Here is a 105,220-nt window from a genome sequence, read left to right as displayed (position 1 = left end):
TCGAGGAACTGTTGGTGTATGCAAAAAAATACATATCTGATGCAGACCTGAAAACTGTACGGCAAAAGATACAAAATCTCAGGACAGTATACATCAAAGAAAAAAAGAAGGTGCATGACTCCAAAAAATCAGGAGCGGCTACAGATGAAATATATACTCCTGCGCTGTGGTACTACCAAATGATGTCATTCATCATTGAACAAGAGCCTCAAAGGGAATCAATCACCTTGATGTCTGAGCGTGAGGGAGATGAGGAGGTTGCAGAAGTCTTGGTAAGTAGTGACACAGTTTAAACCAAAATCCTTAATGTTTTTGTTGTTAAATCCCAAATGTCCAATTTAGTCAGTAGTTCACAGATAGTCCTCCTGCCATGGTACAGCACCTGGTCCATTGAAATAGGTCATGTACTCCTCCCTCACTTCTTTGGCACTTGCGGTGGATGTTGTTGTAGTTGTTGGTGCAGACACAGATGTCAAATGTTCAATGTCCTCCAGGGGTCCTACATCTTCTGGTCTAGCTGGGACTGGTCCTCGTTGAGTACATTTTCTTCGCAGAAAGTTGTGCAGCACACAGCACGCCATCACGACCCAGTCTATCTTCTCCACATGTAGATTGATAGTGGTGTGGAAAATGCAGAAGCGGTTGCTCATTATTCCAAACGCATTTTCCACAATGCGCCGTGCCCGGGATAGACGGTAGTTGTATATCCTTTTCTCTCTGGTCAGGCCCCTGTGTGCAAATGGCTTCATCACATGTTCATGTAATGCAAAAGCCACGTCTGCAACGAAAACGTAATTTAGGCCGTGCTTTGTCTGGTCCAGTGAGGGCAGGTTGAGGGTTTTGTTGGCGAGTCTCTGGTAGAAAGCCGTCTTTTTGAAGGATCCACCATCTGAAGCACGCCCATTCTTGCCGACATCCACAAACAGAAATTCGTAGTTGGCATTCACCACTGCCATGAGAACGATGCTGAAGAATCCTTTGTAGTTGTAGTAATATGATCTGGTGTTGGCAGGTGGGTTGATGCGGATGTGTTTCCCATCGATGGCTCCTCCGCAGTTAGGGAAATTCCAACGTTGTTCAAAATCTTCCGCGATGCTGGTCCACTCCTCCACGGTGTTAGGAAACTGTAAAAATAGGAAAAAATATGTTAAAACATGACTATAATATTTTTTATATCTTTTTTCCCTATATAGACTCCCACCCAAGACCCTGATTTAATATCAACACCGGACCTCAGTCTGCTCGGTGGCGACAGTGATCCGGAGAATAGCACACAAGTGGAAAGTCAAGTTCCACCTGGACCCTCATCTTCGCAACAACCCCAAAAAAAGAAAAAAAAAGGCAGAAAGGAGAGGACCATTTTTTACAAAACGTAGAACGGCTGCTGCAGAAACCCCCAGATGCAATTGATGATTTCACAGCTCATGTGAACAGCACATTGAGAAATCTGGATGCAGATATCCCAAAAAAATTTTTACGGTTAAACTACGACCTATTGAGTCGCTGTATGAGCAAAAATATCTCAAATTCGACATACATTGCAGATCCAATGCTATTTTCCCCTGCCCCAAATAGGTATGTCCGCCCCCCCCCTGCCAAGTTAGATATTACTCCCCCACCAAGCACCCCAAGCACCAGCACCACCTTGTATAATGCTCTGCTGGATGCAGCAGATGAGTCGCCCCAATATACACAGATGTAAATTTTTTCTAGATTGTAATATCACCAAATTTTATGAATTCCAATCGGTGCTTGCTGCATGGGATAGGGTGGTGATGACGCCATTTGAACAAGGTCACTACGCACATGGCACAAGTACACATAGCTGGAAGCCGGGGCCACAATGTGTACTTGTGCCATGTGTGTATTGGCCTGTTCAAACTGGCGTCTGACCCACCCTATCACATACAGCCGGCTACCTATTGGGATTCATTAAATTTGGTGATATTTAATTTGGTTGTTTTTTTGTCTTGATTTTAATGTCACCAAATTTTATGAATTCCAATCGGTGCTTGCTGCATGGGATAGGGTGGTGATGACGCCATTTGAACAAGGTCACTACGCACATGGCACAAGTACACATAGCTGGAAGCCGGGGCCACAAGGTGTACTTGTGCCATGTGTGTATTGGCCTGTTCAAACTGGCGTCTGACCCACCCTATCACATACAGCCAGCTACCTATTGAGATTCATAAAATTTGGTGATAAAGTTCTTTTGTAAAGTTGTAATAAAAAAGTATTTTGCACACAGTTTAGTGCACACTTTCAGTTGCCTGCAGGTCAGTGCACATAGTACTAAAAGAAGGCAATTTCTTGCTTTATATGTTGAGTAAAAAATAAATATAAAATTTTTTCTTTGCACAAGAAACCAATGTGTGGTGTTTTTTTTTAACTTACCTTGCAATACTGGTACTGTAGCAATTTTACGATGGCTTTGCAGGTCTCCGGAATGATGACGCCCAAGGACTGAGGTGAGATGAGTGTCCCAAACTTTAGGTCTTCCAGTGACCTTCCTGTAGCCAGGTATCTCAGGGTAGCCACCAGTCTGTCTTCAGCAGGGATTGCCCTCCGCCACCTTGTGTCCTGTCTCTTGATGTGGGGGGTCACCAGATGCAGCAATTCTTGGAAGCTGGCGTCATCCATGCGCAGGTAGTTCCGATAGTCCTCCGGGTTGTTCTCCTTCTATCAGCAGGGACATGTGAGAGTGGGTATCCCTTTGTAGCAGCCACTCCTTGGTCCAGCATGCCCTCGTCCTTCTTCGCTGGGCCCTCTTCCTAATCTCCCGGACCCCGGCTTCAGCGACCAACACTTTATACTAGGGGTGTGCACCGGCCACTTTTCGTGTTTTGTGTTTTGGTTTTGGATCTGGATCTTTCTTCGTGTTTTGGATCTGGATTGGTTTTGCCAAAACCACCCTTCCGTGTTTTGGGTTCTGGGTTTTGTGTTTTGGATCTGTATTTTTTTTTAAAAAGCATAAAAACAGCTAAAATCACAGAATTTGTGGGTTTTTCTGCTCCTATGCTATTATTAACCTCAATAACCTTAATTTCCACTCATTTTAAGTCTATTCTGAACACCTCACACCTCACAATAGTGTTTTTATATCCAAAAGGTTGCACCGAGGTAGCTGGATGACTATGCTAAGAGATACCAGTGGGCGGCACAAACACGTGGTCCATCTAGGAGTGACACTGCAGTGGCAGACAGGATGGCAGTTTGAAAAACTAGGCCCCAAACAGTACATAATTCAAAGAAAAAAAAGAGGTGCAAGATGGAATTGTCCTTGGGCCCTCCTACCCACCCTTATGTTGTATAAACAGGACATGCACACTTTAACAAACCAAACATTTCAGCGCCAGGGTCTGCCACACGACTGTGGCTGAAATGATTGGTTCGTTTGGGCCCCCACAAAACAAGCTGGCAATTAATCTGTCCCTGCACAAACTGGCTCTACGGAGGCAAGATGTCGTCCTCATCCTCCTCATCCACCGATTCCTCACCCTCTTCAGTGTTGTGTACATCCTCATCCTCACAGAGTATTAATTCGTCCCCGCTGGAATCCACAACCACAGGTCCCTCTGTACGTTCTGGAGGCTGGTCTCCCTGGAAGAGTTGATAATTAATTTTATGAACATCATCTTCTCCACATTTTGTGGAAGCAACCTCCTACGCCTTTCGCTGACAAGGTTCCCGGCTGCACTAAACACTCTTTCGGAGTACACACTGGAGGGGGGGCAACTCAGGTAAAATAGAGCCAGTTTGTACAGGGACCTCCAAATTGCTTATTTTTCCTGCCAGTACAGGTACGGACTGTCTGACATGCCTACTTGGATGCTGTCGTCGATGTAATCCTTTAACAGACAGACGCACGCTTGTCGCTGCTGCTTTAAGGATGCAGGTGCGGCTACAGCCCACACATTTCACAAAGACAGAAAAAAAAAGAATTTTTTTATTGTTTGTGGAGCGCACTTTGAGGGTTACACCACCCTTTAATAGACAGATGCACGCTTGTCGCTGCTGCTTTGAGGATGCAAGTGCGGCTACAGCCCACACAATTCACAAAGACAGAAAAAAAAAGAATTTTTTTATTGTTTGTGGAGCGCACTTTGAGGGTGTCACCACCTTTTAACAGACAGACGCACGCTTGTCGCTGCTGCTTTAAGGATGCAGGTGCGGCTACAGCCCACACATTTCACAAAGACAGAAAAAAAAGAAGAAGATTTTTATTGTTTGTGGAGCGCACTTTGAGGGTTACACCAGCCTTTAACAGACAGACGCACGCTTGTCGCTGCTGCTTTGAGGATGCAAGTGCGGCTACAGCCCACACAATTCACAAAGACAGAAAAAAAATGAATTTTTTTATTGTTTGTGGAGCGCACTTTGCGGGATACACCACCCTTTAACAGACAGACGCACGCTTGTCGCTGCTGCTTTAAGGATGCAGGTGCGGCTACAGCCCACACATTTCACAAAGACAGAAAAAAAAAGAAGAATATTTTTATTGTTTGTGGAGCACACTTTGAGGGTGTCACCACCCTTTAACAGACAGACGCACGCTTGTCGCTGCTGCTTTAAGGATGCAGGTGCGGCTACAGCCCACACATTTCACAAAGACAGAAAAAAAAGAAGAATATTTTTATTGTTTGTGGAGCGCACTTTGAAGGTTACACCACCCTTTAACAGACAGACGCACGCTTGTCGCTGCTGCTTTGAGGACAGTATCATATGCAGTGACAGTAGACTTGTCAGAAATTGTTGGCACATCCTTCAGTCCGGACCAGATGTCCAAACCGGCCCTTGACTTATGACACAGGCGCACGCTTGGCACTGCTACTGTGTTGATGCACGTGCGGCTACATCGCACACAAGTCACAAACACATAAAAAAATAGTTTTTTATTTTTTGGAGCACTTTGAGGGTTACACCACCCTTTAACAGACAGACGCATGCTTGTCGCTGCTGCTTTGAGGATGCAAGTGCGGCTACAGCCCACACAATTCACAAAGACAGAAAAAAAAAGAAGAATATTTTTATTGTTTGTGGAGCGCACTTTGAGGGTTACACCACCCTTTAAGAGACAGACGCATGCTTGTCGCTGCTGCTTTGAGGATGCAGGTGGAATCTAGACGGGATTTGGAACCGGGGACACACTACCTCCATCAATTGTCTAAATCCCACTGCACTAATGGCGGATACCGGACGCACGTCTAACACCAACATAGCAGTCAAGGCCTCAGTTATATGTTTTGCTTCAGGATGACTGCTGTCGTACTTCATCCTCATCGCTAGGGACTGTTGTGGAGCACACTTTGAGGGTGTCACCATCCTTTAACAGACAGACGCACGCTTGTCGCTGCTGCTTTAAGGATGCAGGTGCGGCTACAGCCCACACATTTCACAAAGACAGAAAAAAAAGAAGAATATTTTTATTGTTTGTGGAGCGCACTTTGAGGGTTACACCACCCTTTAACAGACAGACGCACGCTTGTCGCTGCTGCTTTGAGGACAGTATCATATGCAGTGACAGTAGACTTGTCAGAAATTGTTGGCACGTCCTGCAGTCCGGACCAGATGTCCAAACCAGCCCTTGACTTATGACACAGGCGCACGCTTGGCGCTGCTACTGTGTTGATGCACGTGCGGCTACATCGCACACAAGTCACAAACACATAAAAAAATAGTTTTTTATTTTTTGGAGCACTTTGAGGGTTACACCACCCTTTAACAGACAGACGCAAGCTTGTCGCTGCTGCTTTGAGGATGCAAGTGCGGCTACAGCCCACACAATTCACAAAGACAGAAAAAAAAAGAAGAAGATTTTTATTGTTTGTGGAGCGCACTTTGAGGGTTACACCACCCTTTAACAGACAGACGCACGCTTATCGCTGCTGCTTTGAGGATGCAGGTGGAATCTAGACAGGATTTGGAACCGGGGACACACTACCTCCATCAATTGTCTAAATCCCACTGCACTAATGGCGGATACCGGACGCACGTCTAACACCAACATAGCAGTCAAGGCCTCAGTTATACGTTTTGCTTCAGGATGACTGCTGTCGTACTTCATCCTCATCGCTAGGGACTGTTGGAGGGTCAATTGTTTAGTAAAAGTAGTGGTGTTCCTACTTCCTCTCTGGGATGATGAACAACTCCCAGCAGCAGCAACAGCACTAGGAGGAAGTGGTTCTTGATCTTTCCCTATTTTATTTTTATCGGAGAAAGTTTGGTCCTCCATTTATGTTATATTGATATATACGTGTGGCTAAGGCGCACACAAACACAGAAAATATTTTTTTATTTTTGCTGGAGAGTAGTGCACTTTGTGGGTTACACCACCCTTTAAGAAATGAGCCAGCCGGCTCTTTACTTATGGGACACAGGCGCACGCTTGGCGCTGCTCCTTTATTGATGCACGTGCAGCCACAGTGCACACAATTCACAAACACAGAAAATATTTTTTTATTTGGTTTGGAGTGTACTTTGGGGGTTACAGCACCCTTTAACGGTCAAGCCAGCCGGCCCTTTACTTATGACACAGGCGCACGCTTGGCACTACTTTGTTGATGCACGTGCGGCTACTGCGCACACAATTCACAAACACAGAAAATATTTTTTTATTTGGTTTGGACTGGAGTGTACTTTGGGGGTTACAGCACCCTTTAATGGTCAAGCCAGCCGGCCCTTTACTTATGACACAGGTGCAGGCTTGGCACTACTTTGTTGATGCACGTGCGGCTACTGCGCACACAATTCACAAACACAGAAAATATATTTTTTTTTGGTTTGGACTGGAGTGTACTTTGGGGGTTACAGCACCCTTTAATGGTCAAGCCAGCCGGCCCTTTACTTATGACACAGGCGCACGCTTGGCACTACTTTGTTGATGCACATGCGGCTACTGCGCACACAATTCACAAACACAGAAAATATATATTTTTTTGGTTTGGAGTGTACTTTGGGGGTTACAGCACCCTTTAACGGTCAAGCCAGCCGGCCCTTTACTTATGACACAGACGCACGCTTGGCACTACTTTGTTGATGCACGTGCGGCTACTGCGCACACAATTCACAAACACAGAAAAAATATTTTATTTGGTTTGGAGTGTACTTTGGGGGTTACAGCACCCTTTAACGGTCAAGCCAGCCGGCCCTTTACTTATGACACAGGCGCACGCTTGGCACTACTTTGTTTATGCACGTGCGGCTACTGCGCACACAATTCACAAACACAGAAAATATTTTTTTTTTTGGTTTGGAGTGTACTTTGGGGGTTACAGCACCCTTTAACGGTCAAGCCAGCCGGCCCTTTACTTATGACACAGGCGCACGCTTGGCACTACTTTGTTGATGCACGTGCGGCTACTGCGCACACAATTCACAAACACAGAAATAATATTTTGTTATTTGGTTTGGAGTGTACTTTGGGGGTTACAGCACCCTTTAACGGTCAAGCCAGCCGGCCCTTTACTTATGACACAGGCGCACGCTTGGCACTACTTTGTTGATGCACGTGCGGCTACTGCGCACACAATTCACAAACACAGAAAAAAATTTTTTTTTTGGTTTGGACTGGAGTGTACTTTGGGGGTTACAGCACCCTTTAACGGTCAAGCCAGCCGGCCCTTTACTTATGACACTGGCGCACGCTTGGCACTACTTTGTTGATGCACGTGCGGCTACTGCGCACACAATTCACAAACACAGAAAATATATTTTTTTATTTGGTTTGGACTGGAGTGTACTTTGGGGTTTACAGCACCCTTTAACGGTCAAGCCAGCCGGCCCTTTACTTATGACACAGGCGCACGCTTGGCACTACTTTGTTGATGCACGTGCGGCTACTGCGCACACAATTCACAAACACAGAAAAAAAATTTTTTTTTGGTTTGGACTGGAGTGTACTTTGGGGGTTACAGCACCCTTTAACGGTCAAGCCAGCCGGCCCTTTACTTATGACACAGGCGCACGCTTGGCACTACTTTGTTGATGCACGTGCGGCTACTGCGCACACAATTCACAAACACAGAAAAAATATTATTTTTTTAGCACTTGGGGGGAGCACCCCTGATGGACAGAGCACCCCCTGGACAACACTACAGCACCCCTTTAGGTGCTGCACAGAACTTTGGACTGCACAGGACTTTGCACAGGACTTTGGAGTGGACACAGCCCCTATGGAGAACTGACTGCACAACACAGTCCAGCCAGCCCCTATGGACTTTGAAGTAGTGGACACAGCCCCTATGGACAACAGCAGCACAGCGCAGCACAGCACAGCACAGCACAGCACAACACTACTCTGCACTACACTACACTACACAGCCCAGCCAGCCCTAACTCCCACCCTCCCTCTTCACTGTCCACAGCCGAGTGAGAAAATGGCGCCGACGCGGGTACCTTATATATGATCCAAAACCCGCGAGACCCGGAAGGCGGGATGATGACGTTTTGCCTCGATTTCAGATCCGAGTCAGGCGGGAAAAGTCGAGCCTGACTCGGATCTGCCTCGGATCGGGGGGGCTCGGGGGGGGGTTCGGATTTCAGAAATCCAAACCCGCTCACCCCTACTTTATACTGATAGGGACGCATCAGTACAGAATTCAGGAACAGGATAGAATGCAGGTAGGTAGCACACACTTGCAGGTAGAATAAACTTTGTATAAGGCAAGCCAAATACAAAGAGCACAGTAGCAATGTACAGGATTCAGCAGGAATACACCTAGCCTCATCTAGTAGCAGAGCAGAATGTACACAGAGTTTAGGGTGCCTGTTTTTTTTATACTCCCAAGCTAGCCCCTCCCATTGTTATGACTATTTAAATTTCCCTCCAATAGTCAAGAGCCTGTTTTATTTTTTTTTTCAACTCACGATTTGTTATGTCCAATCTCACGATGCGTACGATCCGATAGATCGTGAGATCGTAAGACAGATTGGGTGTCATTTTTCCCAAATCGTGATCACGACGGCAAGGGAGCTCCCGTGAAAGTTCATGAGGAAATTGGCCATAAAATCGTATCGTGAGCACATCGGTATATGTGTGGGCACCTTAAGATTCGGATGGGTTGTGATGATATCACCCAATTTCGCATTGCGATATTTAAATCCATCACAAAGATGTATCAAATATAGCATGCAGGGGCAGAGCTTGCGAGAAAGCTCTGTCCCTGCAAATTCTCTCTGCACACTTTTCAGGGTATTTTTCGCAAAAAGTAACCTGACAGTGTGACCGTGCATTCACCGCTAACTACCCCCCATAACACAACCTCCGGCATTCTCTGCGATCCCCCGCAATCCTCCCCGCTCAGCTTACATTTACCTGCCCGATGATTGGTGCTTCGGTGGATCCAGCTGGTCTCCGGGCTCCTGCACTGTGACCCCAGTCAGCTGCTCTATGCTGTAAACTGAGATGCCGACATAAAGCAGCTGACCAGGATCACAGTGCAGGAGCCCAGAGACTAGCTGAGCGGAGTCCAAGAGGACCTCACTGGAGCACCGATCACTGGATGCAGGTAAGTGTTGTTGGTTTTTTTTACTATTTTTTTTAAAAAGTGATCAGTTTGTTGTCAATTTAAACTCACAAAGCTGATCACAGAGGCCATCTCCTGGCTCTGTTCTGCCTGCTAGAGCACAGCAGGAGTCAGGGAAATGGGGGAAAGCCTGCATAAGGCCAACTGTAGATAGCGTTATTATCACAGGGCTTCCCCTGGTATTTTTTTACAATTAATTTTTAGTACATCTGAGCAGATTACATTTCCCATTACAAGTATGGGAAATGCAATTTGCTTACTAAAAATAAGCAAATTAAAGGGCTTGGAGTACTTTTTTATGAAAACCGCTCCAAAAGCCATTTAATATATTTAAGTTAAAATAAAATAATGTGAAAAGGCTCTTGGTATTGTTGAGGTAGACGAAGGGGTAAATTCTGACATTGTTCCAGAGATGGAACCAACAGGAATGGGTAAGTGAGAGAGTGTAATCAATGTTGATGAGCTGAAGAGATTATTGTGTTATCAATGGTAAGCTAGAGATGTGCAGAGGTGGAGACACAAAAAAAATAAGCTAATTTTGCCTATATTAAGCTTGAGAAAGCATTGAGACATCCAAGAGGAGTTTTTGAAAAACAGTTTGAAATGTGAGAGAGAAGATAAAGGGCGAAGTCAAGAGAGAACAGGTAACTTTGGGCATCATCAGCATGTTTACCAAGTGAAGAAATGTAGAATGAGATCAGTAGGGTGCATAGGACTGAGCCTTAAGTGACCCCTATAGGGAGCGGTAGAGGTGGTATGAGGAGGTGGATGTTAGGATGGAGAAGGAATGTTTAGAGAGGACGGAGAAAAACCAGGAGAAAAAATTAGATGGTGGACTGTTGGGAAGTTTGCTGAGATGCCAATATGGACGAAGACCTTTGTCACTTAGGAGATCATTGATAAATAGGGTCAGGACAAATTCAGTAGATTGGAGAGGAAGAAAGCCCCATTAGAGGGGTCAAGGAGTGATCATTAGCTTAGAGAAATGGGGAGAGGTGGGTTCAGATAAGCTTCTCAATGGTTTTAGAGATGACCGGAAAGAGAGAGATAGGACTGTAATTTGACAGAGATGTAGGTTCAAGAGAGGGTTTTTTTAGAATGGGGGACACAAGGGCATATTTCACGAAGGAGGGGAAAATGCTAGAGTAGAGCGAAAGCTTGACAAGGTGAGAGATCTGTAAGCAAATGTTGGAGGCAGACATTGGAGTGTAGCCAGGGCCTGGTTAAGGGTACTGGATGCCCTAGGCTAATATGCATGTAGCACCCCCATGTTGTGCTGCTAAACATGGAGCACAATGTGTATACATGCTCAGGAAAATCTCAGGTCATACTGCACATGTGCAGAAAACTGATGTTTTCTAACTAAGATGTTTGATCTTAGTATCTAATGATCTAATTATGTTTTGGAGTGTAAAGTAGACTTTGGCTATTGGGAAATGTGAAGAAGACTCTAAAGATTATCATATGCATTTCTTCAGACTACTAAGATTGTGCTGTAGCACAATGTACATTTAGTAAAGATTTAAGTAGTAATTTACATGATCACATAGGTACAGCCATGGGATGTAGTCAGGAAGCCGCAGGTCTAAATGCCGACCGCCGGATTCCCAACTCTCTAATCCTGGCAAGGTACTAATGACAGGCGTCGATAACTCAACGCCTGTCATTAGACTTACGCCGGGAGCCCGATGCCCGGCATACCGAACGAAGGTAAGCCAGGCACCGGGCGCAGACAGCCACGGGGGGAGAGGGTTAGGTTTTAGGGCTCCTGGGAGGACTTAGGGTTAGGCACCCCCCCCCGGAGGGTTAGGATTAGGCTAGGGGAAGTGGGGGTTACGGTTAGGCACCGATCGGGATCTTCACCCCTGCCGGGCTGCCGCTGTCGGGAATTCAACCGTCGGCCATGTGGCCGGTGGTAATACCTACTACACCCACAGTCATGTAGTAGTCACGTTCTCTTCAACATCATCTTGGGATGGCTGCATGACTAACAAGCTTCTTTAATTAAGCTGCGTGGTCACCGTGGAATGAAATAAGGCCCTCATTCAGAGCCGCTCGTTAGCGGCAGTACGCTCGTTCCGAGCGATGTTTGCACATCTGCGCATGCGTACGGTTTTTAGTACGCATGCGCGAACCAGTCAGTGCGGGCGAAAATCGTTTGTACGCTATATAGCGAGTGCCTGCTATTTTGAGTGACAGAATGAGGCGTATGTGGGTGGTAACAGGGGAAGGTGCTTGAAAATGGGGAGTGGAGATCCGAACGCAGGTGTGCTTAAAGGTCAAAACGGGCGTTTTATGGGTGTGTATATTTAAAACAGCAGCGTCATTGACCACGTCACTGGGTTATTTTAGAGCCAGAACTGCTCGCAAATTTGTGGTAGCAAACACCAACCACAAGAATAGCGAGCAGTTCATACGCTGGTCGATGTACTCGATTAATCTAATAAATAGCGGACATGACGTATGGTGCGTGCGGCCAGGGGGCGTTTTTAACAAATAAACGAGCGTATGTTTTGCTCGTTCGTTCAGACTTAGAGGTGTGAACAGACTGCAATGTGCGTACGGATCATTTGAATAGCCACCCCTTGTTTTTAAACGAACGACCGCAAATAGCGAACGGCTCTGAATGAGGGCCTAAGTCTTTTTATTCCCCGGCTACCATCTGTTTTGTGCCCTCCCAAGTCCTGGACCCCTAAGCTGCAGCCTAATCAGCCTACAGGTTGATCATGCACTGAGACTAGCTGAGGAGTTATGCATCGTTCAGCTACCCAAGTTACATTTTGTTTCGTAAAAGAATTTCTATCACTGCCATGAGCAGCAGTAGAAAATCTGGGCCTGATTCAGACCCGGACGCTATTTGCGGACGGTCGTTCCAAAAAAGGGGCCGGCTATTTAAATTGAGCGCTCGCTCTTTGCAGTTTGTTGACGCCTCTATGTCTGAGCGAGTGAGCGAAAAATGCGCTCATTATTTTGTAAAGACGCCCCTTTGCCGTTCGCAACACACGTCATCTCCGGTATTTATTACATTAGATTTGCAAGCGCACGATTTCCGACCGCAATGACTGGTTTGCACATGCGCATTACGACCCATTACAAGCGGCTCTGAATCAGGCCCTCTGTCTTTTTGGGCCTCAAATTGATTAATGATATAGCTAAAATGTAGACACATAGGGCCTGATTCAGAGACGCTCGTAAGCGGCCACTCGTTCGCTCTGAGCGATGTTTGCACAACTGTGCATGCGTATGGGTCGTAATGCGCATGCGCAAACCAGTCATTGCGGTCGGAAATCGTGCGCTCGCAAAACAGCGAGGGGCTGCTAATGTGATTGACAGAATGTACCGTTTGTGGGTGGTAACAGGGGAAGGTGCTTGAAAACGGGGGAGTGGAGATCCGAACGCAGGCGTGCCAAATGGTCAAAAGGGCGTTTAATGGGAGTGCATAATTAGTAAAGGAGCGTCATCGACCACGTCACTTGGTTGTCTTTTAGCCTGAACTGCTCGCAGTGATAGCGGTAAGAAAAACCTACCACAAGCACTGCGAGCAGTTCAGATGCCTTTCGATGTACCCGAATAATCTAATAAATACCGCAGATGACGTGTGTTGCGAACGGCAAAGGGGCGTCTTTACAAAATAGGGAGCGCATTTTTCGTTCGCTCGCTCAGACATAAAGACGTCAACAAACCGCAAAGAGCGAGCGCTCAATTTAAATAGCTGGCCCCTTTTTTGGAACGACCATCTGCAAATAGCGTCTGGCTCTGAATCAGGCCCATACTTCTCTGCTTATATGCATAGAGCTACTGTGCAAACTCTCAAGTCACAAGTTGGGTGTAATTGATCCTGCATGGTGTACACTGAACTAAATGATGGGCGATTTATTTGATGGTAAGGTCTATTTAATTTAATAGTGAAATCATAGTAGTACCTATTAATTGCAAGTGGTGTTATTGAACTATTTATTTAATAATGCTTGCTTGAAAGCTATTGACTAAATGTGAGGCTTAGTTTGGGAAGGAGGGCTTTATTTTAAATTTGAATGCTAGAGCAGTGTTTCCCAAACTGTGTGCCGCTGCACCCTGGGGTGCCAAAGCACACTCACAGATGTGCCGCGCAGGGCCAGATTATCCATAAAACCGTGGGCGTCTAAATACCGTGGGCATTTTTTTTAAAGAATTTTTTTTAAATCAGGCTGTAGGGACAACAACCAGTCTCTGGGGCAATGCAATTCTCCCGACTTTGGGAGAACTGCATTCGGGAAGGGCCGGGTGGGAGTGAAGATAAAGAGCAGCAGCTCCAGATCTTCCTTCCTGCTGCTCTGCCCTATACTGGTTATACTCCAGGGTCAGAGGAGCATTTGCTGAGCTCAGCACATGCTCCTCTGACCCCAGCAGAGGGAGAGTCTACAACAGAATGGAGGAAGGAGCTGCTGTCTTCAAATCAAAGTGAGAGAGGTACCTCAGTCTGTTTGTCTCATTGTGTCTATGTGTGACCCTGTCTGTATGTGCGACCCTGCCTGTATGTGTGTACATATGTGTGACCCTGCCTGTTTGTATGTATGTGTGTTTATGTCTGTGTGACCCTGCCTGTATATGTTATGTATGTATGTGTGTGTGTGACCCTGCCTGTATGTGTGTATGTATGTGTGACCCTGCCTGTTTGTATGTATGTGTTTATATCTATGTGTGACCCTGCCTGTAAATGTTATGTAAGTATGTATGTGCGACCATGTCTGCATGTGTCTATGTGTGACCCTCCCTGCCTGTATGTCTATGTGTGACCCTGCCTCTATGTGTGTATGTATGTATATGTCTATGTGTGACCCTGCCTGAATGTATGTATTTATGTGTCTATGTGAGACTTTGCCTGCATGTATGTGTCTATGTGTGACCCTCCCTGCCTGTATGTATGTGTCTATGTAAGACCCTATCTGTATGTGTGTGTATTGTGACAAGAATCACATAGACCGGGTAAAATCCATCAGTACCTTTTATTGCTCACCACAGGCAGGTACACAGGATATGGCAGTTTCACAGGCAAGATGTCATACAAAGTCTTCCAATACAGCAAATTTTCTTCAGTGGACTCGCAGGTCCAGGAACCCTAACACTAGTCACCCCCGGGCCTATAAGCTGGGCGACTATTTCATTTTCAGGCTCAGTTTCCCTAGTGTCTCTGCAGTTCTTAAACCAGCTTCTTACAGGTGTCTGTAATCAGCTGCCTTTCCAGGCACAGATTGAGGCAACACCTGAACTGGACATTTACACAATCCTAATGCCTTTCCTCTGCCAAACCTGGGAGATCTGGATATTCCACATTTACTTCATGTGGAATTATGCTAACCCTGTCACACTCCTCCCCCCTTAGCTTCAACCACCCTGGTGTAGCTAAAACATTTTCAGGCGAGCTATCTGCCTTGCCCACATCTATTTGTACCATCCGTCCGGGTACACAGCTCTGCCATTTTTCACAGTTCGCCACTCCTCACCCACTTCCTCCTCCTCCTCCTCCTCCTCCTCCTCCTCTAGCTTCACCATAGGGTTGCTTGGAGGATCGGGCCCAACAAACTTCCTGGAAAGGGCATCAGCATTGAGGTGCTGTTTCCCCGGACGATGCTGCACCTCAAACTTAAATGGCTGCACAGACAAAAACCAGTGGGTTACATGAGCATTCACTTCTTTGTTCGTGTGCATCCATTGTAAAGGGGTATGATCGGTAACCAACACAAACTCCCGTCCCAACAAATAATATTTTAACCAGTCTACTGCCCACTTGATTGCCAAGCTCTCTTGCTCCACAGTGGAGTATTTGCGCTCCCTGGGCAGCAATTTCCGGCTGACGTAGAGGATGGTTTTCTCTTCCCTTTCTACTACTTGGGAAAGGACTGCTCCCAATCCTGTACCTGAGGCATCTGTCTGCAATATAAATGGCTTTTTAAAGTTAGGAGCCTGCAAAACAGGTTCTGCACACAAGGCGCGCCTTAAATCCTGCCATGCAGCTTCTGCTGCTCTAGACCACAGTACCTTGTCTGGGGACCATTTTTTAAGACACTCAGTTAATGGTGTTGCCCTAGTGGCGAAATCATGAATGAATCTGCGGTAGTAACCCACTAGGCCAAGGAATGTTCTGAGCTGAGATTTACATTTGGGTTTAGGCCATGTGAGGACCGCCTCCACCTTACTGGGCTAAGGTTTTACCTGTCCTCTGTCTACAATATATCCCAAATATTTTGCCTCCACCATTCCAATGGCACACTTCTCAGGATTAGCAGTAAACCTATGTGCCCGTAAAGATTTCAACACTGCTTCTACTCTTGGTAGGTGTGACTCCCTGTCGGGGCTAAAGTTGACTATGTCATCTAGATATGCAGCTGCATATTCATTGTGAGGTCACAGCAACCTGTTCATAGCCCACTGGAAGGTTTCCTCCGCCCCATGCAGACCAAAGGGACCCATAGGAAGTTCAAAACATGTGACCCAGACAGAATCAGGTTTGGAAGAGTAAGCAATCAAAGAGTCCAGCAACCTGACGACGCCCCTGAAACAGAAGATCACTTTAACTCTCTGTATACTGCATGTGATGAACGCCAGCAGCCAGGAAAGATCCTCCAACGACCGCAGTGAAACTTTGGCAATTGTAGTTTATCTTTATGTACAGAAATAGTCAGAGTCCTGACAAGGAGTAACTATATCATGCTGGATAATTTGGGTTTTTCCCGGAATGGCAGAGAACACATCTGGCGGGGATTAAGGGTAACTTCAAGGGGTACCTGACATTCTGGGGTTTTCTTGGCAACCAAAGAGGGCTGACCAGCACTCTCTTTCCAGGGTTTTAGCACGTTTGCATTCTAGATTTTCACTGCTTTTCTTCTACTCTCCTTTCGAACCTTGTTATAATTAACAGGTCCCTGTCACGGTCTGTGCAGTTCCTCTTAGTTGCCTCTGGTGAAAAGCTGGCCACACACTAGACCAACTTTCATCCAACCATACAACTTGTTGATTGGTTGGAATGAAAATCTGGTAAGGTATGAAAGCAAATGACAATCAGCAATTTGCTCCCAAATACCGGAAAATGGACAAAAACTGTTGTTTGAACAAATTGTTTAGATCAAACATTTAACAAACTTGTCTGAATTACCATTTTCATCTGTTTTCTGGCATTTAGGAGCAAATTGCTGATCATCATTTACTCTCATACGTTACCAGATTTTCATCAACAAGTTGGATGGTTGGATGCAAGTTGGTCTAGTGCAGTGTTGGCTAACCTTGACACTCCAGCTGTTGTGGAACTATATATCCCAGCATGCCCTGCCACAGTTTTAGCATGCCCTAATAGCAAAACTGTAGCAGTGCATGCTGGGTTATGTAGTTCCATAACAGCTGGAGTGTCAAGGTTAGCCAACACTGGTCTAGTGTGTGGCCAGCTTTACTCTTTACCTGAGGCCTGTCTAGCCTATTCCATCCTGGCTAGACTTTGATTACAGACCTGATTGCCTTAATCAAGCAGCTGTGGGTGCACCTGGGTACTAGCTTTATATTTCCTTAGAACTGAGCAATCAGTGCCAGGTCATCTAGTCTACCTCTGTGACTGTGCTCCAGGTTTACCATTTCCATATTATCTCTGCCTGTTATCACTTTGGATCCTGGCTTATTGCAACCAAGGTTTTCCTCCTGCTCCCTGTGGGAGTAATCAAGGACATTATTATTTCTTACCTTGTACCAACTGACCAGGACTTTGTTTATTTGTATTCCAATTCCTCTGGACTTGTTATCAGTAAATACTAAGTCTACCTCACTCCATCTGTACCTGTTTTGCACTGCATTTGCTACCTTGGACTTTAGTGTGTGTATCCAGTCCGGGTCCAGCTAGTATACCTGTTTTCTCATTGCCCATTAAAATTCCCATTCTGAACTCAGTGATTGCTCATCTACATCAACAAACAGAACTTTGTCTATGTTCAGTGATCATCCATCTGCATTACTCCTGTACTGTTCTGTTTAAATCTGACAATTCCTGCATTCATGAGTAACCCTTGTTTGCTAATAAATCATTATTTAATTTCACCTGACAAAAGTAATTTTAACCTTATTCTAGTATTTTGAGTACTTCATGCACACGCACACACAAACCTTGGGAATCGTGACAGTATGTTCTGGCCTAAAAAACGTGTGCTGAAGTTTTGAGGTTAATTACAACGTGTCATAAAATGTCTTCATTTGCCTGTGGTTCTTCAAGTCATAGAACAATTTGGAATTTTTTCTGGTCTTAAGATAAACTGGGACAAATCATCTATCCTTCCTCTTAGGGGTTGTATCCGACTGTTCCCATTATCACTCTCCCTCTCTGTTGGGTAAATAAATTTAAATATTTAGGTATCTGGATAACTAATTCTCCAAAGGACTATATAGTATTGAATGTTGAGCCCCTGTTTGCCTACTTAAAGGGCAAACTTCAGTCCTGGCGCCGGCTCCCTCTTACCGTTACTGGTAGAATTAACTTAATCAAGATGGTGGTGCAGCCAAAATTTGTGTACGTTTTGCAGCATTCTCCTGTTTTTATTACAGATACATTGTTTAGGCGTTTGAATAGTCTTCTTTCTTCATTGGGCTGGGTGAATCGTCGACCACGTATTCAATTGGCAGCTCTGACCCGATTTAGGTCTGGGGGAGGTTTGACTCTTCCAAATTTCAAATTTTATTATTATGCGGCGCAGATGGCACATATACGGTTATGGCTTCAAGATGACTCCCCTAATGCCCTGCATGTTTTGTTGGTTTCTCAGATTTTCCCTAACTTTACACCATTACAGGCCTTGCTTGCGGGTAGAATTATACAGAAAGGCCCTCCCCTGTTGATGCAAGCTATTAAGATATGGAAATTGGTATCTAGTATTCTACAGTTTACGGGATTAGATCCAGACACTTCTCTATGTAGTTATCGTATATTACCTGAACTGGCCTCTTTACAGCTTGAGGTGACATGGGGTTCTAACGGTGTAACTACATTGGGTCATTTATATGACACTTCAATTCTTAAATCTTTTGCGAAACTCCAAGAAGCTCATCATCTCCCTCAATCATATTTCTATAGATATTTATAATTACGGCATGCTCTCTTGGCTTAATTTTCAGATGGCCCTCCTCTAATTCAAATATCCCCATTGAAGTCATTCCTTTTATCTTTAGGTCCCTGGAAGACGCTTTCTTACTTATACTCCTATATATTGTCTTCTTATCATAAGGATAGTTTACCACATCTTAGATCAAAGTGGGAGAGAGATATTGGCCTTATAAGTGATATGGAATGGGATAATGCTCTAGAAGCTCCTTGTATTTCCACAACTTCTATAAGATTTCAACAGATTCAACTGTTTATTCTACACCGTACCTATTTAACTCCTGTTCGTTTGCTAAAATTTGGGGGGAGAGTATCTGACATATGCCCTAAGTGTAAAATTAGTAGCGGTACTTTCTGGCACCTTGGGATTGTCCGGTGGTTAGCATTTTTTGGAATAAGGTTCTGAGAGTTTTGTCCAATACAGGTATTGCTCCCACTTTAGCTACGCCATTGATGTGCTGTTTAGGCTCTATTGGGAATGAGGTAGTGGACAGATATCTTAAGCAATACATTGTCAATATGTGTACACTAGCTAAGGTATGTGTGGCTCGGTCGTGGATGGCTCCTACAGGACCAGATTATAATGCTTGGCTGTCATTGGTCCGTACCACTGTTGAACATGAAAAACATGTCTTTATTTGTCGCAAAGCTGAGAAGAAGTATGAACGTATCTGGAGCAGTTGGCTTAAGTCCTGTTATGCCCGTGCACTGCCTAATGATTGACCAGTATATTATTGTTAGGATAATGAGGTAGATTATTACTTTGTTGGAGGTAATGTGCTGTGTGATAAGTTGAGAGCAGAATTTATTGGGATCTAGTTGATTTTGCCAATTTTTCAGGTGTTATTTTTGACAATATTCCAATATTTGTATAGTGTGGTAATTTTTTTATTTATTTATTTATTTATAATGTATTTTATGTGTATATATATATGTATATTTTTTTTCTCTATGTTTATTGTTTTGGTATACAGATTAATATTATATTTTTTATAAGCAGTGGATCTGGGATGCAGTTTGTAGATCTAGGTTTTATATTCCAGATACTGTTATTTGATTATGCATTTATGTGTATATGTATGTATGTATATATATATATATATATATATATATATAGATATAGATATATATGTGTGTGTGTGTGTATGTATGTGTGTGTATATATATATATATATATATGTATATATTATTATTATTATTATTTTTTTTATATTTTTTTATTATTTATTTTGTTTGGTTATTTGTTAATGTATATCTATAAACCAATAAAAATTTACTCAATTTAAAAATAAATAAATAAATAAAATGTTTTCATTACACGTTAACCCTCTGTCACCTGAACTGATGCACTTCATGGACTCAACACTGCTGGCTGATCTCAGAGGAAAACTGATTCAGTTGCAAACCTTGCCAACCGAGATACTTTTTGTACTATCTGATTTTTTGGGGAGACTACCAGATCACCATCAAAATGTTGTTAGGAGAAAAATTCTTTGAATTTGAAACCATGAACACTGGACAGTCTTCCTCTGTTCAGAACAACGGCAAATTTTGGAGTTTCCCACGACCCAGTGTCTCTGAAGCAGAATGAAATTATTGAAGGCATAACAGACTTTGGGCCTGATTCTGACCAACTCGTGAGCGCTGAGTGCTCGTAAGCGGGTTGATGGTGCCCAAGTGCGCATGCTGTCGTTAAGGGTCTCGCACCAAAGGGGGTGTGCTGTCGATGGTGATTGACAGCATGCCCCCTTTGGTGGGCGTGCTGGGGGCGTGGCTGCCCAGACTGGGTCTGGCCCCACTGACATCACTAGTGATGTCAGTGGGAGTGCTTTTGGCTCTGATAGAGCCAAAAGCACTCCTGGGCTTGCGGCAGCGAGACCCTACCGCAGGGTCTCGTCGCAAGCCCAATGGTCTTGACCATCGCGACCATCATTTTGGCCGCTCGCTATAGCTGTGGGTGGTCACCCACAGCTATGCGAGCGGCCAGGAGGCCGCTCCAAAAAGGAGCAGGGACGGCCCTGATTCAGAGCGAGCGGTCTGTCAGGGCGTCCGGCTCTGAATCAGGGCCTCTGTTTCTATTGCGGTGGACATTCTGGGCCTGATTCAGAGCCACTCGTGCTGTGCGTTCGCAAGTGGCCCGATGTTCTGTGCTTGCGCACGCTTCTTTCTGTGCGTGCGCGAACTACACACTGCCATCACAACCCTCTCACTCGCCCAGCAAAGGCAGCCCAGGGTAATAAGTGACAGGAGAGGCCGTTTGTGGGTGGTAACAGGGGCAGGACACTAATAACGGGGGGTTGGAGATGCGAACGCAGGCGTGCCTGAGTGTTTCAATTCCGTTTTAGAGGCGTGCATAATTAACAGGCAGCATCATAGTACACGTCACTTGCCTTTTTTTACACTGATTTTCTCGCAATGCTTGCGGTAGGGTACAGCAACCGCAAGTTGCATCCGATGATGCTCGATGTACCAATGTTTAGATACACTTCCTGGAGATGACATGTGCTGGTGGGCGGCTCGGCCTGTGCGATTGGGCGTATGCTCAGACAAAGTGGTCGCTCGCTAAGACATGGTGGGTGTGCTTATGCCTTGGCGAGCGTTCGCTTCCCGTGGCATCACTTTCACAAATTTGCATAAGCATCCAGCGAGTGTATGCAGATAGTGAGCGGGTCTGAATCAGGCCCTCTATTCACTGGTATCCCACTCGCAAGTCTAGGAATGGTTTTCAAAACTCTGCTGTTGGTCCTGCTTCTGTTCAGTCTGGCCTCCGTGTTGCCAAAGTTACCAGTGTTAGTGTGCCAACCCGAGTTTCCTGTGTTGGGGTACAATCCCCAGTCCCATGTGTCCTCAATACTGTGGTTCCAGTCTCTATTCCAACTGGGAATTCCAAATCTGCTGGTCTCAAGGAGGGACTTTTGTGTGCTTCCCCTGAAAGGAGGTCTGAGCCTGATATGCCTCACACGAATGGCATAACCCCAGGAGGGGTCATCTGTGCCAATGTTCCAGAAGGGAGTACTAAAGTCAAAGCCCAGGAAGGGTTGTTGATGCCAAAACTTCAAGAGAGGTCTCCAGTGTCAAAATCCTAGGAGAGGATTCGGAATGTCCAGCCCCAAGTGGGGGTTCCGAGTCTCCAGCCCTAAGTGGGGGTCCGAAGCTTGTCTATTCCAAGAAGGGACTTCTGCCTGCCACTTCTATAAGGAATTTGAAGCCTGATTTACCTTACAAGAGTGCTAAAACTCCAGAAGGGATCTCAAAAGAAAAAGTCCAAAGAGGGGTCTCTAGTGCCTCAGCCCTAGAAGAGGTTTACAGTACTTCAGGCCTGGAGGGGTCTCCCGGGTGCCGTGACCCAGGAGGGGTCTCCGGGTGCCGTGCACCAGGAGGGGTCTCCAGGGGCCATGCCCCAGGAGGGGTCTCCAAGTGCCATGCCCCAGGAAGGACTTCCCAGTGCTATGCCCCAGGAGCGGCTTACCAGTGCCTTGCCCCAGGTGCACCAGAACCTGTCGGGGACTCTCAGCTGCCCGTATATTTGGAAGAGCCATCTTATCAGCAGGCTGCCAATCTCAACAGTATTGCCCTTGCTTTCGGGCATGAGGACCCACCTGCCCTTGCCTTCAGGCATGAGGACCTGAATTCTGCTCTTGCCTTTGGGCATGAGGGTTTATCCACTGTTTTGGTTGCCGCCTCATCGGCCACTTGTCAAAGTACTATAACTGTTCTTGTGTCTTCTTGCAGTTGTAATTCTCCATTGTTTAAGAATCATGGTGCTCCAGAACTCTGTGCCGAGGTTCCTGCCCAGCCGGGGCCATCCGAGGTTCCTGCCCAGTCGGGGCCATCCGAGGTTTCTGCCCAGCCAGAGACATACAAGGTTTCTGCTCAGCTATCTGAGATTACAGACCAACCAATGTCACCTGCCCAATCAACGTCATCTGTCTGCTACCCTTCCAGAGTTGTTTGAGGTTCAGTTTCGAGCCCCTGAGTGTCCAGCTAATACCCAGCCATCTATTTGCTTCGATGGGGATATTGACCTGTTTAGCACTTTAGTGCACCAATGCATCAGGTACTTTCAAGAACCAACCTCAGGCTCTCTCACTCCAGCTTGGATAGTGGGCTATCTTCTTCTAGCCTTCAGAGGGGAAGCCTTGGAGTGGGCCAATCCATTAATGGAATCAAAAGATCCAATGCTTCAAGATCCCCTGGCCTTCTGGGATGCGGTATTTCAGAAGTTTGGTTTACCTGCTGCTCAGTCCTCTGTGTGTTCTTTGGCAGTCCAATCTTTCAAGTGTCCATCTGCTTTTACAACATCTCCCAAATGCTACAGTTCTAAACCTGCAGAGCCTGTACAACAGTCACAAATTTCTATGAGAATCGGCTATACTTCACTCGATTTTTCTTCTGACGGTTTGGTGGGTTCAGATTCTGTAAATACGCTACCTGGTCCTGATGTTACCCGAGGAAGTAAGTGGTTGTTGCAAACTATGGATTTGTGGAGGATTCTGGTCTTGTACTTGGGGGTCCTGTTTTACCAAGTCACGTCTTGTCCTCTAAAAAAAATCTCGACGTCCCTAAAAGGATCTAAAGGTTCTCGGAAGAGGAGAAAGAAATAACTTGCAGAACATCTGGAATCCGCTCCTTAGGGAGGTGGCCACCGGGGATCCGACGCAGAGGCTATAGAAGCCTATGGGTTTCTACCGCATAGCGCTGGTATTAGGGATCCGATCGGATCCCTCCCAACATACCCCGTGGCTGCCGCGTCACTCTGCACATGCACAGATGGCTACAAACCATCTTTTACAAGCGTTACTAAGCACGTGGCTCATGACGTTTTGGACTGGTAACCTGCCTTTTAATATCTATGGTCGCTCCAATTGGAAGTGGGTGTATGCATTGGACATAGATCATGGACAATATGTATGTGTGAGAGTATAAACTTGCTCACTGGATACATTTCATATCTATAAATACTTTCCTCACCTTATTGGAATATAAGACCTCAGAATTTCATTATACACTTCTCCTGTGTTCATATGCATTTCTTCAGGATTGCCTTAGCCACTCTCTTTGCTATAATAATCATTCATACTGCAGTTGTACGCTGGTTTAGTTGAATCACTATCTGCAAGGAAGGATCTTATGTTCAGAACCCGGATGCTTCTTATTGCAACATTATTTTTAATGTTTTATAAATTGTTCTTTTTACTGTTTTCTCTTTTGATCATCTAACACCAGTGTATTGATCTATACTATTGATTATATTTTATTAAATAACTATTCTGCAAGTTTAAATTACCTGTTCTTCAATCATCATTCCTATCTAATACCTGTGAGTGCATAGTTTTAGAGTGCAGAGGTATTCTTTTATCTTTTAGTGGTGCATTGCAAATTGCAAGAATGTAGCCAGTAATAAATAGCCGCTGTGATAGGAACAATCAAAATTCACTACTTAATAGGACAACTTAATGCGCTCATACAGGGATTAAGAGAGTAGAGGGCCCTTGTGGAGACTACATCTGGGCCCCCTCCTCTCTGGCAATGCAGTAGACACTGGTTTGTGCCAGTCTATTACTAATTTGTAGGTCTCCAGGAACATGGCGCCTGCCCCATGTTTGTGTTGACTTCTCTAGTGCGTATGCCCAAATCTCCAGTAAATGGGCTGCTGTGCCATTTTCCCGGTGATTTCTGCTAATATGTAGCACCATCCAACATGGGACTCTGGAGAGGTAGGTATATTTATATGGGTGCACCCATTATATATATGCCAGTGGGCTCACAGTTATGTTAAATGTTTGAATGTATTGAGCAAAAGGGGAAATCTCACCCACCAAATCATTGAAGATATTCAGAAAAGTCATGTGTGCAGTTTATACGTGGCTTCACAGCAAAGTGTAAAAAGCTATTTACTATAAGTGGAAAAAAGTATTATTCTTTGCAGTACCAAAATGAACAACAAACACTATCCTCTTTCCTAAATAAAATGTGTTGCTGGGCACAATGCCAAGGGGCAGTAAGTTCACTACCCCAAAGGCACTCTTTTACACCTATCATCGGAATACTCTGTTGCTGGACAATCACTGCCCTATAACATGCATGTATTTGTAATCCAGAATTGGTAATAGCAATAAGCTTAGAATCTAACACTTTTCTTTCCTCATTCAAGAGAGCAATAGCTTTGGTTTTTCAATGGCAAAGCACAAAAAACACAGTTCCACTTGCAATAAATTTCAATTGTCTTCAGCACTGCACAGTAAGTAGCAAAAACTCAGGAGCTCATTCAGACCCACTCGCTAGATGCGTTTGCTCGCACCCAGAGTATGCAAATCTGGTACACACCCAGCAAGGCAGGCGATCGCACGGCAAGGCATAAGCACATCCACTATGTCTTGGCATGCGATCACTGTATGTATGGAGAAGCCCACCAGCCTGTCTTAAGACGCCCACTTGTGCACGTCATCTCCAGGAAGTATATGTAACCATTGGTACATCGAGGACCATCGGATGCCATCGCAATGCTTGAGGTTGACTATACCCTGTCTCAAGCACTGTGATCATTTCAGTGTGAAATACAACCAGGTGACGTGTAAAATGACGCTGCCTGTTAATTATGCACACCTCTAAAACGGCGTTGGGAAGCTCAGACACGCCTGCGTTCGCACCTCCACTCCCCCGTTTGTAGGACCCTGCCCCTGTCACCACCCACAAACAGCTTCTACGGTCACTCACTCTGCTGGGCTGTCTATGCTGGCCAAGCAAACGCTTCCCGATCTTTCGCAGTGGTTTGTGCACTGCGATGCATGCGCACAATGCAAACCATCGGCAGCTACGAGCGAACGCTTCTTAGCGTCTGGGTCTGAATCAACTCCTCACTTCCAAAATGCTCTTTAAATCAGCTCAGTATTCACACAAAATGGCTGCCACTCTGTGGACCTGATTCAGATCTGGGAATAGAATAAGAAAGAGCAAGTAATTGTGCTTCTTGGTAAAACCATGTTGCATTGCAGGTGGGGAAGCTTTAAAATGTACAGAGAGATTTAGATTGGGGAGGGGTGTGTTCAAATTGAAATCTAAATTGCAGTGTAAAAATAAAGTTGTCCAGCATTTGTGGGCTACATGCAAAAGCAGCCAGTATTTTCCCTGCATGTAAAAAAAATGTATGTACAATATTTGCACCAAAAATGCCTATACTCCCGGAAGTCGCGGGATGCTCCCGATTTTTTGGGTAGCCTCCCGAATCCCGTCCGCTTCCTTCCATCATTAGGGGCGGGGCTTAATTACGCGATTCTATGATAATAACACAAATTGTCCGTCCCGGCCCCCATCATTGCCCGATTGCTGCCTCAGATTAAAAGTCGGCAAGTATGATTTGCACCCTTTGCATTGCAAAATGGTTTGTCCGGGTACAGGGTAACTTGCTCTGTCTTACTCTATTTCCAAATCTGAATCAGGCACTTTACACATTGTTTACTCAAACTGAGGGCCCCATTTAACAATGAACCTTAATACCAGCAGCATACTGTATTTAGTTTAGTATCGCAGTGATACTATTAAATATGCTGCTGGTACTTAACATTATTTACCTCCCCGGCAATGTCCAGTGATGTTCCCCCTGCCAACGGCATCCTCCGTTCTGTTGCTGGCAGCCTATCACTACCAGCAACGGGCTGTTATTTCATGAGCATGTGCAGCAGCCAGTCTGCACATGTGCCTGACACTTTCACCCTGTGGGGACTCAGCAACGCCAGGAAGGCTTTGCTGAAGCCAGAAAGACTGTTGCTGGGTCCCCATTGCCAGCAAAGGGGAACATATCTCTCTCTGTAGGTGGTGTAATCGATACAGTGACAAACAGCAGTAATCTTAGTTCTACACTGTTTATTAAATTCTGAAAGGACATAACCCCTTTAATGCATAGGCAAATGCAGGGTGGGGGGTACGGTTGCCTGGAAACCCCCCTCCCTAGCCCACATCATGATGACCACAATAGAAATAGCGTATAATACTAAAGTTGCATGTTTTTTTAAGATCCCCTCAAAATGTGTCAGCCAGTAATGAATACACTTGTGCACCAACTAGGAGATCTGGAAACAATGCACTGTTAGGGGTGCACTGATATAGACCATCTATAGGGTAAATTATTAATACTGTACAATAATACACTGTCCAATACATAAGGAGACCAATCTGTACATATATGTCCAGGGCAGTGCTAGGTTCAATTTCTGCCCCCCCTCCCCCCCAGATTCTCGAACTTGCCCAAATGATCTGGAATGGAGCCCACATCTGAAATAAAAATATTCAGCTCAGACAGGATGGCCCTACTTCCACACATAATGGCTTACTGTGATTGCTGGTCCTGTATATGTCATTATTATTTCATACCTTCGTTTGATGTATATTATAGCTGGTTAAGTGCTCATTATACCCTTTTCATGGACTGGCCACTCGCTGAATCGCATCATCATGGCCCCGCCCCCTGTGGGTCACTACAGCCCGCAGGGGGGAACGGATGAGGTGACGCAATAGTGCCGAAAGCAGCATTGTCCTGCCAAAACCAGGATGGCTGGGAGGTCAGCGTATTTCTGCTCCAGTTCTTCCCAGAGCTTATTCTGTGACATCATAATGTGATTTGCACTAGGGGTGGGGTGTGCTAGCCCAGTGCGCCTCTGCACCCTGCTACCACATTGGTGAATTGTGTCAGGACACTTACTTACATGTCTGGGTTCCTGTGTTGAAAAAAAAGAGAGGAAAAAAAAAAGTTGTTTTTTATAAATACAAATATGCACAACATTTTAATTTACCAGTGTTCATATTTATGTAGAAACATGTAGGTACATTAGTATGTGTATATATATTTGTATAGCTTTTCATTTACAATTTGGCATATTAATGGAGAAATGCATTTCAGATGTGCAATTTTGCATACAGTAACCAATAAAAATATCTATTAATAATGTGCATTAGGAAGCACAACATAGTGCTTGTACTATAAACATATATATTTTATTTACACACTCATTCTTCTCTTCATACAGCCTCACTAAAGCACAGGCAGCTGTCTCTTTAAATCCAGCATGACTGCAGCCAATGGTTTTATAGAGAAGTGACATCACCCCCCAGCAGTGACGCAGACCCTATTATTAAAAGGCCAATAGACCTGTTCATTCATGGTCACATGACATTTGGGAGAAGTGCAGGGGGAGGAATAGGTTTGGGTTTTGTCATTGTACTGATCCTGCAGCTATAGATAAACCCGGGCTCCTGTTACTGAGGGGAAAAACAGAGAAATCCTACTAATCCCATAGAAGCATTGCATCTGCCTGTTTACCGGAGACAGAGAAACTGCAGATCTTTTAAATCAGAGGAAGACGGTTTCCATAGATCAAGGGCAGGATGACAAAAAGGAGGGTCATGGGGGCCTGATCAAATCCTATAAAGAAGGAAATCCTAAAACTAGGATACCATTCTCCGCAGACGTTCCCAGCTGTGCCGGCTTCTTGTTTAATTGCCATCCTGCAGAATTTTTCATCATTGCAGGTCCCACGAGTGGATCTGTAGCTCATTTTAATGCAATGCTAGAATTATTCCATGCTCTTCCACCTGATCCCATGGGGAAACTAGAAGAGGATAGGTGATTTTTATCAATTAAGGAACAGAGTCCGTGTGAACAAATTCCACATTGCAATAGGACTTTCATACCATTGCTTCAGGTTGGCAGAAGGCGTAAAGGGTTAATGCAGAGTCTACCAGGCCTCACATCCTAATAAAAATTAGGAATGCACTGGTCCAGCACACCACACCGCCTGCCAATTTCAATTTCCTGAATATATTATTCTGCTGGATCCGACAATGCCCATACGTTCCTCCCACTGCAAGCGCATGTACTAGAGAGAATTTCAGCTTCTGGGAATACTGGATGCTGCATAGAGCCTGTGGATGTATTATTAACTCTATAGACCAGAGGGGAGATTTTTGAAACACGCAAATCTTCATTCCATAACCAATTTATTCATAACAGGAGAAACCTTATACTAAGTGCATGTTGGTGCTTGTTGCAGAAATTCAACTGTTTGTGTCATTCTAAAATCTTTTCAGACTTCTAGCAATCCTGCTGAGAGGTGCAGTTCCCCAGTGTCTGTTAGTGCACAGCTCCCTGGATATCTGTGTGACAGTGTAACATTTGAATTTGTCGCTGCATGATTTGGAAGGATTGTGGCCTAAATTTGCATCCATTATTAAATATAAAGATTGAATAGATTGCATACAAAGAGCAACATTAGAGGAAGAGCCAAAAGGTAAAGCTGGACCTGTAAGTTCTATCTGTGATTTTAGGAGTAAACCATACTACAGTATATTTATGTTGATTTTTGGTAGGGCTTAACATTACGGAAAGCCCTTATATCATCTTGCAATGTCACTGTCCTGTAATCCCTGTAATTGCAAAAACCATTCTAGAGACAATCGGATATGATACATGGGTGTACTATGTACAGTATGCCTGATTCTGGCCTGTTAAATATTTCCAGGTATTTTAGCATTTTTGAAGACGTACTCTGTGCATATAATTTACAATCATATTAAATTGGAATAATCAGACATATTTGGGCTATTTACCATGTACAAAATTACTTCGGTTACACGGGCCTGATAATGACATTGTGCAGTGGATATATATATATATATATATATATATATATATATAAAACCCCACAATGTAAATTATAGGGATATCACCATGGAATTTTGTAACCGTACAAGCACAAGACCATAGGCTAAGTGCTTCTATACAGGTCACAGAAATCCAAAGCATCCTCTCATAGCCATAATAATTTACAGTAGGAGTTACACTATACCTTATTATACACGTGTTTTGAACTGAAGTCATGACATCAGAGCCCATCAATGACATCAGAGCCAACTGTGTATACAGCTATTATTTACAGGAGTTTATAGGCATGTTAACATAATTTGTGTATTAGACAGTGGTACACGTTGAAGGAACATGATGACCAAACTGTGTAGACATGCAACATCCAGAACTAGTTTAAAAGTATGTCAGCATTAGCAGCTAGGCGTTTATTGGCTTTGCAGCTTTCAGTGTAGCAGGCAGTCTCACAGTCCATGCTCTTACAGTATAGTGATGTGACTGTAATTTGTGGTAACAAGAATGATACAATTTTCATCATTGAACCCTGTATGTCTGACCAGATTGCACACCTTAAGGCCATACATTACCTTCCCCAGTACATTTATTAAAAAAAGTCGTTTTATTGCTCATTCGTTGTTGAAACAAAGATGAATGACTGCAAATATATCTTGTTATTTCAGGCTCTCCATCTGCTGCTCATGGCTGATCCCGCTTCCACTAGGACCCACCTGGGCCTAGATTACTAATAATTCCCCAAAGTGTGTCCATAATTTATTGTAGCACTAACAACCACAGAGAACTTACTGCTGCTGCATTCTGCACACTAATGGAGACCAAACTTCCCGTCACCCCCACCAGTCCGTCCTCCCCGGGCCTCTCCCCTGTCTTGGCTGCCGATAAAGTGGATGGATTTTCTCGACGTTCTCTCCGCCGCTCCCGTCAGCGCAGATCACACAGCTCTTCTCAGTTCCGCTACCAGAGCAAGCAGCAGGAGCTGACACCGTTACCCCCTCTCAAAGGTTAGCATGGAACTGTGTCTCCCCAGAGTATCTTGGCTTTTCCTTTTACTGCACAAAAGAAGTGCAGAGGATATGACTGCTGCAGGTCCATGAAGTGTATAGGCCCAGCGCAACTCATGTTCTAATTGTTACATTTGTATTGCTTAAATACCTTGCAACTATACTGAGCTTTGATACTGTATGCTCTCCTATGGTGATCTATACAGGTTTGCAAAACTATGGGCCTGATTCAGAGAGGTGGCTGCGATTTATTACAGATTCACAGTAGCGGAAATATGCCCTGTGCAAATACGCTGTTGTGGCCAGAGATGGACGGACAGAAGCGGCTGTGCAATACCGTCCAACAAAATGTAACTGCAGCACGAAGTGTCAGTATGAAATAGACCCCTCCTTGCTGCATTTGTGATCCGAGTGCAGAGTACGTAGACGCTGCCCCGGATCACCATCGCAACTCTCGTGACCGATGGTCACGATGGTTGCGTCATTGGCCGAGGCTGCGTAAGCTGAAGCTTACCTCAGCCTGGCCAGTGCCAGGTCACTTGTGAGGCCAGCATATCTGCGTCCACTGACGTAGACCCCGGCCTCGTCCCTCCTGGAAAACAGTGACCAACTATGCCCCCCAAACGCTGCAGCATGTCAATCATGCTGCGGCTAGAGGGGACTGTGAGTGAGATCGCAGGACCTGTTCTGCACATGTGCCTGCGCAGACCCCTAAACATTGGAGATGTACGCTAACCATCAGGTGAGTGTACATCTCAGAATCAAATCAGATCCTTGATTAAGATCACACCATCATCGTCGCATCATCATCGTCGCAGCATTGAAGCCTTGCACAGCCTATGGGTCATGCAGTGTATTCATTTAAAATATATCCCCATAAATGTCCTCGTTGCTGAGGTGCTGCCAAAGGGAACACAGTCACATGCATTTATTTTACACACCCATGACACCCCCGTAACACGCCCCTAACTGGCCTCTTTTTTGCGATCAAGTTAGGTCACCTCCCAAAAATGTTCATGATTCTCGGTGGCCTTTTCCAATAATACACAACCGCGACCGCTATCGCTCAGTTACATTCGCACATGTGCATTATGGGTTTTTCACGCTTTTTGCAAATGCTCAGTAGCAAAACATCACTCAAATAAGCAAATATCGGCACCGCTTCTGCCTCTGAATCAGGCCCTGTATAGGAGTTGAGAGGGGCCCCACTGCAAATAGTTATGTCACTGCCTCATTTATCAACACCTTCATGTATTTGTCTGTATAGGCTGCACCCTGCTCCTCTTCACCATTTTATATTGCTTCCCTCCATATCTATTTCACTTTGGTTTCCCTTTCCAGCTTTTCCATCATCTCTGCCCCTCCTATCTCTCTCTCTCACTGATGCTGGTCCTCAGATCAATAGCTCTAACTGTTCAGAGAACAGTATCATCTTTTATCATGTCATTCTGCAGGCTTGACCCATTTTACCTCCTGCATCTGTCTGTAATGTTCTCACACTATTACCTTCTGCTGTCCATGTCTATCACCCAGCTTTATAGTACATAGTCATACAGCGCAACGTATCCATTATGAAGCAGACCACGGTGCAGCCTCTGGGCTCTCTAGGAGGACATTAATATTATGCAATGCAGATAATTCATTGTCATGCCAGAGATATTGTATACACCACCCTACACTGAGCAGCATATTAAATATTAATGTACTGTATGGCTGCTCAGTAGTGTATATTATATAGCTCACTGTTTAGGTTTGTATAGCACAGCATGTTTAGCTCAATATGCAGCATAGATGTAGCATGTCATTATTACTAGTGTATAGTCTGCACCATTAGAGATCTTAGCATGTTATTGGTACTTATGTACCATAGTGATTATTCAGCGTATTATGCTATTTTCTAACATGTTCTTGGCACCATGAAACAGATTAGTTTTGTGAGAGAGGCATATGGTGACAGAGGCACACTGTGGGTGTCCTTGGTTACTGTCTCTGAAGGCATTCTCCCATGAGTATCTGTCTCTGCCGTATGTCTCCAATTCTGTTTTATATATCTCAATCTCTCTCTCCAGTCCTTCTTGTAACATGTGCTGTCTCTCATTTCCTTCTCTGGGCCTCATTTACTAAGCACAAAATGGATGAGGCAGACAGTAAGGTCCTCATTGGGGGTGTTACGTACCTCGATATGCGAGGGTCCGGCTACATTTCTGCCAATGTGCATCGATTTGCGGAGCAAGGTTGCAGCATTTGCAGAACAGCATAAACCTGTTCTGCTGATCGGGGCCGGATTAAGGGCCACATGGGCCTGGGACTGAAAATGGTCAAGGGCCTATACTGAGAAGGGGAGGAGCTGTAACCAGTACTGTGTTTGACCATAGCTAAGTGTGTGTGTACATCCCATTCACTATCAGCTACACTGTCTCCCTAAATACATAAAAATAGAAAAAATATATAATTTTGTCAGAATACTACAAAAACTATTTCAATACTTAGAATTTATGCCTGACTGTGTGACCAGCTAGGCAGTTGGTCATCATCATGCTGATGATGGGCCTATTTTTATGTGGAGGCATGGAGCTCAAGATCCATCGGCCCATTGTTAATCTGGCCCTGCTGCTGACAGGAGGAGTTCCTTACTAAAGAGGAATGAAGAGCAGTTCAGCAAAGCAATTTCATTTAGCATAGCAAGATTCATAGGAGTTTTAAGGGAGATGGGGGCCTGTGTGAAACAGTTTTTGTGTATGTGCCATCAGGGGCGAAACTAGGATTTTTGTCACCCGGGAAAAGGCCATAATTTGGCGCCCTCCCAAAAAAAAATACAACATAGAGGACGAAAAGGGTGTGTGGTTTTGTGACACAGTAATGCCCCCTTATAACACATTATGTCACACATTAATGACCCTTATAACACATTATGCCACAGTAATGCCCCTTACAACACATTATGCAACACAGCAATGCCCCTTACAACACATTATGCCACAGTAATGCCCCTTATACATTAGGCCACAGTAATGTCCCTTATTCATTAAGCCACAGTAATGCCCCTTATACATTATGCCACAGTAATGCCCCATATACATTATGCCACAGTAATGCCCACACATTATGCCACAGTAAGGCCCCTTTTATATTATGCCACAATAATGCCCCATATACATTATGCCACAATAATGCCCCTTTTACATTATGCCACAGTAAGGCCCCTTACACATTATGCCACAGTAAGGCCCCTTTTACATTATGCCACAGTAAGACCCCTTACACATTATGCCACAGTAAGGCCCCCTTTAGATTATGCCACAGTAAGGCTTCCATTTTCCTTCTCTTATCTGCCAGGCCCGAGCGGTGGGTGAGCTTGGGGTGGATGCTACATGCTGGGGAACTGTCAGTACTGCCATCATTGTAATGTGGTGCTGCTTGTGAACTAATTGGAGCTCACGGACCAGCAGCCTCTGCTGAGTGGCTGCCGGTCCGCTTGCACTGATTGGCTTGCAACCAGCACCACATTAGACTGATGGTGTCTCTGTGCCTCTCAAGACTGAGATGTGGCTCCAAACCCACAAAAGCAGCAACCTAGCCTCTCGGCAGCCTCTTCCCGGCATCCCTTCAAGTCCGGCACCCGGGTCACGTGCCCCCTTAGCCCCCCTAGTTGCGGCCCTGGTGCCATCTTTCTGAAAATATCACCAGAAAGATGGCACTACCGGAGACGATTATAGAGGTGCAGTAGTTTATCAGACCTGGGTGCAGGGTGTGCAGCACAGGGCTCCCCTTGGCCTATGGGTCCATGTGTACCCTGCACCCATTATACGCCACTAGATATGCCACTGGTAAGAGTATTAGGGCTCTATTCATCATCACTTAATTTCCAATTAGGTTTTTGGGCCAATCGTCAAAAGGGTAAAAGCAGAAGATATCACAGATAACTCCTACTTACCGGAATGGCCCACTGTCGCCAATCTCCAAAAATATAATATCTTCAGAGCTTCATTGTGGGAGCATTCGCCATCTTCAGATACTGCATGCATACCCCTGTTTTCTGAGTTTTGGCCGCATTTCCATATGTACCAAGCTCCAGAATGCGATACATTCCGGTGCTTGGATAAGAAGCCTATGGGCTTCTTTCTACAATTCCCCCTGACAGGGATCCCTCCCAGCACCCACTGCAGGGCGCGTGTGTCCTTCTGTGTATGCGTAGAAGAACGCCAGAGAGACTTCTAGGTCATAAACCCAGAAGTCCCTCTAACGCAAAGGACAGCTCTTATCGGGAGAGCTGTCCTTTGTGATTTTCTATGTGCATACCAGCAATATTATCGCCAGTACCTAGGTACCCAATAAGTGGCAGAATGTACAGTATCGCCACTGAGTGATATTGTGGCATTGTGAGGCTGCATTTCTAACAGTGTTTCTTACTTCACAGAAGGTCACTGAGACATTGTTTGCACCAGGTCTGAGCTGGCAGAGATCAGGTCTTCCAGTAGCAATTCAGCGCAGAAACACATTTCTAAGTACACTTCAAGCAACGCAATAAACCGATTTAAAAGACAAAAAAAGTGCCGGATGTAATAAAATGTCCCAATGTCTCGTCGCTATCTTTAATAATTAAAGCCATACAGTAGTCTAAACAAAACAGTATTTTAGGAGAAAGATAAAAAGTTTAATTTAAAGAAAACATTGGTTCTAAAGTGGTAGGAGAAAGACTTTGATGTGCAGGTTACACTTAGGACACTGTGCCCCTTCACATTTTGTACTGCCTGCCATCTTCTGCACATTTGAAGCTTCCCAAGGTGTCTCCAAAGACTGGAGAGCAGGTGTACACATGGCAATAACTAGAATTATTTCTGCACAACAAAGTGATGTGTTGTGTGCATCTAAATAAAGCCCTCAGTCACTGATAAATCTGTCTAGGCTGTATTACCTCTCCTGTCATATCTGCCCCTCCTCTGTGCTCTTTCTCTGACTCTAAATTTCCTTATCCCCTTCTCTTGTTTCCATTCATCTTTTCCCCCGAGTATTATTCTAGGATCGTCTCTCATTTCTTTCTGCTGTCAGCAAATCATTATCCAGCCACTCAGGAAATGAAATAAAACACAAACCGCGTCATACAGTCTACACTATATTAGATTTTCTTCAAATAGATGATTTGGTTCATCCGTAGAATGATGGAGAGACTGGAGAGCCTGTATATATTTATGTATAATATATTATAATGGCCCCAAGATATAATATAGATAGAAAGAGTAATAGATTAAAGACAGGTACATGGATTTAAGATAGATGTAAGCCAGGGGGTCGTGAGATATATAGGGGCTGATTTACAGTGAAAAGCAGAACAGAAAATAGGAACAACTTTGCCCTTTGGCAAAACCATGCTGCCCTGCAGGTGGGGCTGATCTAAAATGTGCAGATGAGAGATTTAGATTTGGGAGGGTGTGTCTGAGCTCAAGTCTAATGCTGGGCATACACTATACAATTATCTGTCCAATCTGCCTGGTTGGAATGAAAACCTGGTAATGTATGGGAGCAAATAACAATTGACCATTTGCTCACAAACACTGGAAAACAGACATAAATTGTCGTTCAGACTTAAAACACATGAATTTAACCAATTTGAATGGAATCGGTATGAAATACCGCCGGTATTCCCAGCAGCGCCGGGCCGACAGATGAGCAGAGCCCGGCAGGGTAAGCCCGACAGCGCTGGAAAACCCGGTCGTCCTAAGGTAAGTATAAACTAACCTAACCTAACCCTAACCCTCCTTAGGGGTGCCTAACCCTAACCTCCCCCCCAAGTGCCTAACCCTAATCCCCCCTCTAAGTGCCTAACCCTAACCCCCCCCCTTCCCCGCTGTCTAAATCTAAGTCCCCCCCGGGGGTGCCTAACCCTAACCCTCCCTCCCCCTAGCCTAACCCTCCCGGGGGGTGCCTAACCCTAAGTCCCCCCCCGGGTGCCCTAAACCCATACTTACCTACCTTTATAAATCTCTTCCCGGGAGAAGCCCGGGTAAGAGAAGCAGCAGGGGGCCGTTGGGGGCGGGGCCTAACAATTCGCGTCATTAAGCCCCGCCCCCTCACGGCAAAACTGCCGCGATTGGGTCAAATTTACATAGGGGGCGGGGCCAAATGCTGGATTCATGCAGAATCACATCTTAAGCCCCGCCCTCTTCACGGAGACCCGCGATCGCCGCGGGTATTCTCCTCATTCTGCCCACTTCACTAGGAAGTGGGCAGAATGCGGGAGAAATGCCTACCCTTCCGGGGCTGCGGGGGGTTACCCGAAAAATCGTGAGCCTCCCGCGAAAACCGGGAGGGTAGGCATGTATGCCTAAACCTAACCCTTGCCCGCACGGCTGTCCCTTCAATCGGGATGCCGGGCGCCAGTCTCCCGGCGTCGGGGAAATGTCAGGCGTCTACATCTAGACGCCCGGCATTTCACCCTTGCCAGGATACGACAGTCGGGAAGCCGGCTGTCGGTATTAAGGCGGCCGGTTTCCCGATTGTATACCATTTGAACAATTGTTTTTTGTCTGTTTTCCAGTGTTTAAGACCATATGATCGACTGTCATTTGCTCCCATACATTATCAGGTTTTCATCCCAACCAGCCAGATATCTGACAGATAATTGTATAGTGTATGCCCAGCATAATTGGGGCCATACATCTTTGCAGATGATTGTGTGAAAAAAATGGGGTTCACCAATTGCTGATTCTGGGGGTGATTCAGTAGTGGACGGAATTGCAAAGCTTGACGTGAGCAGTTTTGCAATTCAGTCCTTGCAATTATGTTAATGCAGCAAAAGGCGTCATGCTTCCTGCATGCAGTAATGCTACGACCTGCGTCCATGGACTGCCTGATCCTTGGCCGGGTGAGTAACCATGGGGTCACGCAGAGCAGCCATCGCAGATGAGGGAAGGAAGCCAAGAAATCTCCATCAGCCATCGGAGATCCTGGCCTCTTCCCTCCCCACACAACAGCAGTGACACGTTCCGTTTTGTGAAACAGAGACTATCTCTGTCCCCCCCGCACCCAAACGGCAGCAGTCTGTAAATCACTGACGGCCTGCTGCCGCTCTGCGTGTGAACACGCAGGACCCGTACTGCACATACACAGTACGGGTTAGGCGCCTGTGCAGATTGCCGACCATCGGGAATCTGCATTCAGCAGTGTACTAGCGTGTACAGCTGAATAAGGCCCTCTGACCAAAAGGTGATTGGAATCTGTGAAAAATGTTGTTCAATATGTTGGATTCCACCAACCAATCAGGGCTGTAGATTGTTAGTGTATGGTACCGATCAGCCGTTTTGCAGACCGTTACCAATAAAATAATGAGCCTTTCGCGATTCAAAAACCCGTTCTTTGGTGAATATGATTTGCAAATCGCTGGTACATATCGGCAATGTATGGGCGGATAATGGTGGATTGGAGAATTGTTAAATCGGGGGGAAAAAAGTAGAATCTGTGAATCTTTTTTGTGATTGCTGATGTATAGTCCTCATAACTTGTAATCTATTTGTGGGCTTCATGCAGACATAATTTAACCTGCATGCAAAAAAGAAATGTATTTGCACTTATTGCATTGCAATATGATTTGCCCAGGTGCTAAATTACTCCATATTTTTTTTTTGCTTTGCTACCAACTGAGAATCGGGGCTTTATTCAGAGGCAGCCGTACGGTCTACGACCGCACGGCCGCCTCGATGTTTGTCTAGTGCGCATGCGCACGAGGGAGCCGGCTCCTTCGTGCGCATGCGTGAGACCCGCTACGACCGACAGCGCCGGTCGTAGCGAGTCTCTTTCCAAAGGGGGCGAGCTGTCGATGTTGATTGACAGCTCGCCCCGTTTGGAAGGCGGGCCGGGGGGGTGGCAGCCCAAACGGAGGCGTTCCCATGGGAACGCCTGCCATTTGGGGGAGGCCCCACTGACATCACTAGTGATGTCAGTGGAGAGCTTCCGGCTCTGACAGAGCCAGAAGCTCTCTGGGGCTTACGACAAATGAGACCCTACCCTAGGGTCTCATCGTAAGCCCCGATGGTCGCGATGGTCAATGACCATCGTGATAATCACCCTAGCGGTCGTTAGAGCTGTGGGTGTTAACCCACAGCCTAACGACCGAAACAGAGGCGGCCGGTCAGGATGCAAGCTGCCGCCCAGTTTCTGAGCGACCGCTTGCATCCTCCGACCGCCTCTGAATGAGGGCCTCAGGCCTTCATTCAGAGGCGGCCGTACGGTCTACGTTCGGCCCTCAGTCCCTTAGACAGTCAGACAATCTGGGTATTCAATATATAGGATAATGTTAGCTCTTACAGCTTCCTATTTGTCTGCAAGGTCACATGTTGTCTCCACCACTTGCTTTAGACCAAGGGCCTGATTCAGAGCCGCTCGCTCACGCTGTGCATTCACAAGCGGCCCGATGTTCTGCGTACGCGCATGCGCATGCTTCGTTCTGTGTGTGTGCGAACTACACACTGCGATCGCAACCCTCTCGCTCACCCAGCAAAGGCAGCCTAGGGTAATGAGTGACAGGAGAGGCCGTTTGTGGTTGGTTAGCAGGGGCAGGACACTAATAACAGGGAGTTGGAGATGCGAATAAAGGCGTGCCTGGGTGTTTCAACGCCGTTTTAGAGACGTGCATAATTAACAGGCAGCGTCATAGTACACGTCACCTGGCATTTTTTCACACTGATTTTTTTACACAGGGTGGCCCAGTCATTTTTTAGTTATGGGGGCTTCTGTTGTGTGAAAGGGGAAGCAGTCGGGAAGTCGGCGGACGTAATGCTGACCGCCGGCTTCCCGACTGCTTAATCCCGGCAAGGGTTAAATGACAGGCGTCGAAATCCCGACGCCTCTCATTTTACCTACGCCGGGAGACCGGCGCCCGTTATCCTGATCGAAGGGATGCCGGGCGCCGCCGCGGACAGCCACGAGGGGTGAGGGTTAGGTTTAGGGTTCCCGGGTGGGGACATTGTTAGGCACCCCCCGGGAGGTTAGGGTTAGGCTAGGGGAAGGGGGGGTTAGGGTTAGACACCCCCGGGGGGAGGTTAGGGTTAGGCACCCCCCCAAGGGACTTAGGTTTAGGCGGCGGGGAAGGGGGGGTTAGGTTTAGGCACTTAGAGGGGGGATTAGGGTTAGGCACTGGGGGGGAGGTTAGGGTTAGGCACCCTAAAGGAGGTTAGGGTTGGGGGGGGAATTAGATTAGCTATACTTACCTCTCTAGATGACCAGGATTTCCTCCTGTGTCAGGCAGACGCTGTCGGTATTTGAACCGCCGGCCATGCGCTGTTTTTGGGGGCGGAGCCACGCAATCGCGTCATCGTGGCTCCACCCCCTCTTCACAATGCTGAAAATATTGGGATTGTGAAGCAGGGGGTGGAGCCACGGTGACGCGATTCAGCACAAATCGCGTCATCGGGGGTTTCTTGTAGTAGTCGGGGGGGGGGGTCAGCCGGCAGCCGGGAGACTTGCCTGCCTTTCCGGGGGCTCGGGAGCGGCACCCGATATTCGGGAGGGTCCCGACCAAATCGGGAGGGTAGACAAGCCTGCTTTGATGACAAATAATGATTTGTGTATATATTTCCATATTCTCTTCACCAAGCTGAGGAACAACAGAGGGGTGAGGTATGTGAAGGCAGTGAGAAAATAGGTGAACAGCGAGATGAGGAAATAGATGGCAATTTCTGGTGGTGAGTGGGTCGATGGCACTAGGTTTGGCAACTGTATCAGTGCTGCTGACTAAAAGCAAAATTTGCTATTAAAGAACCAGGGCGGGATGCATCAATGCATCATTTGCGGTCAAACCTCCGAAAATGACGTAATTGGAGGTTTGGTCGCTTACCGCAAATGCATCAAGCTCAGGAATGTGATACATTCTGGGGCTTGGAGGCAGTGGGCAATGAAATCTCTAGATGACGTTACCCAATAGAAGCCTGTTGGCTACTGTTCGCACTTCCTGCTGAGAGGAATCCAATCAGATCTCTCCCAGCACGCCCACGCCGCATGAGTCATTTAACGCATGCGCAGAAAGACTCCTGGGTCCTATACCCGGAAGTCCTTCTATCACAAAGGATAGCTCTTTTTCAAGCATAAGGCATTAGTAAATATCATTATCCTTGCAATGAGTGGCGGGATCAAAATGCGATGCATCATTCATCCTGCCCTCAATCTGGCTGACTAAATAATCATTTACAATTATATATGTACAGTAAGTAAATAATGAAAGCAACTTAAAAACATATTATTTCGCACCCAGCATTATATTATCTATGTAAACGGCTATAAACTCCGCAATTTAGAAGTACAGTTCGAGCGTTCAACAAAAAAACTCTATTTTCCATCATAATAGTCCAAATATCCATACTAAACCCAGTTTCGAATTAGTCTTATCTCCAGCATAATGCCCATGCCCGTCAGACAGCACACAAATCTAAATGCAGTTCGGCAGTAATATCTACTGTAACATAACATGTGCAGTGCATTGCCCAATGCTAGCAACCAATCACAATTATTATTGCAGCCGATACAATCTTATCCTTGGGACTTGAATATTACTCTCACCTAAGTAGTCATTGAACTTGGCCCACCCACTGCACTGACCTCTAAACCTTTCATTGCTCCCTTCGATGTGCTTAATGAAGTTCATGTGGAAATTTTTTTTTCACATATGTTGTAAGTGAATATATTTAGTAACAATGACAAAAGCTATATGCTTATTTATGTGTGTTACATACTGTACCACTGCTGATGCTTTTCTTTGTTTCCTGTCCAGATGCTCCAGTTTCTGAGCTCCATGACCTGTTCTGTAAGAAGTTGCAGCAGTGCTCAGTTATCTTTCATTTTATGGACTGCGTGGCTGACCTCAAAGGAAAAGAGATTAAGAGGGCTGCTCTGAATGAACTTGTTGAGTGTATTGCCACAAACAGGGGAGTCCTCATAGAACCAGTTTACCCCGAGATCATAAAGATGGTGAGTAACGCCTATGGGTAACCTTGGTAACGTTTGACAAATATAATGGCAATTACTGATGACATTGTAAATCGTGCACAGTATGTTCAAGTCAGCATACTGGCAAGTTATTGGGTTACTGTAATAGTAAAACAAGGGCATATACATATGATAAAGAAATGTCTATCCAGCCAGCCCAGTTATTGCTTACCCATAGTTATATCTCCTATGATCATGATATTAGAAGCTATATCTGCCTTAATAAAAAATCCCTAAAGCCAACTAATTAAGCTGCATACACACACAACGATTTTGTCACCAAAGATTTTATGAACGATTTTATGTCAGATTATCTGTCAGATTTTTTAAAGTGCAGATTTTTTTGAACTACAGACAATTTTTGTAACTTCCCTTAATGAAAATTGTTCAGTTGGTCAGTCAGAATGAACTACAAATGGGAACGCGCATGAACGATAATCGTTATAACTCAGAAACTGAACAATTTTTTCAACGACGTCGTTATAGTTAAATCATTAAAAAATCGTTACGTGTGTTTGCACCTTTAGACTAGTTACTGCTGCACTACTTTTAATATCATCTATGCTGTGTGCCTCCACTATGGGCTGTTATCTCATAGCTTGTGTCAGGACGCTGTACAGTACAGTGTACACTCATTTAATTTGCCAAAGAAGTTGAAAGTGGAATGGTACAGTTTGTTCTGGGCGCATTTTGAGCACCATGACGCACAACCATTTGAATTCAATATAAACTATATTAAAACAAAATCAATGTGAAACTAAGTTATGTTTCTGATCCGGCATAGTAATATGTGCAGAACAGTAATTAATGTTTACTGGGCAGGGAACAAAGGGGTCTTTTACTAAGCCTTGGATGGAGATAAAGTGAACGGAGATAAAGTCCCAACCAATCAGCTCCTAATTGTCATTATTCAAACACAGCCTGTAAAGTGACAGTTAGGAGCTGATTTATCTCTCTCCAAGGCTTAGTACATAGACCCCATAGTTTTGTGTATTCTCTGGAGCCAGGGCCAGATTAAAATTTAAGGGGGACCCATTGTATCTAACTTGTCGGGGCCCCCATCAATAAAATCTACCCCCCACCCCAAAGTCTATGTTTTTTGTTTTGTGCTCGCAACATCCCCCATCTAATTATTTTATCATGCCCATACACAGTGGCTAAAATACCAAAGGCGATCCTCAGTCTCCTGCTACTCTGTCTCTGGATCACTGTTCTAGGGCTCTATTAATGTAAAACATTAACTGGCTACCGTAACTAAAATATCACTAAATATTGCATCACATCAATGTGATATATAGTAATGTATTGTAGCCATTCAAGTAAACTTACCTATCTTGCAACGTCCTCCAGAAAATAGCCCTTCTATGATTTGGGGAAGAAGTGCCAAGACAGTCATATCTGAAGTCCGATATGTGTGTGACTGCACGGGGGCTGCTGTCGGCTGATCCTAGCCATGGGTAGATTGGCGGCCGGGAGCCCGGGACCTCTGGTTGGGTTGGGTTGGGTATGAGATCCTGGCGGTCGGGATGCCGTTGGTCAGAATACTGACAGCAGCATCCCGACATTCAGAATCCCAACACCAATAAGGATAGAAGGTAAGACTAACCCCTACCCATCCCTCCCAGGTGCCTAATCCTAACCTCCCCCTCTAGTGCCTAAACCTAACCTCCCCCCTCCTGCACAATAAACCTAACACTCCCTCCTCGGTGCCTAAACCTAATTTCCCCCCCTAGTGCCTAAAGCTAACCCTCCCGCCTAGTGCCTAACCCTAACCCTCCCCCTAATCCCACACCCTAACCCCTCCCCTTAACGCCCGATGCTTACCTTCGGGTAAGACGCTGTCTGGATTTCAGCCCCGGTATGTTGCACGTCGGCATCCTGGACGCCGGTATGCTGACTACATCCCCTCTCCCGTTAGGAGGCTCATTATGCCGTCCTGAGATGGTGAATTATTTTTAGAAGCGAAATGAAAAGCTGAGCTTTCTGTGCTTATATGAATCACTCTCCCCATACTAGTATATGGGGAAGCAATATCTAAACTAATCAGGGGCACCGCTGGGGAAATCTGAGCTTTCTCCATGGTAACCCCCTTCTCTGAATAAAATGAGGCAGTGAACAGCTCTTTATTCACCTATAGAGAGCTTTTCACTGCTACATGAATAGACCCCCTAGTCTTTACTGTTCACCTACAGGCAATGTTGCAATGTCAGCACATCATATCCACGACACTTCTAGGAGCTAGGCTTGTGAACACGTTGCACCAGGCCAGCAAGTGAGGACTTGGGTTGGGATCCAGGTGCCTCTAACCAGTAACAGGTACAAACAATCTGGGCAATGGTTACAGCTCTGTAGGTGCACTGCCTCCTGTTGCACCAGCAGGCTCCGCCTACAATCCAGCCCTGCCTCCTTTGTCCTCCCCACAATCTGGAGTTTGGCTGTCACCATGTTTTCTGACATATGGGCAGCATGGATATCTTGTAAGCTTGAGTAACCTGCAGCATTTTGTGCATATGACAAATGGTCACCTATGGATCATGCTAAATGCTCACAATGATTTGCTAATAAAGAAAAAAAAAAATTCTTAAAAAGGTCTAATCATTGGTAAGAATTACTGGCAGAGGGCAGATGCTTCCAACTGTAGTGCATCCTCCTCCATGCTCCATGGCGTTGCTAATGTTTATACTAAAAGTGGTTTTTGGGGGATTTAGATGAGGGACACCAAAGGCACTTTTCACTCTGAGCCTCACTTGGTCTAGGACCTAGAACCTGCCCTGCGCCTCAGGCTACACCTGTCCATGTGTTTGTGTCATTGTGGGAGAACTGCATCTTATTTTAGCGCCAGCTGTGACAATAAGTCTGATTTGGGAAAAGAGTTGACGTGAAGTTAATGACAGTCTATAGAGAAGGAACACTTTTCAGCCATCATTAAGAAAAGTAGGGATCGGTAAAACACTTCTGCAAAGCACAGAGAAGTGCTACAACAGTTTTTATATTGTTCAGGGTATTGACCCACAAATCCTTTAGCCCATTTTTCTGGCACGTGCTGCTTTAGCCTTCAATTATAGACAACTATAGGTATAGTATAATTATATACAGTTTATATATATATATATATATATATATATATATATATTATATATACAAATCCACGGTCCGGCACTCGCTGGTAAAGATAACAACTGGACCGGGTGCCCTGCACAATGCACCTTCATGCTAAAGGTCCACTGTCACCAAACGGCACTCCAGATAAAAAAACTAGAGACTCATAGGCTAATTGCAGCGATGTTTCAGTGCCTCAAATCAGCGCTTTTATCAGGCTTGATAAAAGCGCTGATTAAAGGTGCTGAAACATCGCTGCATTTAGCTATGAGTCTCTAGTTTTCTTATCCGGAGTGCCGCTGTTGGTATTAGGGTGTGTATGTATATATATATATATATATATATATATATAACTTTATGGAATATTCATTTATGATGGCTCTTCTTTAATTCCTTTGCTTTAGGAATAAGAACCAGTTAATAGTTATTTTATAGCAAATGTCTATCGAAAAACCACCACTTGGTAGGAACACTGGGCCTGATTCAGACCCGGTCGCAAGCGATGAGCGCTCACAACCAGGTCGATGGTGGCCCAGAGCGCATGCCCACGATGGAGCCGGCTCCGTTGTGCGTATGCGCAAGACCCGGATAGCGACGGGCAATCCGTCGCTCTGGGTCTCGCACCAAAGGGGGCGTGCTGCCGATGTTGAGTGACAGCACGCCCCCTTTGGTGGGCGGGACGGGGGAGGTGGCTGCCCTGACGGAGGCGTTCCCATGAGAACACCTACCGTCTGGGGACGGCCCCACTAACATCACAAGTGATGTCAGTGGGAGAGCTTTCGGCTCTGTTTGAGCCGAAAGCTCTCTGGGGCTTGTGGCCACGAGACCCTACCACAAGGGTCTCGTCGCAAGCCCGATGGTCGCGATGGTCTTGACTATCGCGACCATCCTGGCCGCTCGCATTAGCTGTGGGTGGCAGCCCACAGCAATGCGAGCGGCCTGAATCAGGGCCTCTGTTTTATTTATTACTTTTCTAACTTTTCTGCTGTGGGAGCAACATTACTCAACCTCTGGTTACAAAGATGGCAAACGGCAGCTGATCCCCTGTAGTCAGACTCCATTTTTTACACCAATCCTGATTCAGTCAGCAGTGTGGGTTGTTCTAAATCCATCACTGATGCATATTCCTCTTGGCAGCTCTCTGTTAATGATCCCATCTCTATCTCCTGCATAAGCCAGACATCCAGAACAGAGGTAACAGTGTACCCCTCCCACTTCACTGTGACAAATTCTTACCAAATGGTCTGGAAGTTATATTTTAACAAATAAATGTAGTAGAGACAATAACAGGATGCTGCTTAGGCATACTATATTCAGCCTACCACGTCACTAGACCAGTGGTTCTCAAACTCGATCCTCAGGATCCCCACACAGGTCACGTTTTCCAGGTCACCCAGCAGGAGCACAGGTGTATTCATTACTCACTGACACATTTTAAAAGATTCACAAGTGGAGCTAATTATTTCACTTGTGATTCTTTGAGGAGACCTGGAAAACGTACTGTTGGGGTCCTGAGGACTGAGTTTGAGACTAGACAATACAATGCACATAACTTAGGGGTCTATTTATTTTAGCTGTAAAAAATGATAGTTTTCCTTTCTTCATATGTATATAGTAAAGTAAAAGGTTCCTTTTCATTTCCCTCATTTCCCTTGTCCTATTCCTGTAGTCCCCATAGGTAGCAAGTGGGCAGCCCCACACTCACTGGACTAGAGAAATATGTTTCCATCTTTCACATTTGCGAAATACGACAAGAAAAGTGAGCGACACACGGCACACAAGTTTTCTCCTCGCCGAGACAGAGAGAATAAGGGAAAATGACTAAATCTACAGTTAAATTAATAAAGCTTTCTTTTTAAGCAAACTTTATGAAAAATGCATGTGCTGTCCTACTGAAAAATGAATTGCTTCCAGTTCTGTGCAACATCATCATCATCATCATCCATGTTCTATGATGCTTCTAGTTGGGGCGGATTTAGGGGTCCTTTTAGCTACCTATTTTTTTGCCTTTTGTGAGCTAAGAAACTTCTCTTCCGGGCTCCTGGACTGCACATGCAGCTTCTCCTCAGACTCCCCCTGATACATCTTGTGGATGTAGTATTTGTTGTTTTGATGCTACTGCACAATCTCCATATTGGTTTTGTCTGGGAGGCTTCATTCTCTTATCAAGATGGCCGCAGTTTAGTCTTCTGCGTATGTGCAGCATCATCTTGTCACTGTGTTAGAGCTCGACAGTGGTACACGGAAATGTTCCACTCTCCAAGAATTGTCACCACTTGTATCCTGCACCACTACCCCAGTACGGTCACTGGCTCGTGCCTGTACATTCCACTCAGACTCCACTCCATGCTGGGAGTCTGTTACTTACTAAACTGTAAGTACAGCTGCACATCCAGATTACTGCTGAATAAACCAACCCACTGGTTAAGTATTGGGCTGCCTTATGATTAAAAGATCCACTGGTGTGTATTATTATTCTGCCATACCACCGCTAACAATATATACACTATTTTCAACATGTTGTGTGTCCTAATAACTGCGGCTGAGTTGGAGCACTGGAAAGCTCTGATGCAGGGAGACTGCTGGCTGTACCCAGCTAGGGGCGTCCCCAGACATGTGCCTCACATGCAGGGCCGTAGCTAGGGTAGTGCGGCAGGTGCCATCGCACAGGGCACCACAGGTCAGGGGGCGCTGTTTGGACCTGTCAAATGTCTTGTTATTATCATTCTTGCTTGTAGCTTCCTCATATTTCATCCCCAGCATCTCCTGGCCACTCCTATCTCTTTCCTGACCCTTCCCCATGAGGCCATTCCCCTTTTTTGGAGGGAAATTGTGCCTTTGAAAAATGAGGGGGGGCGCCAATGCTCTTTCTGGCACAGGGCACCAAAAAGTCTAGTTACGGCTCTGCTCACATGCTCAGTAGGAAATCCAGCACTGGTTACTAGTACTTCAGTACTAGTATAAATAGTAACAGGAGTTTTTTTGGGTGTAGAGGAGGGACACAAAAGGCACTTTTTAACCTGGGCTTAACTTGGTCTAGAACCTGACCTTCGTATGCGCCGTGGGCTACACCTGTCCACGTTTTTGTGCAATTGGAAGAACAGCATTTCATTTTAGCACCAGTTGTGGTAAAAAGTATGATTGTGCTGATTTTTGGAAATTGTTGACGCCCATCGATGAATTTACTGACAACTGTCTATAAAAAAGGGACATTTTTCACCTACAACAAAGAAAAGTAGGGATCAGTAAAACATATCTTTGAAAACACCGAGAAGTGCCACCACAATTATTATTATATTGTAATAGAGTATTGAATCACAAATCCTTTAACCCATTTTTCTTGCTTCAACCTTCACGTTCAATCTTTCACGGTTGCTAAAGGGAGAACAGAAGCACATGTGTGTTTTCTCATAGCGGAGTCAGGTCTTTTTCTCTTGGTCTGTCCTTGCAGGATTTTTATATAAATATCAGAAGAATGCAAGATACAGTGACAAATACTAAAAAATTATCTACAGGATTTAGCACTTTTTTACCAAATAGACCCCTTAAACATGAGGCACTTGGTGATCTTTGTGCCACTCTGTTTAGTCATGTTGCTTGTGTCTACTGGACTGATAGCCTGTATGCTTGTTTAGCCTACAGGCTTGGACTTTGTGCAGGAAAACAGGTACACACTGAGGTGTTGCAATCCCAGCTCACTTGGCTACAAATCCTTGGAAAATGATTGATACCTCAGAAGTAGGTCTCATCTTCACAAATTATTTTCACCCTGCATGAACTCTAATTTTCACTCAAGTAACTTTGTGCTGGTAAGGTATGCAGCAGACTGTGACATGTATAATTTATGTGCATACAGAGCAAGTGCACCCACATAGGTTTATAAACCAAGAGCACAAAAGGAGACATATTTCTTGTCCTTCACCACTCTAAATAACCCTAATTTGCCTAAAACACAGTACAGGTTGAGTCTCCCATATCCAAAATGCTTGGGATCAGGGGTGTTTTGGATAACGGAATATTCCGTATTTTGGAATAATTGCGTACCATAATGAAATATCTTGGGAATAGGACCCAAATATACACACAGAATGCATTTATGTGTTATATACACCTTATACACACAGCCTGCAGGTCATTTTATACAATATATTCAATAATTTTATGGCTCAAACAAAGTTTGTGTACAGAAATGAAATTCATTTATGTTTCATATACACTTTATACACACAGCCTGAAGGTAATTTTAAACAATATTTTTAATAATTTGTGCCTTAGACAAAGTGTGTGTACATTGAATCATCAAAAATCAAAGGTTTCATTATCTCAGTCTTGCCAAAAAAAATCCGTATTTTGGAATATTCTGTATTTCGGAATATTTGGAAATGGGAGACTCAACCTGTATTAAACACACTATTAAAGTGACCAGCCATGCAGTTCTTAATGCAACAATAACATTATAGTCTGAGTAAAATAGTAATTGCAGTGTATACAGTTGTTACCATTATTGAAAAAAATACAACATTTTTAAAATTAGCTGTCATGTGTCCGTCACACTTGTCATGTGATCATTTAGAGCCAATGTACTGGAAGTTGGCAATATAATATCACAGAATGTTTCTCAAGTTACAGTGAACATGCTCCTGCCAGTACATGAATTTGTTACACTGTTGTTATTGATACTCATGATGGATATTTATACAGTGCATAGCTACCCAGAGGATTGATAACTACCTGCTGCTGTGCTTATATGTTTAAATGTGAATATAAAATAAACTATATACAGCTGTTACACAGGGTAAGTTAAAAAAGAACATGTCTAGTTGTGTCTAGGGTGTGCAATCTAGGGCCCCTCCTCCTATGCATTCTGTACTATGGGCCTGATTCAGAGCCGCTTGCGAGCACACAGTGCTCGCAAGCGGCTCAATGTTTGGCCACTGCGCATGCGCCACGTCCGGCGAGCGCATGCGCGCGCCCCTCCAAGCGACTGAAGTTCAGTTGCTACGGGGCTCGCTACAAGACGGGCTGCTGTCGATGGTGAGTGATAGCTCGCCCCGTTTTGTAGGCGGGTAGGGGGGGTGGCTGCACAAACGCAGGCGTTCCCTTAGGAATGCCTGGAGTTTGTGGGAGGACCTACTGACATCACTACTAATGTCAGTAGTGGACTTCCTGCTCTATTAGAGCAAGAAGTCCACTCGCCTTGCGACAGCCTAGACCCTACCATATCGCGACGGTCTCCAGGCCGCTCACACAAGCTGTGGGAGGTCTCCCACAGCTTTGCGAGTGGCAGTAGAAAAAAAAAAGACGCCCACAGACCCTGCAAGCTGCCTGCGGCAGCAAGCGCATCTGAATCAGGGCCTATGTGTGTGTATGTATGTACACTGGAAGGACGAGACTCCTACCTTGATTAGCACTCCTCCCCCCTGTTTCTGGGTGTTTTTAATTAGCAAAGAGTCCTTGCACTCCAAGACTGCACATTTAATAAGGCATAGTGAGGGTAAGACCTACTTTATATATGCTGTTAGTTTTGGGACTGGTATAGGGGCACGGGGCTGTCTGGGCTGGACTATTTCATGGCATCATAATGTACACTTTTTCACTTCTTTAGTTTGTTTTTTATATATGTAGCACTTCATACACTTTTCATTATAACCTTTTACTTATGTAAGACTTAACACATAGGAGTTTCTTTATAATTCTTTAACCATCACTTGTAATCTTGCACTAGTGTGATGCCATGGGGCGGTTCTGCTGGGTTGGCCTGGGGATTCCGTGCCCTGTATTTGTTCCATAGGAGCAGGGCCGGATTAAGGCTTGTGGGGGCCCCAGGGCAACTAAGTTTCGGGGGCCCCCTTCAAGCCACACAGAGCAGAGCCTAGCCCAGCCATGCCCCCAGTAGCAGTCCCCCCTCAACAGTAGTCCCCCCAGGAGTACCCCTAGTAGTAATCACCCTCTATGCTGTGTCCCCCAGTAGTGGTCGCAGCAGTGTGCATTGCCCCCAGTAGTATCCCCAGCAGTGCCCCTAGTAGTACCCAGTGCCCCTAGTAATACCCCCAGAAGTCCCTAGTAGTAGTCCTTCCCCCACCAGCAGTGCCCCTAGTAGTATCCCCATAAGTCCCTAGGAGTAGTCATGCTTTCCACCCCAGCAGTGCCCCTAGTAGTAGTCATGCTTTCCCCCCCAGCAGAGCCCCTAGTAGTAGTCGTCGTTTCCCCTCCCCACAGCAGTGCCCCTAGTAGTACTTCCCCCCCCCCACAGCAGTGTCCCTAGTAGACAGCATCTGCTCCTCCGTCCGGCGTCCTCCCGGGCCGGCCCGCTGTGCATGATAGGAGAGACATCATCGTCTCTGCCATCAGCCACTGTGGGAGCCGAAAGACGGAGGCTCTGGCAGTGGGCCGCAGCGCAGCAGCCGATGAGAGTCTGTGTGACTCTCATCGGCTGCTAAAACAAATACACAGCCGCCGGCGCCTGTGTGTTTGTGCTGTGTAGTGCGGACGGCACTTATGTGCCGTCCACACTACCGCCCTGCCCCAAGCTGATGCAGCAGCACTGAATGTGCTGCATGCAGTAGTGTGGGGGCCCTCTGTGTGTGGGGGCCCAGGGACGACCGCCCCTGTCGCCCCCCCTTAATCCGGCCCTGCATAGGAGTGTTAGGGACCTGCCTGATCGAGGTCACCTGGATATGGTGGGCAGGCCCATAATTATGGCCATTATTATGCTAAGAACGTCTTTGATGCAATCTAACAGTATTATTATTAGGCTTAGCATGGTTAGAGCGTGCACGTGCATGTTTTCTCTTTTTCTGCTTGCAGTACTACTATTCTCAGCAGGTAGCACCTCACATTGTGCTTAGGTTTGTGCAGTGTAGGGCCCCTCCCCCTATTCATTCGCAACATGTCTAGTTGTGTCTGCTCAGATATATCTGATTAATATGCAGTTGTATGTAAGTGCTGCCTGTTGTGCATGCTTAGGTCTGCATATATTGTTTGAACATACTATAAACTTAAGCATTTGCAAGAGGTTGCATTAAGTACAAATCACAAACCTCTGCATTACTTCCAAATGTGGTTACATTATGGAGAGACAACGGAAGTTGTTTGTTTAACATCCTTTATTAAGCTGGACTGAAAGAGAAAACTATATTTGTAATAATAGCAGATGAGTATACAGTGCAATATTTATAAAAACTTTGAACTATATATCACTTACGGTATATCTCATAGAAGAATAACTTGGCATGGAATATAGGGGTTGGGTATGGGTTCCCGGCGCTCAAAATACCGACAGTGGCATCCCGTCAGAATGAATCCCAACACCCGTAAGTATGTACAGTACTACTAACCCTAACCCCTACCATAACCCTCCCTCCCCCGTGCCTAAACCTAACCTCCCCCGCTAGTGCCTAAACCTAAACTCCACCTCCCCGCACCCTAACCCTCCCTCCCCCGGTGCCTAAAAATAACCTCTCCCTCCCGCAGCCTAACCCTACCACTTTAGTGCCTAACCCTAACCCTCCCCCTAGTGCCTAGCCCTAAACCTAACCCTCCCCTAACCCCCGATACTTACCTTCAGGTTGCCGGCGGTCGGGATACTGGAGCCGGGATCCCGACGCCGGGATGCTGACTACATCCCGGAATATAGAAGTTTAGAAAAAGGTTATAGGAAGGAGGATGGTTCCAGGGAATCCAAATTGACTTAATTAGCACCTCAGTCAATTTGATTTAACCATCTAGGCTCAAGCATGGATATCCTTAAAAACAGGACTGCAATGGAAGAGTTTGGGACCTTTGCCCTAGAATACTTGATACTAGATCCTGGTCGGGAAGGGATGGTTCTAGCCGGATATAGATCTGGCAGTGACATGTGCCACTGAACCGCAACAGAAAACCAAGCAACACATCTCACAACCACCTCTTATTTCTGGCATTTTCTTATGTCCTTTTTTTCTGCGGTTTGATAAATTGATAAATATAGCGCTTTGTATTTTTCACATGCAAAAAATCAGGATGGTCATTTATTAATTATAATGTAGCGGTTTTTGAGGTTTTGCTGCAGTTTTACCTTTGTTAAATCTGGCGATATTAAAACTGCAAAAAAATAAATAAACTAGAAAGGCATTTTCACCAAAGCACACTTCTATGTATTTTCTCCACAGGCTTTAATAAGCTATAAGACTTTCATCTCTAATATATCTTGATTTTGGGTAATTTGCACAAGATATGGTTTAACATGCCCTTTTATGAACATCCCTAGTGCTAGCAGAGCTATGGAGAAACGTTAAGTTTCAGTCCTGCTGGGGTGTAATACTAACAATAGTATCTCCTCGTAAGAACAAATTCAGCTCTTCTGGATTCCTGCTTCTAAGAATTCAAAATATGCCTCCTAATTGAGTTTCTGTAAATGTTTATGAGGACTATTGTATTTACGTAAAAAGGGTATATCAGGTTGAAATTATATATTATGGGCTTGATATAATTAGGTGTGAATTACTTGCACGCGCGTGTAAGTGCGGCTGTATGCCACACGCCGGGCCCGCACACTATTGTTCGCAGCCCCATCGGTCTGCGAGCAAAAATGTGCAAGTCCGGGGTGAGATTGGCCCGTGAAGATGGCATAATGTTGCGAGTGAATCCTGTGTGTGACAGAGACGTCCACTGGACTGAATGATGAAAATTAGGCATTTACAAAACATTTCTTGAACAATAGCATTAATAAATATGATAATGGGCCTAGTCAATATTGGCAAAGGGATAGGTACGGGATGCCGGCGTTCGGTATTCCGGCGTTCAAAATCCAGACGCTGGCATCCTGACAGGGATAGGATACCAACACATGTCGGTCGGTATCCTAACCCTCCCCCTCTCCCTACCCTAACCCTCCCTTCTCAGTGCCTAAACCTAACCCCCCCTCCCCGCAGCCTAAACATTACCTCCCCCTTGGGCCAAACTCTAGCCCTCCCCCTAACCCCGCTACTTTCCTTCGGGATTCCAGCGGTCGGGATTCCGGCACCAGCATTCTGAACGGCAGAATCCCATTTGCCGGGATATTGAACATATCCCATTGGCAAAGCCTATGGGGGAATTGATGATTGCTCCACAGGAGAACCATTGGGGATGGAAAAAGCACAACATATAATTTACTTTAATTTAGGGATGTGCAGGCTGGGATAGGTTCGAGTTTGCACGCCGAGTTCGGATTTTTCCCTCCAAAAAAACGGAACTCAGAAAGAGGCAAAACGTCATCTTGCATGGACAAACATCATCATTCTTGGACTTTGTCCAGGAATGATGATGTTTGTCCATGCAAGATGATGTTTTGCCTCTTTCTGAGTTCCATTTTTTTTTAGGGAAAAATCCGAACTCGGCGTGCAAACTTGAACCTATCCGAGCCTGCACATCCCTACTTTAATTATTCCAATTAAAGAAGAATGAATGAGATTACTGGGTGATCCTTGATGTGAGTAGACCCTACCATTATTTGCTAACCATAAAATAAGTGAAATAAAAAACCATATTCATACATGTTGACTATATGTTTGCCCATATTCTGGAGCCCAGGGAGAATTCCAATATATACAGAATAATGTGAGGCGGAAATCTCCTTATAATTAGAAAGTTCAGAAATGTCATGAATTTAATGTTTATATAGTATCTGCAATCAATGGCGTCCCTCCACTGCGTGACACCCGGTGCGGTGATTAGAGTAATGCGCGCGTGGTATTTATGCTCATTATCTGCAGCTGGACAAGTGGGGGATTGTGTGGGGGAATCAGTGAGGCTACAGTACGTAACACTGTGACGTAAACAGAGCAGAGATACTGTTTAGTGAACTAGTCCGTGTGCAGACATCACAGAAAGTTAGTGAGAAGTGGGAAATTGTGTTCGCAGAGATGGGTATAGCCTGGAGATGATTGTTAATCACAATTGAAAATGAGGAATATATAATAATCTGTAAGTAAACTATGTTTGGTACAGTAGAAAGAAATAATGATTTTGAGAATCCCGAGTATGATACTGCTAACTGTACTTGATATGATAAACTAGAAAGTTACTGTTATTATTAGTACATTTACAGTACTACTACCTATGTGACATAAACAACATGACCAAGCTTTTATGCAGGGTTTTCAATGCACAATTGGAAGCACTACATACAGTACAGTAAATATGTAAACACTGCTGTCTGCAGAACACAGATACTCTCCATAGATCACATAGATAATGAGAAGCTGGTAGGGTTAGTCTATATGTGATGTCTTTATTCTGCATCAGTCAGGATAGTAAAATAAATATGTGGCAGTCAGTGAATGTTTGGCAGTGGTGGAGTTACATCTTCTACTGGAACTGAAGTTGAAGGGGGTCACCCTGGACAACTTCCATACCGGCAATCCATGATTCTACAACCAGCCTGGGGGTCCCTTTTATACTTTGAAGGCTGATTGTGTTGCTGATCGGGTGATCAAATGGAAAATTTAACTTTTTAGTAGAATTTAAACTTCTGGTTCCTCTGTAATGATTGACCATGCAACTAAAACAGCCTCCAGAGACCATCAGGTAAGCTGGCGAGAGTTTGAGGTTGCACACTAGTTAAAATAGTGAGCATGACAATGTCAGACTGTTAGGAACAGTAACGGGTCTACTTACTAAGCCTTGGATGGAGATAAAGTGAACAGAGATAAAGTATGAGCCAATCACCTCTTAACTTCCATGTCACAGGCTGTGTTTGAAAAATGACAGATAGGAGCTGGTTGGCTGGTACTTTATCTCTGTCTACTTTAGCTCCATCCAAGGCTTAGTAAATAGACCCCTAAGTGACTGCGTTTTATGTTGTAGGGTTAGCAGGTAGACTATGGTTGTTACTCTTATCAGCTGCAGCGGTTGTTTTATCACAGTGCCGGATTTCCTGGACACTTTCCAGTAACATGCATTATGCAATCCCTGGTCATTCCCAGCTTGTATCATGCCACATCCTTCTGCTTTCAATGGCAGCCTCAATGGGAGATTGTTGCCAGATATAGCATTACACGCAAGTTATCCCGGGTTTGTTCTTACTGAAGTGTTGCTCTGAAGTTTCAACCACTGCCTGACCCTTATTGTTTGGGCCGACTTTTGTCCGTGAAATCCTACTTAACTCATGTCATTGCACCTGGATTGACTCCTGTTGTGATTCTGTTCCCTGTTAGCCCTTCTGCTCCACGAGAGGTTTCTGTCCTCCCTGAGCTCGCCTTAGGACACCTACGTTACGGTTTGACAGGTGTACCGCCCCAGTCAAACTCCCCACCTGTCACTGTCCCCGGAGCTGGTTAGGAGCTGGTTGGCTGGTACTTTATCTCCGTCTACTTTATCTCCATCCATACTTAACTCATGTCATTGCACCTAGATTGACTCCTGTTGTGATTCTGTTCCCAGTTAGCCCTTCTGCTCCACGAGAGGTTTCTGTCCTCCCTGAGCTCGCCTTAGGACACCTGCGTTACGGTTTGACAGGTGTACCGCCCCAGTCAAACTCCCCACCTGCCACTGTCTCCGGAGCGGGTTAGGAGCTGGTTGGCTGGTACTTTATCTCCGTCTACTTTATGTACATCCAAGGCTTAGTAAATAGACCCCTAAGTGACTGCGTTTTATGTTGTAGGGTTAGCGGGTAGACTACGGTTGTTGCTCTTATCAGCTGCAGCGGTTGTTTTATCACAGTGCCGGATTTCCTGGACACTTTCCAGTAACATGCATTATGCAATCCCTGCTCATTCCCGGCTTGTATCATGCCACATCCTTCTACTTTCAATGGCAGCCTCAATGGGAGATCATTGCCAGATATAGCATTACACGCAAGTTATCCCGGGCTTGTTCTTACTGAAGTGTTGCTCTGAAGTTTCAACCACTGCCTGACCCTTATTGTTTGGGCCGACTCTTGTCCGTGAAATCCTACTTAACTCATGTCATTGCACCTGGATTGACTCCTGTTGTGATTCTGTTCCCTGTTGTCTGAATTTGTGCCCGCTTGTTATCATTGGTATTGCATCCTGCATTACATCATGTGGTGTACTGATGCAGTACCATAAGGTTAGTCATTTGATATTACTTAGGGCACAATGTACTAACACTAAAATACTGTCAAGCCTCCGAAAACTACCATCTTCAGAGGTTTGATCGTATTCCCCTTTCCCAAATATATCAAGCTCCGGAAAGCAAAACTTTCCGGAGGTTGCGCCAGATAGGCAATGCCATCTATAGATGGCATTGCCTAATAGAAGCCTATGGGATTTTTTTAGAATTCCCCAGGAGAGATCCAATAGAATCCATCTCAGGGTCCCCGTGGCTCGTGCATGTGCTGGCCGATGGCCATGCGCAGAAGGACTCCCGGGTCATAAACCTAGAAGTCCTCACACCGCAAAGGATAGCTATTACCGGTTTTAATCGCAACACTGCATCCATTAATAAATGCTGCTATGCATGTGGTAAGTGGCAGGATGTATCACATTCAAAATGCAATGCTTGATACATTCTGCCCTTGGGGTATATTTACTAAAGGTCGATTTTGATTGATTTAAAATCAATGAAAATTGAGCAATATCGATGTTGTATTTCTGGGGCTAAATCACACATTTACTAACAGACAATTTATTTATTTTTTTTATGTATTAGTAAATGTGTAATTTAGCCCCAGAAACACAACTTCGATGTTGATTGATTTTCACTGATTTTAAATCGATTAAAATCGACCTTTAGTAAATATATACGCTCTAGTCTCCTGCTTCTATCTGTAACTAGTTGCTGATATGTTACTACTACTTAAAGTTTAAATCCTGGGTACAACCACGTAGCAGTTCCATGTGCAAGGGACTAGCTACTATATGTACAGGAATAGTCAAGATCAATTCTGGTAACTGATCAAGCATAAGTTGTTTTGTGACATTACAGCCAGACACAAATTTGGGAAGGACTTCTATGGAGACTTAAATGATGTCATTAATTAAATTTTGGTCAATCAGCCTCAGGTAATGTCACCAATTGTAGAAGACTCTCTAATATATTTTCTGTACAAGAAAAGGGATGTAGGGCATCTCAAGCTCAAGTTAATGATTCTTGTGGAAAAATTCTTATATTTTCCTGACCAATTTTCTGGCAAAAGATGAGTTTTTATCAATATCAGAGACATTCAAAAATTTTACTTTAAACTTAGACTGTGTTCTTCATGTTCCTAACAACTATGTGTGGAAAAATAATAATTTGTCTCCTTCATGAAGATCCACAGACTTGGGCATTTTTAAAGCGGCATTCATTTTAAAGGCTAAACCAAGCTGGTTTAGCCTTTAACATGATTGCTACTTTAAAAATACGGAGAGACTCGCATAAATTCACGCAGCGGCTGAAGATTGCAAGCTACAGTACTACATTGAGCCCTATATATATGTATTTTGTAACAAGCTGCCATCATACACTAACTTTATGATTGCAATTGACAATGGTCCATGCTGAACAAATCCGATGTCTAGATTATATTCTCTTTCTACTCTTGAATCTATGGTTATGGAAGAGTATGGAAGATTGGTTTATCCAGCAATCTGTCACCGTTAGGAGCTGTGTTTTTTTTTTTTTACGACAAGAAGGATGGTAGGTTAAGCCTATGCATTGACTTGTGGGATCTGAATAAGGTCACCACCAGAAACAAATATCCTTTACCTTGACTTTTGCAATTGAGAGGAGCAACAGTGTTTTCCAAACAGACCTTTGTGGAGTCTACAATCTGATATGCATGTGTGAGGGATATGAATGGAAAACAGGCTTTAATACTATTGTGGACACCTGTATATTATGGACAGTGTATTATGTCTTTTGGGCCGTGCTATTCCGTGCTATAAGCAGGTCCAAATGAAATCCATGATCATAAGTTGTCTGGGCATCTGGGTATCATAAAAACAGTAAGGTTACTGTCCTGTCCATTCTGGTGGCCTTCCTTAAAGTCTGATGCCAAAGATTTCAGCTTTGCCTATAATGCCTATTTAAGAATCAGTACTCCCAGGAACTCACCTTCTGAGCAGTTACTTCCACTGCCTATTCCCAACAATCCTTATATGCACATTTCAGTGGACTTAATTATATACATATTCACCTTTATCCAAAGGCTTCAATCACCTTTGGTTAGGAATTGACCAATTAAATAAATTGGTCATTTTATTCCATTGTCCAGACTTCCTTCAGCTAAAACATTGGTTCTACTCTTTGTACAACACATTTTCAATCTTCCTGGACTACCTATTAATATTGTTATTATTAGATGTTGTCAAATTGTATCTTTTTTGAAGATAATTTTTTGTGGGATTCAATTGAGTTTTCTTATCAGCCATGGCAATATGGAAAGGATGAATCAGTCATTAGAAGTAGTACAGTACCTGAGATACTGAGATGTTTCTGGGTTACATGACAATTGGACTGAACATCTGCAATGGGCATAGTTTGCATAAAATAACTCTCCACATTAATTATCTGGATTATTCCTCTTAATTTTGTTTATTGTTTGTATCCCAAAATCATCTTTTTCTAGTCTCCATTCTTCTTCCCGTCGAGAAATGATGAAGGTTGCTTATTCACGAAGTATAGTCTGTAGGAATCTATGTCTTCTAATCACAGACTGCTTCTCATTACAGACTTTTTGTAGATCTTTTTTGTAGACCCTATACTTTGAATGCAGGTAATACAGTTTAGTTATCTGCTAGAAATATCTAACGTCATCTGCCTCCCAATAAATTTGATCCCAGGTTCATTAAGACATTTAAAATTCTGAGGAAACTAAGGGCCTCATTCAGACCCACTCGCAAGCGGCTGTCCGCTCGCAAGTGGGTCGATGGTGTGCACTGCGCATGCGCACGATGGAGGGAGCTCCGTCGTGCGCATGCGCCAGACGCGACGAGCGAAGGACTTTCCTTCGCTCGTTGTGTCTGATCAAAGGGGGCGTGCTGTCGATGTTGATTGACAGCACGCCCCCTTTGGTGGGCATGCCGGGGGCGTGCCTGCCAGACGGAGGCGTTCCCAAGAGAACGCCTACCGTCAGAAGTCGGCCCCACTGACATCACTAGTGATGTCAGTGGGAGTGATTTTGGCTCTGATAGAGCCAAAATCACTCCAGGGCTTGTGGTCGAAAACCCCGACCACAGGCTTCTGGTCGCACTGGCGATGGTCGCGATGGTCAAGACCATCGCGACCATCATCCTGCACGCTCGTATGTGCTGTGGGTGGTGACCCACAGCTATACGAGCGTCCGGCTCTGAATGAGGGCCTAAATCCGGTTGCTTTTCGGTAAGATCTTCCTTGATCTTTAAGACTTCCTAGAACTTTTTATTTTTCATTATTGATACTAGGCTTCTCTCCATAAGAAGTCAATCTTCTAAACTGTCTCTGGTGATTGTTGATGGTCAAACAAAATATACGGTTTAGAAAATTCTTAATTTAAAATGGTTATAGTTACAGCACAACTACATTTAAGTAGTTCATCAGAAAGTGTATGGACCCAAGTAATGGTCCTGGAATCCTGAGAGAGACCATCATGACTTTGCCTAATAGGACATTGCCTAATACGTATAGTCTTATGGCTTGCTTGAACCTTTCTCAAGGAATGATAATGTTAAGAGCAGTGGGTGACAGCTTGAGGTTAGCAGGCAGACTGATGTTGTTCATCTGATCAGCTGCAGCACTTGTGTTATCACAGGGCCGCGCATCTCAAGCTTTATATGATGTCCTTCCATCTGGGTGCTTGCATCATGCCACATCCTGATTGGTTTCAGCTGCTTTAAAAGGCAGTTTCAGTGCATGATCATTGCTGGTTATAGTGTTCTACATAATTCATCCCAGGCCTGTCCTTGCTGATATGTTGCTTATAAGTTCGACTGCTACTTGTATACTCTGACTCTGCTTATTGTCTGCTGCTTGGAACGGCCACTGCCTGTGTACCCTGTCTCTGTTTATTGACTGCTGCATGGACCGATTGCAGCCTTTGTACCTTGACCATGCCTATTATCTGCTGTCTTGACCAACCATTGTCTATATACCTGGACCATGCCTATTATCTGCTGCCTTGACCAACCACTGTCTATATACCTGGACCATGCTTATTATCTGCTGCCTGGATGCACAGCTGCCTGTGTGCTCCAAGTTCACTTACTGTCTGCTGCTTGGATCCACTACCGCCTGTGTATCCTCACTCCACATATTATTTGCTGCCTGGACCATGCTTGTGTATACCAAACATGCTTATTATCTGCTACTTGGACCAACCTCTGCCTGTGTATGTCAACCATGCTTATTATCTGCAGCCTGGACCGACAGCTGCCTGTGTACAGAGACTAAACTGATTGTCTCCTGCTTGGGGTCACCACTGCCTTTGTATACCTACTCTGTTCATTCTATTTCACATGGATTTACTCTTGTAGTGATAACTGACTCTACTGCTTTCTTCTATCTGAACTTGTGCCTTCTGGTTATTGCTGGTATTGTATCCTGCATATTATCTGGTAACCTGGTGTCATACCATCAGCTTAGTATTCGTATATGACTTATATTACCTAGTATTCTGCTTCTATCTGTAATAAGCACTTGATATGTTACCTTTACCTTGAGTTTAGGTCGTGAGGACCTGGAACTGTGAAGATAACGTCTTGTGAACCAGACATTAAATTGTGGAAGCTGGGAAAGCCTGTTCAGATTATGTTTTCTCATCACTTAAGGTAGAACTCAACCATTAGGGGCAACTGGTGTCATTATGGTATCTCTAAGGCAGAAATAGTAGTAACTGCAGGGAACTGTGCACTCTGCGGCTGCAATAGGAAGGGTAAACCCCAATGTTATCAGATCCTGCCACATGTGATAAAGAGCCTGGATGAAGCACATCTGTCCTGTGTAGATGATAGGTCACACTCCCATTTAGCTGGGAGCTTTCAGGGAGAAGGTGAGTTTTGTCATTATGCTTCTACGTCATTTGATCTTCTCCATTTCTTTTCCACAGATCTCAGTGAATATATTTCGGACGCTGCCTCCCACTGACAATCCAGAGTTTGACCCTGAGGAGGATGAGCCAAATTTTGAGCCTTCCTGGCCACATCTTCAGGTGAAAGATGGTGGACATAGCTGTCCTTTAGTAATACGTTCCCCCCCCCATATATATAATTACACTAAGATTAATAGTTACTATTTATTACTTCTACAAAACAAAAGTAATTTACATATGAGAAAGGACACCCTGAACCTTATTTGTATCATAGGCAGAAATAAGGTGTGTGCATTAGCAGAGCCTGTATTTTGGTGTTTCTGGCCCTTTAAGAGAGATATTGCTCTTTGATGAGGTTGGCACATGTATACAGGAGGAAATACAATGGTAACTGCTTAAGGTGAATCATTCCTCTGGTAAAGCTTTCACTAAAAGCCTATTTATTTTATACATAAGAAATTTTCAAATTTCTTTACCTTTAATTTGTCCCTTCCACATGAATATTTACCGCAACTTGTTCCTTTCTCCTTCTCATATCTGCTGCTGTCACCAATTTTGTGCTTCTTACTTGAATATCAAATTTCTGTTTCTGTCTCTGTCTAGTTGGTGTATGAATTCTTCCTCCGCTTCCTGGAGAGTCAGGATTTCCAGCCGTCACTGGCCAAGAGATACGTGGACCAGAAATTTGTCCTCATGGTGAGTGCATACTTCTAGTATATTTCACTAATACATCTATATTATGTTAGAAGCCCTACATACATTCAGGGGTGCTGAGAGGGGCGTAGGGGAGAAGATTCTACTTACCCAGGCCTGGTTGGAGGGGCCCAGGTGAGCTGGTGAGGAGGACATTGTGCCCTCCCCCTTTGCAGCACTGCTGAGGAGGGGCGGATCCAGTGGAGAGGTGATTAGTGCGAACGCCCCACCTGTAAAACTTCTGCTCACTACTGCAGGCCGCTGTATAGCAGCGCAGCAGCATCAGTACATACTGCTAAGGGGAGGGTACAAGGAGGCTGCTCCCACTGAGCAACAGTAGTCTCATTTCTGTCCTTGATCTCCACTGATCATGCCCCCCCATAGCGAGAAATGTAATAGGAGGAGAGATTATGGAGCCGGCAAGATTCAGCAAGTTCGACACTAAATTTTAAGAGACAATCAGTTATAAAGCTGGTTTTACCGTATAACTGATTGCCGTAATCACGTTAGTTCTGTAATCATGGAACTTATTACATAATCGTTTTAGTCTTTGTATGATATTTCTCCCATAACATTTCCTCTGTGCTTTTGAAGCTCCTGGATCTGTTTGATAGTGAGGACCCCCGTGAGCGGGAATATTTGAAAACCATTCTGCATCGCGTCTATGGAAAATTCCTGGGACTGAGAGCATATATCAGAAAGCAGTGCAACAATATATTTCTCAGGTACAGTCTATTACAAAAATGGTTTCTCTTGTCTCTGTGTATTTGTGGTAGCCGGTGGCAAATTGGTATAAAATCACATGCTCCGCTAAGTGACTTAAGATAGCTGGTTCCATATGGTATAGGTCATATTGCCAGCACATGCAATGGAGTAAGTATTGACAAAGTGGAAAATTACAGGAAACCAAAGCATTGCAATTATATTTCAACATGAAACGCATGAGTTGGATGTAAATCTGGCTCATATGCTCCTGCATTGCATGTATGGAAGAAATGTGTATATCCATCCATATGCAGTTGTACGTGTCTTGCGGTGCACCTATGTTTGTTTTTGGACTCCCTACTAGACGTCAGCATCAGTACGTACTTGCACCAGCTAACATTTGGTGCAAAATGTATGTATCCAAACAACAGCTGTATTTACGCCTAAGTTAGACTCAGCATAGCCCACAGTTGCATCAACAATTTTGCCTACGTGATAGCGCCCCAGTACAGCCCACTTATAACTCTTCAGTCAGAAGTGGAGATGTGATTGAAGTCATTGAACTGTGGATGACACTGCATCACCCATACTTGTGAACGCTCTGCTCCTGAGCATGAACAGTGCTAAACACACAAGATGTGTTCTGCCAACAGGTGTGGGTTCAACTCCACATCAATCCCTAAACACTTTGGACCAATAATAATAACAAAATGCATAAACTATTTTGTAGTACACACAAACTGTTACACTGCCATGTTGTGTATAGTTAACACTACAAAAGAATATGCCAATAATAAAAGTAGGTGGCAAAAAAATTTGGTGTACATAGCAGCCTCAGTGGGGACCTGTCCATGTCCCGGTGTTTGTTTTTCATTTTTCTTTTTCTTTCCGGGTTCCCATGTCTTTCCCCTACCCCCATTCTTCCTGGCTTTCTCTTTCGTCCTTTCCCCCTCCTCAATGTATATCCTTCTACCTTCTACACTGAAATGCCAAAAGTCATGAGATAGATGCCTAGTTTCGTGTAGGACTTCCTCTAGCCTGGTGAAATGCAGCAATGTGATGTGGTATTGATTCCACAAGTGGACGGATGATCTTTGGAGAGATGTTTACACATGCCATCTGGATAGATTCCCACAGCTCCCTGATATTTGTAGGTGCAGGTTCTTGGGTGCGATGGACCTCTCCACCACGTCCCATAAATGCTCAATTGGCTTCATGTTGGGGAAACGTGGTGGCCGCACCATTCATTGAAACTCTACAGCATGCTCCTGAAACCAATCCTGGACAGCTTGGGACATGATGACACTATGCATTATCCTGCTCCATCAATGTGGTGGGACATGAAGTCCATGAAAGACTGCAAATGGTCATCAAGCAATGCAATGTAGTGGTCACTGGTCAATGACGTGTTCAGAGGGACCAGCGGACCCAACCCATGCCACGTGAACACACCCCACACCATTATGGAACCACCACCAGCATGCAAGGTGTCTTGTTGACAACTGGGGTTCATGGCCTACTGGGGTCTGCACCACACCCAAACCCTACCATCAGCCTGCAACAACTGGAACTATGACTCATCTGACCACAGTCCTCCAGGGTCCAATTAGCGATGTCACAAGCTCAGGTGAGGTGCTGTGTCCGGTGTCGTAGTGTTAACAGGGGCACTCTGGTGGGTCTTCTGCTCCCATATCCCATGATAACTAAGAATTCTGCACTGACCTGCGTCTGGTACCTCCTGCATTGAATGTGGATGTGATTTGAGCTAGTATTACTTGTCTGTTACTACAGACAATTATGGCCAGACGCTACTGGTCACGGTCATGTAGCACCCTTGGTCGGCCACTGTGCTCTCCACAGTGGGTGGTAATGCCTTCCACAAAGTATTCCCGATACACATGTGACACCATAGATCGAGGAATTTGAATGTCCGCACAATTTCGGAAATGGAATGTCCCATCCGTTGGGCACCCACTATCATGTCTCGTTCGAAATCTTAAAATTCACATCAGCATGAGCAGTCTAGCCGGTGTTCAAACTCATTTACGAGATGTCAGATTACAACTGATGCAGGTCTGAGCATTTCCAAGATGTCACAGTACGGTGACACCATTTACCTTTACATGCTAATATCCCATGACTTTTGGAACTTCAGTGTAATTTGGCCGTACAGTATGAGCACCAGTTATTAGTTTTATATTGGCTAGTTTTAGCTCTACAATAAGTTTCTAGTTTGGGCTATTTATAGTTTGGCCGTATGAGCACCGAACAATTTTGTTAACCCATAATCTACAGAGATATACTAAGAGTTGGATTATACTTTATATATACTGAATTTACTTACATATAATCCATACAGATTAAAACAACATATATCACTAGACATACATTTGATAACGCCTTACCACAGAATTGAATCCTAGGGGGTCATTTTATATCACCTTCTTGCTGACATTTACTTTTTTAAATGACCTAATTACAATAAAAATATAGAGAACAGTGTAGGATGCACAGCAAACTTTAATCACTATCTTTGTTTTCCATACACATCCTATCTAACATTCAGTTTTAATAAAAGCTACTAAAGTGTTATTTATAAAGTGTTCAATAAAAGTTATGTTTTAAATTATGTTATGTTATTTATAAGTTCATCCACAAAGAAAGACAATTCTCTCTTCTCTACCTAATATGTATTGCTTTACCTCACAGGTTCTCAAACTCGGCCCCTTTGGACCCCAAATAGTGCATGTTTTCCAGGTCTCCTAGCAGAATCACAAGTATAATAATTAGCTCCACCTGTGGATCTTTTAAAATGTGTCAGTGAGTAATAAATCCACCTGTGCACCTGCTAAGCAACCTGGAAAATGTAAACTGTGTGGGGTCCTGAGGACTGAGTTTGAGAACCACTGCTTTACCTAATTGTCAGTGGTAGCACCCCCTCCCAGGATATAATAACTGTTATTGGTTGAAGCACAATCACTACAGAGGTTATTTTATTTGTTTCTAAATCACTACCAGTGAGGTTGGTACACACTATTGCACTTTGTTAATATAAGTCAGAGTGGCTTAGACTGCATGTAAGCATCAGTCCCTTAATTTGCCACCAGCCAAAGCCAGAGTAAAGGGCTGGTGAGGTGAGAGATAAAGATTTCATTTACGACATCTCCAAATCTTCACAAATTGCCCAGGTTTTAGTGGTTGACTTTTACTGACAATTATACATTTTGCTTGCTAAACCTTTTCATCAACTGAACAGATATAATTACAGGTTTTCTCGACGCTGTACAGTAGGTCTCTCTGTCATGGTGACATCTGAATGCCACAGTTTATGCATAAATACTGTTGTACACTGAAGGTAAAATACAGCATGAATATGGATGAATAGATTTCAATCCGTAATGAAAGACGCAGTTTATTTAGCATATCAGTAACAACAGTGAATACTTGGACAATCTTATGAGATACTCGCACATTTTGCGGCAGATCTGTTTACGCTGACCGTAGGATATGTCCTTTGACTCTTCCCATGAAATTAATCTTGAAAAATTAAAAAAAGATACTGATTTATTTTTTTCACTGTTGGGTGTGATGGTGTCACTAGTTCCAAATTTCAACAAATTTGGCTGGTTTGATGGCCTTGGACTTGTTCCCAGTACATTTGTGATCCTGGCCTGGTACAATATGGGTTCACTGTTCCCTTCCACGTTTCAAAGGTCAAGTTTATGATTAATGCGACTTGTAGTGCACGGAGGTAAAATGCCTGTGGATTGTGGACACACGTGTACAACAAAAGATTTTAATATGATCTATAATATTTGCCTACTTATGCTTAAGGGCCGAATTCAATCAGCCGCTGTAATTTAACACGTTAGGAAAAGGGTTGTAGCCTCTGGCTTTTACGCCTGAGACTATTCATTTACAACCCCTTTTCCTTGCACAGTAAAATTGCGGATAATGCGCGGTAACCCATAGGTTAATGTGGTCACGGCACCCACTTTTAGGGCATTTACCGCAGATTTCTTTTTCGAGCCTTCCTCAGGCTCTAACAGAAATCTGCGTTAAATGCAGTCTATGGGCTTATTGCAGACTGCTGTGATCTGTAATTGATAGCCGCGGCCAACCAATTAGCACGCAGGTAATTACAGCAGCTAATTGAATCTGGCCCATGAATGGTTACATCTTATAGTTTTGTTACATTTTATTATTTGAACGGTGGACATTACTTTTCTCTAGGTTGCCTTTCGCATGGAAAACTATTAAAGTATATTACAATGTAGACATTCAATCTCAAACAAGCTCGAACATGGTTAAACCTTTTTGATCAAATTTATCACATTTTTGAGTTTCTGTAAAGTACGAGAATTTATCGAAGATTTTTTAAATTTGCAGATGATGGGACAAATGGGTTTGAGACCAATTTTTAAACAAAATTGAGCATCTGTAATGACTAGGAAGCCTCTTGTCAATGTCCTAGGAGTTTCAATGTAAATAGATAGAACTATAGTAAGAAGTGAAAAGATGCATATAATTGTACATGTTACAAGGTAATGTTTCTAATGTTACTAATTGGTACTTTTTTGCTTATTTCGTTTTTATTATAGATTTATCTATGAAACAGAACGGTTTAATGGTGTAGCGGAGCTCCTGGAAATCCTGGGCAGGTGGGTGATGGATACACAGATTCTTTGATCCTTCAAAAGAATGATGCAAGTCCCTGTATTTAGATCACATTGCATAAGTGGGCACTGACCTTTGAATTCTTTGGGTGGATTCAGTCCAGCGTCAATTTCCGTAAGGCATCGGCACGATGCCCTGCTATGCACATATCGGGAACTTAAGGTGGGTACACACTATACAGATATATCTGCAGATGATGGTTGTTCATACACACTGAACAACCATCATCTGTGCCTGCCCGCAGGTCCTGGCGACCAGGAGGCGTGTCCCGCCCCCCTCCTCGTGGCTGCCGCTGTGTGTGTATGGGCGGTCTGCAGACATATCTGTCCATCAGCTGTGCAGCACAGCCAATGAGATATGTCGGTGAACACCGACGTTCACCGACATATCACGGGTACACACTGCCCCATGGGCAGCAGATACATTGGCCGATCAATTGATCGGCCAATGTATCTGTCAGTATGTACCCAGCTTTACTGTAAAGGTGCCTACACACATGGCGATTTTTTACACGCTTTGCCCGATTTCGACGAAGCGTGATGACAAATCGTGTAAAATATGGCCAAATCGTGAGTTTCTACTGATGATCACAATGCCGATGTGCGTCCCCGTTTGTCGTACATCTCATCTTCAAATCTGCTGAGATGTAGGGCAGATTTGCCAATCTGGGACACAATGCACTGGATGCACGATAGATCTTAAGTCAGATTGGACATTTTTTACTCCAGTTCGTGACCACGACTGCCGGGGAGCTGCCTGGGAAGAGTTCAGGGGAAATCGTGCCTCAGGTCGGATCGTGAGCACATCGCTATGTGTGTAGGCACCTTAATGCTGACATCGCAAGTTTAGGTGTGAGGGAAAACCTGTAATGCCAGTGGGCATTATGCGCTATTCTGGAACGGCATGTTACCTTGTTTCTCTTTCATTTTGCAGTATCATCAATGGTTTTGCGTTACCTCTAAAATCTGAACACAAGCAGTTTCTGGTCCGAGTATTGATACCTCTGCACTCTGCAAAATCACTCTCTATATTCCATGCCCAGGTAAGAGCCATCAATGGCCATACAGCCATGTACAGGAGAAGGATTGATACTGTAATCTGTATTGAGGCTTAGAGTTCGTGGTGACAGTGGGGGACCATGTCCACAGCCTTTAAGAATGAGCATACGTGCAATCCAAGGGTAAAATAAGCCTTGCCCTATCTACCTGATCCACATGACCTCTGCCGTAATTCACCTAGAAATTCCCACGTCTTTTGGGATCCCCGTCCCTTTCATGGTCTGGAAACTGGTGTGTCCTACTGAAATGTCAGGATATGCTGATGAATAGACGTCGATGATGTTTATGGAATAATCCCCTTACATATTTGTGAAGTCCGCTGAGTGCCCTCTGATCCCTGTTTAAGAGGCGGTCACTGCTTGCATAATTACTATGGATGGCACCCCGGAATGCACTATATATATATACATATATATATATATATATATATATATATATATATAAAATCTCCCTGATAGTGCACTCATCTGGACTAGTAAAGACATCACTCCATATCTGTTGGTTCCAACATTTCGGGTTTTACTCCTTTATCAAGGACCAAGTGAAAAATTTTTCACGTGGTCCTTGATAAAGGACTAAAATCCGACACGTTGGAACCAACAGATATGGAGTGATGTCTTTACTAGTCCAGATGAGTACCGCTATTGGGGAGATATGGAACTGTTTTATTACAGATCCTGAGCACCCTGGCAGCTTTGATTCTGTGCAGATAGGAGTGCCATCCTTTGAAGGAGTATATATATAAGTGCACAGTTCATGTCAATTTAATTTTGTGCAGCATATAAAATGTGCCGTTATAATAGAGTATTATAAAGTGGGACAGGCATTTGAGTTGCGTAGTACTTTGACGTGCTATTTCTCTCCACAGCTTGCCTATTGTGCAGTTCAGTTCCTGGAAAAAGACTCCTCACTAACAGAGCATGTGAGTCAAACTGTATCTCCTATAATTCTTTAATTTTACATTGTAAATGTTACTCCCTAATAAATATCAATTTACAGTGACCAGAAATTAATACAGACTGAGAGCTTCAGTTACTAATCAGAGTAAAGGTGCCTACACACGGTACCATATTTTAAAAGATTTTACTGTTTTCGACCGATTAGAACGACAAATCGTCTAAAATGTGCCGTGTGTATGCACAACATCGTGTGGGGTCGTCAGCTGCATCGCCTGATCTTCTGTACATGCAGGAAGATCAGTCGATGCGGCTGACGATCCCATGCAACGCTATGCGGCGGGGGCCAGCATATCGGGCGGTCGGGCACTGTATCGCCCCATGTGTCCGGACTGCCCGATATGTCGGCCTGGGATCATGGGTCGCATCGCTGGGTGCACATTCGTACCGTGTGTACCCACCTTAAGAGGATTACTGTGTTGTTTAGTTGGTCAATATTTGGGAAATAAGGATTTGCCCCTAAAACCTGGGAGTGTGGCCAGAAATGAGGGTCAGTTGGCATATGTGCATTTTACATTACAACATACTTTCCTTCTTTTCTTAGAGACGTGGGTGGTGATTGTGAGAAGAAGTTGGGCACTACTTAATCATAATATTATTGCCACATAAAGCAGGGGAGGGGGTATGATTATCCTATTTTAGTCATTGAGCCCATCAGGGCCTTATTTAAAGTCATAAACGCCCTATCAACAGATGTGGGATTGAACCCATATACAGGAACAAAGCGATACCTAACTTAACAAACGAAAATGGGGAGGGAGAAATGAGGAGGCAGGAGAACACAGGAAAACAATGCAGATCACTGCCCAAGAGATAACACACAATAGCAGTGTCCCCACCCCCAACATGCCCCTTTTACAACGAATGGGCTGGCTTGCTAAAATCCTTAACCCATTCAGCCCCGGTATACAATGTTCCCAATCTTCCACTACCTCGGGATTTGAGCTCTCTCGTGCTCATCTGAGCACTCTCTCCTCAATTCAATAATAAGATGCACTTTTGTACTTTGGAAAAACCTTGTTAGCCTGAGGGGAGGGAAACTTAAAATGTGCAGCCAGATTTAGTTATCAGTTTTTCAAATCATAGGATTCTCTGCGGCTTTGAGGGCTGGTTTAAAAAGGGCAATAGTCATACTCGCAAAATTATGCTCGCAAATTTGCCAAGAATCAGCAGCTTTAGCATATAAACTCCTGAGAGTTGGGAGTGGTGCACAGTTCCTTGCTAATATGTGATACTCTCCTTTATTTTTGTGGTACATGCTGAGGCATCACCAGGTGTGGTAACACCCACTGCTGCATTTACCGACCTCTTCCACGTGCCAAAGGAGTTTTCTCATGCCCGCGAGGCCATGCTTCCTCATGTGCGCTGTTATGTGGGCATGACCGCATGTCACACCCCATCTTCTTCACGCTGGAGGCTTACCCAGCCTCTCCAGACACAGGTGGGGTATGGATGAAGCGCACATGCACGCGTCATCCATCACCACTGCTGCAGCACTGCCTGGTGATACCATCCGAGGGGCTGATAATAAAAGAGCAGAGCAGCTTTGCCATTTTGGTGTCACCCTCTTGGATGGTGTCAATCGGTGCGACCCGTACCCTTCTAGCTATGCCGCTGGCTACATGCAAAAACACACAGAATGTCTCATGTAAGCAATTGAACCCCATGCATCGCAACATGCTTTGTCCATGTTTCATTTTGCAGCCTTTAGCTTGTTTTGCTCCTACCTGTAAATTAGGTACCCAGTATAGTCTAAGGTAGGAGGTCTTGAAGACACAAATTGGTGGATAAGTTCATGCTGTCACATGGGTTTGGCAGGTCTCACCCTAATTCATTAGTCTCCTGGACATTCTGGGAGAATAGGCAACAGTATGGAGGTTCATAAGAGATTATAAATCCGCACTAGCGAGTCAAATTGCAGAGGATAAATAATAACACCAACGTGGAGGGCCTATCAATTTGAAATAATTCTAGTTATTATTATTATTATTATTATTATTATTATTATTATCCTTTATTTATATGGCGCCACAAGTGTTCCGCAGCGCCTTACAAAGCACATAAACAGGCACTGGGTTGGTGGTACTCCCAAGACTTAATACAGTATCACTAGAAACACTAATTGCAAGAGACGGGTCGGGATGGGATCACAATTAGACAGTCGGCATCCCGTATAGTGGCTTACTGATTACATCCCCAAGAGGCAGGAAGAAAAGCCTTTTTCGGTGGGCACCCTTTTTTATATATTAAAATGTAAAGATAACCAGTTAAAATGTACCTTTTAATAATTTTACCCTAAGAGAACACTAGAGATGTACCTGTTAAAATATGTATTAGATTAGAAAGCCAACATTACTGTACGTTATAGACAAATAATATGATTACTCACAAAATGTGACTGTCTGGCAGAAATGTAATGATCCCTTATTTCTCAGTATATACAAAATGTAATAGTTTTGCAAGAGATTTGTTACTAACTCTGTGTTCCTTGACTAATTTTACAGTCAATATATGACATATTAATTAGTACAGTATCTGACCACACTGCCAAAATATAGTCCTGATACATCAATTGGCAAAAGCCGTATAGTGTGGTAATATATATCCTTCCAATAAATGTAAGATTCCTTAATAGTGATATAAAATGTTAATGTATAGATAAGATCCGTATGTGTTTCTAACAATGTGAAGATACATTCATGTTATATTATAATATACTGTATAACATACAGTATAACACATCAGTCATTTTCATCATCTATTTATAGTGCATTCTTTCTGTACATATATTTTTTCCATACATATGAACTATATGTATGTTCTATACCTCCCCACATTAGGATATCTGGAGTCAGGACATTTACAAAGGGAATGACGGTAACGGAGCAAGGGTGCATGAACACGTCAAGACATGGCGTGTTTGGGCTTTTTGTCAAGCTAAGCCGTCCCCTCCCCTAAATTGCCATGTGCACCAATGTGTGCTGTATGTTTTTGTCATGTTTTTATCCTAATGTTATAGTGACATCTAGTGGTAATCTAGGCTATTGTTTTCAAAATATAATTTGTCACCTACAGCCAGTAGAGACCGCCATTTTAAGGGCTGAACCAATATTAATGATATTTCAGTTCATTAGTAACCAGAGACATTACTAAAGCAAATGTACTCCTAGAACTAGCAATGTGTCATCCTGCTATTGTCATTTACACTATATTCTCCTCAGACCCTGTGAGCATTGCTGAGATGTGGTGTTGGAGAGAATATTATTAGGTAAATAGTACTATGCATCGCTACTGCTGAGAATATTATTAGGTACATACTACGCATCGCTACTGCTGAGAATATTATTAGGTACATACTACGCATCGCTACTGCTGAGAATATTATTAGGTACATACTACTTATCGCTACTGCTGAGAATATTATTAGGTACATACTACGCATCGCTACTGCTGAGAATATTATTAGGTACATACTACGCATCGCTACTGCTGAGAATATTATTAGGTACATACTACGCATCGCTACTGCTGAGAATATTATTAGGTACATACTACGCATCGCTACTGCTGAGAATATTATTAGGTACATACTACGCATCGCTACTGCTGAGAATATTATTAGGTACATACTACGCATCGCTACTGCTGAGAATATTATTAGGTACATACTACGCATCGCTACTGCTGAGAATATTATTAGGTACATACTACGCATCGCTACTGCTGAGAATATTATTAGGTACATACTACGCATCGCTACTGCTGAGAATATTATTAGGTACATACTACGCATCGCTACTGCTGAGAATATTATTAGGTGCATACTACGCATCGCTACTGCTGAGAATATTATTAGGTGCATACTACGCATCGCTACTGCTGAGAATATTATTAGGTGCATACTACGCATCGCTACTGCTGAGAATATTATTAGGTACATACTACGCATCGCTACTGCTGAGAATATTATTAGGTACATACTACGCATCGCTACTGCTGAGAATATTATTAGGTACATACTACGCATCGCTACTGCTGAGAATATTATTAGGTACATACTACGCATCGCTACTGCTGAGAATATTATTAGGTACATACTACGCATCGCTACTGCTGAGAATATTATTAGGTACATACTACGCATCGCTACTGCTGAGAATATTATTAGGTACATACTACGCATCGCTACTGCTGAGAATATTATTAGGTACATACTACGCATCGCTACTGCTGAGAATATTATTAGGTACATACTACGCATCGCTACTGCTGAGAATATTATTAGGTACATACTACGCATCGCTACTGCTGAGAATATTATTAGGTGCATACTACGCATCGCTACTGCTGAGAATATTATTAGGTGCATACTACGCATCGCTACTGCTGAGAATATTATTAGGTGCATACTACGCATCGCTACTGCTGAGAATATTATTAGGTACATACTACGCATCGCTACTGCTGAGAATATTATTAGGTACATACTACGCATCGCTACTGCTGAGAATATTATTAGGTACATACTACGCATCGCTACTGCTGAGAATATTATTAGGTACATACTACGCATCGCTACTGCTGAGAATATTATTAGGTACATACTACGCATCGCTACTGCTGAGAATATTATTAGGTACATACTACGCATCGCTACTGCTGAGAATATTATTAGGTACATACTACGCATCGCTACTGCTGAGAATATTATTAGGTACATACTACGCATCGCTACTGCTGAGAATATTATTAGGTACATACTACGCATCGCTACTGCTGAGAATATTATTAGGTACATACTACGCATCGCTACTGCAGAGAATATTATTAGGTACATACTACGCATCGCTACTGCTGAGAATATTATTAGGTACATACTACGCATCGCTACTGCTGAGAATATTATTAGGTGCATACTACGCATCGCTACCGCTGAGAATATTATTAGGTGCATACTACGCATCGCTACCGCTGAGAATATTATTAGGTACATACTACGCATCGCTACTGCTGAGAATATTATTAGGTACATACTACGCATCGCTACCGCTGAGAATATTATTAGGTACATACTACGCATCGCTACTGCTGAGAATATTATTAGGTACATACTACGCATCGCTACTGCTGAGAATATTATTAGGTGCATACTACGCATCGCTACTGCTGAGAATATTATTAGGTACATACTACGCATCGCTACTGCTGAGAATATTATTAGGTGCATACTACGCATCGCTACTGCTGAGAATATTATTAGGTACATACTACGCATCGCTACTGCTGAGAATATTATTAGGTACATACTACGCATCGCTACTGCTGAGAATATTATTAGGTACATACTACGCATCGCTACTGCTGAGAATATTATTAGGTACATACTATGCATCGCTACTGCTGAGAATATTATTAGGTGCATACTACGCATCGCTACTGCTGAGAATATTATTAGGTACATACTACGCATCGCTACTGCTGAGAATATTATTAGGTACATACTACGCATCGCTACTGCTGAAAATATTATTAGGTACATACTACGCATCGCTACTGCTGAGAATATTATTAGGTACATACTACGCATCGCTACTGCTGAGAATATTATTAGGTACATACTACGCATCGCTACTGCTGAGAATATTATTAGGTACATACTACGCATCGCTACTGCTGAGAATATTATTAGGTACATACTACGCATCGCTACTGCTGAGAATATTATTAGGTACATACTACGCATCGCTACTGCTGAGAATATTATTAGGTACATACTACGCATCGCTACTGCTGAGAATATTATTAGGTACATACTACGCATCGCTACTGCTGAGAATATTATTAGGTGCATACTACGCATCGCTACTGCTGAGAATATTATTAGGTGCATACTACGCATCGCTACTGCTGAGAATATTATTAGGTACATACTACGCATCGCTACTGCTGAGAATATTATTAGGTACATACTACGCATCGCTACTGCTGAGAATATTATTAGGTACATACTACGCATCGCTACTGCTGAGAATATTATTAGGTACATACTACGCATCGCTACTGCTGAGAATATTATTAGGTGCATACTACGCATCGCTACTGCTGAGAATATTATTAGGTGCATACTACGCATCGCTACTGCTGAGAATATTATTAGGTGCATACTACGCATCGCTACTGCTGAGAATATTATTAGGTGCATACTACGCATCGCTACTGCTGAGAATATTATTAGGTACATACTACGCATCGCTACTGCTGAGAATATTATTAGGTACATACTACGCATCGCTACTGCTGAGAATATTATTAGGTACATACTAGGGGTGTGCACCGGACACTTTTCGTGTTTTGTGTTTTGGTTTTGGATCTGGATCTTTCTTCGTGTTTTGGATCTGGATTGGTTTTGCCAAAACCACCCTTCCGTGTTTTGGGTTCTGGGTTTTGTGTTTTGGATCTGGATTTTTTCTTAAAAAATAAAAAAAAACGCTAAAATCACATAAATGGGCCTTTTTTTGTTCCTACGCTATTAATAACCCCAATAACATTAATTTCCACTCATTTCCACTCTATTCTGAACACCTCACACCTCACAATATTGTTTTTAGGCCAAAAGGTTGTACCGAGGAAGCTGGATGACTATGCTAAGCGACACAAGGGGGCGGCACAAACACGTGGCCCATCTAGGAGTGGCACTGCAGTGGCAGACAGGAAGCCAATCAGCGTTATGGTGCCCATTTGCATGTAGCACGAACCCGGGAGATCCGTGCTACATGCATCTGTGTGATTGGCACAGAGCAATGACAGGTCCGTGAGACCCGTCTGTGCTGCTGTGGTAAAAAAAAAAAAAAAAAACCTGTGTAAAAAAAGAAAAAAATGGCGTGCACCCCCCCAAAAAAGAGCAACCAGCCCCGGGCATTAGTAACCCAGTGCTGGGTGTGCTTAAATACAGGGGACAAACGACGTAGGGGTCCCCTGTACTTAAGCACAACCAGCACCGGGCTAGTCAGAACCAGCGCTGGTTGCCAAAATACGGGGGACAAACGACGTAGGGGTCCCCTGTATTCTGCGCAACCAGCTCTGGGCTCTGATCCGGTCCTGGTTCTGGAAATATAGGGGACAAAAAATGAGTAGGGTTCCCCTGTATGTTCCAGAACCAGCACTGGACTTTTTCTAGCGGGGGGCTGATGCCACAGCCAGGGGAGCCCTTTCACCGGGCCCCCCAGCCGCAGCATCAACCCTGACCGCTAGTCAGCCCAGGCCGGGGATCCCTGGAGAGCTGGGGACCCCCCCAATAAAGGGGTCACCCTCTCCAGGGCACCCCAGGCCCAGGCTGATAGCCCGGGGCTATCCCCGCCACCCCTGGTGGCGGTGGGTGGCGGGTTGATTGTGTGGTGTGGTGTAAATAAAGAATATCAAACATTGTCTTTACAAGTAGAACTGCAAGTCCCAGCTAGCCTGCCCCGCATGCTGGTACTTGGAGAACCACAAGTACCAGCATGCAGGGCATTAAGGGCCCACTAGTACCTGTAGTTCACCTGTAAAAAAAATGTTTAAAAAAACACAGGACACACACACCGTGACAGTATAAGTTTATTAAACATACATACACACACACACATGTACACATACTCACCTATGTAACCTGTAGCATCGGTCCACTTGTCCGGTAAAGTATCCCTAGGGGACCTGTGAAAAAAAACATACTCACCATCTCCTATGCGAGGTTCTGTCCTCTTCGTTCCAAAGTAGGCATCCCCGGACTTGGCAAAAAAAAAAACGAAAACGCGATCCACGAACTTAGTACCGTTCTATAGAACGGTACTTCCCGAATGAGAGCTTAGCGGCGGGGTATCACCATGGAAACCCCGCTGCTAAGCGTTCATTGGCTGAGAGAGGTCATCTCCCGTCTCTCAGCCAATGAACGGCTCCCTCCATTGTAGTCAATGGTGGGAACCGCAGGGTAAACTTTAATAACCTTGCGGCTCCCAGCATTGACTACAATGGAGGGAGCCGTTCATTGGCTGAGAGAGACGGGAGATGGCCTCTCTCAGCCAATGAACGCTTAGCAGCGGGGTTTCCATGGTGATACCCCGCCGCTAAGCTCTCATTCGGGAAGTACCGTTCTATAGAACGGTACTAAGTTCGTGGATCGCGTTTTCGTTTTTTTTTTTTTGCCAAGTCCGGGGATGCCTACTTTGGAACGAAGAGGACAGAACCTCGCATAGGAGATGGTGAGTATGTTTTTTTTCACAGGTCCCCTATGGATACTTTACCGGACAAGTGGACCGATGCTACAGGGTTACATAGGTGAGTATGTGTACATGTGTGTGTGTGTGTGTGTATGTATGTTTAATAAACTTATACTGTCACGGTGTGTGTGTCCTGTGTTTTTTTTAAACATTTTTTTACAGGTGAACTACAGGTACTAGTGGGCCCTTAATGCCCTGCATGCTGGTACTTGTGGTTCTCCAAGTACCAGCATGCGGGGCAGGCTTGCTGGGACTTGCAGTTCTACTTGTAAAGACAATGTTTGATATTCTTTATTTACACCACACCACACAATCAACCCGCCACCCACCGCCACCAGGGGTGGCGGGGATAGCCCCGGGCTATCAGCATGGGCCTGGGGAGCCCTGGAGAGGGTGACCCCTTTATTGGGGGGGTCCCCAGCTCTCCAGGGATCCCCGGCCTGGGCTGACTAGCGGTCAGGGCTGATGCTGCGGCTGGGGGGCCCGGTGAAAGGGCTCCCCTGGCTGTGGCATCAGCCCCCCGCTAGAAAAAGTCCAGTGCTGGTTCTGGAACATACAGGGGAACCCTACTCATTTTTTTCCCCTGTATTTCCAGAACCAGGACCGGATCAGAGCCCAGAGCTGGTTGCGCAGAATACGGGGGACTCCTACGTCGTTTGTCCCCCGTATTTTGGCAACCAGCTCTGGTTCTGACTAGCCCAGTGCCGGTTGTGTTTAAGTACAGGGGACCCCTATGTCGTTTGTCCCCTGTATTTAAGCACACCCAGCACTGGGTCACTAATGCCCGGGGCTGGTTGCTCTTTTTTTGGGGGGGGGCACGCCATTTTTTTCTCTTTTTACACAGGTTTTTTTTTTTTTTTTTACCACAGCAGCACAGACGGGTCTCACGGACCCGTTAGTGCTCTGTGTCAATGACACAGATGCAAGTAGCACGGATCTCCTGGTCCGTGCGTGCATCTGTGTCATTGAAATACACAGCAGCACAGACGGGTCTCACTGACCCATCTGTGCTCTGTGTCACTGTCAATCACACAGATGCATGTAGCACGGATCTCACGAGTCCGTGCTACATGCAAATGAGCACCATAATGCTGATTGGCTGAGAGCCGTGACAGACGGCTCTGTCAGCCAATCAGCACTTTGCCCATTAAAGGCAAAGGCATTTTTTTTTAAATGGCCGCTCGAGGCAAAACCTCGAGATCCGACAGCAGATCTCGAAGTTTTGCCTCGGGAGAGGGATCCGGGGCAGACAGGGAGATCCGAGCTTGGGCTCGGATCGCCCCGGATCCCCGAAGTTCGGGTGGGTTCGGTTCTCAGGGAACCGAACCCGCTCATCCCTAGTACATACTACGCATCGCTACTGCTGAGAATATTATTAGGTACATACTACGCATCGCTACTGCTGAGAATATTATTAGGTACATACTACGCATCGCTACTGCTGAGAATATTATTAGGTACATACTACGCATCGCTACTGCTGAGAATATTATTAGGTACATACTACGCATCGCTACTGCTGAGAATATTATTAGGTACATACTACGCATCGCTACTGCAGAGAATATTATTAGGTACATACTACGCATCGCTACTGCTGAGAATATTATTAGGTACATACTACGCATCGCTACTGCTGAGAATATTATTAGGTGCATACTACGCATCGCTACTGCTGAGAATATTATTAGGTGCATACTACGCATCGCTACTGCTGAGAATATTATTAGGTGCATACTACGCATCGCTACTGCTGAGAATATTATTAGGTGCATACTACGCATCGCTACTGCTGAGAATATTATTAGGTACATACTACGCATCGCTACTGCTGAGAATATTATTAGGTACATACTACGCATCGCTACTGCTGAGAATATTATTAGGTGCATACTACGCATCGCTACTGCTGAGAATATTATTAGGTGCATACTACGCATCGCTACTGCTGAGAATATTATTAGGTACATACTACGCATCGCTACTGCTGAGAATATTATTAGGTACATACTACGCATCGCTACTGCTGAGAATATTATTAGGTACATACTACGCATCGCTACTGCTGAGAATATTATTAGGTACATACTACGCATCGCTACTGCTGAGAATATTATTAGGTACATACTACGCATTGCTACTGCTGAGAATATTATTAGGTGCATACTACGCATCGCTACTGCTGAGAATATTATTAGGTACATACTACGCTTCGCTACTGCTGAGAATATTATTAGGTGCATACTACGCATTGCTACTGCTGAGAATATTATTAGGTACATACTACGCATTGCTACTGCTGAGAATATTATTAGGTACATACTACGCATCGCTACTGCTGAGAATATTATTAGGTGCATACTATGCATCGATACTGCTGAGAATATTATTAGGTGCATACTACGCATCGCTACTGCTGAGAATATTATTAGGTACATACTACGCATTGCTACTGCTGAGAATATTATTAGGTGCATACTACGCATCGCTACTGCTGAGAATATTATTAGGTGCATACTACGCATCGCTACTGCTGAGAATATTATTAGGTACATACTACGCATCGCTACTGCTGAGAATATTATTAGGTACATACTACGCATCGCTACTGCTGAGAATATTATTAGGTACATACTACGCATCGCTACTGCTGAGAATATTATTAGGTACATACTACGCATCGCTACTGCTGAGAATATTATTAGGTACATACTACGCATCGCTACTGCTGAGAATATTATTAGGTACATACTACGCATCGCTACTGCTGAGAATATTATTAGGTACATACTACGCATCGCTACTGCTGAGAATATTATTAGGTACATACTACGCATTGCTACTGCTGAGAATATTATTAGGTACATACTACGCATCGCTACTGCTGAGAATATTATTAGGTACATACTACGCATCGCTACTGCTGAGAATATTATTAGGTACATACTATGCATCGCTACTGCTGAGAATATTATTAGGCACATACTACGCATCGCTACTGCTGAGAATATTATTAGGTACATACTACGCATCGCTACTGCTGAGAATATTATTAGGTACATACTACGCATCACTACTGCTGAGAATATTATTAGGTACATACTACGCATCGCTACTGCTGAGAATATTATTAGGTACATACTACGCATCGCTACTGCTGAGAATATTATTAGGTACATACTACGCATCGCTACTGCTGAGAATATTATTAGGTACATACTACGCATTGCTACTGCTGAGAATATTATTAGGTACATACTATGCATCGCTACTGCTGAGAATATTATTAGGTACATACTACGCATCGCTACTGCTGAGAATATTATTAGGCACATACTACGCATTGCTACTGCTGAGAATATTATTAGGTACATACTATGCATCGCTACTGCTGAGAATATTATTAGGTACATACTACGCATCGCTACTGCTGAGAATATTATTAGGTACATACTACGCATCGCTACTGCTGAGAATATTATTAGGTACATACTACGCATCGCTACTGCTGAGAATATTATTAGGTACATACAACGCATCGCTACTGCTGAGAATATTATTAGGTACATACTACGCATCGCTACTGCTGAGAATATTATTAGGTACATACTACGCATTGCTACTGCTGAGAATATTATTAGGTGCATACTACGCATCGCTACTGCTGAGAATATTATTAGGTACATACTACGCATCGCTACTGCTGAGAATATTAATGGGTACACATCATACTTCTTGACATTCTGGATGGGGGCAGCCAGGTCGGCATAGCAGAAGGGTAGTGTCTAGATTCCCTTCACGGATAGGACCCTGACGTCATCAGCTACTGTCCAACGTCATTCCCTACCATCCTCGTGGACATAGAGGGGGAATATAATCGTGTGGCGAGCGTAAAGAGCCACCGAGCCTACGAAGGGACAAGTTTCTTCTCTAGGTGGACTTTACGGGCATGGAACCGCACTTCTGCCCTCACTGCACGTCACTTCCAGGTTCTTATCGCAAAGGGAAAATAAGCTCAACCATAGCAGAAGGCGGTGAAGCTGCACAGGGAGGGAGTGGCGGGGGACATGACACAGAATTGGGGGTGGAACGGGGGCGTGATTGCGTCAGTGTGACTGCGCCCCCGCTACTCAATGCCTAGATTTCTGGCATTGTGAAGCAGGGGTCGGGCCATTATGTTGCGATTTACTGCCCGGGTGTGTGTGCCATGTGTGAGGGTGCAGGGAGGTCTGGGTGTATGCGGCCGGCTGGGAGACTTGCCACCTTTTCCGGCCGGCCGGGAGCGCCACCCTATTTTCGGGAGCTTTGTGGCCTGTCTGAGAGAGTAGGCAAGTATAGTACATACTGGGCAATGTTACTCCTGAGAATACTATAGGGTACATACTAGGGATTGTTACTCTTGAGAATATTATAGGGTACATAATGAGCTTTGCTATTGCTGAGAATGTTAGTTGGCACATTAATGCTGATGCTAACCACGTTATGGTTATAGCTGCTGAGTATATTGTTTGGTATATTAGTGGGTGCAGCTGGGAATAACTTTCTCATCATTTAGGTGCACTGTGGGTATTGCACTCCATAGTAGATGGTGTGTGGGAATACTAGTGGCACTAATACTACTACATATTAATATTCCAGGACACATTACAGGGCATTACCAATAATGGACATAACATTACTGTGTGTCTGAGTAGTATTAGCCATATTGGGAGTGATAATGATGACGGCTTCAGACGTAAGAACAGTGGGCGGGATAGGCTTGTACATGTAGTGGCACGGGTTTTAAGTATACACGGGACGATTCAGACTCAGCCCTATTAACTGCTTTGTTACTAATGGTGCATAGAATATTATTGCGACCAGCATTATATAATATCATATGGGGAAGATTTATCAAACCATCGAGAGAGAAGTGGAGAAGTTGCTCATACCAACCAATCAGCTTTCAACTGTCATATATCTAGCACAGTTAGAAGCTGATTGGTTGTTATGGAACACTTCTTCACTTTATCTCTCTCCATGGTTTGAGACATTTTCCCCTATGAGTCAGAGGTCTCTGTTTTGTATATTACATAGGCTGTATGTGGGAGATGTATCAAAGCTTGGAGAGATAAAGTAGAGAGAGATAAAGTACTTACCAATCAGCTCCTGTTACTTTACAGGCTATAGGGTTATTTACTAAGCCTTGGTTGGAGATGAAGTGAAGAGAGATAAAGTACCAGTCAATCAGCTCCTAACTGCCATGTCACAGGCTGTGTTTGAAAAAATGCAATTAGGAGCTGGTTGGCTGGTACTTTATCACTGTCCACTTAATCACCATCCAAGGCTTAGTACATAGACCCCTGTGTTTGAAAAATGACAGTTAGGAGCTGATTGGTTGATACTTCATCTCTCTCCACTTTATCTCTGTCCAAGGTTTGATATATTATTTATTACTTATCAAATGGGGCTCAAGGAGGGCTTTGCACTGTTTACTGATCATCAGATGGGGCATTGAATTTTATGATATTCCCCAGACTGGACTTTGCATTATATCCTGGTCATCAGATAAGGCTCTGTATTACATACTGGTCATTATATCGGGGGTCTGTATTGTATAGTTGTTATCAGATAGTGCTCCGTGTTGTATACCAGTGAAAGTGATCTCTGTTGTGTTTTACACTTCACCTCCGCTAACAAACATGCTAGAATAATTCTTGCATTATCATTATCATTTATTTATATGGCACCACAAAGCTTCTGCAGTGCTGTACAGGGGTAGACACACAACATATCTGAATAACAGAGCACAAGTACACTCAGGGCCGGCTCTAGGCATGTTCCACCTGAGCGGCCGCACAAGGGCGCCACCAACAGTGGGCGCGCCAATTTTCCCTGTTTGACAGCAACCTGGGCTGGCCCTAACTGTCACTCTGGCTGTCAATTCCGGCTGCTCACCCTGCTTCCTTTGGCTCTAGAACAACCCACCCGCGGCCGCCCTACTATACTTAGCCACCAGTCAGCCAGCCAGGATTGGTTAGTGCTGGGCTGGGCGGGCCGGGTGTGACATCAAATGTCATCCCTGCCCGTGCAGTCTCTGACTCCGGCAGGCAGCGGCAGTGAAGTGGACCGTTACTAGTGACTGGGCTCTAATTGGCTGCTGATAGCGGGCAGGCGGCAGCTGTTCGTAGCTGCAGAGAGCAGACTCAGGGTACTGAGGTGGGTCAGATGGACGCCGGTGTCCTAACTCCAGGACTGGACAGAGGAGACCTCGACGAGCTGAGGAGACGGACTGCTGGCCCTGCGATCCTGAGACTCGGTGAGTGCTGACAGTGACTGTCTGCGTCACACTCAGAGCCTGCCCTGAGTAAAAGAGAAGTGTGTGGAGGTAATAGATAGCTGTGGTGACTGAGCTTAGAGTTAGCTGAGCTAATCACTTCACTCAGCATCAGGGGTGTATCTAGGGATCCAAGCGCCCCTGGCAATGTAATGTACTGGCGCCCCCCTACCCCCCTTATGCAGTGCCCCCAGTAGTAGTCCCCCAGTAGTAATCCCCCTTATGCTGCATTGCCCCCTGTAGTAGCCCCCCCTATACAGTGCCCCCAGTAGTAATCCCCCCTATGCTGCATTGCCCCAAGTAGTAGTCCCCCCTATACAGTGCCAAAAGCAGTAGACCCCAGTAGTAGGTCCCTATACAGTGCCACCAGTAATAGTACCCAGTAGTAGTCCCCCCTATACAATGCCCCCAGTAATAGTACCCAGCAGTAGTCCCCCCTGTACAGTGCCTCCAGTAATAGTACCCAGTAGTAGTCCCCACTATACAGTGCCCCCAGTAGTAGTCCCCCCTATACATTGCCCCCAGTAGTAGCCCCCCCTAAACAGTGCCCCCATTTGTAGACCCCCTATACAGTGCTCCCAGTAGTGGCCACCCCTATACAGTGCTCCCGTTAGTGGCCACCCCAATACAGTAGCAGGCACCCCCCCATAAAGTGCCCCAGTAGTGGCCACCCCCTATTTCAGTGCCCCCCCCCCGTAGTGCCAGGCTTACACACACACACACACACACACACACACACAGAACAAAAAAAAATTCTACTTACCTGGTCCCCGCTCCTGACTCGACCACCGCTGTCTGGGTCTCGGCCCGCTCTTCTCCTGCATGGGAGAGATGTCATGACGTATGAATTCTCTCCTGTCACATGTTGCGGGGGGAGCCGGAACATGGAGCTCCGCGGACGACGCAGCAGCTAATGAGAGTCTGTCTGACTCTCATTAGCTGGCTGCTATTACAAACACACAGCCGCCGCTGGCGGCTGTCTGTTTGTAAACTGTGTAGGGCAGACCGCTCTCACTGAAGTCTACCCTACTCTTGTGGGGCCGAGGGACTTGTCCACCCCTTGGCTACTGGTGGCACTGACGGGCGGCGCCCCCCCTTTGGTTGGCGCCCCTGGCGAGTGCCATCCTGGCCAATGGGTAGATACGCCCATGCTCAGCATTGCAGACAGCAGGTGTTGAGAGATGGGGGTGGGGTAGGTGGCTAGGGTCCAAAATCTGATGGGATCTAATAGATCCCATCAGATTTTGGGCCACCGGGACGCTGGGCCGGTCCCATCCTCCCCTCTGCCGCACCGATTCCTATGACTGCAAGCAAGCAAGGGCCAGCTGTCGCGTTTCCAGTAAGTTCCGTCTCTTGTGCCCCTTCCTTCCCTCAGCCTCTGCTGCCTGTACGCCGCCCTCTGTGATGAGTGATCCCAAGGGGCTGCTGGAGGCAGGGACGTAGCGTGCCGGAGCAAGTGAAGCTAGTGTTCACCGAGGTTGATAGGGGCCGACTGTCGACATCCTGACCGAAATAGTATTTTTTTATTACTAGACCACCGGGAATCGGGATTGTAGCAGAAGGGACAGGAACGCTATAAACCTCCCCCTCTTCCCTCCCTGATTCAGCATACACATCATAGATCATGTTCCATTGGCTGGAACATTACCTTCTCTTCCTCCTATGCTGACAATTCTGTGAGGACACTGTTTAGCTGGCTCTGCTGCTGTGTGCACGGAGGTCAGGTGAAGCTCAGGGGCTGAGCTGTTGCTGCAGGAGGAACGTTCCGGTCCTTTGTCTCCTGTTTTCATCATCCAAATGTGCATTCCAGTGTGTCTGTACCACTAGTGAGTGTTATAGGTCAGTGTGACTGTGTCTAGATAACTACAATAATAATAGTAATATGGTGTAATATATACAATGAAATGTATTATATATATATATATATATATATATATATATATATATATATATAATTGGATTTCCCATCATAAACTCTCCTTAACTAATTGTATACTGCAGTGCAGATCACAATGTCATGTACTCTGCATTACATTAATAGCTGCCTGGTGTACTGACAGTCAATATACAATAATTTCTGAATTTGTGGCTGACAATGGCCTGGGTCACATTTTCTGCATTGTATTAATTTATTTTATGACATTTTTTGTGTACCATACAGGCTGTGTGGGATTAATATATTTTACAAGGTACCGTAATTCCACCCTCAGCAGTCTCAAAATAAAATTGAAATTGTCTCGTATTAATCCCCATACTGTTTAAAAATAATAGGTGTGATACCAGATAAAGATTAAACATTTTAAGTATTCTTTATATATATATATATATATATATATATATATTCCACAGAGTAGTATAATTTGGGTTTAATATAAAATACATGTATGTATAGATGCAGAAGGTACCATGCTAGCTTGTATGTACAGTATGTGTGTTTATATAAAATTAGTATGTTGTACCGCTCATTTGCTGGGTCGCTAGTTGTTGTGCCCAGCATTGCAGACTTTTTTTTCCTCTCTTCTTCCACCTTCCTGACTCTCTACCTCTTTCCTCTTGTTTCTATCCTTGCCTTATCCCATTTCTCTCTATCTGCCCCTTGCCCCTTTCTCATCTTGTCTCTCTGCCTCCCCTTTCCATCTCTCTCTCTCTCTCTGCCTTTTTCCCTGTGGCTCTTTCACTGTTCCAATTCCTCCCGTGCCTCTGTCTCCCTTTTGCTCTATTTTTGCCCCTTCTTTCCCCTGAGACGTATTGCCACAAAGCCCTTATTCACTCTTATTCACAGACATAAAGCCACTTGCCCAGCTCAATAACTGCCCCTCTTCCATGGCCTCACATACTCTGTCCTCTTGTGAGTTGACACTTGCTGGACAGGGCTTTTGGATTGCCATCCCAGCAGGGCACCCCCAACTGGGTTCTTTTGAGACTCACTGTTTTTGTTGTGCAGACAAACAGGGAGCTTGGGGGTCCCATCCTTCTCCAATCCATGCTTCTGCTGTTGGAGTTTAGACATGAATTACCCTCTGGGTCCTCCAGTGTTCAGGGCTTGTAGTCGCATCCTCCTTTTCGGTACATACCCGTAACACGTCCTACCCCCTGGCACCTAGAGATACAGCACACCCTGGCCCAGGGACATACACTACCTGCGCTACCACCCCCCTCCCAGGTAGGTACACTCACCAGCCCTTTAGTCACAGGACATACAATATCCTATATTTGTTTCTTGTGGGGGCCAATGTGTTTTATTGTTTTATATAAGGGCCAATGTGTTTTTATTTTTGCTTGCCTACCCTGTGGTAGGGTCTCGGTGACCGCAAGCCCTGGAGTGATTTTGGCTCTATCAGAGCCAAAATCACTCCCACTGACATCACTAGTGATGTCAGTGGGGCCGGACCCAGACGGTAGGCGTTCCCATGGGAACGCCTCCGTCTGGCAGCCACGCACCCGGCACGCTCACCAAAGGGGGCGTGCTGTCAGTCACCATCGACAGCACGCCCCCTTTGGTGCGAGACCCGGAGCGACAGCTTGGCTGTCGCTGTCCGGGTCTCGCGCATGCGCACGACGGAGCTCCCTCCGTCGTGCGCATGCGCATTGGGGTAACATCGACCCGCTTGCGAGCGTCCTGCGCTCGCGAGTGGGTATGAATGACACCCAGAGTCAGAATCATGCATGCAAGAAGTGTATTAGAAATGTGTTGGGTGTGCCTAGGCGGTTACAGGGGGCTGGCTAATCAGACGCAGATGTAACATTCAGGGGTCTAGTTACTAAACAGTGTTAGGAGACAGAGTGAAAAGTGATAAGAAAGTGATAAGGTGCCAACCAGTCAGCTCCCATCTGTCATTTTTCAAACACAGCCTGTGCGATGACAGTAGGGAGCTGATTGGCTGGCACCTTATCACTTTCTTTCACTTTTCACTGCTGAATGTGGTTGCGTATAGAGATGCTAAATTGCTCACATTGGAGGCCATACTCAAATGGATGATAGGGCTGGTGAAAGTATTAAAGGTGTGAATGATAGGGCAACTAAGAATTATTCACCTGTAGACAGTGGGTGTCTCAGTCCTTGCATATTTCAATGTTCACCAGGGAAAGGAATTGTAGCAACATTCGCCTAAAGTCACAGACGCAACTTCATCAAAAAATGAAAGAAAGGCTGCAACTGCATCCAACTCAGAATCGGGCCATATGAGGAGAGAGTCTGCACCCTTGACAGACCCCTCCCCCTCAACAGACCCCGCCCCATTAGAGCTGCTTCTATAAATTTCCCGGGCTGGTTTTCCAACCCAATCAGCCCCTGGGATCTATCCACTTTCTCTAGCTAAGGAGCCGTTTCTGTGACTGTGATATTGACTTCAGTGGGCATTTGCTGAGCTGTGGGGACTGAACAGTGGCTGGGGGGGGGGGGCGCACTGACATTTCTCGCACAGGGTGCTAGTAGACCTGGAGCCGGCCCTGAGTACACTACACAACACAACAGATAACCACCATATCATAAGCAGAGGTGTCTTAAGAGAGGAGGGGGCCTGTGTGCATTGCCCGTCCGGGGCCCCCTCCTCTCTCTCCGCCAGCCAGCCGCGTCACCACAGCAGTAAACTTTGGGCACTAGAGTGTACCCGGAGTGTACTGCGCATATGCAGGTCACAGGTCACAGGATGGATGGAACAGGTGCTGCTAGGATTGCAGGTGGCTGCAGCAGGTGTATTTATAGCATTTTTTTGAAACTGCACTTTATAGACCTAAAAATATACTAGTACCCATTTACATGTACCCCCAAATTATCTACAGCAATTATTTTTCAATAAAGAAAATGCTTTAGATCATTTTTCCACACTTATGCAAGTATGCATATAACAGCCCTTTGACTCAATTTACGGACCCTAAATACAGGGGCGTATTTATAATGGGTGCAGGGTGTACGGGGCCCGCACTGCACACCCTGCACCCATACTTACGTCTCCGGAGTCCCACTGCGGCGCCAGTGTCTGCGATGTAAAAAACAGCGCATGTGCAGTATAGGGAAAATGGCCACCGTGACCATTTTCCCGGTGACCTGCACATACGCTATAGACTCTGGGCACACTCTAGTGCCCAAAGTTTATGAGTGTGGCGCTGGCCGTGCACCGATCAGTGCGCTGGCGGCCACCAGCCGGAGATGAAGGGGCCCATGCCGGAGACCTCCCCTCTAGAAATGCCCCTGTCTAAATACTTTTATTAGTGCTATTAATACACCTCTATATTGATTTCCAGGGTCAGATAGGCTTTTTAAGGGGTACAGACTGATTTCCCCAAAATAAGCTGTCCTTTTCGCTCGTTTCGCCATTCGCTCCATCCGCACATATGCATTTTCGCCTGTTTTGCAATTGAATAGGGTGAAAACTTTGCATCCAAACAGGCAAATGAGGCGAATAGATTGCAGCAGCGAATGCTTTTCGTCTCCGGAGGCCCAGGCAGGGGTCAGGAGATACATGATAGGTGTGGAGGCAAGGGTACAGCCCTCTAATGCTAGTATTGCACAGGCTTAGTAAGGTAGTAATGTTTTCTTCTTTATCATGCAGGTCACTCCAAGCTCATCGTATACTCATCTCACTCTGATTAGCTGTAATAAGTATAACTAGAACATTAACCTACTTGCTATTGCTTATGGGATTTGTAAAAATAATATAATCGATACAAATTTTCTTTGCAGGTAATTCGAGGTTTGCTAAAATACTGGCCAAAGACATGCACCCAGAAAGAGGTACTACAATGTTACTGTTACTGTTAGTATATCATAAGTATTTGCAATGTGAAATTCTCCAACTGCCTGTGACCACCAACAGTCTGTGACCACTGACATTAGATGTAGCAGTCTGTGACCACTGACATTAGGTGTAGCAGTCTGTGACCACTGACATTAGGTGTAGCAGGCTGTGATCACTGACATTAGGTGTAGCAGTCTGTGACCACTGACATTAGATGTAGCAGTCTGTGACCACTGACATTAGGCGTAACAGTCTGTGACCACTGACATTAGGCGTAGCAGTCTGTGACCACTGACATTAGCCGTAGCAGTCTGTGACCACTGACATTAGGCGTAGCAGTCTGTGACCACTGACATTAGGTGTAGCAGTCTGTGACCACTGACATTAGCCGTAGCAGTCTGTGACCACTGGCATTAGGTGTAGCAGTCTGTGACCACTGACATTAGATGTAGCAGTCTGTGACCACTGACATTAGCCGTAGCAGTCTGTGACCACTGACATTAGGCGTAGCAGTCTGTGACCACTGACATTAGGCGTAATAGTCTGTGACCACTGACATTAGATGTAGCAGTCTGTGACCACTGACATTAGCCGTAGCAGTCTGTGACCACTGACATTAGGCGTAATAGTCTGTGACCACTGACATTAGATGTAGCAGTCTGTGACCACTGCCATTAGATGTAACAGTCTGTGACCACTGACATTAGATGTAGCAGTCTGTGACCACTGCCATTAGATGTAACAGTCTGTGACCACTGACATTAGATGTAGCAGTCTGTGACCACTGCCATTAGGTGTAGCAGTCTGTGACCACTGACATTAGATGTAGCAGTCTGTGACCACTGACATTAGGTGTAGCAGTCTGTGACCACTGCCATTAGGTGTAGCAGTCTGTGACCACTGACATTAGATGTAGCAGTCTGTGACCACTGACATTAGGCGTAACAGTCTGTGACCACTGACATTAGATGTAGCAGTCTGTGACCACTGACATTAGGTGTAGCAGTCTGTGACCACTGACATTAGGTGTAGCAGTCTGTGACCACTGACATTAGGCGTAGCAGTCTGTGACCACTGACATTAGATGTAGCAGTCTGTGACCACTGACATTAGCCGTAGCAGTCTGTGACCACTGACATTAGGCGTAGCAGTCTGTGACCACTGACATTAGCCGTAGCAGTCTGTGACCACTGACATTAGCCGTAGCAGTCTGTGACCACTGACATTAGATGTAGCAGTCTGTGACCACTGACATTAGATGTAGCAGTCTGTGACCACTGACATTAGATGTAGCAGTCTGTGACCACTGACATTAGCCGTAGCAGTCTATGACCACTGACATTAGATGTAGCAGTCTGTGACCACTGACATTAGGTGTAGCAGTCTGTGACCAATGACATTAGGTGTAGCAGTCTGTGACCAATGACATTAGGTGTAGCAGTCTGTGACCACTGCCATTAGGTGTAGCAGTCTGTGACCACTGACATTAGGTGTAGCAGTCTGTGACCACTGACATTAGATGTAGCAGTCTGTGACCACTGACATTAGATGTAGCAGTCTGTGACCACTGACATTAGATGTAGCAGTCTGTGACCACTCACATTAGATGTAGCAGTCTGTGACCACTCACATTAGATGTAGCAGTCTGTGACCACTGCCATTAGATGTAGCAGTCTGTGACCACTGACATTAGATGTAGCAGGCTGTGACCACTGCCATTAGGTGTAGCAGTCTGTGACCACTGACATAAGGTGTAGCAGTCTGTGACCACTGACATAAGGTGTAGCAGTCTGTGACCACTGACATAAGGTGTAGCAGTCTGTGACCACTGACATAAGGTGTAGCAGTCTGTAACCACTGACATTAGATGTAGCAGTCTGTGACCACTTGCCGCATGCCGGGTCCCGAAGCCGGTGATGTCGTGCTTGGTACACATCATGTAATGTGTAACCAGCTTTAGGCTGATCTCTGTGAGTGCAAAGATCAGCTGCTACAGGGGAGACTATCAGTCCCATTAGGCACACGCTTAGCTACACTCTGCCTGATGGGAGAGGGGCTATGCCAAATGGGGATGGGGGTGATCTTTTGGTACTGATGGGTGGGTGGGTTAGCGGAGTGAGTAATGACCCAAATAAGAATTATTGCCCTGGAGGAGGAGAGGGTTATATAGCACAGTGGAGACCTATGGACACTGGTGGGTGGGAGGATTGTGCAACTGCGGATCTGTTACAAAAATGAGCTGTTAGATAAATTAGAAAGTTAAGTGGTTAATAAAGATAAAAGATGGCCATACACAGGCCAACAGGGTCATTACTTTACATCAGCATTATTATAGGCCACTACACTGAGATATCGGGCCATTGTCCTATGTCTGCTGCAGTATCACAATGTGTCGGAGCCTTTAGACCACAAGTAGGCAGTATTTGGCAGTAAAGGAAGACTGGCAGATCATGATGGGACTTTGGTTCTGGAAACACCAGAGAGCACTGTTTACCAAAGTCAGTATTAGAAACCTTGTCACTTTGTCACTTACTTGTTGAGCAAAAGGACTAGGGATAAGCTGTTTGGTTTTGTCTCGGATCTTCCCACCAAGTTTGGGTTTCAGAATGAAGCAAAATGTCATCTTTCATGGACTCCTGTGCCCAGAGTTTCCGTGAAATATGACGTTTTGCCTTGCAGGAAGATCCAAGCCAATACCGAACCACTTATCTCTAATAAGCACCATCTTATACAATGAGAGAACACTGCTAATGAAAGCTTCATGTTTGTGTAAAAACAGTAAAACACCTCACCAGGCTATGTGGCACTTCTCACACCAAACAATGCAAAATATATTATATAAATTGCAGACTTGGCTTCCTTGTAATTACCTCTCCTGGGGAAGCCCAGAGAAGAGATGCAGGTGGGCAGTGGTGGGAGAAGGGCCGGACTATTTGTGCCATTAGGCCCTGCCCCCTCACTGCAATTTTTTTGCGACTAGTGCATATTTGAATGGGAAAGGGGTCAAATGACACAATTATCATAGAATCGCATCACTAGGCCCCTCTCTGTCCTCACAGACAACGGATTCCTCATATTATTTTTAGAATTCTTCCCACTTCACTTGGAAGTGGGTGAAATGCGGGAGGAGTACCTACCCTTCTGGGGTTGCAGGGGCCTACCGGAAAGATTGGGAGCCTCCCGCAGTTTCCAGGAGAGAAGCAAGTATAATAAATTAGCATTCTATGATGGACAGTGCGTTCTCCACAAAAAGCCTGGATCACCCACCACGATGATTACTGTATGCTTCGCATTGTCCTGCAACAGCCTAATGCTTATTTTCACTTCTGCTTTGTCTTGATAAGAAGAAACATATGTCAACTCCACGAGATATAATTGCTTTCTTCCCGATCTTTTACTTATCCCATAAGGCTCTATTTATAGAACAGAAAAAACCTTTGTTTCTGTCCTCTGATGAAAACATGTGATTTTGCCAAAAATAGGGCTTCTCTGTTTCTATAAAAGGCTGCAACTGGCCCCTTCTGGTGGATAGAAATCCTTTGTACTACAGCAGTTTCATCTTCCTTCTTATGTATGAATGAAAGTTGTAATAAGTTTATTAACAATACACACAAAAAATCATACAATATAGGAATGAGCGATGAAGAAAGCTTCAGAAGTGAGTCGGCAAAGAGAAGCGGCTGGCTATTATCATCAGTGTGTATTGCCCCAATCTTTAGGCCCCTCGCAATTCATACAGCTAATGACAGGCATATCTAGCTCAGATTGCAACTATCCAGACAAGCCCTTACTTTACTCGCACTTACACACCCCTTTCCCTACCCCATGTAAGGGAGCACAAGTACCAAGTCTGCATATGGTATACACGTGTTTCTTTGGAGCAGACATAGGGCCTTATTCAGCAGTGCACATTAGGGAATCTGCGCTAGTGCCGGACTCGCACTGCGCATGTACAGTACGGGTCCTGCGTGATCGCACACCGTCTGACAGCAGACTGTCAGTGATTGACAGTCTGCTGCCGTTTGTGGGCGGGAGGGGGGCAATGACAGCCTCCGTTTCCCTAAACTGAGGCGTGTCATCGGCCTTTGGGGTAGAAGGAAGAGGCCAGGATCTCCATCAGCTGACGGAGATCTCCTGGCCTCTTTGTTGTATCTGAGGTGGCCGGTTTGCGTGATCCCATGGGTCACTCAGCCAGCTGATGTTATCGCAGATTATCTGATGCTGCGTCCTTGGATGCAGCTTGGATAGGTAATGCATGCAGAAGGCATGACGCCTCCTGCTCAGGCTTGCCAACAATCTGGCAGCCTCTTCCGGGAGAGGCAACCAGCTTGGCACAGCAAGGAAGGCGTGACACGGTTTTGTGAGCGGGGGCGATTGCATCATCATGGTCCCTGCTACATAATGCCGAGATTACCAGCACTGTGTAGCCATGGCCATGATGATGCGATTTAGCGCGAATTGCGTCATCAGTACCCCCCGGACCGACCACCTATTGCAAGGTGAGAGCAGATGCCGATGGGGGGTACAGATGGGGGGTGCGGGAGGATGGTGCCAGCCGGGAGATTTGCCCACTCTTCTGGGGAGTCAGGAGCGACACCTGATTTTCGAGAGTCCCCCGACCATTTCGGGATAGTAGGCAAGCATATTCCTGCTGCATTACCATGATTGCAAGCACAGAATTGCATAGCTGCTTGCCTGCAGCTTTGCTCATCCGTCCTGTGCTGAATCAGGCCCATAGAGCACATTTGTTCAGTATGTCCAACTTAGCATGAGCTCCTGGGCCTGATTCTGAGTTGGGAGTAAAGCAAAAAAGTGCAAGTAACTGTGCAGCTTTATTTTTACACTGCAATTTAAATGTAAGTTTGGATAGATCCCTCCCAAATCTAAAGGGGCCCATACATCAGCAATCACAAAAAAAGATTCACAGATTCTGTTCCCCCCCCCCCCCCTCCAATGTAAAGATTCCCCAACCCACCAATCTGCGCTTGTACATTACAGATATTGTTCCGTGATCTGCAGATCATTTTCAGGAAACCCAGATCTGCCAATCTTGAAAGGCTCATCATTTTACTAGTAATATTCTGCAAATCTGCTGATTGTTACCATACACTAGCAATCTACAGCCAAGATTGGTCTATGAAATCCAACATGTTGGACAACCTGATTCACAAAGCGATCTGTAAACTCCATACATTGCAGATTTTCTTACACAATCATCTGCAAAACGCCAAATTGCTCTGATTGATGGCTGATGTATGGGGGCCTTAACTGTCTTTGCACATTTTACATCTGTCTCACCTGCAGTGCAACCTGGTTTTGCCAAGGAGCACAGTTACTTGCTCATTTGTGCTTTACTCCAGTCCCAGCTCAGAATTAGCGGTGGGCATGCTCTTTGTTTTTTGGAATGTTATGCAAACAGCCATGTATTGGTAATAAATTAAACTGGTAATAAATTAATTAGTTGTTGATGCATTACATTGCTGTGTTGTGTTCTCAGTGTCATTAAGATTTGCTTTTGATTTCCAATACCTGTTTGCATTTGTCCAAGGGTAGAGATTTGCCCATTCAACCTTATTTATTTTCAATATATATATATATATATATATATATATATATATAAATATATATATCTCACAGCAATAGGCGGCACTCGTCAGACTTGTACGAATATAAAAAAACCTTCTTTATTCCAACATGTTTCGGGGACAACCCCCGTCCTCAGGGACAAAAGAGGACGGGGGTTGTCCCCGAAACATGTTGGAATAAAGAAGGTTTTTTATATTCGTAGTTCGTACAAGTCTGACGAGTGCCGCCTATTGCTGTGAGATATATGGTTTCCGTTTTCTTTGGGATTCAAGGAGGGCACCGCAGCGCTATGGAACATATTGATTTAAGTTTTACAACTCACGGAGTGCCGGACTGAGGATTGCAAATATATATATATATATATATATATATATAAAATATATAAATTTTTGAATTGGAATTGTTTAGTTAAATTAACCAATGAATATTCCATTCAACTGGCAATGTTATGGCTGATATATTCTTACAGGTAATGTTCCTTGGAGAGTTGGAAGAGATTCTAGATGTTATCGAACCTTCTCAGTTTGTTAAGATTCAGGAGCCACTCTTCAAACAGATTGCCCGCTGTGTGTCCAGCCCTCACTTCCAGGTATATATGCTTCAGGGTGTTCTTGTAAAAGAAGAAAATGTGCTAATACATTGAGCTTTGGTCACCCAGTATGTGCGGATCTGCCCCTTGCTACCACCCAGTCACAGGGCCACTTAGAGGGAACAAGTCGAATATCATGCCAGTGGCTCCTTAATACCCTTTGTGAAACATGAATCATGAATGGAAACTTGCAGCTGTATCATAGAAGCAGGGTGCAGCTAGTTTCTTGAGAGCAAAGATGTTCCCACTGGCATACATTTGTATGTATGAGAATTGCACAGGACAGTGATAGAAAATGAGCTACGGCTATGGTGAGGTTTGGACTATGTAGGTTCAGATTTAGGGCTTGGGCCAATGTTAAGGCAACACATAGTCATTTCACCTGAAATTGTAGACTCTTGAAAACATGGGCTGTCTTGTCTCAACCTCTCATCTCTACTAGAAAGTGTAATAGTTGGAGATTTTTTCCTGGGCCCAGGGCAGTTGAATCTTTTTTTATCCTATCCATTCTCACCTTTACGTGTTCATTACCTGAAGTCATTTCCTGTTCGTTTTATTTTAGTTGTTTTCTTAACACTTCTCATCCCCTCATTAATATCATCTCCCAGGTTGCAGAGCGAGCACTGTATTTCTGGAACAACGAGTACATCCTTAGCCTGATAGAGGAGAACTGCCACACCATCCTGCCCCTGATATTCACCACCCTCTACCAGGTCTCCAAAGAACACTGGAACCAGTAAGTGTTGCACCAGGAAGGCTGTCATGCCCGTGTGTGTCTTGCCATAACGGATATTATGCTAGAATATTTATCAACTATTTCAAAGTAGACTAATATGTTAAGAAAGATCATAAGGACAATTACTGGCAGAATACACTACACAAGTCAATTCTAGATCTGTCTTATTTAATATATGGGAAAGATTTGTCTGTTTCTGTCTTATTTAACGTCTACTAAAGCAAAACAATACAAGTAAGAAAGCAAACAATGAAATAGAATTTAAAAGGGCCTCAAGTAGAGTCGGTCACATTTGCATCCAAAATGTACACATTTTCATATTAATTATGAGTTGCATATAGCTGAAGCGATGGCGGCAGTATCAGCCAGTCTAAGTAAGCTGGCAGCCTGCGAGGCCAGGAAATCCGCATCCCCTGCTCCACCCCTCTAATGCCGCATCATGTCAGTCATGCTGCGGCAGGGGGGATCTGTGAGCGAGAAAGCAGGACCTGTTCTCCACATGCGCAAAATGGGTCCTGCGTATGCGCAGTTTTCTGATAAACTGAAAACTGCGTAAATCCATACAGTAGCTGACTGATCTGCGTTCAATGTTTGCGCGTGAACGGCCGATGTGAGATGCTTTCAGTGGGCGTCTCTAAGCACTGGTTGGCGAGTGAAACATTAGCATTAGCTTATATCTGCAATTGTGATCTGTAATAGATCGCAGCTGCGATGGCATTTGCGTCCACATCTTAATCAGACCCATAGTCCATAAAATGCACACAGACATGTTTAAAGTGTATTAAGATACATTAAAGCATATTAGAGACACCAGACAGGCACATGCAATATTGGAAAAAAAGAGAAAATTCATTCATTCATTTTAAGAAAATGCGTTAACTTCATCCCCCCCCCCCCTGTGATCCCCTGTATTATGCACATTGATGTCACACTTCAGCGAGACTCTCCACAGGTGGCCCCAACATGAATCACTGGCCTGTCAGCAACTAACCACATAGAGCAAACTGAAGCTGCATACACACACACAAAGATTTTTTGAACGATTATCGTTAAACTATATCGTTTAACGATAATCGTTTGAAAAAATCATTCACTTTCTGAGTCAAACGATGAACGATTATCGTTCATGCGCGTTCAGGTTTGTAGTTTGTAGTTCAGTCAGACTTGTCAACTGAACGATTTTCAATAAGGGAATATGCAAAAATCGTTTGTAGTTCAAAAAAATCGTTCATTACACTGTAAAAAATCTGACAGATAATCTGACATAAAATCGTTCATAAAATCGTTGGTAACAAAATCGTTGTGTGTGTATGCAGCTTTATTGGTTAGTTGTGGTTATCCAATAGCTAGGATGTGCATTGATACAATTAATCATTGAACATCAATGTATGCTGGGACGTAGTTCTACAATCTCATGCATGCATACGCAGTTTGTAGCTGGCAGGGCTTGCTGGAACCAGTAGTGCCACATGCAAAAAAAAAATGTCTTTATCTTTTAATTGTTATACTCCATACCCATACCCTGGCCTGCACTAATCGGCTAGAAATGCTATCAGCTATTAGCATGAAGATGAAGCTGTTATTTCTTAGAGAGACTAAGGTTTTCTTATTACATTGTGAGCAGCCCAGCCTTTCACAGCGTGGCACAGTTTTGCCTCTTTTTAATTATTTATGCTACTGTCCATGCTAATGATCACTTGCAACCCTTACTGACAAGTGTCTGTGTCCACCTCTGATTTAGATGCAATTATGGGAAAACTCCCATAATGTACTTGGCCTACATCTTCCCTCTCCTGTTCCGTGCAAGGAGCTGTAAGTGTAAGATGCGTCCGTATCTGCATATGACAACCTTAAAACCTGGACTGTAATGGTGGGGATTGGGAACCTCTGGCATATCCATCTTTGGTGTGCATGCTCAATATAAAAATGTGGATTTAAAAAAACATGACTTGCATCCAACTCCAGCTCTGAGACATTATAGTTTCTGCAGAACTACGTCAGGGATAATGCTACTCCTATCCTATACTGGTTCTCTGCGTTTTTAGTACCATGGGAAACCAAACAGTAAACAGTGATGGTTTAAGGATCATTAATCCCTATATTATAAAAAAATATGCATAGGGCTAAATAAATACTTCTTATGGTGCATACACACGATCAGATTTTTTCTTCAGATATGGACGATAACGATTTAAAAATCGTTCAGTCGTTCATATCTGATGAAAAATCGTTCATATCTGACATGCCTGAACGTTGGACGATCAACGATGCGCGTTCCCGTTTGTCAGATAACGATATCTGACATCTGATGGGTTTGCAGTCAGACTTGGACGATTCCATTCATTTTAATGCAGTTAAAAATCGTTCAATCGTTCAAATCGTTCAAATCGTTTAATCGTTCAGTCGTTCATCTGACAAATCTGACAAGTCTGACAAATCTGACCGTGTGTACGCTCCATTATTCTAAGTTTCTGTGATTTCCCATTATGCATTAGGTAACAGAGCAGTGGGGGTGCCTATTCTATTTGAAATAGAGATCAGTTATCCCAATTTCCATTTGGCCCCCAATGCTGTAATTGGAGAACAGCATAAAAGAGCATAGGCTAAAGGAAAACACCTGTATCTATATTCAATAACCTACACAGTTTTCAACCAGATATATTTTCCTGCATTCATCTTGTAACAAGCCGTTTCTCCTCACCTCATACTCCGAAGTTTGCCCATTCCACCTCTAGTATCACTGACTCTTTCTGTATTTTCTCCAGGACTATTGTCTCCTTGATTTATAACGTCCTTAAAACTTTCATGGAAATGAATGGAAAACTGTTTGATGAACTCACAGCATCCTATAAACTTGACAGACAGCAGTAAGTTATCTTACGGAAAATTGTAACTAAACATGATTACAATATGGTTACATCCGTGTGTGTGTGTGTGTGTGTGTGAAACTTTGTTGAAATTGTGTTCTTGCTTAAATTAAACAAGTACTTAATTACATTGATTCATTTTCCAATGGATACGCTGGCCTTTTAGAATTTATGACTTATTATTTTTCACTTGCAAAACAAATAGCTTAGCACCTAGGACCTCATTCGGAGTTGGTCGCAAGCGCCGATGTGCTCATAACCGACTCGATGGTTAGTCCTGCGCACGCGCAGCGGCCGCCCTGCATGTGCGCAAGCCCTGGAGTGACAGAGAAACTCTCTAGCTCTGGAGCTCATTACCAAAGGGGCGGCTGTTGATGTTGATCGACAGCTTGCCCCATTTGGTAGGCGGGCCGGGGGGGTGGTTTCCAAAACGGAGGCGTTCCTTAACGAACACCTACCATTTTGTGGGCGACCGCACTGACATCATCAGTGATGTCAGTGGGGAGCTTCCTGCCCCATCAGAGCAGAAAGCTCCCTGGGGCTTATGAGTGCCGAGACCCAACCTTAGGGTCTGGTCGTAAGCCCCGATGGTGATCACCATCACGACCATCAACCTGGTCGGTCGTTAAGCTGTGGGTGGTAACCCACAGCTTAACTAACGACCAGGAGGCCGCACTTCAAAAATGAAGCGGCCGCCCTCATTCAGAGAGCGCGATTGCTTCTTTCGACCGCCTCTGAATGAGGTCCCTAGTACCTACCCTTCCAGTTAGTTCTTACAATATAGCAAGATATAGGTTTCCTCTTTCTGGTGAAAATGCAATCTGTATCAGTAATATATATATACAGTTTGCTACACACACACGCACAGTCGTTAACATGAAAATATACCTACTCAGAGCACACTGGAATGTATTCTAAGACTCATGATAGAGAGATATTAGGACAGCGGATACGCAAGCCATTTATTGAAGAACAAAAATAAATCATTATAAGTATTGTCTCCAGGTGATGATGTGGCGATAAAAATCACTTATACGTTATGTGCTCCAGATATCTAAAAACTATAAACAAACAATGGGAGCACAATAGTGAAAGTATGTTTTTCAAATCCAAATTCTATTCTTGACTCTTTTATTGTTTGAAAATATATATATTTTTTATAATTCGGCAATAGTTATAGAGTGTTTTTACAATATTAGTAAACAATTTTGTATTTTTTTAATTATTAGATTTTTTTCATTACTGCAACTGATAGCTCAAGTCTAGGCTTCAACTTACACTGTGCATGAGTGAACCAGCTAGCCAGGTCAGACATGCATTTATCTCCTGACACTGGCCCTGCAAAGTGGAAGGTCAGTTCTTACTTCTCAGGATCAGTATCACTGATGCAGCTGATTATCTGTTGCCTCTGGATGACCAGAAACAATTGAGATAGGTGTTTTCAAATCGCTGCAACAAGTGGCATTAGAAAACCAACCCTATCGCCATAGACCTTGAAGTGTGTGAAGTCATGCAACATTCTCTCTGTGTGCCAGTGCAGAGACAACAGGACAGCTAATTACTATATATCATGCTTAGCATTAAATGACATACATGTTAATTTTTTCTACAGGGAGCTGAAACGTGAAAAAGAACGTCAGGAGCTTTGGAGGAAGCTGGACGACCTCCGTCTTAAAAAGATGAATGGCCTAGAAGAAGCGCAAATGAACCAGCTTAATTTACAGCACAGCCGAGCGAGTAAGAGTTAGGAGACCTCACCACCACCTTCCACCATTTACCAGAAGACCACTGCAGCAAATCCACGCCCCCTCCCGCCCATACTCCACCCTCTCTTTGTTTAGAATTCCTCATGTCTTCCCTGCGAGGAAATAACAGAGGCCCATGCTGTGATCCTACAGCCAACAACAACACATGGGATTATACCATTCCAGGGAAGTCTCCTTTTCATGTTGTAGTAGGTGTATTTCTTGTTCCTGGAGGAGCAAAACATGTTAAAGGCTTGTCTACAAATAACCATTTGCCAACGTATGTCAGCAAGAGTAAAGACTTCTGAGAAAAGCCATTGTGCATCTCTGTCACTTCCTATCCAATGACATTGTGAAGTTGTATGAAGATAGTTGTCTGGACCAATCACTACAACATTAAAGGCTTCTTGGAAAAGAAACACTGCAAAGTTCTATAACTTCCTGTCCAGTGGAAGTAGGGGCTTCTGGGAAGTTCCCTGGATCTGACACTCTTTGTGAAAGTAAAGGCTTCCGGGCAAGCCTGTCACTGATCTACTTCAGTCATATTCTGACCTTGAGAGCTGAGGCTTCTGGGAAAGCCTTCTTAACTGTCAGCAATTCTCACTTTCTGTTTGTGAAACCAGAGGCTTCTGGAAAGGCCTGTGTCTGCTGTCTGTCACCTTCTGTTTGTGAGAGCAGAGACTTCTGGGAAAGTCTCTCCACTAATCATCTTTATCCTGTCAATAAGAGTCAGGGCTTCTGGGAAGCCAATTCTGAACCACTCTTCTGACCATGACCGTGTCTGCCCTCCACCCACACACACCCCTATTTGTTCTATTAAACAAAAGATTCACACACAAAAAAGTATAAACTAATGTCAGGCTGGAATAACACCATGCTGGATTCATGGGAGGAAAAGGCTTCTAAGTAGCCTGACCTGTCCATCTGCTAACCAGAATCAGGCTTTCAGATTATGAACATACAGTACCAAGCCAGTTAACAAGGCTGTTGAGTAGAAGATGACTAAAAAGGAAATTATAGGAATTTTGTAGGGTTAATGGAAAATACATAAAGGGAAAGTGATCTTAAATTCAATAACTTGCAGAGACTTGCATAATATTTGACATCAGATCCCTAAAATACACAGCTTTGAAAGGTTTCATGCTGCTAAATAAGTAAAAATTATTGGGCGATAGGGTGCATTTTACTGATAAATAGGTGTTGTTGATGGAATAATACATTGATGTTTCTTCAGTCAGTCCTTCCGCCCAGTTATACCTAACAACAAATGACGTTTAAGGTCTTTCCCTAACAACAAACTATTCATGGAAGATCTTCAATACAAATGGTAATGTAACTAATCATGTGAGAGAAACTACAGCTTTTTCTTCTCACCTTCAGCTTTTAGTTTCCAGTGTTTTGTCTCTGGTTGGAATTCGTGAGAGCAAAGGATTCTGGGTATCACAGCAGACAATGTGCTGTGGTCAGCTGGACTGGCTGGACTGACTGCGAGGGTGCAATCCTGCTAGAAAACCAGGATATAATGAACAAGTGACAACTGAGGAGTGAACCTAGTTTCAGTCCAGATCTGTTTTGTTAGATAACATTGCAATAAGCTGTTAACCTGGTGTCTATTATGGCAATTCCAGGGTAATTCCAGAGTTCAGACTTCAGTAAGGTGATTTTTACAGCACACTTTTGAGTTCTTATCCAGGCTGTGTCTGTAATCCTCACTACAGGTGGAAGTGGAGAACATATTTAAAATATACCTTGCTTTAGGCAAGTCGACCCAGAATCCTCTTCTGTGTTGAAAATTGTTAAATGAAGCAACATGTGGTTATATAAAACGTGCACCTTTTAAACCCCCTTAAGGCTCTACCTTTTATTATTTATCTGTATGTAGAAAAATAAAGTCAGCCCCCCCCCCTGTCAGCTAACAGAGCCCTAATGCAGTTTTAAGTGTTATTCAAACCACTGGATGAAAATCCTGCTCATTTCACCCGAGAATGGTATGTTCCAATTGTCCATAAACACATAATTATTTTAGACAAATTAAAAATATCAGTGACAACTGTATACAGCTGTTTTATGGCAGAGTTTACGTTTTATTTTTTTTTGCCATCGGATACTGGGAAAAAAATTCTTGTGACAACTGTGAGCATGATATTTGATATTTCTGCAAAAAAGGTGACAATTCTGACTGACATCCTGCAACAAACCCCAAGAGAACCTAACAATATCCTACATAGAGAGACTACATTGTGTCCAAAATGATACTTCTTTCAAGACTTTGCTCCTCTTCTGTAAGAGAAGAGAGAAATCTATATTAGCCCAATTTAATGAGCAGGAGATTAAATATTTCTGCCATTCTTTTCATAAATTTGTGTGTGGGAGGTGGGTGGAACATTGTTCCTCTTCTTAATGGTATGAAATCGCCTATTCTCAAAAAGTAATATATAAATATAATGCGTGCAATGTTTTCATTTTTATTTTATTTTTTTAAATGATTATTTATGGTATTATTTATTTCGTATTTAATATGGTCAGCGTTTAATTTGTTTAGTTCACTGAGGGAAGGGGGAGGAGTGGGGTGAAAATGATATTTAACCTGTTCACTGCTGGATTAAATGCTGGGTCTCAGAAATATGTCCTGTTTTTCTATCTATACTTTTTGGTTGAAAAAATATTAGGTTCATCATGTGCTACAATTAATATTCTGCTTCTCTCCATGATGGAGGAAGTATGGCTACTGCGATGCTTGGAAGCATAGTTATTAATAAGAAGATGACAAATTGTGGTCAGATGTAATCTTTTTAAGCAGCCATCGTACTGAAAGATGTCTTTCACAATGGTGAATATTTATTTAAAAAAATGATCAGATAACTGTAAAAATGTAATATCACCCTTTGGGTTCTACCTGTCATTTTTCTAGCAGTTTAGAAAATGAACGTACACGTCTGATTGGGAGCGATGGGCAACAACACTGGTTTCCTGTAAAAGGGTTTTCATAAATGTCCACAATATGTTTTGCATGAATCTTCTTGTTAAGTGAAATAAGAGTACCTGCCATGTGTAAGTGATGTGTTTTTAATGTCATTATAATGCCAATGTATCCTCAATTTTCATACAATGTTTGTCAATTTGGTGAAAATGACAACATTGGACAACCAAATTGCACAGTGTATGACCATATTAAAGTTGTATGCATATGTACTTATCAGCAAAACCTACCAATAAATGCGTTATAGTTTCCCTTTAAAGTTGGTGACACACGGAGCAATTGTGTTGGGCAAGAGGACAGTTTTTGATCTGTATGTAAGACAAATATACCAGTAGTTCCAATACAAATCTGACCGGATTATACAGTCAGTTAGCGGTGCTTATCTATATGTGTGTGGTCATAGGCCAACACCGGGCACCATATTGTTTGGTCTTTCAGTTGGACATCCCAATAGCCAGATCTGTTCATTTAGGCAATGCACGTTTGTCACCAAACTGTACACAGATCGGAGACATTAATAAGAAAATAGGCAAATCAGGATAGATTCACTTGAGAAGAGTTTAGAAAGCATTGAAACCAATACGGATGCCTTAAATACAAACATAATTTTATTGTAAACACAACATCCAAACAAAATTATTATAAATACTTAAATAAAATAACAAAAACATCTAAGGGCAGAACTTGTATTGCAAACCTGCCTTTGTCACAAATTCACATATAATATTATTTTATATAAATATAGCTAACATTTTAGTTTTAAATAACTTGTTCGAACACACTGTGGAAATACAGGGACATTTTTGAAAACTGATGTACAAATTAAAGGTGGTGTTACCCATAGCAATAAGTCAGGCATGTGCTTTAATTTTTAAACTATATTAGTAAAACAATAGCTGGAATCCAAATAGTTGCTATTTATAGAACACCTTTTGCTTGTGCACCACTTTGTATATAGTAAATGTCCCATAGTGCATAGAGGATGG

The 105,220-nt window shown here is 44.3% G+C and overlaps 1 protein-coding gene across 2 annotated transcripts; it reads left to right on the top strand.

Annotated features, from left to right (window-relative positions):
- Positions 1 to 27,848: 27,848 nt before the first annotated feature.
- Positions 27,849 to 104,588, top strand: PPP2R5B (protein phosphatase 2 regulatory subunit B'beta). 2 transcript variants are annotated; one of them, XM_088480014.1, is made up of 14 exons: positions 27,849 to 28,922; positions 29,956 to 30,294; positions 41,054 to 41,250; positions 61,355 to 61,456; positions 61,940 to 62,032; positions 62,624 to 62,754; positions 67,336 to 67,395; positions 68,345 to 68,453; positions 69,338 to 69,391; positions 89,677 to 89,727; positions 95,787 to 95,906; positions 96,515 to 96,642; positions 99,408 to 99,509; positions 101,122 to 104,588. In XM_088480014.1, the coding sequence occupies exons 2-14, from the start codon at positions 30,102 to 30,104 to the stop codon at positions 101,255 to 101,257; spliced, it is 1,476 nt and encodes a 491-aa protein (XP_088336140.1). In that variant the 5' UTR covers positions 27,849 to 28,922; positions 29,956 to 30,101; the 3' UTR covers positions 101,258 to 104,588. The 2 variants fall into 2 exon arrangements, with proteins under 2 accessions (XP_088336140.1, XP_088336141.1); XM_088480015.1 differs by having other exon boundaries at positions 27,849 to 28,936.
- The last annotated feature ends 632 nt before the right edge of the window (positions 104,589 to 105,220 follow it).

The sequence above is a fragment of the Taudactylus pleione genome, unplaced genomic scaffold, assembly GCF_031769625.1.
Source record: "Taudactylus pleione unplaced genomic scaffold, aTauple2 ptg000250l, whole genome shotgun sequence".
Lineage (NCBI taxonomy): Eukaryota > Metazoa > Chordata > Amphibia > Anura > Myobatrachidae > Taudactylus > Taudactylus pleione.
The sequence above is the reverse complement of the archived record's forward strand: the minus strand, read 5'-3'. Positions and strand labels throughout refer to the sequence as shown.

Coding starts and splice junctions, on each gene's coding strand:
- PPP2R5B (XM_088480014.1), top strand. CDS start 30,102: ATGGAGACCAAACTTCCCGTCACCCCCACCAGTCCGTCCTCCCCGGGC. Junction 41,251..61,354: donor ACCCCGAGATCATAAAGATG/GTGAGTAACGCC, acceptor TCTTTTCCACAG/ATCTCAGTGAATATATTTCG. Junction 69,392..89,676: donor ACTCCTCACTAACAGAGCAT/GTGAGTCAAACT, acceptor TTTTCTTTGCAG/GTAATTCGAGGTTTGCTAAA.